This window comes from Amblyomma mixtum, chromosome 1 (assembly GCF_055824585.1).
Source record: "Amblyomma mixtum isolate Tamu chromosome 1, ASM5582458v1, whole genome shotgun sequence".
In the NCBI taxonomy this organism is placed as follows: domain Eukaryota; kingdom Metazoa; phylum Arthropoda; class Arachnida; order Ixodida; family Ixodidae; genus Amblyomma; species Amblyomma mixtum.
Window position 1 is genome coordinate 152,281,284 of NC_143012.1, and position 144,179 is coordinate 152,425,462.

A 144,179-nucleotide genomic window follows, 5' to 3' on the forward strand; every position below is an offset into this window, starting at 1 on the left:
TGGTAATAGTCCAGGGAGGGATGGGGTGGGGGGTAGAGTCGACGCTCGGCTTTGCAGACCTGCGTTATTTCACTGAATGAGTGCATGCGCTCGAGCAAAAACCCCAAATCGGAGGCCGCCGGTGCCCGGTTGAGAGAACCTCGGGCTAAAGCGTTGGCGGCTTCGTTCCCGGGATTCCCGGAGTGGGCAGGCACCCATATCAGCTCCACGTGGCGGGGCGGGTGTGCGGCGAGGGAGTTCAGTATGCGAAATGCAGGGACGTGAACTCTCCGGCGAGCAAAATTTAGTATGGCAGTTTTAGAATCAGATAATATAAATCGGGCCTCCGTGCGTGTGATGGCCAGGGAAATGGCGGCCTCTTCAGCCTCCTCCGAAGTGGCAGCGGGAGATATGTGAAGGATGGTAATTGGTTTGAGGGAAGCGTTTGTGATGGCTACAACCGCGTCCTCGCCTGTGCATGCATCATCCACCCAAACAGCATACGGTCCGTGCCATAGTGTTTGTGGAGCGCCCGAGCGCGAGCTGCATGTTTTTGGGGAGAGGTTTGATAAGTAGTTCGCGGTTGATATGGCGGGGAACCTGGAGCTGTGTGGGATCCGTGGCTGGTAGAGTGTGTAGGATGTGTCTGCCAGTGGTGGTTCTCGCGAGACGTATGTATTGTGTCTGTCGGTGGGCCTCGATAAGCTCCCCTATTGTATTGTGCACGCCTAGTTGTAGAACTGTTGCCGTGCATCGACACTTCACCAAAGTCATCACCGGAAAGGCATCGTCTCAGTGTTCGCGCCCCACCATCACTTCAGTGACCTGAATGCTATCCAATGGCATCTGACCTTCAATGAAGAGATTGACGTGCGAAAACGCAGCTACATTTACCAATTCCGCGGCATGAGGCGGCGAGGAGGGCCGGTTGGCTAGGCAGTATTTATTCTGGCCGAAAGCAAGATGATGGATGATCCTGGTTTTTTACTTCTCTTTATTCGGAGTGAGTGAGTGAAAACTTTATTAGCTCTAGATTCGGTTGTATTCGGAGGTTTTGAGATGGCTTCGTCCATCTTGCTCAAAGGTCGGTTGCCCCTAGTCCAGGGCTCCGCTTGATGCTGCTCCCAGTTGTGCTCGCCGAATCAGACCTTCTTGGTCGACCCGGCGATCGCTGGAGAGCATTCCCTCCCACTGCTCCGCACTCGGGTTTGTTATCAGTGGTACCACGCTTATCCTCTGGCATGCCCACGTTATGTGGTACAGCGTGGGGGGTTCTTGGCACCAAGGGCATTTGCCATTGTATTGTGTGGGATACATTTTGTTGAGTACGTGTAGGTTCGGGTTGGAGCCCGTCTGTAGCTGCCTCCACGCGACAGAGTCCTCTGTGCTAAGGGAGTTGTCCGGTGGTGGATACCGCTTTCGGCAGCCCTTGTAATAATTTAGTATCGCCGAATAATCTTGGGATACAGGTTCGTTCCCCTCGAGGTCGCCTACGTTGGATGCTCGGTAATAAGTGTACCCTCGAGCTCTTCTGTCCGCCTCTTGGTTCCTTGTTACTCCCGCGTGTCCCGGTGTCCATACTATCGTATGCCTGATTGGTTCTTAGTGTGTTTGTCGTTGTGTTATGTGGCCCCCAGAGCGGAGTATGCGGAGCGCTCTGTGCCCTATTCTGCCGCGTAGGTAGTTGCGACATGCTGTTTGTGAGTCTGTAAGGATTTTTAGAGACCGCTTAGATCGATAGCCCACCGCTGCCGCTAGAGCGACGGTAGTCTCAGCTTTGGCCCCGAGTTTCGCCGAATATAATAAGAGAACACGCAGGAAGCCAAGAGCGGTATAGTTAATGATAGATCACTTGGCTTAGTAACCTAATAAATAAAGATATCTGTAGCAACACGAGAGTTAATCACCATACCTGTCACAGTGCAACTCGTTGAACAAAACTGCTGTGCCAACAGAGCCCCTGTCTGTTCTTTGTAACTGCAAGAACATTAATATCTCACTGCAGGCGACTGCACTATGGGGGTTCGCTATGTTGCTTAGAAAGAACAGTACCAGCGCACCTGTCGCAGCCGACAAACACTGCGCTTTATTTCGTGACTGCTTGCTGCGCTGCAGCGAGAGAGCGGACCAGTGCTGGTCGGTTGACTTTGGCGGTGTCCGTCCTTGGCAAGGAGTCCACGAAGAAGACGCCACCGTGGAGGTGCTTGTGGACGGCTAGGTTACCTGCACAAACAGAAAGAAGAGTTCATTCCTGTCTGCATGGTGTCGGCAGCAACTTGTAACCTCGACTGAATTCATCAGTTTAGCGTTCCTGATTGCCACATTTAACTTTTCAACCACAGAAGAGAGAAACGAGTGACTTCCATCAAGAAGTGGATTCTTGCAGTGTTCCCGCACAATACTCGCGTAGTTACCAATTACACCAAAATTCGATGACAGGAAGGAAGAAACAAGTACAGAGAGCAAAACGCTTGTATTGAACGCACGAACACGCTCGCCGCCGCTCTGGCTAGGAGCGCAATATCTAGCGATGACGCGAGGTTCGAGACGCACTGCGTGGGAGCGTGCTTGGCCGAACTGATAGAATAGTGCGTATTTTCGCAGCTTGCTGGACGTCGTCGCTTCTCGGATTCCTGTCGCCTTCAGAAGAGTTGTCTGTGGTGCACGCTGGCTGCAAAACGGAAACTGGGCGGCAGGATTCTTGGCTTCTTCTTTTTTCTTTCTTTGTGTCCAGGAGTTCTGGCCCGCAACATTTCATCGGGTCATGGTCATGAGAGCGCTTCTGGCGACTGAAACAGGAGGCAAAGCCGCGGCAGCCAACAAGCCCCGAAAAGACGGGCAATGTCATTAGTTTCACCGCAAATTCCCACACCCGACCTGCATCGAAACAAGCGATATTTCTTGATATCCCGGGCGTAGCCAGGAGCGGCTCAGAGCACGCAGGTCGGGCGTTTTAAACAAGGGTTCTGCCGTCTGTGCCTAATGCCTAAGAGAGTGAAATAAGTGTGGGAGGCACCGAAAATAAATAGATAACAACAGGCCTCCATACAGAACAGAAATAGGGCGCCATGGGGGTGCGGCAGGCAGCAGCGCATGCTAATATACAAACTGCGAGAGCCAGAAACCAAAACCGGAAGTTTCTCACCCAGCTGCTGGGTGCGCTACAGTCAGTTGGGCCGCTGGGATCTCTGGGAGTGTCCTCTCTTAATCAATCCCTTTCTTTATCAGTGGTCAGAATTCCGGCAGTCTTGTTGAGTGTCTCGTGTGTAAAATATCTCGTTATTTGTCGCAGAGACCTAAACGCACGTTTGCTAGCTGCGCGTGCTAAATATGCCTGAAACAGAGCCTGTAGCGTCAATACCCAACGTCTTCCTAAAAGGAATGAGCGCTTCCTCGTCACTGCTCATCCACCCCGTGCAGCGTAAGCGGGTGCTCTCAAAATGATATCTTTTTTTACTGCGGCATAAAAAAAAAGAACATAGGTATTTCTCTGAAGGCTGCGTTATAGGCCTCACACACACACAGAAAAAAATCTCAATGGCCGCGTTTGTGTATCGGGCGGAACGAGAACTCTTAGCAGCTGGTAGTCCCGGAGGATAAACTTTGCTTTCCCGGACTCAACTTTTCGTTGCGTGTTGAAACAAAACTAGCAGTGACTGAAAACTGTTTTGCACTGCTTTTTGCTTTTTTGCCGATCGGATTCTCCTTAATTCCGCAAAGCCAGCGTTTTCTTTTTTCTGAAGGACACCGAAAGCCTAAGCAAGTGTGTACATGTTGTTCCTAGCAAGAAATTCGGGCTAAAGAAGGCTGCAAACGTAAATTCTAGTGAAGTAAATTGCATGCTTACGCATTTCGTGTTGCACAACTCCTGCTGGGAACTGAAGACGACAAGTCTTCGGTTCCTAGCTAAAAATTAAGGGGACATGCGAAACAATAAACTGAACTGAGAATCAGGAATAAAAGATTTATTTGGCACTACCAATCAAAAAGGTCAATATCCAATAAACGTTATGCTCGGTATACACTATCTGTTTTAGAAGCGGTGCGTGATGTTGTTTCAAACAACATCATAATCACCATCAGCCTGACTACGCCCACTGCAGTGCAAAGACCTTTCTCATGTCTCTGCAATTAACCCTGTCCTTTGCCAGCTGCAGCCAATGTATCCCCACAAACTTGATCTCATCCACCCACCTGAGTTTCTGCCGCCCCCTGCTACGCTTGGTTTTTCTTGGAATCCACTCCGTTACCATTAAGGACCAGCGGTTATCTTGCCTTCGCATTACATGCCCTGCCGAAGCCCATTTGTTCCTCTTAATTTCCACTAGGATATCATTAACACAAATTTGTTTCCTCACGCGCCTCACCCGCTTCCGGTCCCTTGTCGTTACACCTGTCATTTTTTTTCTATAACCCTATGCGTTATCCTTAACTTAACATAAGTTCTTTTCGTTAGCCTCCACGTTACTGTCCCATAGGTAAGTACAGGTAAGATAAAGCTGCTGTATACTATTCTCTTGAGAGATACTGGTAAACTGCCATTCATGATCTCAGAGAACCTGCCATATAAGCACCACCCTATTCATATTCTTCTAGTTATTTCCCTCTTATGAGCCGGATCAGCGGTCACTACCTGCCATAAGTCGACGTATTCCTTACGTCTTCCAGCACCTTGCCACCAGTTGCTAAGTTCTGCTCCACTGCTAACTGTTGAACATTACTTTGGTTTTCTTCGTATTAATTTTTAGCCCCACTGTTCTGCTCTGCCTGCCTAACTTCTTGATCATGCGTTGCAGTTCATCCCTTGGGTGACTTAAGGTCGACGTTTAGCCCCACCGCTCTGTTCTGCCTGCCTAGCTTATTGATCATGCGTTGCAGTTCATCCCTTGGGTGACTTAAGGTCTGCCCTTCTTGTAGCAGATGTTTCATCATCAGGCATCCCCTGGGGTACTTAGTCTTTTCACTTTAGATCTCTGAAAATAACTCTCCCCCACGATATTCTAAACAAAATCCGGCTATAGCAAAAAAAATACGTGTTGTACGCCGAAATATTTCTGATTTAATCACCGTCGCCTCAATTAATTATTTGGAAAATTTGGCCTACTATGCTACAATTAAAAATTTTAATTGTTTCAGCAAACTTGTCAACTTGTCATCTTGTCATGCACTAATACATTGTACGTTTTCTAGGACAAAATTACTAACTACATTCTCAACACAGTTTTGAAATGTAAATATTTTATACTGTCATCAATAGTATCTTCAGGTCTAGGTGCAGCGATGAAATCACTATTGTCGGCTCCCATAAACTAAATGTAATAAAAAGTCTGTATTATACAAATTACTTATCCTCCACGTAGCCGAATATGCCAATATTGTCTAGAATCCTTAAAAGCAGTGCGAATTGAGGTGGACCTAGCAAAACCAGTGTAATCGATTTCATTGCTGTCGATATTACTACAAATTCTTCCCGTTCTCAGTGTGTCCTCGGTGAGCATAACTGCATCCTCTGACGACCGGTGCTATTAAAGTCAGATTTATTTATTGCATTTCACGTAGCAATTATTTATTTATTTCACGTAGCAATTATTTCCGATTCTTTAATAAATAATGAACTAGGAGACATTAAAAGGCTGACATTACATGTATTTATGCGCTTACAAACACACATGCAGTTTCTTCCTCATCCTGCCCAGTGTTGGCACTCGCTGTCAAGTAAAATCAAAGCGATTTTTATCGCTTTGCGAGTCACGATGGCCGTTGTTCCCCGGACAAGATCGGACTCAGCAAACAAACAAATAGAGGAGCGAACCATAGCATAACGGAGCGTCAGATTTAATGAGCTTGCTCTTTTTTCCCTTAATCGTCTGCACTTTCTCTCGGACAACGTTGCGTCGTGCTTCAAAGACGACTCAGACGCGAGCAGCGACACATTTTTTATGCCTAGTAGCTGGTGAGCAAGCTATTCGCACCTTACAACCTCACTCTCTGCAGCATGTACAGTACATTGAGACAAAGTTATCAGCGTCATTGCAGATGTCTGCACAAGAAAATAGGGAAAGACAGCCAGAAAACCTTAACAGCCTTTGAATTGCTGCAAAGACAAAGTTTCTGCAACCACACCCGCACAGTCTAGTCCGTGTATATCCCGGTTACGCTAAAAACGTGGCTGAAGATATCGCACTGGGAATGGATTTGTTTTTGCAGTTGAGTTATTTCTGATGCTTTGCCTTACTACTAAAATCAGTTACATTTAAAAGAAACTAATTGTAATATTAACTAATTACTTGTTTTCTGCAACATGCACAACTCTTGCTACGTATGTAAAAGTAAATAATTTCGAACATTTTGAGGGCTAACAATAGGATTCATGGGGAGGAAATGCGATAGTATATTCTTCTTTCACCCGGCAACCTAATTCCCTTCTTATTATATTACACTCTGATTCGATTCCAAGTGCATTGTCTTTTACTCCCTAATCTATTCTAATTCTTTTTCTATTCCCATTCCGACTAAGCAGCTACGCAAAATCTGTCCCATTATTAGATCGCTGTGAGTCCTTATGCCAGTACCAGCGCCGTGGCGCAGCGTAGAGCTGTTGTTTTCCGAGTCAGTTTATTCTTATTCATTTTAATTTTTTTTTCAGATTCCTTCTTCGTCCGGCGCTCCTCTCCTCTTCCCTACAGTTTGAAAGAGGAAGGGCAGAGGAGAAGTGTTTTCATGTGGATATAAGAACCGCCCAATTAAGACCACCTGGCACATGGATGCTTCAGACGCAAGCCGAAACCGCCTGACAGTTTTCGCCTACATCGCCCTCATAATCCTATCGCATTAAATAATGTGCGCTAACTGCACACAGTTTGTGGAAAGCGAGAGCGGGCCGCTTTGACGGCAACACGTTAGGATCGTGATCATTAAAACATGGTTTATGGTTTATGGGGTTTAACGTCCCAAAGCGACTAAGGCTGTGAGAGACGCCGTACTGGAGGGCTCCGGAAATTTCGACCACCTGGGGTTCTTTAACGTGCACTGACATCGCTCAGCACACGGGCCTCTAGAATTTCTCCTCCAAAGAAATTCAACCGCCGCGGCCGGGATCGAACCCGCGCCTTTCGGGTCAGCAGCCGAGCACCATAACCACTGAGTCACCGCGGCGGCCTAATCATTACAACCGGATGATTGCGTTTGTCTCCTTGCATCACCCTTTCCACTAACGTTTGATGAGGAATCAGTCTTTTTGTGGCTTGTGCGTGCCGGCATGATTCTACGACCAATGATACGGAACCCTTTTGCTGGGGGAGGCTCTAGGCGCTAGTGGGCGTCCTTGGTCGCACCAAGAGCCCCGCCCAACGGTCATTCGCTTTTATGCGAAGCATACTAAAATAGCCCAACCCAGCTCCTCGAGCGCGGCGGTGTCGTTACCATTGACCTTTCGTGACCTCCATGTCATACCACGTGATGCGTGACGTAACAGCAGATGAAAAACGGGGGCCCAACTCGTGACCAAGAGAGAGAAAGGAATTTTAATGAGGGAAAGGTGGAGAGGTCGGCCGGTGGTAACATGGCCCTGGCCTGCTACTCCACACAGGGAAAAGGGAAGAGGAGGAAAAGGAAAGTGCGAATGAAGGCTGATGATGGCATAATACAATGAGTTTCACGGGTGATGTCTACACACACACACCACACACACCACACTGGCTGGCACTCGCATCGCGGTTAGTAGATGCACATAAAACTCATAAAACTGGTGTCTGCAACACAAACACCGACACATGTCATTAACCATGTAGGTTGAGCACAGGCGGTCACAGACGAGTATCCAGGCCTGTTTCACACAAAAAGTTGAGCAGGGCCTTTGTCACACGGCACCAATCAGAACGTCTCGTGACCAAGGATGACCACGTGGTGCGTGACGTCACAGCAGATGAGAAACGGGGGCCCAGCTCGCGCCGTCGCGCGAGGCGTCGTGACCAAGGAGGACCATGTGGTGCGTGACGTAACGACATAGGAGAAACGGGGCCCCAGCTCGCGCCGTCGCGCCAGGCGTCGCGACCAATGTATTTCCTGCTTCTGCCGCTAGGTGCGCTGTAGTGAACACGTGATGCTGGAGCGGCGGTATACAAGGGGGTGCGCCTGCCTCTGCTAGGTGTACACGGGATAGAGATGCCTCCTGGAGACAGGGCTGCTCGTTGGAATGAGAAGCAAAAGTTGCGGCGTGCTACAGAGACTGATGAAGAGCGTGAAGAACGTCTAGCCAAGCGGCGTGCTCGATATGCAACTCGGCGACAATATGCTTCGCATCTGACTAGGTTTAACCTAAGCTAAGCCTCAGCCATTTTTTGAGCCACTCCTCATATTCGTCCTCCTCTCTCTAGCGTACTTTCATTATTTTGCATGTCTCTTGTTTCTGTCGCTAAGAAATAAAGAAAACTTTTATTTATTGCGCGGTGCGGTAAACGGCCCCTTGGTGTGATATTTCAGTGCGTTTTTAAGGAGAGAATGAAGCACTCCTCGACGCCTAGTGCCTTTATATTGTACAACGAAAATCTGCAAGGCAGCCACGTTGAAGAATGCTACCCTCCGAACTTTCGGCAGAATAAACAGTGGAACCATTCATCGTTAAGGTTCCCGTTGTGCAGAAAATCCAGCGTCGAGATTGTGAGCGAAAGTGCAGGCGGGCCACCTGCCAGCTAGGCCACATCATCTTATGGCGTAATCACAAATTGCCCACCGTGGGATGTGACAAAGGACCGACTGGATTGTGAGCAAACTGGCCACTGCGGCAGCCGGCATTTAAATAATTATGGGCCCCGAGAGGTTCCTCAGGAAGAGCAACTCGGATCTGGCATGTCCCACCGGTGGCTGTGTTTGAAATAGCTACCTGTCGGCGCAGTGGCGCATCGCTTAACCCTTGCACCACTGCGCCAGAAGTGGCATGAGGACTCGCTGCGATCTATGGATGTGAAGTAGTGAGTGACAGTGTCTGCCAAGTGATACGCAAAGAGGAACCCAGGTCACTGCAGCGACTTATTAACACCACCGCGCCATACCATTAGGGCGGAGCTGAAGTGTTCCCTCCAATTTTTAATTCAGCTCAGACAAACCCGCGATAGCAACTGCTATTCCATGCAATTTCAATGTGAAAGTACGGCTTGCCGCAAAATGTCGTTCTGAGCAGCCTGTGTTGCAAACGCAACTCACCTCTCTGTTAGAAGCGCCCCGCTCGGATTACTCTTCGTGTCTACAGTCAGTGAGCGCGACCACGGCACCCTTTTACTCTTTTATTGGTCCTCTAAAAAAGGTAAAAAAAAGCACAAAAGAAAGAGAGAGGATGCCTGGACCAGCAATGCTTTGCCAGGCTTAACGCCAATTGAAAATAAATGAAAAATAACTAAATGTTCAAAAGAAGAAAAAAAATTTAAACGAAAAACAGCATGTAAAAAAAAAACTATAAAGAAAAGAAAACAAAACGCTCGTCAAAGTAAAAGTAAGTCGCAAGCAGACCGCCAAAGCACAACTTGCAGTCCGCGGAATGAATAAGAATAATAAAAAAGAGAAAATCCAAGTCACTGCAAAGTCATGGTCACAGTAACAGTCTAAGAAAGCACTGAGTGCCGGCCACAAAATAAAAATCAGAAAAATAAAAACATAATCAAGACCAAACAAGAGAAACCGAAGTCACAGTCACACAGTCAAGTCACAGTCACACAGTCAAGTCACAGTCACACAGTCAAGTCACAGTCACACAGTCAAGGACGCAGTCACAGTCACGGCACGATGAAACCGCCTATGCTCAATAAAGGAGCACGGGGCTCTCTCTGTGGAAAGCTTGGGGAAGAGAAATTAGAGGAAAGAGAAAAATCAGCGGGAATAATTTGGAATTGTACTACTTCCGAGGTGAACCATTTGAAAGAGAAGAGCACAAGCAGCAGGGTCTCGAAGAAGAGAGGGGTAAACAGATGATGTGATATCCGATGAGCAAAGAGATTTTAAACGAGAAACTAAAGAAGCAGTAACGGATCAGTCCGGGAAGTAATGACGGAGGTTTTCACATAACAATCCACAGGAACAAGTTGAAGACGAAGACATGCCAAATTTTTAAAAATAGAACGGAAATCTATCATACCCAATAAGTAATGTAATCAGAGGATTCCTAGGCAGACGAATAGGGGGAATATTAAGTGTATCAGGGATCCAGTTGAATAATTCAGTGCCACCGTTATTCTCGCGCCAAAAAATGCTCCTTAAAAGAAGTGAAGAATGATGCAAACGGGAACGCACGCAGCGACGTGAAAGCGTAGAAATATGTAAACTTCCAAAGTGCATAAAAGAAACGGGGCTAAAGAAGCCAAACGATAGAGATCTTTCTTAATGGCAATAATAGTTGGATTGTAAGTAACTGAAGACAAGGCAGAAAGCAGAAAGCAGTGTAAAAATGAACAGGCGTAGAGGGAGGGTTGTGAATAGCGTAAACAACAGCAGAATGAAAGGCTACAAGCTCCGAGGCATAGGCGCTAGAGGGTGGTTCTAAAGAGAGACGATGAACATGTACAATATTTTGTGTTGAGCTAAGAACAACAAATTCAGCACCAGCTCAGCGAGGAGTGAAAGAACCATCCGCGTAAATATGCAGGGCACGTTGACAAGAAAAGAATATAGCTTCTTGAGAACTAAGTTGAAGAAGAGAAAATTTGAATTTCAATGAGGGATGGTCTGACCAGGGATCAAATAAAGGTTGAATTTGAGAGCGGTCATAAATAGTATTGCCATACACTACGGATTGACGTAACGTGAAAAGCATAAACTCTGCGCATAACTGGTCTGGATAGATAGGCAGAGGAAGAACGTTTGCAAGAACATGAAGAGCAGCGGTTCGCGTAGTATTATAGGCACCATTCAGAGCCAGAAGGGGAATTCGTTGAAGCGATAAAACACGATCTCTTAGTCGAGAAAGAGGGCAATGAAACCACCAAGCTGGGGCGCCATAGGTTATCGTAGGGAGAATAACCTGATGATAGATTTGGCGCACATGCGAAGGAGAAACGCGAAAATGGAAATGGCACCAATTAAGGAGCTCAATGTTAGATGCAAGAATTTTCGTTTGTAAATAATTGACATGGGGAATGAACCTTAAGTGAGAGTCAAAGACAACACCTAATAATTTAATACTCGATTCGCACTTGAGACTGTGTCTAGTCGAATAGTCGGCTTACGCTTGTGTAACGCCGGGGCTCCATTAAAAACAAAACATTAAGAACACTTTTCTGGGTTTAACAGAACGAGGGATGTGGTACACCAGTTTTCGATTAAAGTTAAAACATATGAGCCCAGCGTTCACAACTCGAGGCTAGTTTTGCCAGGGATGAGTATTACGGTGTAATCTACAATGCCTGAATGTGGATAGGTGAGGTGACAGGAATGTTTAGGAGATCATATAGCAAAATGTTCCAGAGCAATGGCGAAAGTGGTGAACCCTGCGGACGGCCGAGGGAAGAAGGCACAGAATGAGTACAAAAAGGAGATTTATAGGTGAAATGGCGGTTATGAAGGAAAGACTCCAGAATAGAATATATATTTAGAGGGCAACGATGTTTTCGTAAAAAATGTAAAACCAGAGGTGGCAAAAAATTCAGGGGAGCACTTTGTTGACCTAAAGTGCGGTGAGGCGGAAGCACGGTGTTGCTGATTGTGTCACTGATGTGTGGTTGGTGGTGGTGAAAACTTTATTTACAACTGGGGAGTTTGGGACACACAGGTCCGTGGGCCCCCGCACGGCCCCACTGCACTCAAACGTTCATGTCCCGGAGGCTCGTGACGCTGGCAGCCCGGCCGGTGGCGATGGCTTGCTTGGCCGGGTCCTCAGAACGCAGTATGGTCTCCCAAGCCTCCCAAGTGGTAAGGTGCTCCAGGCCCCGCGGGGGAGGATCCGCCGGGCAGAGGAAAGAGATATGGTCTAGAGTGGCTTTTGGGTGGTGGCAGAGTGATGTGTGGTTAAGATATTAAGCATCGCCTTCAAGAGTGGAACGCGACAGCGTCTTGCAACCCCAACCCCACCAGAGAGGACTGGGAGGCGGCCCTGCTCGGCTGTCAGGACCTAAAGACCCAAAAGGCCTTAGTTCACCGGACGCGGGCGGCGTTGCTTGCCAATGGGGCCCCGGAATAGGGGCTCCACCTAGTATAGTTAGGGGAAAGGGCCAATAGGGCCTACCCCAATCACCTCTCTGTAAATATTTATTGCACTATAAATGTTTTTCACCACCACCTTGCAACGCTGCCAGGGAGTCCACAGAACGCCATCGCCTGTTCGGCTGTACACCTTGCTCGTCGGTAAATTGGTTTTTGAGGAACGGAAATGCATCTGTCTCGCGTATATCTGTGGACACCTGAACCTCGCCTTAAGGGAAGGGAGGAAGATGGGGGTGAACGAAGACACTGTATTCACTAGACGCGCCTTTGTTCATTCTAAACTATCGAGGTGGCATGGCGGAGTGGTAGCGTGCTCGTCTCGCACTCTGGAGACACAGGTTCGATTCCCCACCTCGACCAATTTCCTACTCGATTTTATTTATTTATCTGGCCTGATTAGAAAGGTTAATTAGGCTAATTGGTCAATTAACTAATTAATTAAACTGAGACTCATTTACTTGGAGCATCGCTATACCATCCCTATAATTGGTTGCATTGAAATTCGCTCACTGTGACGTCACGACCATTTCGGCCAATTGAAAATCATGACATTTCTGTCGACAACTTCTGCTTACAACGATGAGGCAGTAAAGGCTCCCGCCTTAACACTATCAAACGTTCCTCTGAAGTCCAGAGAAATTAGAACCACAAGAATTTTTTGTTGTTAACTACGTAAGAACTCCCGCAAGTGATATAGAGACTGAACAGAACTGCGGCCGTCCGTGAAACCATATTGATTTCTAGGAAGTAATTTATTTTGGCGCAGGAAGTAATACAGCCGACCATATAGTAAACGCTCGAGCATTTTACCGAAAGAAGAATTAATACAGATCGGTCGGTAAGAATTCGGAAGGTGCTTTGGTCTATTCGGTTTGGGAGAGAGAGAGAGAAAAAAAACTTTATTGTACAAGGAATTCGGGGCACGCCCAAGATTCCCCGCACGACCCCACTGCACTCATGTGTTTATCTTCCTAAGCTCCATAACACTGGCAGCCCGGCCGGTGGCGATGGTCTGCACGGCCGGGTCCTCCGAGCGCAGCAGGGTCTCCCAGTCCTCAAAGGTCTCGAGGTTCTCTCGGTCCTGCGGGCGAAGGTCCGCCGGGGAGAGGGAAAAGATGTGGAATAGGCGAAGGGTTCTGTGCATAGGGCGCATGCGGGAGTGGGGAAGGAAAGATGATAGCGGGCTAGGGTAAGAGGTGAGGGAAGAGAGTGTGTCTGTAGTCTGCGCCAGAGCGTTGCTTGTTTGTTATCTAGGGAGGGGTAGGGCGGGGGGTAGAGCTGTCGTGAGGCTCTTTAGGCCTGCGTCAGCTGGCTGAATGAGTGCATGCGCTCCTTCGTGAATCCCCGATCCGAGGGCACCTGAGCCCGGTTTGAAGAACCTCGGGCTAAAAGGTTGGCGGCCTCGTTTCCGGGATTCCCGGAGGACGCGGGTACCCATATCAGGTCCACTTGGCGGGGCGCGGGTGCATCGGGCGAGTTCAGTATGCCAAAAGCAGGGACATGGACTCGGCGTCGAGCAAAATTTAGAATCGCAGTTTTAGAATCACTTAAAATGTACTGGGCTTTCGTGCGGGACATGCAAGTGCAATGGCGGCTTCCTCTGCAGCTTCTGGGGAGGTGTCTGGAGGGAGCGGTAGTGTGAGAAGGGCGGATAAAGAGGAGTCCACCACAGCTGCTGTCGCTTCATCACCCGTGCAGGCAGCGTCCACCCGTACGGCGTACGGCTCGGGGCCGTACGCTCGATGGAGTGCCTTCGCAAGGGTTCTGCGGCGCTGCTCATGGTGAGACGGGTGCATATTCCTCGGGAGCGGCCTGATGAGAAGCTCCTGGTGAAGGGGTCGTGGGATGGCGAGGAGGTTGGGTCGTTGGCCGGTATTCTTATTCCGAGGGAGTCCAGGATATACCGACCTGTGGAGGTTTGTGTGAGCCTGATGTATTGGGCCTGTCGGTGGGCCTCCACCAGTTCCCCGGTCGTGTTGTGGAGGCCCAGGCCCAGTAATCTGTCTGTGGGTGTGTAGAGGGGAAGATGAAGTGCTACATTGATTGCCTTGCGAATCAAAGCATCCAAAGCGTTTACGTCATGTTTGAATAGTAGTAAGTATGGGGTAGTGTACAACACACGCCTGAGGACAAAGGCGTGAATGAGGCGACATAGGACGCGCTCCTTCATGCCTCTGTGATGTCCCGAAACCCTTCGGATGAGGTGCGATATCGCGCTTACAACCTGCTTTAGTTTCATGAGGGTGGTGGTGTTTTTGCCATCGTTCTGGATGTGCAGGCCCAATACACGGAGGGTGCCAACCTCAGGTACCGGGTCACCATTCAGTTCAATGGCAATGGGGGAGCGGGGACAGCGGTGGTTCTTAGAACGGATGGGGAGCAGTTCATACTTCTATGGGCAGCAAGACAGTCCGATGGTCCGTGCGTAATTTTGGGTGAGTGTGGCTGCTTCCTGTAAGATGTTCTCTATGCCGCCGTCACTGCCGTGGGTAGTCCACAGGGTGATATCGTCTGCATAAAGAGTGTGCTTCAGGTGGGGAATAGTTGCCAATTTTCGGGCGAGGGGGATGAGGGTAATGTTAAAGAGAAAGGGGGAAATGACGGATCCTTGAGGGGTGCCGATACTCTGAAGCGTGTAGGAGGGGGACGACAAGGGCCTAAGTGTATCTCAGCTGTGCGGTCAGTGCGGAATGCTTGAATGTAGGCATACGTGCTCATACCCACATTCACTGAGGATAGGGCAGTCGTGATCGCCTGATGTTCAATGCGATCAAAAGCTTTGGAAAGATCCAAAGCTAAGACTGCCTTGGTGTGACCTGGAAGAAGCGGGTCAAAAAGGTCGTGTGTCAGTTGCAGCATGGCGTCCTGTGCTGATAGATGGGGGCGGAATCCAACCATGCTATGCGGGTAAAGATTGTTGTCCGCCATGGGACTTGTGAGTCTCGCCAACACAACATGCTCGAGGAGCTTCCCGAGGAATGAGGTTAGCGAAATCGGGCGAAGGTTTTGAATGGTAAGTGGTTTGTTGGGTTTTGATATTACAGCGCCCGGCGACGCTATAACGCGCCGGCGCTGAGATCGGCGTTACAGCGCGCGCTAGAAGAAAATAAAGATGGACAGCGCGTGCTCGGAGCGCACGTCCGGCACGGGCAGTTCGGAACTAGAAGCCTGCCACGCTGGTCATCTTGCTCTGGTGCCCCGCTGCGACTCCGCAAATCCTCAACAGTGGTGACTCCGGCCTAAGACATGACCGACCCTAGCAACCTACCGCCCTCAGGCGACCTTCCGCCTGACGCTACCTTGCGCCCACGGGACGTCGCAGTTCTCCAGCTCCGCCTACCAACATTCTGGCCCAAGTGTCCACAGATCTGGTTCGCCGAAGTGGAAGCCGTCTTCCATCTGCACCACGTCACCTCGGAGGCATCTCGGTTTCGTCATTTACTTTCCAACCTTCCTCCTGAGGTGGCTCAAGAGGTAGCGGACATCATCGCTGCACCCTTGGGCGATACCCCGTACCGGCGACTAAAGCAGGGCATTCTGGACCGCACCACGGCGTCAGAGAGTGCGCGCCACCAGCAGCTGCTCACCTACGAACAGCTTGGAGACCGCCGCCTCTCCCAGCTACTCAATAGCATCCGGCCGCTCCTGGGCGAAAGCAATGCATACCCGAACGGCTCACTGTTGCGGCAGCTCTTCCTGCAACGCTTGCCGCAGTCCACCCGCCTCGTCTTAGCTGCTGCGGGCGACTTGACCCTTGACCGCCTCGCCCAGCTCGCTGATCGAGTCCACGACGCGACTTCTCCTTCCGTCGCCGCCATCTCTTCTCCACCGGAGACCTCCGTCATTTCACGGTTAGAGGCCCGGATCGATTAGCCGGCCGCTTCTATTGATGCGCTTCGGACGTCCTCTCGTGCCCCGCACGGTTTATCCTCAACACCTCGCCGCCTTCGTGTTCGCCAAGTGGTCCGCAATCGTCCAGTCCTCGCCGTCCGCGTCTCTGCTGGTATCACCGAGCTTTCCAGCACAACGCTCGCCACTGCACTCCACCATGCAAGTGGTCGGGAAACGCGAAGCGAGATCACTGACGGCGGCGTGTGACCTCGCTCTTCAACCTGGCCGCCTTTTCGTCGTCATGGATCGCATTTCTGGACTGCGCTTCCTCGTCGACACTGGTGCCGAAGTCAGCGTACTGCCGTCCTCCAAGGCAGACCATGCTTCGAAGTCACATGGACCTACTCTTCGTGCGGCCAACTCAACCTCCATCGCAACGTATGGTCTCCGATCCCTCACTCTGGACACTGGCCTGCGGCGCACGTTTCGATGGGTCTTCATCGTCGCCGATGTACATCAACCCATCCTCGGTTCCGACTTCCTGACGCATTTTGATCTGGACGTCAGCATGCGTCACCATCGTCTCCTAGACAGCAAGACGCGTCTTTCCTGGCGTTATATCAGCTGTCGCTTCCACTGGCATCCGAACTCTGCTTCCGTCATGACCGTACGCTCAAGTCCTCGCAGACTTTCCCGAGGTCACGAAGCCTTGTAGTCTCCATCAGCCACCCAAGCACGGTGTAACCCACCACATTGTCACGCATGGTCCACCTCTCGCAGCTCGCCCGCGCTGCCTCTTCGGTGAGCGTCTGGCTATTGCAAAACGGGAATGCGACCACATGCTCCAGTTTGGTATTATTCGCTCTTCATCCAGTAGTTGGGCCTCACCACTCCATCTGGTGCCCAAGAAAGTTCCGGGTGACTGGCGTCCGTGCGGCGACTACCGGGCTCTCAACGCTCACACGGTCCACGACAGCTATCCCCTTCCACACATCCAAGACTTCACTGGACATCTGGAGGGCTGCAAGATCTTTAGTAAAGTGGACCTTGTCAAGGCGTACCACCAAATCCCTGTTGATCCGGCCGATATTCCGAAGGCGGCCATCACCACGCTCTTCGGACTGTTTGAGTACGTGCGCATGCCTTTTGGGCTACGCAACGCAGCTCAAACTTTCCAAAGATTCATTGCTGAAGTGACGCGTGGTCTCCCAGCGGTATTCGCCTACATCGACGACATCCTCGTCGCGAGTCGTACTCCAGAGGACCACGAGCGTCCCCTCCGGGAACTCTTTCAATGCCTCCAAGAGTTTGGCTTGGTCATCAATGCCCAGAAATGTGTTTCCGGCTCTTCTGAGCTCGAGTTCTTGGGTAACCACATCTCGGCGCTGGGAATTCGTCCATTGCCTTCTCACGTCCAGGCTGTTAAGGACTTCCCAGCACCAACTACCCTACGCAAGCTCCGTGAGTTCCTGGGACTAGTGAATTTTTCACGGCGCTTTATCCCACACTGCGCAGAGCTTCTTCACCCCTTGACTGACCTTCTCCGCACCACCAAGTCCTCATCCTCCGCGATTTCCTGGTATCCCGAAGCTCAGGCCGCTTTCACGGCTGCAAAACAAGCCCTCGCTGATTCAGTCGTCCTCATCCACCCTAGGACTTTTGCCCCCACTCGAATCATGGTGGATGCTTCCATCGTGGCCATATGTGCGGTTCTCCAGCAGAAGATTGACTCCGAGTGGCACCCACTGGGTTTGTTCTCTCGGAAGCTCCAGCCTGCTGAGACTCGCTACAGCGTATTTGGCCGTGAGCTGCTTGCTATCTACTCCACCATCCAGGACTATCGCCACTTCTTGGAGGGCCAGCCTTTTTACGTTCTCACGGACCATAAGCCTCTGGTGTATGTGTTCCGTATGAACTCTTCGAAGAACGTCGCCCGTGAACTTCGTCAGCTGGCCTACATATCGGAGTTCACAACCGATATTCGACATATCAAAGGCACCGACAACGAGGCAGCTGATGTACTTTCACTCATTACCACCATCGGCGTGTCTTCACTTGTTGTGGACTGGCCGTCCCTGGCCCGGGTACAGCTTGAAGACCCTGAGCTGCACGCCCTGCGTGACCACCCCCGAGCCCTCCGTCTGCAGCTCGTGACTCATCCTTTTGTGCCCGGATCGCTCTGGTGCGACATATCATCGGCTCTACCGCGACCGTTCATCCCGGAGGCCTTTCGTCGTGCCATTTTCCATTCCCTTCACGACATCTGCCATCCTAGCATTCGAGCCACGCAGGGCCTCGTTACCCAGCGGTACGTCTGGCCGAACATTAACACTGACGTTCGCCAGTGGGCCCGCTCGTGCCTTGCTTGCCAGTCCGGCAAAGTGACACGCCATACCAAGACTCTCCCTCAGTCTTTCCTGCCGCCTGGATCACGCTTTGACCATATTCATCTTGACCCGGTTGGACCGCTTCCCCCCTCTCAGGGCTACAAGTATATTCTGACGATGGTCGACAGCTTCACCCGTTGGCCCGAAGCCGTGCCCATTCCGGACATTACTGCGGAAACAGTTGCCAGAGCCTTCGTTTCGACGTGGGTTTCCCGCTTCGGCTGCCCCGGCATTGTTACCACGGATCGCGGCCGCCAGTTCGAATGCGCCCTTTTCACTTCGCTCACCCGGCTACTCGCCACTAAACACTGCCGCACCACATCTTACCGTCCCTGTGCCAACGGCACGGTCGAGCGGCTCCATCGCCAGCTCAAGGCTGCCCTTACTGCGCGCCTGGATCGCGAGCACCGGGTAGACCACCTTCCTATGGTGCTGCTAGGTCTACGTGCCGTCCTGCGTCGTGACCTTGGCTGTTCGGCGGCCGAACTCGTCTTCGGTACCTCCCTGCGGCTTCCCGGTGACTTGTTCGTACCTTCGGCTCCCTCGTCCAAACCCCTACAATACCTTCAACGCCTACAGGACTGTCTTCAGCATCTGCGCCCAGTGCCGCCTCGCTCAACTGCCCATCAAGTCTTTGTGCACCCAGACCTTCCTTCCTCGACGCATGTTTTTATCAGGCGAGACGCTGTAAAGGCGCCTCTTACCCCCTCATACGACGGTCCGTACCTCGTCTTCAACAGGACGACAAAGTCAGCGACAATCCTGCTCGGTGGTCGTGAAGAGGTCGTCTCCCTCGATCGACTCAAACCCGCGTACCTCGAGACACGTCCCCAAAAGCTCCCCTCCGATGTTGCCGGCCCACCTGCAGACGTGCTTGCCGCCGTGGCTACTCCATCTCTGCCCCGTCGGCGCGTACATTTCGCCGTTCCGTCTAGGCGGCGGGCCCTATAGCGCCCGGCGACGCTATAACGCGCCGGCGCTGAGATCGGCGTTACAGCGCGCGCTAAAAGCAAATGAAGATGGACAGCGCGTGCTCGGAGCGCACGCCCGACACGGGCAGTTCGGAACTAGAAGCCTGCCACGCTGGTCATCTTGCTCTGGTGCTCCGCTGCGACCCCGCAAATCCTCAACAGTATGAATATTACCTTCGCGTGGCGCCACAACTGCGGGAGGCTACCCACCCTCCAGCACTGGGGTAAGGATTTCGTAATCTAGGTGATCGATCGGTCGTCCAGATTACGGAGCATGGAGCTTGTGATTTGATCTGCACCAGGTGCGGAGTTGGCGCGGAGAATCAAGAGGGCGCTCTGACTTCCGTCTCCGTGATGTCGGTGTCGAGTGTGGGATTTGCTTGTCCTGTGTAGTGGGGTAGAGGTATGGGGGCGCCTGGAGAGGTGTACATGGTTTGAAGTGTGTCTAGGAGGGTGTCGGGATCGTCAATGCGTTCGTGTGTGAGGCGTGTCACGTGGCGTTTTGTTGCTGATTTGGTGTGTGTGCGGTCAATGAGGTATCGGAGGAGTTGCCATGTGCGTTTGCTGGACAGGTTTCCTGCGATGCCGTCACATATCTGTCCCCAGTTGGACCGGCAGAGCTCCTCAGAGTGTTGTTGGATTTGTGTCTGCAGCGCGGCCAGCCGCTTTTTAAGTGCCCTGTTTAGTTTGTTGCCATAAAAGTAATTCTGCCATTTCTCCAGGTCTGCGGAAAGTAACCCAAGTGCAAGGCAGAATAAAGAGGGAGACCAAAAACTAGGGATGAGCGTTAAACAAAGCGACAACAAAAGGGGGGAGGTACGATCAGGCCCTGGAGAAGACGACAGATCTAATGAATTGATGACAGCTTCGATCTCCGCAGCAGTGAACGGTAAATCTTGGACTGTGTTATTGCGACGCTGCGCCATAATGTCACGAACATGAGTATGAAAAGGGAGATCACGGGAAGAATCATCTGTAGCGACGTGAGTACGAAGGAGCAACTGTATGGCTTCAGGAAGCGTTTCAGTATATGTGCCATCAGCGTACGGTAGAGGAGGGATAATGGAAGGAGTGGGGGAATGGAAGGAAGGAATGAGTTTGCCAAAAGCATGTTTATATGGCTTACCAAAGAGATATTTACGCGTAGCTGTGGAGCAGATCTCTTTTATATAACTATCGTGTGTGTTTCTGATGTTAGAGCGATACTTTGCAAGAGCTTTATAACAAATTGAACGGTGAAGAATTCTCAGCTGTGGGTCTGAAACGCGTTGCAAACGGCGACGAAGAGCGCTCACACGGGACCACTCAATGCTCAAATCAGCCGTCCACCAAATGGAACCCTCGGGAAGCTTTGTTTTAACCAAACGCAAGTTTTTCTTGTAAAGTGTCATAAAGGTGGCGTTAAATTAAGAGAGGACATGATCAAGAGCACGTGCAGAATGAAACTGATGATTGTGAAAAGATTTTAACCAAGGCAGTGAAGTTAACTGGGAAATTAAGCGGCTGGAGCTGGCTCTGGTGAGCCGCTTGAACGGCGACAACGGTTGAGAAAGAAAAGAGTATGTAAGAAATCTGCGCTCGGAAAGTGATAACTGAGGAATGACTTCCCAGGAGTAGCCCTTTGCAAGCAAATTAGGTGAAGCGAAACTGATGTCAATCCAACTGAAAGCGTATGGAGTTTCATAAGTTGGTAAAGAGTCCGGATTATTCAGAAGAACCAGGGCATTAGAAGCCGCAAAAGCTTCAACATGAGTTCCTTTAGCATCAGTGATATTGCCTCCCCATAAAATGTTTTTTGCATTAAAATCACCGCATGTGATAATTTAGTCAGTGGGTGAAGTCTGGATACAAGTGGTAAGCACGAGGCGGTACATATACTGCTACAAAAAGGAATTGAGTCGATGTAGAACATAAGATGGAAATAACTTCAGGAGAAATTCAAGTTGAAAAGATATCAAAGGTAGGATTCTGTAGCAATATGATACACCGAGGGTTTTGAGGAGAAAGGATTTTTTAAAATGTGGATTGAATTCCTACAAATTCGTTATGGGTAGTACTATATGGATCTCAGACAGTGGTGATTGTGCCATTATTTTCCAAAATATATTTAACCATCGGGGCAGTCGCACACCAGCTGAGATCCAAACTGACTTGGAGAAAATTGATGTGGTCGGGCGGAGGACGCGGGGTTACTTGAGGAACGCTATGAGCCATAATTAGCGCGGAAACGGATTCTATCCGTACGTTCACGCACGATGATCGGACGGGCGACCGGTGGCCGCGCAAGGGGCGCACTTCCGTTTGGTATCCTCGATTGGGGTTGGGCAGGCCGCCAAGGCATGTGACCCCGCACAACGGGTGCAATACGCCTTTGAAGAGTCATTTTTCATTGTGCAAGCCGTCAAAGCGTGGACATATTGAGAGCAATTAGTGCAGAGCGGCCCATGCAGGTCTTCGCGCACCTCAACCGAAGTCCACCCGAGGGTCACGTGACGTGCCTCGCATAGACATACGAAGGCAGGGTGAGCCACCTCAAGGACGTGGACGAACTGTCCGGATCTTTGAGGAAATGAAAGTCTGACCTTACAGGACGATGGGTCCAGATGAAGATTATGGTTCCGGCGGTTGAGGGTCATAACTAGGTCATGTGGTCACATGTCGGGGTCGACCCCAGCCAGGCGAATGTGCGGGTTTCTCTTTCGGGGGCACGGATCTCGATCGCGGTTGTAGTGGCTTCGATGCGGGTAATGGCGGCCTTGAGGCGGTCCAGGTCTGCAGGGTCACTGGAGGCAACCGTGAGGACACGAGGGGAAGGCCGAAGGGCAACAGCCTCGATTCCCTCGGCCTCGGGATCGATGTTTTCCTTAATCAATGTGGCCACCTCACGGCCGACGTCTGCTGAGGCCGCGAAGGAAGTTGAAAACATCTGATTGGACCGGTGGTTCAGTCGGGAGTTCCCAGCAGATGGAGGCTGTGGCGGGCCAGGGTCGCGTCCAGGGCTGAAATTCCGATGTCCCTTTGAACCGGAACCGGAACCGGAGCACCACGCAGGGCATCTGCGAAAGTCCGGGGGACCAATGCCTCCTGCCTGAGGTCTCGAAGTTCCGCCTAAGCCGCGGTGACCCTAGCAGACATCTCCGCAAGCTGTGCTCTAACGGCGTCCAACTCGCGCTCTCTGGCTTCCAACGAGGTCTGCTGCCTCCTTGAAAAATTGGTCTCCGCGACCGCGCACGCAAAAAAATGCGCCGTTTGGCGGTATAGGTCGCAAGCCAGAGACAGTAAGACTGCGCGAGCTGCAGACCCTATCTTTTTGTCTTTGTCCAAGATCGCTGTCATTATCTGTTCGTGAGCCCGCATAGCATCAGCGTCCGTGCCCAACTCCAAGCGGGCGGGTTGAGGCGACTCCGGAAGCCTTGCTAGATGCGAGGGACCAGGCGACCACCAGACCTGGGAGACTCCAGGCACAGCAGGCGCGTCCGGAATGGTGGGCAATGGCAGGATCCTGAAGCACGCCAGCGTGTAAAGGGATGTCCGTGAGGTGGTCCGAGACCTTGTCCGAGGTAGATCCAGGATTTGCCGCACGCGAAGAAGAGCCGCTCGGGGGTGGCGGGCCATCTGAAGTAACCCTATCGGCCATGGCCAAGCTGGCAGCTGGTAGGCCTAACCAGCCAGCCGCCAGAGACCACAAGCCGTCAAAACTGCGAAAAGAAAACACGGACCTCAAAGGAGGAGGCCACTCGGAGGGTCCCCGAAGTCTCACAGGGCCCCTCAGAGTAACAGGATGTGCCAAGAGGCCGTGAAACTGTAAAAAAGGCAGACCCGCAAGAGCAGCGAAATAAACCACAGCCTCTTCTTCGAACTCACGTCGAATGGTGTCTTTGATGCTCTCGGCGAGCTGCTGGCGGTCGCGCTTGCTGCCATCTTCCGTGAGCACGACGGCTGCCGTAGGCGCCTCGCCCAACTCGTCATGCGGTAGACCAACCACGCACACTTCGGCGATGTCGGCTGCGTGTTCCCGAAGCAGCAGCTCTTCCAGTTCGCCAGGAACCACCTGGTTTGTCATGCACTTGATCATCTGCTTGAGGCGCTCGACGACGTAGAGCCGCCCGTCTTCGTCGTAGTAGCCGGCATCACCTGCAAGACCCGTTCCAGTAAACAGGGTGGAGGAGGGGAGTAGAGGTGCCAATTAATATCGCTTCTTGAGAGTTGAAGGCCTCTTTTTGGTGTGTGACCAAAAATGGGGGTACATAGACGAAGGGGGATGTAGAATGAGGGTGACCGGTACACCATCCCATATCGCTTCGGGGTCCGTATTATAGCCTGAAGCACTTACCGTCGTACAAGAGCTCAAGCCAGCGGCAGGTTGTACTCTTAGGGTGAGGGTTAGGGCAGGGGTTGGCACAAGTGGCTTTTACTCGTGCGTAAAAAAACTGACCACCGCTTCCGAAGTGCTGCGTAATGCGTAAAATAGGCGATACATGTTAAGTTGTCACGTGTATGGTCTGTAGTGCTTTTGTACACATCGCCTGTAGAAGAGTTTTAAGCATGAAATGCTTTTAGCTCCCGTTGTCGGCAGTGTGGTGACGTCACGCCGAGACCGAGAGCCAACATCCGGGCACTGAATTACACTCATCCGGGCACTGAAACAAGAACATCCGGGCACCGTACGAGATTTAACGAGTCTCTCTAAGCCCTCCTACAGGACCGGCATACAAGCGCCGGTAGCTTCGCGCCTAACGGGTGGTTGCGTTCCTCCCTTCCTGTACTGTGCGGTTCGGGTGTCCACCGATATGACAGAGAATTTCTGCGCCATTTTCTTTCCTCAAAAAGCCTTCCGTTCAGAGGGCAAGACATCGTGCCGAACGGGTGGTGGCGTTCCTCCCTTCCTGTACGGTGGTGGTGGTGGTGGTGAAAAACATTTATAATGCAATAAATATTTACAGAGAGGTGATTGGGGTCGGCCCTATTGGCCCTTTCCCCTAACAATACTAGGTGGAGCCCCTATTCCGGGGCCCCATTGGCAAGCAACGCCGCCCGCGTCCGGTGAACCAAGGCCTTTTGGGTCTTTAGGTCCTGACAGTCGAGCAGGGCCGCCTACCAGTCCTCTCTGGTGGGGTTGGGGTTGGGGGGGATGGATGGGTTTGATTGACACGGCCAAACCATGTGGAAGGTGTCAGCCACCTCCCCACAGAACTGGCACGTGCCATCAAAGGATGCGTTGAAATGTTTAAGTACCGCCGGGCACAGTACAGTGTTAGTAAGAATTTTGATGAGGAGGCGCTCGTCAGCGCGATCCAGTCCCTTACAAGGGGCCGGGTAGCGCCGGTGCTCCTCCTTGTAGTAATCGGTGATGTGTTTGAATGTAAGGGCCAGATTGTCTGATTGGGAGTAGGCGCCCAAGGACAGGGAGATAGCCCGGGGAGAGAGTGCGCGGGCAGCCTGATCGGCCTGTTCGTTTCCCTGGAGGCCCTGGTGACCGGGGGCCCAAATCAGGTTGCGTGGAGTTGGATCTTCGCATCGGCAGCTATATTCCAATATGCGCCAGGCAAGCGGGGGAGCCCAGCCCAACTCATAGTTCCGACAGCCCCCTCGCGAGTCGGTGATGATGTGTTTCGACTTGGGAGTAGTGAGAGGAAGAGCAATGGCAATATCCTCCGCGTGTGTTGCGCTGTAGGCTTTGAAAGTGAGCCCGTTGTCTGTGTTTATGTTGTGTACGACTGCGGCCGTGTACCACACCCCGTGGTGTGGGCCGGCAACGTCCACGTAATACACATGTTGTTGGTTACCATAGTATCGCGCCAACGCTTCCGCGCGCGCCTGGCGACGACCGCTATGGTCTTCTCTGGACATGTTACGGGGAAGGGGTCGGACCCGGAGGGCGCGTCTCCAGGGTTCTGGCACTCTCTCCCTTTCCTCAATATGGTAGTCATGTTTGATGTGTAGCCGGTCCAAGAGGCGGCGACCGGACGTGGTCTGTGCAAGACGTGTGTATTGGTTGACTAAGTGGGCTTCTCGAAGCTCCCGAAATGTGTTCACCACGCCCAAGGCCAGAAGTCGCTGGTTGGACGTGGTGACCGGGAGGTCGAGAGCCCGCTTGATGACTTTCCGGTGGATGACCTCCAGTTGGTCATCATCATGTTTGCGCAGGTGCAAGTAAGAGGTTGAGTAGAGGATTCTACTCGTTACGAAAGCATGGGCAAGCCGCAGTGCATCCTTGCTTCGTAATCCGCCCCGCTTGTTGGAGACCCGGCGGACCATGCGGCCCACCTGGTCTCCTACCGTGCGAAGTTTGGCTAGGGTGGTGTCGACTCTGCGTTGGTGGTGTATGAAGAGACCAAGGACACGGATCTTCTTGGACTCCCTGATCGGTCCCGAGGGGAGACTGATGCAAAGCGGAGTTGTGTCCCGAGGGGAAGGACGTATGTGCACAAATTCTGATTTAGATGGGGCGCACTGGAGTCCGCAGTAGGCCGCGTAGTCGTCGACTAGGGTCGCCGCTGCTTGCAGGCAGGATTCCATGTGGCCCAGGTTACCTTGCGTGGCCCAGATTGTAATGTCATCCGCATAAAGAGCGTGATGTATCCCGGGCAAAGAGGACAATTTGGAGGGAAGATGAAGCATTGCCAAATTGAAGAGGAGGGGAGACAGGACCGCGCCTTGAGGTGTTCCCCTCGAGCCGATGGTGTATGGCCCGTGTTCCGCATCTTGTATGCGTATGTAGGCTTGACGGTCTGTAAGAAATTGTTTTATGTAGTTGAATGTTTTGTGGCCACAGTTGGTGTTACTGAGGTGGTCCAGGATTACTTCGTGTTTGACGTTGTCGAATGCGCCTTTAAGATCCAAGGCCAGGACCACCTTGTCGTTGTGGGGACAGTCAACAGGATCTAAGATGTCGTGGTGAAGCTGCAGAAGTATATCCTGTGCAGACTTGTGAGGGCAAAACCGAACATGGTGTCCGCGAAAGTGTGCTGTCTTTCGAGAAAATCGGAGAGTCTGTCGCGCACCATCGTCTCCATCAGCTTGCCGACACAAGACGTGAGGGAGATGGGGCGAAGGTTCTCCACATCAATAGGTTTGCCGGCCTTCGGAATAAAGGTCACGAGAGCCGATTTCCAATCGAGAGGGAGAGGAGTCTCTCCGTCCCAAATGCTATTGATGTATTTGAGTGTACGGTGCGGTTCGTGTCTCCACCGAGAGGACAGAGAATTACTGCGTAATTTTCTTTCCTCAGAAAGCGTTGCGTTCAAAGGGCAAAGCATCGCGCCGAACAGATAGTGGCGTTCCAAGAGCTGCCTGTCAGCGCTACAACACGCTGTCGCGTTCCACTCCTAAAGGCGAAGCTTAAGCGTCATTAATTAGTATTTAATTAGCATTTAGTCATTAATTAGTAATTTGTCACTAATTTGTAATTTGTCATTACTAGTCATCAATTATGTGTGACGTAATCCAGTGGTGACGTCACCAGTATCACATAGGCAAAGTTATGCAAATAACTGAGGAATGAAAAGAACGATTACAGAGATGAAAGGCAAACAGAAACCTAATACAGCTGATGAGTCAGGGCGGAAGAGATTCCCCAGACACTCACCGGAAACGATTGCACCAGTGTACAGTATGTGTGGTGTGGTGTGGTGTGGTGTGGTGTGTTGAAAGATTTTGACTAGTACCATCTACAACCAATGTGTTTATGCCCGTAAACATTTCATGCTTACTCTACTCTCGGTTACGGGAGAGGTAGAGATTTTTGCATATGACGCATATATCACATGGCGTTAAAGTTGTTCTTTTCCTTGCTGGTGGTGCTTCTCAGAGTAGCATGTTGATTAGTCACAAAAACAATAGATATTATTTTATTGCACTCAGACGTCAGTCGTACAACCGCAAAATGAGAGCCACCGTTTCATCTCTTTCCTGCAGCATGTCTCCGTGCTCACTGGATGAATATGAGTGGGTTCTTCTAGCTTACCTTGCCTATGTAGTCACAATATGCATGGTCAAAAAATTATCCGCGTCTGCCATTAAAGCTGCCCTCAAAATTTTCCACCGAAGTCATTGTTCCAACAAGCAACCCATGCTGCGAGTAAAGTGAAAAACAATCCCGTGATAATTTAACTGTTTCGTTTTAAGCTGCTGTACGTTCCTTTTCGCACAGCGCTCTCTCAAGAGCATTGCTTGCCCTCTCACCCTACCAGTGACAAGCTTCACCAGCTAGAGCTCTCACCCTCCTCGGTGCGACTTTCACCCCTACCTGTGTCGGGCCTCCGCATACTTTCTTTTTCTATTTCTTATGCTACCCTTTCGCCGTGCACTCTCCTTGCACTTCATTCGCTATGTCCGGACATAGCAGTCGCTATATCCGGGGGAGCAAACGCTTATAGATATTGGGCCGCATTAGACGCACTGATCCATTATATTTTTTATGACATTCTTCAGCGCAAAAAACGGGCCTCAATAATTCAAATGTTTTTTCGTAAAGTTTTGTTTTTCAAGAGCTCATTTACTTTAATTATTATATGAAATGTATTTGATATATGTATATGAAATTCACTGCTGTATACACAAAGCTTGCACTGTCTTTATTATCGTCCGAAGCTCTTAAACCAATCTTTCCTTTTATTCCTAAATGGAGCCTGAGTAACCTAAATCAACACTTAAGAGAACTTCTTGCTGGGCTAGTTGTAATTCATTGTAAATAAAGGCGCCAATAACCACACACACACAAACAAGACAAGAGAACGGGACAGAGTGCCCCTGGACAGAGGCGCTCTGTCCCGTTCTCTTGTCTTGTGTGTGTGTGTGGTTATTGGCGCCTTTACACTAAATCGACACTACCAGGAGATAAAAACGTGCGAAAGAACATGCTTGTATTTCGTCGCATTTTGGCCTATTGCTGCGAGACAAATTTTGTTGGGTGCTTGTAGTTGCATTTTTGCATTTCGGCTCTTCTGCATGAAGAAAGTTCCAATCTTTTGAGCACAAACTTTTCCATTCCGTACCCATATTTTTGCCTTCTGATTATAAAATCTTTTTGAACCAAGCTAGAAGTGCTGGACAGGCTGCAGACATTCTTCTTTTTTGTCGGAAAACAAAATTTTTTGCGTAGTGTGCGACACTATGTGGCACGAACAACCACCTTCAAAGCATCTCACTGCATTCCGAGGCTCCTAGACTGAAAATACACAAATCGTGTTACTGGAACGGCAATTTCAATTTATTAGAGGGAACGAGTTGAGCTCATCACAATCTACAAACAACAGTGTTCTTCTGCCTTTTTCTGACACATTTCATATTTTCTGGGTCAGTATGGCGGTGTTTTTGGTGGATTTAATAGATCAATCCCCTATCTTGACCAAATTCGCTATTTCACTCTCTACGTCACATTGTTGTATTCTTATTTTTTTTCTGCGGCGTAGACGATGTTTAAATCACTGTTCCAACAACCGGTGCCCTGGAGGAGTAAAATAGAAAGAATTAAGGGCAAGCCACTCTCCCATACTGGCTGCAGCTTTTTAATGCGACAGCATGAGAGTTGACATCGCACCGAACAAGGCGAACTACCACGACGAATTCAACTGACTGGTTGACAGAGGCCACGTGACCTTGTGACGCCATTTCGACATCCCCTGATGGGCCATCCTGATTGGGCGAGAGAGGTGGCGTTACCTTGCTGCGTCATGCGAACCTGCCCACCAACTTCTGAGCCATCTAGTCTTTGGACAGTAACGTAGATATAAAATCGAAATGAAAATAAGAAAAAACTGCCGATGATTACGTTCCTTCCTAATGCGAAATTTGAGCGCAGCTCATCAGTTTCCTGCGCCATTACCACTTTTTCTTTCAACGAACCAACTCGCCCAAACTAGAGTTTTACTTGACCATATTTCTCCTGCAATGGGTCATTTCCTCTTTCGAAGCTTACGCACCGAACCTGCCATTACGTGTCTCAACCTGATTGCCGTCTCAACGTGCCAAGGGCACGTTTACAATTTTGCGAAGGATGACCTCAAGGGCGTCCTCCTCTTGTTTCCGTAGGTGGAGATAAGGTGTCGAATAGAGAATTCGACTGGTTACAAAGGCGTTTGCCAGCCGCAAGGCATCCTTACTTCGTAACCCTCCGCGTTTGTTGGAAACCCGGCGGACCATGCGGCCCACCTGGTCCCCCACCTTACGGAGTTTGGCCAATGTAGTGTCTGGCCGCCTGTGTTTGTGGATGTAGAGTCCGAGTGCCCGTATCTCATCACTTTCGCGTATGGACCACTCTCAAGAGAGAGAGATATTTTAGTTGTGCACTTCTGTGAGGGGCGGAGGTGCACAAATTCCGATTTTTGAGGGGAACATTGAAGACCGCAGCGGCGGGCGTAGCGGTCTACTATCGTCGCCGCTGTTTGCAGGCTGGTGTCAATGTCTCCTGTGCTGCCCTGCGTGGCCCACAGAGTGATGTCATCGGCGTACAGGGCGTGCTGCACGCCGGCGACACCACTCAGCTGGGCCGGCAGGTGCATCATGGCCAGATTGAAGAGCAGCGGGGAAAGTACCGCGCCTTGAGGGGTTCCCCGCGTGCCGAGTAGGTAAGGACCATGGTCTCTATCTTGAATTCGAATGTAGGATTGACGATCTATTAAAAATTGGCATGTATTGGAATGTATTGAGGCCACAGTCGGTGTGACTTAGGTTAGTGAGTATGATCTCATGTGTTACATTGTCAAATGCCCCTTTAAGATCCAAGGCTAGTACTACCCGGTCATTATGGGGGCATTCGAGGGGGTCAAGGACTTCCCGATTGAGTTGCAGGAGGACATCTTGTGGGGATCTGTGCTTCAAACAGCCGGCTTATGGCTCTTGGGGTGGTGAATACTTTCCGGGAACTCCGGGAGGCGCACCTTACAAACCAGTACACGCGCTTGTCGCTAACGGAGTCGGGTCGCCGCCTTCTTGCTCGACTCCATATCCAACACACCCCTCCAATGGAAGACAGGTTTCGCATCCCGGAACTGTGGAGATGTGCCCTCCACGTGCGGCCTCTTCCAGCAAACATGTCACATGAAGACCATAATGGTCGGCGCCTGGCACGAGCGGAAGCGCTGGCCCGATATTATGGCAACAAAACAGGTGTATACTACGTGGACGCCTCCGGCCCTCACCACGGGGGATGGTACACGGCCGCGGTAGTTCACAACAGCAACACAGTTAACGGCCTAACTTTCAGAGCCCGCAGTGCAACACAAGCAGAAGAGGTCGCGATTGCTCTCGCGGCCTCACATTCCAATTCAAAATACATAATCACCGACTCGCGAGGGGCCTGTCGGAACGTCGAACAAGGCTGCACTCCCTTCCTAGCCTATCGAATATACCAAAATTGCATACGGGATACGGACCCCGCACACCGTTACCTCATATGGGCCCCTGCTCATCAGGGGTTGGCAGGAAACGAGGCAGCAGACGGAGCCGCCCGCGCGCTCTCTCACCGGGCTGTTTTCTCCTCCCCGTCCGATCAGGAACCCGATTTTAATCCGGTCTATACATTCAAAGATATTACAACATATTATCAAAATTGTCATCGCCTTTACCCTAGCCCATGTAAAGGCCTGAAGAAGGCGGATGAGCGGCTCCTTCTCCGCCTTCTCACCAATACATTGCTGTGCCCGGCAGCGCTAAAACATTTTGACCCCTCCTTTAGCGGCAGCTGCCCACACTGTAGTGCAGTGTCTTCTGACACTTATCACATGGTGTGGGCCTGCCCCTCCAACCCCGCTATTCCCCCCATCCCCAACCCAACCCGGGAGGACTGGGAGGCGACCCTGCTCGGCTGCCACGACTTACAGGCCCAACAAGCCTTAGTCGGGCGCTCCCGGGCGGCGGCAACCGCCACTGGGGTCCCATACTGGGGACCTCCACCTAGTGTTTGTAAGGATCGGTCCCTTACGGGCTGATCCAAACATACCTCCTGCTCATTCGTAATAAATGTTTTCACCACCCCCACCACCACCAACGTGCCAGTCTCGAGTGGTCTGCTACTGCTTGAAACGGAAAATAGTTCCCTTGGAGGTTCAGTCATTATTCGGTGTTCTGCAGCCATCTTGGGGGCACGTCAGGCGTGTCTGCAAGATACTCAAGTCTGAGTTGGCATCAGTCCTGTTTTGTGTGCCTTCTGTGTCCCCGTTTCTTGCGCCGTTACCAGTTTTTCTTTCATCAGCTGTTTCACCTTTTCTATAGATGTAGGCAAAGAATTCGATCAAGACATGTATGTACAATTACAGACAGCTTGTAATTTTCACACATATTCCTTCTTCAAGAAACACCCAACAAACAGTTCTTGATTGTCGTGAAGGAAGCTGTGTGGACGGAGAAATACATGGATATATGCTCGACTTGCGGCACCAATGACTGGTTCTCAAAGGCGAGGTCTGGGCAAGTATTTCGTGAGGTTGTCACAGCGGTGGGAGCCGTTACGAACGAGAAGAACTGGATGTTCTCGCGCATTAGTGGTAAGAAATTCCCTCTTGTCTTTATATCTACATTGAAATCCACGCCCATCCTGCCACCATGGCAGGTGGCAGCGTTTCTGGGACAACGTTGTCAATGCCAAAGCATGCAGCGCACATCTGCCACTACCGCCACGTAGCTTAAAGCACGATTGAGGTGTCCACTGTTCCAAGAGGGCAGTTATGCGCCTTCCCTCCGGGTCAGGTGTCCACCGAGATGTTTGAGACAGATACTGCGCATTTCTTTTCCTCAAAAACCAATTTACAAATTTTACCCGGTTTCGCAGATGTGGGAGACAGATACTGCGCATTTCCTTTCATGAAAAAAAATACCGAAGACACTTTGGAAATTGTAAAGTGTGCTTGGTGAAAGCCTTGTTGTCAACCCACTGCCGCTTCCCCGAACCGCTTGGCGCCGAACCTCTGGGCCGCTTCGGAGCCATGCGTCTCACTCACTCGACTGCAACGAGACGTCTGGCGAAGGAGCGGCACCGTAGTTGCCACCGCCGACGCGCGCGCGCTCGTTCTACCACTACTGTGTGACGTCACGGTTGCTCTGCACAGCTGCCCCCCCCCCCTCCCACTGGCACGCCGGTTGCTAAGGAGGGGAGGAGGTTGCGCTTTTACTTTCTCCTCTCCAAGCTGCCTCTCCATTGCTTTCGCAGCTCAAAAGGTGTTCACTGCTGGTTACAACGGACAACGGCGACGGCGACGCCGCGAACCGCAGAAACGGGCGCCTAAGAGCTACGTTCTAAAAAAGTGTAATATATACAGATCTCGGCACCGCCACAACAAGCGGGAACCTCCTACTGAACCTATCAGTCCAAATAGGATGGTTGATGGGTCGAAAATTGCCAAGAAACTGATGCAAACGCACACACAATTTGCCAAAAGAAGTTGAAGAAATAAGGATTCCTAGCTGGCGTGTTGTTTGCCTCAAACGTGATAGACGCTGAGCAGTTCATATATGCGCGCAAAATAATTCATTATTGCATTATTTGTATTCAGCGATTTCGGTTTCGGTTTCTGAGCGCCGGGGTGTGTGCGACATCACTATCAGGGCCCCCTGGTCACATGGGCCCCAAAAGCTGTGACGGACGGATTACTTCGTCGTCTGCTTGCGTAGGCATGCTGTGCATAGCAGCGAATTTCAAAACCGTGTGCCATTTAAGCTTGGTCGGTAATGCGATATGCTTTCCAAAGCCGCGGTTTCTGTGTTGTATTTCGCTTTGCCGCGCCGACGCCGAATCTCGGCGGACGTGTGTGTCGGTGGCCCATAGCTGATAGCGCGTTCCTTGGACGATCCCCTGGTATCATTAAGCGACACGATGCCTCACTGCTCGTACTGACCAATACCCGTCTCTGTCTTCCCTGAGCTCCGCCCGTGCAGCCACGCTGCGGGACTGACTGCTCAGTTTCACGTGGTTGCTGATTACGATATCTGCTGCTTGCTTAGCAAGGAGTCCATGTATTCGCTAAATAATGCTTCCAGACAGTTCTGCAGGAATCACTATTTGCCGCACGAGTATGTGACACCCTCACGAATGCGCCCGTGACGACGACTGCATCCCGGCGCTACGTTTGTTTACATACATCTGCACCTGTATAGAAGCGCCAATTGCGCGTTACTTCCGCATGAATTGCAATCTGCGTTCTACATAGGTTAAACAATCTCCTCTCTTTTGCGCTGGTTGTGCGTTTATCTGCTTACGCAGTGCGATAACTCTGTAAAAATCGCCGAGAAATCCGAGCGCGACCATGGGGAATTAACCCTTCAGAGCCAGGTTGCTCACACCGCGTAGGACTAGCGTTTCTGACTCGTTGTAATTGATTTTTCCGATGTTCGTGGTAGTTGAATTTAAATTGACTTATCTTTAATTATGCTGAAATGAAACGATTTAATTTGTTAAGCGACGCCGACGGCTGCTAGCTGCCGCCGCGGGCGCCTGCAGCATTTGTCGACAGGCTGGGTCACATCACCTAGCAGCGCCGCTTCCAGCTCGGTGTATATGCATCTTAACATGCAAGCAATGCTCGATATTAGGTCACTGTTGTGAAAAGTATGCTCGATGACCATTTGTATTCTCTAAAACGTGCGACTCGCTCTCCACAATCGCTGACGTCCTACATACGAACGCGGCGGACTCGCTAGGCCTATTCGTACTGCTGTTGAGTCGAAGGGTGAACATATGAAAGTCGCTCGTTTCGCTTATTCGTAGTACGAAGAAGGTGTATACAGGAGAAACTATAGCCATCGTTCCATCGACGGGAAGGTTTCGCTCGGCCGCCGATACTGTATGGTGCCGGCTGATGCGTCAGCAACGGCGTACTTGCCGATCAGTACACCGACCACCCAGTCAGCGACTCAGCGCCCGGTCAATGTCGCGCGTCCCCATTCATAGTACGTCACATTACTGTGCTGCGATGTCACCACGCTTCTACGTCACAAACTATCGCACAAGCGATGGGTCTTGATTGTAAAAAAGAATATTTTAGGGAATCTTTTAGCTGAATAAAATATATTTTAAGCGTCGGCTCCATTCAATATTTTGCCGTGGATGACACAGGAAGCCCATAACAGGCATTTCGCACTCTCAAAGTTTGTTGTCTCAACTCCTTTCAGATGACTTAATCATCCCCGTAGTTTTTTTCCACGCACCACCTTCAGGAACACAGAAAGCGAATGACCGTTTCGTAGGCAACAGTTGCGTACCTGACTTGCACCAGCCTTCCCTGTCAAAGAGGCTGGCGGTCTCATTGGACCTCTTGTAGTAACCTCGCACCACGGATGGGCTCCTGAAGCAAATCTCCCCTGTTTGATGAGGGCCAAGTTTCTGGCCAGTCGCCACATCTACCACCTGCGAATGCACGAAAAGCAACGCGATTGTTAGCTGACACGCTAGGGTACAGTGTTGCCTAGGCAATATCACTTTTCGAAAGCAGTTTAAGTCCGTCCTCCGCAGTTTAAAGCTGTGAGTAACTGTCTCTAAATCTATCAGATATTAAGCATTCATTATGATTGAGTGTTAATCTTGGATCTAAAGCTGAAGGAATTCAGCGTCTCGAGTTGTCAGCGCGCCTCACGAAGAGAACACGGTTCCCAAAAGAGCTCGGGTGCGCTAGGACTCGGCCGCAAGCTTGCCAGTAAGAAGGAGCATGACGCCACACGCTCAAATTCAGCAGACAATCCTCACCTGACGCCGGTTCATGCGGGCGCTTCACACTCACGTGATTTTCGAATCATGGGCGGAACGAACACTTAGTTAACCGTAAAAATCCGATACTTTAAATTCATTCACGTTACCCCTAAAGGTCCTTCAGAGCAGGGTATTACATAGAGAAGAGGCGGGGATACAATCATATTAACAATATAATGAATATAGTAGACATACAAAATTCATGCGTTTTATGATGTTTGTCACCAAAGGTATTTTCCAAAAACGTAATTTTAAAAATGACTGGCTGACTTCTTTCTAATACTTTGTATACAGACTTTGAAGTACTTAAGAATGCATCTAATTTCAGCCGTGCGCCTGGAGACATTACGCTACCAAGCTGTCCTGAATTGCCGCGTATAATTGCTTCTAAAATATCTGATAAACTAATGAACTTCCCTATCCCTGACAAGGAATGCGGAAATTAATTGTAATGAATAACAATATCATGCAGTCAGCGGCAGCCCATTGTTAGTTATGATTATTAATATTTGCATGCTTGCGATAAGTAATAGCAGCGATGAATTTGGAAGAATTATTTATTTATTTATTTATACATACTGCAGCGCAATTAATATGCGCTATGGCAATATGCGCTATGCCCAATGATTCAAACAGAATGCCTGAAAAACCTCTCATTTGAAGCAAACGCTGCCGTCATGAGCAACTCAGTATGTAAACTACCGCGAATAACTGACTGCAAAGCAGCAAAATCAAATAGGGAAGCTGATCAATGAATATCGTAAAAGCCAAACCATGTTGCGAAAAGGAAGGCAGTGACGTGACAGTTTCCAAGATGTAGAAAGGGACTATATTTATTCCATACAACTCTCATGATAAAGTAATGATGCAATGATGATAGACTGACGAGAGGCAGATGAGGTACCAAGCTTATGAAGAAAGCTAAAAAATGCGTCCGCGTCTAGCGCATGAGAATAAGCGGAGTTCTTTGGGATCGTTGCAGAAAAGATAATCAGGTAAAACCAGCAATTCGGGAAAAGGGGTGTGAGATGCATCGTGTTTCACTTCCGTCACCTGCGTGCTCAACAGGGGTTGTATAAAAAATATGAAGGGGCACTTAAGCTCCACCTTAAGAGTATGACGCAATAGCAAAATGAGTTAATTCCCAAACATGCGGAAGGTCATTCTCTACTTTACAATCATAGATCCCTGGGAGTCCTCGTACCCCACCTGGCGCAGTGGTAAAGCTGTTAAGCGATGCGCCGCCGGTGAATGGATGAATAGGAGCGCCCCCTTTTAAACTTGGTGGTGGCAATTGCCACCATGCGCAGCTTTACTTTCATTATTTTTGTTCAACTGCGTTGATAATTCTCATTAAGATTCGCCATCTTCTTTCACTACCGTTTCCAACACTCGTAACCTTATGTCGCATCTCTGCTTTTCAGCCACCAATCCCCCAATCGGTTTTTGCTAACTTCCACTGCAGATTTATTTATACGACCATTGTTATCTTTAAACCCTAGGGCCTCGGGAAGAGTGACTGTGCCTGCATCGACATCCAGATGGATACCATCACATTTGAGTATGAGGTGTTCAATTGTTTGCACAGATCGTGTGATGCAGACGCCCCCAGCGGTGGGCCTTGTGCGGCCCAGGTTGCTCTACCCTAGCGAGCAGTCATTAAACTTCCACCTGCCACGATGGACAATTTGCTCTCAATCCGGTGGGCAGGTTGTAACGACGCCGCAGGGTCACGTGACTTAGGTGACCCACCTGCCTTCTCCAGGCCCTTTTCTGGGCACCACCTGCCAGAGTCATGCTCGTGATTATTCGCTCAGAGCGCCGACAACGTCGACGCTGAATTTTTGGGTAACTGGGCTTTCAACGCTATTGCATCAATGTGGCATGTCCTATGTTGGGCAACCTGGACGCTGCCTTAATGAACGGCTCCTCGAGCACATTAGAAATTGTCGTTCCCTGCATGGGTAAGGGAATTCGGCTAATTACTGTTTGAAACACGAATGCGAGCCGTCGTTTGAAGAAGCTACAACCCTGGCAAGAGGAAAAGACAAGAAGAAATGTTAATACATCTAGGCTTTCCAAACGATTACTGGCATGGAAGACGACTACCTAAGTTCCCCACCGGTTTCCCTCACCCTGAGAAAGATTGCTAGCTGCATAAAGATAAAAAATTCAGCACACGATCAGAAGGTGGTCAGCTTTTTCATTTTCTAAAATTTCTGGTGTTTTCCTTCAGTCATTTTTGCTATCAGCATATTGCACTTCCGGGTTGCCTTCTTTTCGCCTTTCATGTTTTTGTTAGGCTTTGGTCACATGCCCTTGTTTCCTTTTTCCACTGGAATGGAATAGAGACCTTGTGCTTAACGGTTCGTGTTGTCTTTGACTCTGCATTTGTCAGCCTAAGCAGCGCACGTCTTGCATATGATGTTCCAATCAGCTGAATACCAGGCATTTCTTGACTTCTTTTCTTTGGGATAGACGCTTATGATTGTGATAAAGATGAAGTGTGGCAAGTGCGCTGCACGCACTCGCGCGCACGGGAGTGGAGAAGACGACGAAGTAGGATAATACAGATCGGCTCGACCGTATGCTACGTGTACTGTTTCATTCTAATTATCATTACTTACGATACAACATATTTTGGCGACGAGGATGCTGTTTTGATTCGGGACCTTCACGTGGCCTGCTCACCTTCCGTCATGAGCTTTTCTGGGCTTCAGCCACCACCGCCTTTCCTGCCGACTCCTGGTCGTCCTGCCCTTCCATGGGAGCAATGGGAGCTGGCGTTCCGGAATTGCATGCTGGCCTCTGGTGCCTCTACTCTGGGCGCGGACAGGCGGAAGGCCATCCTGCTGAACTGCATCGGACTGGAAGGTCACCGCATTTTTTATACCTTGGCGCCGCCGTCGTCCACTCCAGCGCCTACAGCAGCTGCATCGCACTCCGGTGACGAGGCGCCGCGCCTTGACGAATTTGATGCGGCGATATCTATCCTGTCGGCGCATTACAAATCGTCCGTGAATGTAATCGCCGCACGTCATCGCTTTCGGCGTCGAGTTCAGGCTCCAGGAGAGACAACCGATGAGTACGTCGCTGTCCTTCGCAGCCTTGTCGGCGACTGTGGCTTTGGGACCATGGCGGACGATATGATCAGGGACCAGCTGGTGGAGAAGACCTCGAGTTGCCATCTGCGTGAGCGCCTACTCATGGAAGGCTCCTCCTTGACTCTGTCGCGCGCTGTGCTCCTTGCTCGACAGTGCGAGCAAGCTTCCCGTGAAGCCAGGGAATTGGCTGAGGAGGACGCTCCAGTACGTCGTGTGGGATGCGAGCGCGGATCGAGGCAGACACCACCTCCGGCCCATTGCTGCAAGTGCCACAGTCAACCATCGCAACCTGCTGCTGCAATACCACAGCGCATGTGCTACCGTGGCGGATCTACGGTCCACCTGGCGAACAACCCTGCATGCCGAGCCCGCAACCGCAAGTGTCGTCGGTGCGGCAAGATGGGCCACTTAGACTCTCTTTGCAAGTCGTCCGACCGTCAAGTTCAGCAAGTTTCAGATACTGCTGACACATCGCCGATGCCGGATAGCTCCAGCAGTGCATCTATTCTCAATGTTGAAAGTCAAAAAAACGGAATTTTCGCCTCGGTCCTGATTGAAGGCAAGTCCATCCGCTTCCTGATTGACACCGGCTCATCTGTGTCGATTATTTCTGAAGACCTATACCACCGATTCTTCGCTGCAATTTTCCCGCTTAAACCAATTGCAGTTCAACTATTGGACTATTCTAAGTCTCGGATTATAGTCCAAGGCTGTTTTGTTGCCACAGCCACGTTTCACGACCGTGCCGCCTGCATCCTGTTGTACGTTGTCTCGGGAGGCACAACGCTGCTGGGTCTGGATTCAATTGCAGCCCTACAAATGAAGATCAAAGGTGCATCGTTGGAATGTCTTTCCATGACACCTGATACGCCTCTGTTACCTCCTGAGCTACGTCCACACTTCGAACATCTCTTCTCCAAGGAACTCGGAGTTGCTCGTGGCTACGTGCACAAAGTCAGAGTGCAGGATTCCGTTTCTCCTGTTGCTTGCAAGCTCCGTCGGCTGCCGTTTGCCATTCGACAGCAAGTGTCCGAGGAACTCCAGAAGCTTGAAGCTCAAGACATCCTTGAACGGGTCGACGCTTCCAAGTGGATTTCACCGATAGTCGTTGCTCGGAAAAAGGATGGCTCCATCCGCATGTGCGTCGATTTGCGTGAGCCGAACAAGGCTATTGTGGTCGACAGTTTTCCTTTGCCTCAAACGGAAGAACTTCTCCATAGCTTGGCCGGGTCACAGCGTTTTTCGAAGTTGGACCTTGCCTCGACTTACCATCAAGTACCACTTAGCCCTGAGAGTCGGGAATTGACCACATTCATTACCCATGATGGCCTCTTCCGCTTCAAACGAGTGTGTTTCGGCCTTGCTTCGGCGCCTTCGGCTTTTCAGAAGATGATGCACTTAATTTTAAAAGGGTGCAAAGGTGTCCTCTTCTACATCGACGATATCATAGTCCATGGCAGCACCCGACAGGAGCACCTGACCAACCTTCGTGCTGTTCTCGAGCGCCTGTCCCAAGCCGGACTCAAGCTCAACCACAAATGTGTCTTCGACGTTCCGAAGCTCACTTTCTTGGGGCACGTTGTCAGTGGTGCAGGACTGTTTCCGCTTTCTTCTGCCATCGAGGCGATTACGAAGGCTCCGACTCCATCTAACATCGGTGAGCTTCGCTCCCTCCTTGGACTTGCGGGTTTCTACTCCAAGTTCATCCCGCATTACTCCGACGTCGTTGAGCCTATGCGCGCCCTACTTCGTGGAAGCGACTCAGCCTTCACTTGGACCGCTGCTGCGGATTCAAGCTACACTGTAGAGTACCGCAAAGGCAACGACAACTCTGTTGCGGACGCTCTGTCTCGCCTTCCCTTACCGACCTCATCATGCAGTGAGCCCAGTGATTTCGACTCCAGTGACGACGATTTCGTCTGCCTGCTATCGCCAGCCGTGACTCTACCAGAGCTTCAAGAGGAAACCATCAGCGACGCGGCAGTTGCTCAAGCCATTCAGTTTACATCTGCGACATGGCCGGACAAGAAATCCCTACCGGATAACCTCAGGCCATACTATCTCCTGCGATCGGCGCTGTCCGTCGTCCAGGGCGTCTTGTACCGAGGTGACAGGCTCGTCATTCCCGAAAGTTTCCGACGACGCCTCATGGACATCGCGCACGAGTCACACCCCGGAATCAGCTGCACGAAAAGTCGACTGCGAGAGCTCTACTGGTGGCCGCGAATGGACGAGCACGTCGAAGAAATGGTACGGACTTGCGTCGTCTGCCAGTCCTGTGACAAATCGGCTCGTCCGGTGGCAGCTCCTCTGCAACCTGTCGCCTTCCCAGAAAAACCTTGGGATAAGGTTGCCATTGATATCGTGGGGCCTTTCGATCAAGCTCCCAGTGGCTGCCGCTTTGCGATTACTCTAATGGACTATTATAGTAAGTGGCCCGAGGTTTTCTTCGCTGATGCCATCACAACGCAAACCGTTCAAGAATTCCTGCTTGGTCTCTTTGCTCGTGAGGGTTACCCTCAAGAGATTGTCTGTGACCACGGACCTCAATTCTCATCGATGGCCATGCACTTTCCTCCGCGAACGGGGGATACGCCATTGATACTCTTCAGTGTACCATCCCCAAGCTAATGGACTCGTGGAACGATTCAATCGAGTGCTTAAGTCCTATATTCAGCTGTCTCTGTGCGAGCGACGCGACCTACGAACAGCTATTGTGGACTACCTCGGTGTCTACCGCTGTACGCCCCATGCAACGACTGGAATTGCACCAGCTGTCCTAATTCATGGCCGGTTGCCCCGCACAAGACTCAACGTCGTCGGACTGCCGGATCAGTGCTTCTCAATGGATCCGACAAAAGCGCTTAAGCTTTTGCGGCAGAGGCTTGATGAGAAGCAAACGCAGTACAAGCTTTATGCGGACCAGCGGAGTGGCGCCAAGTGTCTTCACTTACAGATTGGCCAGTACGTGCGTGTTCGCAAGCCCACTGTGCGAGGCAAACTTTCAGCTCGGTTTTCGGAGCCTCGGAAGGTTGTGGAGCAGCGTGGACCTGCATCTTATCTGCTGGATGATGGGCGAGTGTGGCACTCGTCCAAGTTTTCTGCGGTTCGCCCCGAAGTAGTTCAGCAGCAACTGTCCTCCCCAGCTCCAGCGGCCCTTTTCGCTGATATTTCGCCGCCTGTCGACGGCAACAGAATGCCGCCGCCCAGTCCACAGTCCGGAATCGTGGTCCAGGGTTTTTCTTCGGACGCGCCTTCAATCCATCTGATGCCAGCCGCTGAAGTTAGCTGCCCTGGCCCTTCATCGCACCTGGTTTCGCCCGCTCAGGAATCGGCAGCCGCTCCTCCACCCTCGTGTAGTACATCCACAGCGGCAACTGCGGCTTCACTTCCTGCGCCGCCTCGCCGAAGCACTCGCAAAAAGAAGCGGCCCGCATGGTTCAAAGACTATGACATCCGCTAGACATTTTGGTTTTTTTTTTAAGTGCGGCGGAAATGTGATAAAGATGAAGTGTGGCAAGTGCGCTGCACGCACTCGCGCGCACGGGAGTGGAGAAGACGACGAAGTAGGATAATACAGATCGGCTCGACCGTATGCTACGTGTACTGTTTCATTCTAATTATCATTACTTACGATACAACAATGATGTGTTGATCTTGATGATAACTTGATGATTGATTATAATACATCCCGCGAACCACTGATCTCATTACTACACCATCTAAATTTCTCCTCCTGCCGAGAGTACACCAGTTGGACGTACCTTAACCTCAAAAGACATCCCGGGAACCCCGACGTCATTTCCGGTGTGTGGTTTGCCAGTTCTTGCTTGGCCAGTAATGATGCCAAACGCCTCGGTCATGCCATACACGTGCAGCAGATTCTCTATTCCCACGAAGGCCTTGCGAGCCGCCTCGGCCACGGGTGTCGGGAGCACGCTTCCGCTCACGGCAACGCCTTGCAAAGTGGGTAGACCCCGGCCTGTGCGTTGAATTTCACGCACAATCGCTTGTAGTTGGGTAGGGAAAAAGAACGCCGCTGTCGCCTGCGCAAAAAGGTAGTTAGTACAGTTAGCTTGTGGCAGCAGACACGTTTTCAAATACGCCGAAGTAGCACGCTCTCCCGCCTCTTTACCTCGTCCCCCGCTAACACACCCTGAGAGAAATTCTCCAGTGAAATTTGCAAGAATGACAGCGCCCCAGCCACACGGCCTGTTGTGAGCGTGTTCATCATGCTAGCCACGATGAATCGCGTTGGGCATCGAAAGACGGGAAAGTTAAGTTTCAAACTGTTTTGTGTTCAGTACACAGGAACGCTTCCTGTTCTGAGTTGCATGAAGCGGTACGCACGTTGAATCCAAAGCAGTGAATTACTCTATCGCAGTTTTCGTTCGAACTCTCAGTACAACTAAAAGCGTTGGAAGAGGACGAAGCTATAAAGTTTATGAAATCTAAGGGCACTTCTTGGAAAAACACAAGTTCGAGGGGCCAGATGGGGACAAATACTGGCTTGCATTTTAAGAGCTACCTGTTAAATTTGGGTTAGGCCTTGAAAGGAGCACTGCGCTGCGAAATATGGTCAGCGAAAGAGCGGCTAATTACTGTCAGCAGTGAAACAACGACTACTGGGAATGCATTCTATAGAAGGAACTCCCTCCGATGTTTTTGATCAGCTCGCCTCTCTCTATCTCCCGCCCCCTCTGGCACCCTCCTACCCGGTGTACTGCGGTGGACCTAACCCCGATCTGCACCAATCCTTCACTCTCTGGGAGCTCGAATCGGCTCTGGCTGCTAATGCTACACGCTCGGCTCCCGGTGAGGATGTCATTACATACACCACACTTCGCAACCTTCCTGACTGCGCCAAAGAATTGCTCCTTAAAACCTACAATGATGCATGGGACAGCGGCTGCCTGCCCAGTTCCTGGACCTCCTCCCTCATTTCTATGATTCCAAAGCCGGGCAAGCCTCCCTCTCTCTCTAACCTCCGCCCAATCTCCCTGACATCATGTGTTGGTAAGACCCTTGAGCGAATGGCCCTGACTCGCCTCTCTAATTTTCTCGAGACGAGGGAGTTCTTCCCTCATTCTCTCATCGGCTTCCGACGCCACGTCTGTGCACAGGACATGTTTCTGGTTCTCCAGCACACGTTTCTGTCACCTACCCCCATTCAAATTCACGCACTTGTGACCGTCGATGTTCGCAAGGCCTTCGACGGTGTTTGCCACGACCACATCCTTTCCCAACTCGCCTCCCTAGACTGTGGCTCCCGCATGTACTGTTATATCCGCTCATTCCTCTCTAAACATAAAAAAACGCACCCTAACCCCTTTTCTTCAACAGGAGGTCGAACGAGCGGTCACCGCATTGCAGCCTTCCATCGTTTTCCTCCGCTGGGTCCCTGGGCATTCAGGGATTGACGGCAATGAGCTGGCTCATCAGCTCGCCCGTGACACACTTTTCCGGGCACCGTTGATCCCCTGGCCCAAGCCCTCGGAGGACGGTGGGAGACTCACCCTTCGCCGCACCATAAAAGAGGTCTACCTCGAGCTCCGCCTCGACAAACGCCTTTACCCTCCCCCTCATCCATCACTCACAGTGCCGGAGGCTCGCCTTCTTCGGCACGTTCAAATGAATGCAATCATCACCCCGTCTCGCCTCTTTCTCTATCGCTATCGATCGGACCCTTCCTGTCCCAACTGCCCCTGTATCTATGCGGACCTTGCCCATTGCCTCTTCTATTGCCCGGCTGCTCAGCAGTCGGGTTCCTTCCCCCCACCCTCTCTATCCATCACCACCTGGCTCGACTGGCTTGGCGCTGAAGGGGAAGAAGAACAGCGGCTTCTGGTCGCCCAGGCGGTCGACATCCTCGGCCTGTAAATTTTGGCCGAATAAACGTCTTCTACTACTACTACTACTACTAGTATAGATACTAATGAAGTCTCTTTTAGTACGGGAGCATTAAAGTATTCGCCACACCAGGACCCCGCCGATGTAGGAATCGAAATTCTCTGAATGGTGGAGAAGGTGACGACGTCACACGTGTGACGAGCCTATGAAAGACTAATCGCACAGCGCCGCTAAATTTGCCCAATCTATCACCACTGGAGTCAGCAAGGAATCGCTAGTGCGTTTAAATCCCTCATGTGAGCCTACAAGCATAAGCCTCAGAACACTGAGTATCAGTTTACTTCAAGACCCTAAAAGCCTGTGTTTACCCCAACAGGGTGCGAAGATAACTTCAACGTTCATGCAAGAGGCACTCAAAGCTTTCGCAGAGCTAGAAATGATGTCAACTACCTAAACACCAGTAAGTAAAACTACCCCGTGAGCTTTCCCAATGCACCTTAAGGTCATTTCACGCTTTTCATGGGACAACATCGAGCTTCCTACCTTGTACTTCTCGACAGCATCCATGATGTCCAGAGGATCCATCCGGACCGGTGCCACAACGCACGTGCAGCCGTCCAGCAGGCCAACCGTGTTTAAAAGCAGTCCCGACATGTGCGTGATTGGGGTCATTGCCAGCAGCACATCATTTTCTCCCCAAGGTACTTGCAACCTGCAGAGAACAGTGGCAGTGCTAAGCGGAAACAGAGAAACAGCCATGGCATTCCCCAGTTACAAGCGAGTGCTTACTGCACCATTGTGAATATCGCTGAATCTCGAGGCTATGGGATGCACGAATGAAAGGGATAAATATTTGACGAGTATAGTGTGTAGTCATTACAACAATCATCAGCCTAACTGCGCCCGCTGCGGAACAAATGCCCCTTATATTCTTCCAATTAACCCTGTCCTTCGTGTGTGGTATATGCGATTTAACATGCCGTAGTTATACGTGCATCATGCGAGAGACCGTAGACTAGGGATCTGGGTTATTTTCATAAACCTGGCTTTTTTTCTACGACGTGAGTCGTAATTAGGAACCCAGCCTGAGCCGCCGTATAACTGAAGCACGTTGCAGTTTTGGCACCGATCGAAGTGAATGGGAGCCAAACCAAGCCAAGAGAGAAGAGAAAGAATAGGAACAGAAGACAAGAACAGAATTCGTGAATTTTTAGCAGGACGGCAGCTCTTTTGCACTGAGACACCTGAGACACCTATGCCCAGAACAGAGATATGCCACAAGGTTCAGTGCTTTCGCAACTTCTTTTCAGTGTGCTCATGTGCAACATTCCCGTAAACACTTACGTTACAGCTGATGTTTACGCAGACGAAATAGCCTTCTTTGCCTCTGCAAGAGATATTCATGTCATATATCGTTCTCTCCAGGATTGCCTCAGTATACTCGAGGTTTGGTTGGATAACATTAGTTTGGCTTTAAATTTACATAAAAGTGGTGTGCTAGTTTTAGAATGCCACACGCCTTTATATACTTCATTACACTATCGCTCGGACAACTTACCACAGGTGGAATATTTCAGGTATCTAGCCGTTATTTATGATGCTAGATGGATTGGCGGTCCGACATCAATGCTAACGTTGAGAAAGGTGAGCGTTCATTCCGTAGGCTACTACGAATAAATAATAAGAAGCTTGGCATGCGCCGGGATACGCTTTTACTTCTTTACCAAGCTTATATCACACCCATTTTGGAATTTGGCTGGAATTTGCATGGCTTCACTCTGGCCCTTTGTAGGATCTGCCTTTGCCAATGCATTTCCAATATTGGGCCGATAACCTGTGCTGATTGGGATACTCTTTTCTGGCTCCCCTAAATATAAGCTTCATCCATTGCTGCTGTAAGAAAGTCAGGCACTGCGCCTCTGCGTAGGTTTCCCTCAGTCGATTCGTACAGCAAAACAGCGCTGACGGGCGGTACGGAAGAAGAGACAGACACATGCGCCGAACTAACAACCAAATGTTTTATTGCGAAAGAGGGGGGCAAGATGAAGCATATAAGGGAAGCAAATGAGGGGCAAACATGACATGACATGCATACGGGATATCATCCCTGATTAAGAAAGGCGATCTCCTGTGGGAATAGAGCCACCGATGGTTGGCTTACACATGAGTTGCCTAATGCGTGAATGTGGAAAGCCTCCGATATCAGGCGCGAGGTGTGATCTCTATACTTGGCGATGATAGTGGTTTGGTTCAGAAGTAGCTCACAATCCTTTCAATCTGCGGAAATAATGACCATGTTATTTCGGCGTGACTTGTTTCCAGTTTCTTTCGCGTGTGTCCCCCCGAAGGTGAATAACCGGCTGGTGCTGGGCCCAAAATACTGCGAGCATCCGCGACTCGACAAAACGCAGCTCCTCTCTCTTGTTAGGACCGCTGCCAGAAGAGTAAGAACGGATGAAGCTGGGAGATGCATCAAGGAAGGCGTGGATTCCCTACCCCCGGAGGTGAACAAAGAAAGCACGTGCCGTCTCACTGCTGCAGTAACGGTCCTCAAAGACACTGGCGTCAAGCTCCTTCAGACGGACAAAGAGGGTGGTTTTGTCGTCGTGGCAAACGACCTCTACAAGGACAAGGCTCAAGCTGCAGTCGCTGCCAACTCCAGACAAGTGAAAACTGTCAAGCCGTCGAAAGTGCTAGAGCACGCAGTATAGCTTTGTGAGCGTGCTGGTCTTTCAAGACTGGCCTCTTCTGTCAAGGCGTCGAAGTCATCTAGCCTAACCATCTTCTTCAGCGCCAATAGTAAGCTGCCCCTTCAGTGTCATTGTGTCCGAACGAGGAACGTGGCAACGTGAGGTAGCTGTGTTTCTGCATAAATGCCTGACGCACCTTGAGGTTGAAGATCCTTTCCTCATCAGAAAGCCTGAGACAGTGTCAGAATTCCTTCAAAACGAGTGTCCTGCTCACGTTAGCGCGTTTTCGGTAGATGTCAAGGACTTGTACTACTCCCTGCCGCAAAGCGCGGTGGTCGCAGAAATCAGCAGTTGCTTCGACCGTCATGGAGTTATGAAGTTCCAGAACAGTAGTGGCATGGATGTTCGCATTTTTCGAGAAATGCTCCGCTTTTAATTACAGTCCACGTTTGCTAGAGTTCACGATAGCTTTTTCATCCAAAAACAAGGTGTTTGTATTGGATCCAGCCTCGCTCCCGTTCTCAGCGACCTGTTCTTAGCTTTCTGCGATAGACGACTTCAAGCCAAGCTTGACGGCACCGTTGTTAAGGTTATGCGTTATGTAGATGACTTTTTACTACTTTATCGCAAACGTGACGCCCAACAAACTGTTGCTCAGATTTTTAACGTGTTCAGTACTGAACTTAACAGCCTACAATTGACCACAGCTAGAGCTACCTACTAACAACAAACTATAGTTTTTAGATCTGGAACTTGTGCTATCGTGTGACCATGTTTGTTGGATGTACTCCCCGCGCTCCCAGAAGAGCCTGCTCCCCTTCCGGTCGGCCCACTCTAAGATAGTTAAGCGCGAGACAGCGAAAACATGCATGGAAGCCGCTCTGTTTAGATCATGTGTGCATAAAACCCAAGCCAGCTTTGACGCGCAGGTTACTAAGCTCACCGCAGCAGGCTACCCGACGATATTATCTAGCATGGCAGAGTCTATACTAAAAGAAGGCAGAATTCAGAAGGAGACGCGCAAACTGGACAATAAGCACAAAACATGTATTCCGTATGTTCACCAAGTATCGCACAACCTGAAAAAGATTGCGATCAAAGCGGGCGTGAAGCTCCTTTTCTCTGCCAGGAACAAGTTGGGAGGCCTGTGCAAGAGAGTGAACCAGGAAATTATAGAGAAGGCTTGTCAGAAGAAACATCGAAACAAATTTGTCAACTGCTGCTGTGCTGTGGTTTACGTGGTCCCGCTGTCATGCGGCCGTTTTTACATCGGGGACACAGGACGGCACGTCAACGAACGGCTACGCGAACACGCGAAAGACATTGAAAACAAGTCACGCCGAAATAACAAGGTCATTCATTCCGCAGATTGCAATGAATGTGAGGCGTTTCTGAGCAAAACCACTATCATCGACAAGTATAGAGTTCACACCTCGCGCCTGATATCGGAGGTTTTTCAGATTTATACATAGACAACTCGTGTATAAGCCAACCATCGGTGGCTCTATTCCTACAGCATACAACGATACGCTACCCGCCTGGCAGCAGAAGCTGCACGACTATACCGTTGCTAGTCTTCCAGCTGCGACGCTGCCCCTCCCCGGACGCCTGCGTGCGGACCTGGAGGAGCACGGGTCTTCTTCTGGCGGAAATAAGGTTTCTTCACCATCATCACCCACAGGAGATCGCCTTTCTTAATCGGTAATGATATCCCGTATGTATGTCATGTCATGATTGCCCCGCATTTTCTTCCCTTCTATGCTGTATATTGCCCCCTTCTTTCACACTAAACCATTTGGATGTTAGTTCAGCCCATGTGTCTGTCTCTTCTTCTTTCGTCCCGTCCGTCAGCGCTGTTTTGCAGTACTATTTTACATGAACCAACCAGCCTGACTCAGCCCTCTCCTCCCGCAATCAGTTTCTACCGCAGTTATGTACCTGGATGCTCGTATTCTCGTCCTGACTCCCGTTTCTACCTTTTACTTATCAGGACTTTCTTCCGGGCACTCAAGCCTCCTTCTGGTGCGGCTACACCTATTTTTGTCACCCGCCCTGCTCTCTTTCTCACTCATTACTGGGCAATGTTCTGCATCCCTCAAGTTTTTTCCGCTCAGAACGTTGTTGAACATTTGTATGAATATCAAATTTGTATGTAGAGTTGGTTGCGCAATGTACCCTGTGGATATTGCTTTTGATTATATTTTCACACTTAATACCAAGCATCTGCCTTCGAGGGCACTAACTGGTGTCTACTCTGATCACCTTTACAATCTCCAGCACCACACTGTGATTGCTCAGATGAATGTGGGACTGGCCAGAAGGCAGCGGTTGGAATTTTTTTTGGTCTCTCTCCTGGAGCTTTTCGGTTCAACTCCCATATCACACCCGTATTTCGAGAGGAGTTTATGGCTCTGATGTGGCTGCTTTGAAAAATCGCTTCAATGATTCCCAGGTGATTTTCCTCTCAGATTGTCTTTCTGTTGGCGCTGGAGTCCACACGGGACGCTCGTTTGAGCTGCTCACTAAAGTTTTTTTCCTGAACAGGTGAAAGAGGTGCTCTTCTATCACTAAAGTTCTTTTATTCCTGGATGGGTGAAAGAGGTGCTCTTCGTTTAGATTCCAGGTTAATAAGGTATTTACCAAAGTTGCAGCAGACTTCTTGGCAAAATCAGGGTTCAGTGCAACTGTCGGCGGTAGTGTCCCTAATCTCATCCTTTTCGGAATGTCTCGTTTTCAGCGTTATTAGTACATAACCACCAAATGCAACTGTCCCTTGCTCTCTACAGCTGACTACCAACATCTCATGTACCTATGGAATCCTCGTTCGTGTAAATCCCGGCAGTGTGAGGTAGCGAAGACAATGATGCAGTGCAGGATCTCCCGCTTAAACCTTTGCACGGCTTACGGAGAAATAGAAACAATGCAGCATTTCTTAGTCTCTTGCCAGAGGCTTAGGAATCGCAGAAGGACGCATTTAGATATTCCCATTAAAAAGTTGGGACTCACTTTGTCTGTCCCGCTTCTTCCGTCCTTCCATGCGAGCGTCAGAGGTTTTTCATTGCATGCAGTTCGCGCATACCTCAACGATTACATAATAGCTACCAGCAGATTCCCTGCTAATTGTATCCAAAATTTCCACATTTAAAGTATATCTTAGTGATTTTAATGTATTAAGTTATTTGATCATTTATCCACAACCATTAGCTTGGCATCAGTTTCCCTCATCTATTGGCCCTCCTGACTGTACCTTAGCCGAACCCCCGTCAAGAGTTTGTGCCATGCCTCTAGGGCAACAACAACAGCAACAACAAGACGGACAAATAGGGAAGCCTCCCTTGTTTTGAGAGAAATGACAGCAAGTGAAAACAATTACTGTGTTAAAAAGGCTTCTGCTGAGTTAAGACATTGCGTCTCGTCAAATGCTGAACTAAGCTGTAGACTAGTTTATGAAGCGCATGGCCACCGCACAACGCAAGGAAATTTTTGCAACGTTGCCTGCAGCGGAATACTGCTGCTGCCCGCAGCCGCGCTTCTGTGCTACTTCCTCTGGCTCATTTGCCGAATGCCGCAGCCTCTAACGACAGCGGAGGCGATGAATGCTTGAATTGTGATTATTTGTGATGCATCCCACACACTGCAACCGATAATGCTCTGAGGTCTCAAAATGAATACATTTGGGCCCTGTTTCTTCCGAAGTATTTCAGGCGTGTAGAAGTCTATCGAGCGGACATCGATGTTGCTTCCCCAAGTCAGTACAAAAAGGTACCGAGCTGTAGCCGAGAGCACGAATACTTTAAAAGCGGGTATACATTCATTAGGACAGGCTATACGAGAGAGGACTTTGTCAGGGGTCCTAGTTAAGGTTGATGACGATGATGATGTTTTCAATGGAATCAGCATCTGTCGGCAATCTGCTGGGCATGGAAACGTCCGTAGAAGCGAATTTCTGCCAGGAATAATTGATCTTCGTGGAAAAGAAAGCATACTCTACTCCGTTAACATTTAAAACCCACTATGGCGTGGAGCGAGTACTGTGCTCGCCGAACCTCTGTGGCCATTGGGCAATCGCACAAGGCCGCACAAAGCTGCAATGCACTAGGCTGCACCGAAATCAGCGCCGGTGACACATGGAGCAAGGGAAGGGGGGGGGGGGGTCTTTCAGAGCTCGCACTCGGTGTCAAGCAGCTTACTCTGTACCACAAAAAATGTGTACGGAGGCGCAGCACCACACGTACTCGCAGAGCGATGTCAACGGAACAGTCGCGCGATGCTCCCAGCCTCACTGTGCAGTCTCACGCTTGACACTCAGAGCAGGAGGCTTTCATAGGGAGAAGAAATGTACATGAATAGCAGCAGAAGTTTCACCTAACAGCCTGTCATTGATTAATGCCACCAATATTTTATTGAAGAAAAGTCGTTTTCATATATTTATGTCACATTACTTCGAAATTTACCGAATTGTGGGTTATGTATTATATCTCAACGACTATCACAAAATTAATCTCCAGGCGGTAGCGTTAATTCCATTTGTTAATTCCAATGTTAATTCCAATGTGTTAATTTCATTTTTCTTTCTCACACCAATAAATTACTGCTGGCGCTCTGAGCAGCGGGCATCCATACCAGAGACAACGTACAGCCTGTTTTCAAAGGTGAAGAGCCAGAGAATTTTGCTCATAAGCCGCCTAGTAGAACCCTTGTAGCGTCCGGGGATGTCCTCACCTTCGGAATGTGATGAATACATCACACTTGAGCTTCAAGATGCTTCAAGCACTGACTATGTACGAATATCGGCCAATCAACACCCAGGATTTAACTATTTGGCTGTTTGCTTTTGGAGAAAGGTGTAGATCTGTAAGTGCTATGTTGAATGGCGTATGCGCGCTGATAGTAGGCTCTCTCTCTTCGGCCCGTAACGAAGAACGTAGAGGAAATGTTTATCAAAACCAATTTCTGGTTGTCTCGTCGAAGTGTCTCCAGTTTACTAACTCTAAAGTCCAAAGTTTAATGAAGATTTATTTAAGGTTCGCATCCCGAGATTTCTGGTCATCAGGTTTTGATTGAAAATCTCCGTAAAGTCGTATAGCCTCCTTTAATTCTACCATCACCTGTTGTCTTGAAGTGATGCTTCCCAGGCGGCAGCGAGCTGAAACAAGCACTCGCCCAGTCAAACGTATACAGCTCAAGGGGTTTCCTTCTAAACTGTTTAGCGCAGTCCCTAGCACATCTAGGAGCCCAAATCTTGGCAGGATTGAAGACTCGAAGCCGTTCATGGTTCGAAAGATTACGGTCGCTGAGGATGCATAACTGGGCACGCTGCAGGGCCCGTAAGCAAACCCCTTGGTCTGTATACTTTTAACGGGGGCTGTACGTGGATTGGGTATTGGTGGCCGCTGGCAATATCATTTGTTCGTGTCATTGTCCAGATAAGTCCAGGAAGCGGTTGCAGTTGGGCCTCTAGTTACAGAGGAACTGGTCAATACCAGGAAATAATGGTTTGGTTTGGTTTGGTTTATGGGGTTTAACGTCCCAAAGCGACTAAGGCTATGAGAGACGCCGTAGTTAAGGGCTCCGGAAATTTCGACCACCTGACGATAGTGACCGAGTGACTACAGTGACAGCGAGTGCCGAAGACAACCTGCAACCTGAGTGACCCTTTGATTGGACAGTGATCAACTTTGGAGGTTCGTCGGCTAAGGATCTGAGGATTTACTGTAGATGGACTGCATGTGTACCAGTAGCGTATTAAGCATTGACTTCTACTTCTACATGTCATGTACATTGCTTAATCATGCAAATTTGTAGACCAAAACGCCTACTCATGCAAATATGTAAACTAAAATGCTTGCCTACTATTCTTTCTCAAAGCACGTTCGTCTCTTGTCACCACACAGCAGTGCCCTTTAGAGACGGCATCCGGGAACTTGACATGGCTGAGCTGACCCAGGCAAAATATAAGCCCACATCTATCATTTGTATGGCAGCTGTTGGATCGACCATGCGACCTGTGTGCGTCTTCAGGGGATTGCTTCGACTGGGACGTTTGCAGGGATTACAATTTATTTCTGATTTATTCGGATTTAGGCTTTCAGCTTTTTGTTTTCTCCGCCTCGCTTCCTTTCTTTTTTTTTCGTTTCTTCCGGCCAAATATTCCGGCCAAAGAATTCTGAATTCCGGCGAATTCCGGCCAAATATTTACCAGCTAGCCTGGAAGAGTGCTCTTGGGTTATTAAGTTTGCTTTTTGCTTTTATGGGAGTTTAACGTCCCAATGCGACTCAGGCTATGAGGGACGCCGTAGTGAAGGTCTCCGGAAATTTCGACCACCTGGGGATCTTTAACGTGCACTGACATCGCACAGTACAAGGGCCTCTAGTATTTCGCCTCCATCGAAATTCGATCGCAGTGGCCTGGAGTTATTAAGTTTCAGATGGTGGGAACCAATTGGGAGTTTTGCGGTGAGTCTTGTGTGTAAACCTCGCCATAAGAGTTGGACAGCAAAGAAGAAACTCGAAGCAACAAGCACAGTTCTTGTGAGCGGCTTTTGGCAAATTTGCCAGCCTCATACGCGAAATTGGGTGTAGTAGTAAGGAATCAGAAGAAGCAAGATGGTATTTTTAAACCTCGCTCAAAACTGATGACGAGGAAACGATCAGCTTTATGTGGGAAGTTTGATCTAGAAAACAGCACTGACAGCGACAAACAAGCAGGAGAGGGAAACCCTTGAAAAAACTAGCTGAGTACTTCAGCCGCGGGCAAAGATCGAAAGGAAACGGATGAAATGTCAGGACTTGGATTCAGTCCTGGATTCAGTTGGATTCAGTTCGAAAACTAACGCATGATGAACATGCCACCGGCACGGGTGTTTAGAAAGCTGACATCAGTGACGGGAACGGAAAGGGATATTTTCCAGTAAAATGGCAGTTTGGGCGAGTTGGTTAAGCATCTTGTAATAAAAACAGCGCAAGGACACAGGACGAGAACGGAGACAGCGCCGTGTGTGTCTACTCTCCGTTCTCGTCCTGTGTCCTTGCGCTGTTTTTATTACAAGATATTTTCCAGGAAAGACAGAAGCTAAGCCTGTGAAAATGCATCGGCCTTCGAGATGGGTTTAAAAGCGCCTTGCGGAAACCAAAGCTCTACAGGAAAAATATTCCCGAAAGTTGGTCAGGAGACGCGCGCGGGTGACTGAAAGGTTAACCGCAGTGACAGAAAGAGCAGAACGCCACTTCGAAGCAAAATAACCGCGAGGTTGGTCAGACATGCACTAACTGCCGAGAGAAGCTAGGCACAGCCGTTGCGACACATTAATGATCTAAGAGAAAAAGTAAGGCAAGGAGACGTTAGATTGCGCGACATTCCGAGCAATCTTGGCCCCTGTTTGAGCAGAAAATAACGCGCATGCAGGCGTATTCGCTGCATGCACACAAAATTCAGTGCACAATACGCGTGTTACCTTTTGTGCACGATAAAGCTAGCAGCGAAATAGAACAGCACATGATACCTTGAGCAAAAAAAAATACAGCATAAAGAAGCAGGATAAAAAAGAAAAGTTAAGAAAGCCATATTACGCCATCCATTGGAAAACATTGGTGGTGATTTAGCGACGAGATCCTTTCCGATGAATTTGAGAGGCACTGGTAAATGAAAAGCCACCCTTTACTCTAATATCTCCAAGATATGCTGACGAACAGCAAGGTGCTGCGTTAAGGTCGATGTGTATAGAACTACGGTCATTGTGTTGTCTTCTAAACATTCGAGATGGAGCATCTAGATGGAAAGGACTTTGTTCAAACGTACTAACTGGCGAACTTTTCATAAGAAAAGGATGTAACGGCGTGCATTGAAAGGTTTCTGAAAGGCGATTATTACTTAAACCAACGCATTAACGGCTGTTGTATTTGCTGAAATTCATCGCGCTTTCGTATTTTTGGTGTATTGTAGTGAAGGAGCATGTTGTTATGATAGGAAGACCAAATAGAGGACGCGGTGTTGCTGTAAAGAACAAAGAAAACAAAAGCTTTGTTCCATTTGGAACAAAAGCAGCAAAAGTTATGGATCAGAACTAAGGAAATCTAGCTTACGATCAGAAGCAGGAAATATGGGTGAAGGGGAGCACTAAAGAATTTGTTTTCAAATGCACGGGACACTAAGTCATCTTGTCTGCCGTGTGTGTAGTTGGGTTCATAATGCGTGCAACTAACTGAGATATTTAACAATTTCATACGAGAAGTATTGTTAACAATGTCATGTGCCACTCGTTAATGAGTTTTAGGCATGGTTAGCACGTCACGTTTTCATTTGTTGAAATAATAGGGCGATAAATATTGCAATCATCCGCGGAAATGTCCACGCAGCAAAATGGTATAAAGCAAATCATTATTATAATTTAGAAACATTCAGGCAGGGCATACGGCTCTGCGGCAGACCGGTATTATTTGACATGAAATGCAATATGGGAAACATAACGCTCGATCTAGCTCCTAAAGTATACTCCTGCCAGGAAATACGACCCGCCTCCGGAATGGTCATCCACGCTACACACCTTGTCCGCAAACTTTTATTTGTGCAGAACGTCAACATTTTTTATTTAGCTTTGAAAGAGATTTCTAGTACGCCTGCGAAAAAAAATTATTGAATGATTGAGCAAAAGTACCTTTCAATTAATCTGATCTGCTTCAGGGTCTTCTATCAGTGATGCTATGTGTTTGTTTTCCTGAGAGAATCTACACAAAGCATTCTACACAGTCCGTGAAATCCCACTTCAACAATTCTTCAAAACCGCAATCATTGCCTCGTAAATGCATTTTTGTTTTGCTCCTGTCACAGTGAGTGTGAATGCGCTTTTCCTGCTGTTTGCCGCACAAGAAGAGCGCGTCGTCTGCTAGCATTCCCTACCTTGTAGTGTAGAAACTAGATACGTAGTTGTAGTGCGTGACCACAGCGCCCTTTGGCATTCCAGTGCTTCCCGACGTGTAGCATACAGCGAGTACCGTGTTCCGGGGATCAGTGACGGGGCTCCTCTTGAACTCCTGTTCGTCCAGTGCCGTAAACGTAAAGGCTGAGACGAAACTCGGAGCATGTCCCATGCAGAAGAGGCCCTGCACCATAGCAATGGGTACCGTTACTGATCTTATTTATTTATTTATTTATTTATTTATTTATTTATTTATACAAGGTCCCTACAGCGCCTTGAGAGGCATTATTGTAGGGGGGGGGGGGGTAAGTACATTAACAGTAAAATTCAATACAGCACAAGAGAACAAAACAGGAAGAAAAGTTACAGAAAAATGTTAAGAACTTTCAAAGAGATAAAAGCATTTTTATTGCACCCGACACGCAGAACCAACAGTGACAACCGCAGAATCAGATTATTGCATGGTCAATTGCGGCCAGGAAATTCTCGCTCTCAAACACTTCATTAGGCAGCAGGTTCCAGTCCCTTATTGTGTTGGGAAAAAATGAATATTTAAATGTATTAATCCGGCAGTTATACCCTCTAATTTTCATGGTATTGTCCCTTCTACTCGAAACGTAGTGAGGTTGCCTTAAATAGAGGCTTTTATTATTTCCTGTTTTATTATTGTAAATGTCGTACAAAAACTTTATTCTAAAAACTTTTCTTCGGTGGGATAATAACTTCCAACCAAGAGCTTCCCGAAGTTCAGAACTTCTAACCTTGAAATTATAATTCCCAGTTACGAACCTTGCTACCCACTTCTGAACTCGTTCTAGCTTGTCTTTTAAAATACCGTAACCGAAAAACCGCAGCTTGACGAAAGCACGGAAGCGTAACCGGATGGCACAAAGTGCCCTAGCAGAAGGGGCCAACACAGTTGTCATCGATAGTGAACAAAAGAACCTGTTACCCGAAGCGTGCGCTGACTCTCATCGTAAGGAGCGATAACTGCTCTAAACAGCCTTTGTATTATTATGTTTCACTATCGTTTGTCTCCTATGTTGGCGCCGATACGCGTTAGCAGTGTCGCGAGTTTCTTGAGGATAACGAGGGAAGATTGCTTTATTCGCTAGCTGAGAATTATTCGCATGTATATTCCTTTAGTGTCACCCGAAAATGCTACAGATAATTTAGTTTACAGAAAAGGCAATTGGCGCTAAGAACAGCCGCAAGCACTGAAGAATGATTAGTCCGAGGCTCGCGCTGGCTCTGGGGGTGGAGTGAGTGTTGGTAGGCGTAATAAAAAGAAACTGTGAGGAACGGGTCTCACTTTCCTTTGTCCTCTACTACTCCAAGGTAGGTGTGATAGAAACACCGATGGGTCATTGGAGTTCTCCTGTTTGCTTCACTTTTGACGAACCAAGCAAGAACAAAATTTCCCTCCTGATTTACTTGGTTAAACTATATGCGACCTAGGTGCGCAACCACAGCAGGTATGGACACATCGCACAGGTTACTTTTACTATTTTACAGACAGTATAAGCGGCAGCTGGCACGACGGGCTGTTTCTATCACCTTCTTTACCTTCCATCTGCTCCGAAAGTGCATATGGGAATTTTCCTTTTTGCGCTTTGACACTTGTCAACAATGGCACGAAGCAGCTGGCAGGTAATGGGCAAAAAAGGCTTCTGCATCAGTGACCCACTTACTGCTAGTGACCCCCCTACCTGCCAACCGCGGCAGGTGGCAGCTGGAAGGTGGATGCTACATCCGAGACATGGAACGACTTTGGGCTAATAATGGATCTTGCCCAGCACGCTGCAATAAAAAGGAACTGGTCTTTTAAACGAGCAACTCGTCTATTTCACCGCAGTTGTCAATTTCTCCATTGTCCTTTTGTCGGGTCCATGCAAGCTAAGCAACCTGCCCACCGTGGCAGGTTGGGGAGAATTCGCGAAAGCAACCTGGGTGAAGTCTCACCGGTGGCAATACCTGCCATCCCAGGGCAGTGGCGCATCGCTTAACCGCTGCACCACTGCACCAGGAATGGTATGAAGACTCCCAGCGCTCGTTGAATGTAGTATGGACAGACCGTTTCCGTATATATGTGTATTAAACCAATGAGGCTCTGTCGTCATATTCTTAAGGTTGAGCTTAGCTGTCCCGCAGTTATAGTGCGCTTGCATGAAAGAACGCACTTACCGATTTCGCCAGTCTTTTCCTGGAGCCTGCTTGACCTTGAGAACCGAGCCTCAGACCGAAAGGAAAACCGAACTACTGGCTCACGTAACTCCCATTTAGCATAAACAGGTTCAAAGGTTCTATAATGATTCTATAAAGATAGACTCAGATATGAAAGATGTTAATAAATATTGGCTGACACTTAAGCTCCGTCTGAAGGGTATGACTCGATAGCGTGATGGATTGAGTTCCATATACGCAGAAAATCATTCCCTTCTTTACATTCAGCCGCCGCGGTGGCTAAGCGGTTATGGTGCTCGGCTGCTAACCCGAAAGACGCGGGTTCGATCCCGGCCGCGGCGGCTAGAATTTCTTTGGAGGAGAAATTCTAGAGGCCCGTGTACTGTGCGTTGTCAGTGCACGTTAAAGAACCCCAGGTGGTCGAAATTTCCGGAGCCCTCCACTACGGCGTCTCTCAAAGCCTTAGTTGCTTTGGGACGTTAAACCCCATAAACCAAACCAAACCTTCTTTACATTCATTGATCACTGGGAGTTCTCCTACCCCTCCTAGGACACGTGGCCTGGGCGGCCCACCTGTCTCCTAGGTTGCTCTCTGGGGCCTCCTGCCAGAGCCATGCCCATGATTTTTCGCTCACCACACGGACCATTCGGAGAGTGCCCATGCCAGATTATCTGTGCAACGGGTCCTTTAACGTTATTGCGTAAAAACGTAGCAAACAAAATCGGTGGTAAATTCTATGGCGACAAGGAGAGCCATTAATAGAGGTCAGGAAACACCACTGATTACCAATCATGACTACCTACGTCCACAGACGCAACAGGAAGTGGACTTGGAGGAGACAGAACGTCGAGGCTAAAGAAAGATAATAATTTGCGCCTAATGCTACGTCGGTCACGATTTGATAGGCCTATTGAAGGTGAGCTCTAGCCAGCATAAAGTGATCAGGTGCCCTTTTCCAGCTTATTTGAAAAAGAGCAAATTGGAGTAACGAAAAACACAAACGGTTAGTGCAACACGGAAAGTAGAAGAGTTGAAGATTTTGCTCCAGAACGGATATTCCGCTCCTACCAAGGGCAAAAACCAAAGTGGAGGAGGAATGATCTATAGTCTTACTAATGTAATCACTTACTGCCCGATAGAAATAGAGGGTAGAGTAGCGAAGCCAAATAGGCAGCGAGCTAACCCGAAAGACTAAAGTTCGCGGGAAGAAAACTCAGAGCACGAAGCCCCAAAACCCCATTTATAAAATAAAACTGGTATAATTATCAGGGCTGGTGAATAAGCGTAAGAGAAGCGACCTAAGAAATTCTGGTATATGGAGAAGATTGAGCATGATGTAAAAAACCGATTGAGCTAGGCATGGGAAGCTAGGCATGGAAAGCTTAATGGAAGCTAGGCATGGAAAAAAATCTGATGCATGCACCACGGGCGAGGACGGCATTCATAAGACAGTTAACCTAGCCGTCCAATTCTGCGCATATCTGTACGGCAGCCTAAATAATCAGATTCCATGAAAAAAAAAAGATTCACGCGTCGTCAGGTGCACGCACAAGAACGGCATTCGTGAGATTGTTAAATTAGCATTTGAATTCGGCACAGATTTCTATCGTATGAAATAAACACATGCAAATGACCGAGGCTGTAGCACAGAGTGGACATTGTGCGGGTAACTGAACGGAAAGTAAAGAAAGTTTTCTAAGCAATGCAATCGGCAAAAGGTCCAGGGAGAAAAATAACAGGATATCTGATCAAGAACGAAACATATATAACGAAATAGATTAATGCTAGAGAAACAGGCCGCCTTATAAAGAGAGTCCTTCGTAGCCGCGAGTGTGCGGGATCCTTTAAAGAACGCTATCATTATCTCAGTCCAAGCCACAAGATAGCGCGTAGCCGGTACAAGATAAGGAGCTGCCGCTCGCATGGCTACTGGAGGCCAATTGCAGGTAGGCAGCCGTGGTCTGGTGATAACATCGGCTCGTGTCAACGGAGTGGCAACATGTTGTGGTGGATGGGTGGCGGAACAGCCTTGGCAATCTGCTCTTGGATGGTGTGTCAAATAGCTGGAGCCAAATATGAACTATTGTGAGTCATTCCAGCGGCTAAAAACACACGGACGAAGGTAGACGACATAGGACAAAGGCTGGAGGTCGCTTAGAGGATTCGGCAGACGGAAGAGCTTACGCATTACTTCTTCTCGAACAAAATATTTGATCTGTTGCAGCAGCGAACAGGTGCTATCTACTGGCATCAGCCCAGCAAGCGACTCAGCCTGCCTGGGGTGCTGACGAGTCAGAATCATGTGTTTGCGCCGCTCCTCAAAGCTTTGGCAGGGGGTGACGAGTTCTGCAACGGTGCGCAAGTAGCGTACTAATGGCATCTCAAAGGCGGCATCGTCGATACCCTTCAAGATGTGTTTAATCTTGTCAAATTCCGGCATGTGGAGGTTTACATGTTTGCACAAGTTAAGAACATCTTTGATGTAGCTTGTGATGCTTTCGCCGACCTGCTGAGACCGTCCGCGTAAGCGTTGTTCGGTGCGTAGTTTCTGCAGAAGTTCATCTTGAAGGCAGACCAAATTTGGATGTCTACCTCATGGTTCCGATTCTACCGGTTAGCCAGGCGGGAATAAAAAATGCCGTCGTTTAGTTCGGTTGCATCGTCCCATTTGTTGTAAAGGCTCACCCGCTCGTAAGATGTGAGACAATCTACGATTTTCTGCTCATTGGTCCAGCAGAAGATGGCTGGGTCCCGTTGGTGAAGGGAGCCGGTCCAGATATTAGCTGGGTCCAGTTGGACGGTTTGATGGCGAACGCCGTTAGGCATGGCAGGTGCCGGAAGAGTACGTCTCTAGGGAAGAGTACGGAAGAGTATCGCCAAATGTAAGGCGGGGTATATTGAAAGGAACTGGGACGGCGGGATCAGCGGCGAAAACAGTTCGAGGCCAACCATGTGAGCACAAACACACGCGGTGGTAGCAAAGCTGCTGAGGTGCATGTCCATCATCGCCTTTTCGAAAATATGTGTCTCCTTCTTTAATAAATAAATAAATAAATAAATAAATAAATAATATGCATCAACAAGCTGTTGCGAACAGTGTTCCTACGTTATAATTCTGCCCTTTTCTACAACGCACACACAGAGAGAGTGTTCAGTGTAGCTACTGATCTCTTCAGGAAAAAAAAAACAAAGAATAATTAGTGACATATTCAAAAAACTTCATCGAAAATTAACAACGTGTCAAAAAATATAAAAAATGACACAGTAGCTTGCTCACTGTTTTTGCGAATATGCTCTGCGCATTTCTTGCTACCTCGCAAAAGAAAACACTTTTGCCGTTGGCCCAGGAAGCAAGCCCCCTTGGAAGAAAGATCAACTTTATATACGTCACGGAAACCTACAAGGGACGAAGCTATCAGCGTTTCCGGGGCGATCCACGGCATAAAAAGGCATCCGCAACGGCCTCACCACGATCGGCGGCAGTGCGCTAACAATACCAATCTAAGGAACGCTCTATGCTTTTGCACGGGAGAATTGTAGTGTGCCACTATTTCTACGTGGTGCGTTATGTCTCTGTTATTGTGGTTCACTACTGTCAAATACTGCCCGAGTTGCCTGGTGGGTTAAAAGGGCCAAAGGAAACGTGAGAAACGCTGGTAAAGAGTCTGAAAAAGAAATCACAGATATGAAATAGTTGCAAGAGTTGATGACAGAATTTTCAAACTTTAAACGCGACTTCAGGTCTGCAGTGCGCGAGCTAAAAGACAGCGTTTTATTCTGCACTGATATCTGCCAGGAAGTGAGAAACACAGCTGATGAAATAAAGCAGCTCTGGCAAGAAATGCTAGAAATGTTCGGACAGGACCAGGAACTGAATGCAGAAAACAAGCGCCTAGCGCTCAAATATGCAGACCTTGAACAATATCAGCGATTAAACAACCAAGAAATAAAACGTGTTCCCTATCGAACCGATCCCCTCCTTATAGTTTGAAAGATATTTGAGTCTGTTGATGAAAACGTTGGTACTGCTTGAATCAAGAGGAAGAAATGGGCTTGGGCAGGGCATGTAATGCGAAGGCAAGATAACCGCTGGTCCTTAAGGGTAACGGAGTGGACTCCAAGAGAAGGCAAACGTAGCAGGGGACGGCAGAAAGTTAGGTGGGCGGATGAGATTAAGAAGTTTGCGGGGATACAGTGGCGGCAACTGACGAAGGACAGGGTTAATTGGAGAGACATGGGAGAGGCCTTTGCCCTGCAGTGGGTGTAGTCAGGCTGATGATGATGATGATGATATCGGCGCATGTCACTGGGTTAGCTCACAAAATTCAAGCGTGCAAAACATATCACCGAGGTTTATACGCAAGAGCAAGCTTAATGGGTTTCTCAACAAATGTAGAAAACACAATTGAAACCACTGTGCTGTGGGATGAAACTTGAAAACCAATTTTTGTCAATGAACTCCTGACTCAGGCAAGCCAGATACTGCCTGCTGCTGCAGTCAAGGAGAAGAAGGGACATGGTTAGAGGTTTGTTTGGACGGCAAGCAGAGAAAAACTTGCCGGCAAACAAGAACATGCGGTGCTTATTATAGTCACAAGTCACTCGCAACTGGCTCTGATTACTGCTTAATAGCAGCAAGCAAAACCAGCGCACTAGAAAACAGACAACAAGCGAACACCACGCAGTAAGTCACACACACGAGGCCGAATGTCACACCAAACTAGTATGTCACACCCACTAGCCCAGACTCAAGTACTTCTGCAGCATCTTTCTATTTCTCTGGGCTTGTCTTTGTGTTCTTTACCTGTTCTTCAACCGCGTCTTTTAAGTATGCTAATCCCCCCTGTTCCGTGCAGAGCAAGATCGTTGTAGCGGTGCATCAAGAAGAAGACGCCACCGGAGGAAGTCGCCAGGCTATTTGGTGTAATAAGTCCTTCCCCGGGCCACGCCCTAAGGATTGCCAATATACTGCGCTCGGAGCTGTGGACGCAAGTACGCCTCCTGACGGACATTGTACGTGTGAAATTGACAACCCCAAGGGAGTTTCAGAAGATGCTGTTCATGACAAGGTTTTCAACAGATTAACTGTGGCAAAAAAAACCCAGCCTAGTGTCTGTGTGCTCCTTTCTGCGTGGCGTCTATTTGTTGGCTGTATGTCACACCAACTAGCCCACACTCAAGTCCTTCACCAGCACACGTCATATTAAGGCATGTGTAGTTACTACAGCACCGATATTAAAAGTATCAGAAAGAAAGGTGATGATACACATTTTTCGAACATATGACATCCAGTGCTTTGCCGAGACATGGATTGCAGCTCCCGATGGTGCAGCACATTTCTCCGGCTACGTTCGTCGGCACGTATATCGCGAACAGAAAAGAGAGAAAAACAATTTTCATGCGTTTTTCTGGCAGACAAACACAGACCTTTCCTGTAATAGCTTGCACTCAAGCGAATTAAAAACTCTGCTTTCCACATGCAATTTGCAAAAGAGCATACGCTCGCAAAACAAGAGTTACTACACACAGTGCAATATTGTTAAAGTTATGTGTAAAAAATGTTGAACCTCTCGAATTTTATTCTTGCGTGCTTTCGGCATACTTGAGCGACAGCTTATCATAATTCTTCACTGTGGTATCCCAAAACAAAACCAGAAAAAATCCGGATGCGCTGCTTCATCCGTATTGAAAATCTGTTGTAACTCTGCAGTGTTTTGTCTGTTTAATAGAAACAGTTGATTGTAATTAAATATATAAAAAAAACTGCGCTGACAGTGTTTTTGACATATTCTTAACGTTGTTAAATACATTTTATGATGCGGCATTTCCAGAACAAAACGTTAGCTCTCGCAGGAACAAGAAATTTCAGAAAGCGTGGATTAATTCATTTGTGTATAGTCGCATATAAATAAAAAATAAAATATACCTTGAGGTTTTACAAAAACGTGATCAACTTTTGTTTTTCAAGTTTAAAAAAGTACAGGAATTCGTAAGCGTCCTATCTGATGAAAGCTAGGGAAGAATTCTTCCACACTAAAATTTTATAGCCTGCGAGAGATTCTTCAAAAGGTATGGGATGCCATTAGTACACTCAGTGGAAGAGCAAAAAGCTGATAAAACAATACTGGAATCATAATTGATAGCGAGCCTGTGCGCGGTGACGCCCTCGTCCATGCTACGAACATGCATTTTATAATAGTAGGCTCCAATGCTTGTACAACAGTGAATACTACCGATCAGCTCCGTTGCTTGAGTCCATTTATATGCATCAAACTCCCCTTGAAGTAAACAAGCTTAAAAATAGTGCTGTTCCTTGAATCAATGTCATTGGCCAGATTAAGTCTTAGCCTATCGTAATCATCATCATCATCAGCCTGACTACACCCACTGCAGGGCAAAGGCCTCTCCCATATCTCTCCGATTAACCCTGTCCTTTGTCAGTTGCCGCCACTGTATCCCCGCAAACTTCTTAATCTCATCCGCCCACCTAACTTTCTGCCGTCCCCTGCTACGTTTGCTTTCTCTTGGAATCCACTCCGTTGCCCTTAAGGACCAGCGGTTATCCTGCCTTCGCATTACATGGCCTGCCCAAGCCCATTTCTTCCTCTTGATTTCAACTAAGATGTCACTAACCCGCGTTTGTTCCCTCACCCACTCCGCCCTCTTCCGATGGGTTGAATTCATTTGTGTAGAGTCGCATAAAAATAAAAGATAAAATATACCTTGAGTTTTTACAAAAACGTGATCAAGCTTTATCCACTATGGTATCAGCTAGTTGGTCTTTACTATAAATCTTACATTGTTCATAGGAGTCTTTCTACCAAAGTTAGGTGGCGAAGGTCACCCCAATACATTAAGATGCGGGCCCTGAGAACCTGGCCTCATATTCATGCTACCGAGTGTTAAAAAGTCATGCCTCTCTTGTACTTCTTCTACTTGTGCAGAAGAGATAGGTAGGCGCCTCTGTTTTTGAGAAACATGTCGCAGTGCGACGGCGACGACTTTGCCCCGGCCCCACCCTCCCCCCCAACACCCGCGTGAATGGTTGGGTCAAGGCTACTCCGCCACACCCTCCCCCCCCCCCTTCCCCAGGATTATAGCCGGGTAGCGAGCGCTTGCACGCTGTGGGAACGGGGAGCTGTCAGTTGAATGCCCCGGCACCCTCCCCGACCTTCGCTAGTTAGGATCGCTCCTCGTTAGGACCGTGGCTTTCTCTTGGTTTCCGTCTCAGTTTTTTTCGTGTTTCTTTGCCCCCCTTTCTAGCATCTGCAAGTCGTTGGTACGCTCTGCTTTGAGTTTTTGTTTGTTTGCTTGCCACGAGAACGCGGTGGCGCGAAAACCGCGAGCCGAGGAGTTGGCTTGGAAATTTCGGTGCGTGCGTACGTGTGTGAGGTCCGCCGCCAGGAAAGTGATCGGCAAGCGAGCCTAGGCGGGTGCCTTACGCTCAGAGCGTGGCGACGGCGGCCCCGAAGGCGCGTGGCCCAAGTTCGCCCTTATCCGCAGCACACCATCAGCCCCCCGTGCATCCGCAGCCCGACACTCCCTGCGACCGGACCTTGCCACCCCGCAGCTAGGCCACCGTTTTTGTCTCCACTTGCTTGAACACTTTTTCTCTGTCACTGTATTTTGTCCTAGCATTTTGTACCGCATTTGATCTTGTAGCTTTGCTGTATAGTTCTCGCCCTGATGTTTTCCCATTCCCGTTAATAGTTGTTTGCGTTCTCATTCTGCGCTTGTTATTCGCGTCGCGCCTGTGTATTGACGCTATATTTCTGGGCTTGTGATGTAACATTTTGTCGTTGTTCTGTGCCCAAGTAAAGGACTTTGTTAAGGAACTTGTCTACGCCTCATGCCTCCGGTCAGCGGCTAATCAGGCGTGGCCCCTATCGCAGGTCAGCAGTCGAATGTCAACTTCCGCACGACGGGTGGAGAAGTTTGCCGCTCCTCCCCCTCCAAACTGACGGAGAGTGCAGAAGTGGGCATGTTGGCCCGATTAATTACAACTTCGGCGCCAACCAACCATCAGGCCACCCACAATATCATGACACCAGCGCTGTAAAAAATCTTTGGAGTTGTCATTCATAACCGATTAGTGTCATTTTTTTACTTTTTGACAACCATAACATTATTACAGAAGGCCAATATGTTTTTTGAAAAGGGGAGCGAATGGAGCAGGCTTTATTACACATTAAGAATGAGATTATTACTATTATAGAAGATCAAAAATACTAAATGAGACTTCTTCTTTTTTTAGAAGGCATTACATTCTAACCAGTATAATATCTTGTTAAAAATAAACCATGTATGGTGTACGTTGTATAGCCTTACAACTTTTGTTTTCTTATCTTGATGATCGCTATCAAATAGTACGCATTAATGGTTAAAGTTCATCACAGTTAAAACTAAAAAGGGTGTCCCACCAGGAAATATATTCGGAGCGTTGCACTTCCTCCCGTATATAAGAAGTATCGTCAAAATACCTGAATCACGAGAGGTGATTATATATGCAGATGACACTAATATTTTTTTTCTCCTCGCATGAGTTAACAGCTCCCGAAACCAAAGTGAACAACTACCTCATGTACCTCTCCAGGTGGCTATAGCAAAATATGCTGGAACTGAATTCAAAGAAGAGAACTTATATCACAGTTCGCCCTCTTAACAAGCCATTACACAATACAATAACATTAAAGTTTAATGACCAATCTCTTCCTTTGGTTTAAGAGCAAAAATTCCTTGACGTGTGGTTCCACGCAGAATTATCATGGACGCTGCATGAGGACCATCTAACAGATTAATTGGCATGATCTGTAGGATGTTCATACAAAGTCGCCTATATGATTCTTCTATGGCTGAAGCAAGTGTTGTACAACATCCTGTTCTGTTCGAAACTCTTATATGGGATGATGGTGTGGGGAACCGCAAGAAAGGGTAATTTGAATAAGCTCATGATAATACAGAAAAACATACTGCGTTGTTATGAAAATTAATATGGGCATTTTGAACTACTACGAACTCCTTCGTTGTTCTTAAAATATAAAACGCCGAGGGCCGATCTGCTTTACTGCTATAAACTACGTCAGTCCATACAACTGCGGAAGCTGTACATCTGCGACAGGGAAGAAAACTCTGCTTATCCGTTCGGACAAAACAAAAGAGGCACTCCAAAAAACTTGAATTAATTATGGTAAACAAGCAGTTCTATACCAAATGGCCATTATTCTTAATAAACTAGGAGGTACTTTAAATTGCACATCCAGTGTAGGCAGATTAAAGAAAACAAATTGAAGATGTCCTACTGATATCAGGTGCTTTGTTCGGAGGGTGAAGGGTATTCTGGTCATATGCCTCTCGAAGATATCCTAGCATGGTATCTTGGTTTTTAAATTTATCTTTGTTATAAGTGTCCTACATTGTACTATGACGATAGAAAAAAAAAACGCTAACAAAGCGGCGTGAACGACTCCGCTGTTCGAATTTCTTTTGATGGCGCTTTTACGTGGGTGGTAAGAAAAAGGCGTTGCAGTCGTCCTAGAATGCATGACGGACATAGTAACATCTTTTTGCTACCACCTAGTACTCATCTCTCTCATGCCGTATATTGTAAAATATTGTGATTATATTAGCATCAGTTTTTTTTTTCATTTTTTACTTTCATTTTTTTGTTATGTGCATGACCTTCGTTTTATGCCGAAATATTAGTGCACTTTCGTCGACTGCAGCGGGACAGACGCCTTCCTCAGGCGACATACCTTTAAACCTGCACCCCTGCAGCACACGCTGCATCTAATCTGCTCTGATCAAATAAATCTTTTCTATCTTTTCAATAGTTCATTGTTTTCAATAGTTCACGCGTTCTCGGCTCCATGCGGCGTAGTCTCTCCGACTCATCCTCAGACATTAAAAAACTTGCATATCTCACGTTCGTCAGACCAAAGCTTGAATACGCATCAGCCATCTGGAGCCCGTCATAATCCTACCTCGCCGCAAACCTCGAGGACATTCGAAACAGCGCAGCACGATTTATCACCTAGAATATTCAAGACATTCCAGCGTCACCTCAATGAAAAGAGACCTCGACTTGCCGTCCCTCGCATCACGCCGCATCATATCTCGTTTGTGCCTTCTTCACACATTGTATTATAACCCACTGTCCAGACATGAGCTACTAACAACACCACTAAGAAGGTCTTCCCGTTTAAGCCACAGCCAGTCTTTAGCACGAATTTCCACCCGCACCCTTGATATGAGTAGCTAATTTTTCCCTCATGCAATAGTCTTATGGAATTCCTTACTCGAAAACATAGCCGAATGCACAGACAGAAAACAATTCCGTAATAAGCTAAAACTCGATCCATCCTGAATAGACTACCCCCTTTGTATTCTTTTGTTACTGAGTTTATTGCATTTCTGCGCCTTAGTGTAATTTTGTTTCTCTTGCGCTTGCTTGTTTGCTGTTATTTCACTTAGATGTATTTCTGCATTTTTTACTGTATCTTTTTTTTTCTTGCTTTTGTTTTTGCTTGCCTTCGTTGTATTTTATATCTTTCTCTTCACCTTTTTTGACGTTCAAGGAATGTACATCATGTTAATTCGCCTCGCCCTTACGTAATGCCCTCGGGCCCTTAAGGAGAAAATAAATGAAATGAAATGAAGTAAATTTGTGTTTTGGCAATAGATGTTTGAAGGCAAATAACTAAATGGTAATCGATTACTTCTCCTTAATTGTTCAGCTCCGTTTCTGGGGCTGCATTTGATCACTGTAATCAGTTACATTTCAGATGGAGTAATTGTAATTGTAATCGGTTACTTTGCCGCCGCGGTGGCTCAGTGGTTATGGTGCTCGGCTGCTGACAACGAAAGACGCGGGTTCGATCCCGGCCGAGGTGGTTGAATTTCTTTGGAGGAGAAATTCTAGAGGCCCGTGTACTGTGCGATGTCAGTGCACGTTAAACCCCAAATGGTCGAAATTATCGTCGACGGCGTCTCTCATAGCCTTAGTAGCTTTGGGACGTTAAACCCCATAAACCAAACCAAACTAATCGGTTACTTTGTTCCTGTAGCGTGCAACATGCTGCGCAGCAGGAAGCGGCAGACGTGTGGGCTGAGTAGAGTAGGAAGTTTGCGGAGTTACAGTGGCCTGAGCTGTCATCATCATCAATATGTCTTCTTGGTCTACGCAAGATATTGTACATGTTAAAATTTGTACACTGCATTTTCCAGCGGCTACATCGTCGTCATCTTTTATCTGTCCTTTCTGGTCTTCCACATGCTTTGCGCAGGTAGCGCTATTCCTTTATGCCGGTAACAGCAGCTTTATAGCCGCACACGAAAGTTTGAAGCTGCAAAAAGCGGCCGAACGTGTCGCTAAGAGCTGGCTGCAGCTCTATACGGCGCGTCAAACAGCGAAAGCGGGAAGAAAAGTCGAGAGCATGTTCCATATTGGAGCGACGGCTGATGACTTCGACTTGGGTACCACAGTCATGAGATTTCTGAGCGTTAACACGGCTTCGCGTGTCGTTCTGTATAGACAGCGCAGCCTAGCGTGCGCTGTGATCGATATCGCACGTGGAACTCGCACACTTCATGCTGTTTGGCGAGGGCGCGCACTCCCCGCTGCGTCTCGTTGTTTCTTGTCACTTTTCACTATGCAACCTGCCGCATTCACCGTGTGGTGCACGAGTTGATAAATGCTAAAATTAAATGTGCACTCTTGGGACCGCTGCTTGCCGCACACGTCGAGCAACAAAAATTTTATAGTACTGCCAAACTGTCCAACTTCCATGCTTTGCTTTTCGCTAAAAGTTCACACGCGTACAGGAAAGCCAATGGGCTCTTTTCGATCATTTGTGACTGCTACCGATTAAAAATGGCGCAGACGAGATAGCGGCATTCTTTTCTTAAAGGAATAAGTACTGCCGTAGGAGGGTGTAGTGTTATGCCAGTTGGTGAAACATTACAAACCAAGAAAAACTGTAATATACACAGAATGGGCGCAAGGGCTTTCTAGCCTCGACAACTAGAAAGTGTCGTTGCATAATCTCTCAGCACACATGCCAATGCGTCTAGGTAGCCTTTCAGTGTACTTCGCTGTCAGTTTCCACCTTTCGTAGCCAGTAGCAAGCGCAGAGGGTGGCAAGCGTTCGCTGGCGCGGGAATGCACCCCCTCGCCCAAGAGCCGGGGCGTAGTCAAGCGAATGCTGCATATGCCGCCATAAATATTACGACAGCTCCAATTGCCGCTTGGGAGCTCCAGACACCAGTCGTTGTTTCTGAACGAGCTTATATTCCTGTTTTCGCTGTTTGGCGGACAGCACCTCTCACCTGCTCTTAACGAAACGTCCGCTACCAAGAGTGGCTTCAAGCCTCCGTTGGCGGGTTCATATAGATCCCGTCGGTGACGAAGATGGACATGGGGACGGTGATAGCCCTACCTTGGCCGAGCTTACGGAAGCGCAGATGGAGTGAATCGAACATGACAACGAGCAACTATCAAGTGCTCTGTACCACTCAGAACACGTAGTACTATTCCCTCCGCCGGTAATAGAGTCTTCTCAGAAGTCAAAACACAGCGCTGCTCTGTTTGCGTCACCACTGTTCCGAATTCCGGTCGGAACTTCTGTACAGTGAATTTTTTTCTGCTCAATATATTGCGGGCGGAATCATTTCACATACTTTTAAGCAGTACTGCATCCTGCTCAGTCTGACGTGCAGCTTCAGGTTCGTGACGATTTCCTCACGACGTTCGTCTTAGTTTACCGAGAATAGCACATAAAAACATTTCATGCTGAAGATCTGAGGCGAGCAGGGGCCAATTTTCATTCGACAAGTGGGCTCGAACTAGATCTGTGCGTTAAATGGCAGGACGAATAATCGTTAAGTAAGCGCTGAAGAATTCCTTGTACAGGCCAATTTTATTGCCTTGTCACGCAAGACTGTATTTTGTGCACAGTAGCCATCCACGACATTATATAGCGTTATGTCATCGCTTGTCATGCGGAAAAGGGGGCGCACAAAAAGCTGGAATATGTCTGTACTGTTTTAATTCACTTTCTTTTGTCCTATAAGGCCAAATAATACCAGTGAACCTTTGGTTGTGTAGTTTGCTTCTATTTTAAATCAGAGATGAGTGGCTGCAATATATAGCCAAACATAAAATGGCGGTAATAATCGCTCATATGTATTTTTTTTTCAGAATCTGACAGAACACCAGAAGAGAAGGTATTCTTGTTGTTGTTGAAAATTAAAAATTCTTATGGGATTCCCAGAAAGTCGGAGGAAGGTCAAAAGGAGGGATAAGTTTTATGTATAATTACCAACACAGCAAAAATATTGAAAAAAATCACCATAACGAATTTGTTTCCTATCTCAAAATTTCCGAGCGCACAAGAACGAAACGAAGACTGACAGAAAGGACACAGACCGCTTTGTGGTGTGTGTCCTTTCTGTCAGTCTTCGTTTCGTTCTCGTGAGCTCGGAAATTTTGAGATGTGTAACCAACTAGCCCTGTCAGTTCGTCCTGAGCAAATTTGTTTCTTATGCACTGTCACAAAAATGGCGAATTTCTGTTGACAAAAAGAAAACAAAGTTCACGTGATGCGCGAAAGACTTTCGTATTTGGAATGTGCACGCCGTGCCTTGTTTTACGGTACACTGAGGATTTCAAAAGGCGATCAAGCATTGAAATATTTTTTTCTCAATGATATTTTCTCAACTTTTATCCTTAGTGAACGCGCAGAGATTGGAAAATAAATAAGATAGCCTCCTGTTTAGACTCTACCTCGAATCCCTGAATTGTCACGCTACTCACACTAGCAGGTTCATGAGGATAGATCGAGATAAAAACAACTTTTTTCTTGACTTGTATCCGAATATACTATATACCTCTTATTTCTTCAACATTACTCAAAATGGCTGTTAGTGAATTTTGACATTTCTTTTTCACAAGGCACACGCCGAGCACAATAATACTAAAACACTACAGGTACAAAAACTGTTAGGGTTTCAACTTTGTTAAACCTATAATAGTGTGAAGGCATTCCCAAACCGCCAAAGTAAAACTTTGCCAATGGTGAGTGAAGAAAGTTGGGCGAGTTGGTACTTATTCATTATTCACAACAGCGCACGAAACACGGACAAAATGGGGAGAATCGACAACACAGCGCTTGTGTTGTCGATTCTCCCCCTTTTGTCCGTGTTTCGTGCGCTGTTGTGAATAATGAATTTGCCAGTGGCCCGGGACAAACTTTCAGGTCGTCATTCTATCGCGCATGCTCACTTATGGTTGGAAATCGATTTCGGCCCAAATCGGCTAATGTCCATTTTTTTCGGGGTAGCCCGGATCACATTTTTGAGGTGCACCGCCTCAATTTCGAGGTTACCATTATGTTGGGCGAAGTGGTCAGTAATGGCTAGCCATCAGTTTGGTCCCAATCTTCCAAGGTGTAATTTTCGCGGTGGGTGGACCTAGTTTTTGAGGTGGGTCGGGCCAAATTTGGAGGTCATCATTATGTTTTGTACAGTAAGTTTTGACTAGACATCGATTTTTGTTCCAATCTGCAAAGTTCAAATTTTGGAGGTGGCCCAGGCCAAATTTTGGTAATGACGAGAAGAAAATTTGCAGGTCGCCTTGGGTCGGCCAGACTCAATTATAGTTGGGCATCGATTTTGGTCCAACTCTGTCAAAGTCAAACTTCGGAGCTGGGCAAGCTTCGAGAGTGGCTGAGGCCAAATTCGAAGGTCACCATAGTGTTGGGCGAGGTCAAATTAGGCTTCATCCGGGTCATATTTGGAGGTAACTGGAGGTAACTGTGTGTTATGCATTTCTTTTACTTTTAATTGAACATGGCGTTGCTGTTGCTATGGGCAAGAAGAGTCCAAGTGACAAGATTCATGCTTGGTGTTGGTGAGCGTATGAATGCCTTCGCACTGAAACGAAACGGCAAGAACAGCCCATGCCGGATATTGTGGTGAATTGTTCTGAGCGGGCAGCACAAGCCGTTGGAGCCCTGAACTGTCGCCGCAAAAAAGAAAAAAAAATTAAAGAAAGTGTTTTACTCAGTGACTAATTCTGGCATCAAATAACAGTGAATGACATAAACATTTAAAAGCTTCATCCTTCTAAACAACTGAAAGACATCAAAACTGTGGCGCTTATAATTTGGACTTGTCACTGACATTTTGTTTAGGCAACAAAAAAAGCCATAAGAACAAATTATTTCGTTGCCTGCGCTGATGGCGACGCATTCACTGAAGTCTTGAAATTTGTCCGACAACACTTACCTTCATGGGAAGATTAGCAACGGCTTTGGTGACTTTTTCAGTGTACTCTTCGTCGCTTAGGACATGCGCGCTGTCACTGTCTTGTACAATGTAGCGGAGTTCACCTGCACAAGAGCATGATGTCGAGCATGAAAAGCTTGCAGTAAAAAAAGCATTACAAAAAGTATTGCCGGTAGAAAGCTGGCGCCAAAATAAGGAACCTCGCCAGCAAGGACCCAAATAGCAAAATGAAATCTGCTATAGGTAGGCTGATGTTATTCATTGCGTTTAATCTGAAAACCAGGTCAGCCTTTCTTATTTGCCGGAAGACCCACGAGCGTTTTACGGAAAAAAATCGAGGGGGCAAAACAGCGCTAAAATTGTCGTGGCCCGGTATCCACCGAGTAAGCGCACCGCACGTAGCTCGAAGTTAAAGCAGGAAATTCTGCGTCCATGGCCTTATCGCCTACGACTGCATCGGCTACTTTGATCACAGTCCTGGTGAATCCAAAACACTGAGTTTAAACCACATTATTGGCAACACCATACGTGATGTTCAGAGGGTCAGGCAGCAAAGCATGTTTACGAAAGACCACAGCTCATTTGAAATATAAAATACCAAAGATGGTGGTGATTACTAATTTTAATACAGGAAGCAGAGCTAGGACTTTAAGAGTGCCTTAGCAAATCTAATCGCACGACGTCGGGTGAAAGAACCAATTTACAAGCAATTCACTAGGTAGAAGCTAAGCACCAGACAGAGAAAAAAGCAAATTATAGAATACTGACGCTTCTTGCGTAAACTGCGAAATTCAGCGAGAGCTAGCGTAAAAGTTGTCTTTATTTGGTTCTCGGCCCCTTTCACCACTTCATTTTTTTTAATCAGGTGACGAATCAGGTATCAACCCACTGGTTGACTGCTGCCACCCTTTCCATAATGACTGCTTATAACCTCAAACGAGACGCGAAGCACCTGACCCTTTAAAGAAATGCGCCTACGATTATGTGTGACCCTCCTCTCAGTAATGCCCTCGATTACAAGAACGTGTTGTGCCTTGTTTGGCACAACGTACTCACACGAATTCGCAGTTCCCCCTGGCGTCTCACCTTCAGTGAGCGATGTCTTAGCTAGGACAACGGTCGCTCCTGCAAGAATACAACCGCACATGGCGATCAGATTTTCCACGCAGTTCTTCAGATGCACGCACACCCGGTCACCCGGCAGGACGCCATGTTGCTGGAAACCAACGGCGTATCGCTGCATGTGTGCCAGCACCTCCGCGCGAGTGAGGCTAGTCACGTTGTCCACCTGCAGATAGTGTGGTTTCAGTGTCCTTAGAGCGTCCATAGTAAAGCTGGACGAGGAATGTTGTAGTGACAACAAAAGGTTACATAGAAAAGATTGGGGATGTCATCTGAGATGCGAAAAATAATAAATGCACTAGGCGAACGCCAGCCGATGCTCAAAACTTTTATGAGAACTTCATGTGGTGTATTGGACACCCTTGGCATCCGCTCCACATAACGGCCTGTTCGAGGCAGTGGTGCCGCGTATGAAATCGAATTTAGTTAGAAAAATTCTTAACGCTAATAAACTAGAAACGCGGTACTTGCTTTTTTTTTTGCTGACCTCATTTCTATATTCCGGAAAGTAGGTTGCATCGCCTTTTGCCCCCCCCACCCCCCCCCCCCGCTCTCTCCAAGCATAAACTTTAGGCTGCAACAAACCTTACTCTTAAGTTATGGCGCGCTGTGGGCGCAATGAGGGATTTAAACTTTGAATCAAGAAGAAACCTCCCTTTTAGTACGCTCGCAATTGGTGACTTCCATTGGCAACAAGAATACATTTTCAGTTTCTTGAAAATCATCTTCCAGAAGTCTTCGTCAAAACATTGTAAATGCATCACAAGTAGAACATCGTTCATTGGTTGGTTAATTGGTTTATTGGGGTTTAACGCCCCAAAGCAACTAAGGCTATGAGGGACGCCGTTGTGAAGGGCTCCGAAAATTTCGACCACCTGGAGTTCTTTAACGTGCACTGACGTCGCACAGCACAAGGGCCTCTAGAATTTCGCCTTCCTCGAAATTCAGCCGCCGCGGCCGGGATCGAACCCGCATCTTTCGGGTCAGCAGCCGAGAGCCGTAACCACTGAGCCAGCGCGGCGGGGCCATCGTACATTCAGATTTTGTCAACATGTCTGCTAGTCTTTCGACGCAAATTTTCCTGGAATATCAGTAAGCCTGATGGAGTTCCGTCAGCTCTCATGATTGTCACCCGTCCGTGTGGAGTTGTCGAGTGGCAGTGCCTTTCTTTTGGCGTCGCTTCTTTCGCGCGGTTGGGCTTCAGTTGAGCGGGATCCACAACTGAAGTGGGAGATCGTCTCTCTAGTCACTCAATGCATCCCTTCCTTTTCGCCAGCGAGCTGCAGAATTTTTGTAAACCATCATCTAAATAGCATACAGAAGTTTTCCACTTCAATCCACGGAAGAAGCAGTCCTTCAGCCACTGAATTGTTGCCGCCGTATTCCATTGGCCGAACACCATCGCTTTAAACTGGTAGAGACTATAAGGGGTGACGAAAGCGGTCTAATTTCTGTGCATGTCATCCGGAGCGATCTGCCAATAATCGGAGCGGAGATCAATAGACATAATATTATGCTTCGTGAAGAACGTCCAGCGCACCGTTCATACGGGGTAGTGGATACAGCTAAGTCTGCCTGGTTGAGATGATGTTAATAGACGCAAAAGCGGCAGGAACCGTCCTTCGTATTAACTAACACCACGGGTGATGCCCAAGTAGTTCATTACGGCTGAACAATGTCCTTAGTTATCATCTTGTCGACTTCTTGTTTAATGACCATCCGGTGGACGCAAGGATCTCTTTGCAGCCGTGGCTGAAGAGGGGCAGCGTCGCCGGTTGTTATGCGCGGCTTAAAAATGGAAGCTCGACCCAAAGGCCGGTCGTCAAAGTCTAAGGTATCTTGATAATTTTGGAACAGACGTCGAAGATCATGGGATTGGGCAGGCGTCAGATCTGATTTTGTCCTTTTGGAGCAGTCGTTTCTTGTGAGAGCCACAGAAAAAGATGCAGAGCTAGAAGGCGCTGGCACGTGCGTTCTGAAGGCCAAGATGTGGCGTTCATTTGTGGTGCAAGCGGTCGCCACCGACATTCCTTGGCACAGCGGCTGAATGCAGTCGGCGAAGTTCAAAAAGGAGCATATACGTACTTGTCCAAAGCAGTGGTAACTTTATGCAGAAGGGAAAATATTTTAGGGAGAATGTCTACAATCAGAGAAAAAAAGTATGCACTATCGGCCACAGAAGGAAGACACGACAAAAATGCGCATGTTGCACTGTCAGGGCACGGAGGGATATAGCCGGTGAACAGAACACCAAATCTTTAGCTGGCGTGCGCGACGGCTGTTTTTTCTGCTCTCCTGCGCTTTTCCACGAAGCAAACTTGCGGAAAGCTCCCTATTAAGCACGGGCTTAGTGCGCCTGTGCTTAGAATCGATATTTTCGCAAGTTTGCTCCGTCATAAGCTGCCGGAGCACGGAAAACGCGGCTGTAACGCACGCAAGCTAAAGATTTGGCCGGCTGTACATTGTCGGTTCACGACTGAATTCGGTGGGTCCTGTGGAAGAAGTGGGACGAGCTGGGCGATATTTCTGGCACAGCCGACGAAAGCCAAATGTTCCGAGAGAAACTAGGGGCCTAGAATGAAGTCATGATCCATCGTATGAAAAACCAGCACTAACAAACACAGACCAGGACGAGACGACACGAACTGCCTGTCTGTGTATGTTAGCGCTTGTTTTTAATACGATGGATCACCACCAACTCGCCCAATTCTCAGTTCTTCTCAAGTCATGAGTGTAGTTTTCGAGGACAGTAAAGAGAACAGAAGTATGACGACAGGCGACTCATGCACGAGCAATGCATATTCTAAAGAAGACAGGCGCACCGCCATCAGTGACACGGACAACAGCTGAGGGGGCAGGAGTGAGTGCTTTCTAAGGTTTCAGTGAGATGAGTATTCATGATGGAGATGTGCGCTCCCTTGTGAAGCATAGCGGTAATGGGGACCACCTCCGCATCAACGCTAAGCCCGTTTTGGTTGAGAATGAAGAGGTGTTGGAAGATTCCAGATCGAGCAGTCATTGCCGCATCACCTCCAGACGGTGCAGCCATCAGTTTTCTAAACGGGAGCGTGCATATGGGGCCAGAGACGACGGGAGGCGAGGTTCAGTCGATGCAGACCGAAGGCGTTTTGATGATGGTGAGTGGTTGGTGCAAGCTTTCTGAACGTCGGGGCTGGAATAGAGCCCTTCAGACGGCCAGTCAAAGAGATGAGAATAAATAGAATCCTGACAGATGCAGTGGGTCGATGACGTATGGCTTCGGCAGTGTTGAGAGCTGTGGCCTACTCGGGAGCAGTTAAAATAGATGAGCGTGTCATCCAATGTTCTCCACTCGGCTATGTTGGGGCTGCCGCGAGGGTAGTGCATATATCCAGAAACGAGGACTAGGCACACTTGGCCAGTATATGGGTATGTAATGGAGAAAACAGAATTGATTCCAAGAATGGCGAGTCTTGCCAGAAAATCGCCTGTATGAGGGTGCAGCGGGAGTACTAAGGGGTGCCGGCGGGTGAAAGGCATTGGGGACATTGTCTCTGGTTCCCGTCGCACAAGTCGCCTCCGGCTCTCACATGCTAGCAAGGGGGCATGATGGGGTCGGATCAGTGCAGTGCGATGTCGCAGCCGTATTCCGCAACCGGATGAACTGCGGGCAAGCCCGGCCTCTCTTCGCTTGCTAAAATCGGCGGCATACTTTGATAATTGCGTCAACTGCTCCACAGTCCTTGTATAAGAGGAGGTTCAAGGTGTCATCTGCGATTACTCTTAGCAAGTGATCAAGTTTGTTACTGTCTGATATAGGGCCATCGACGTTTATGCAGAGAGCTAAAATGCGCGGAATGTACGACAGATAGGACTCTGTGTCTTTAGAGTTTTTCACTCTGCTCAATAAGCCTTTCGAACAAAACGACCGGTAAATACCCGTATCACAGTGAATTTCGGCGGCTTAGGTAGTTCTAAAGCTTTCGTAAAAGTTGTGTAATATGTTGTTTTGACGGATAAACATGCTGGGTGCGATGCGAGAGAAAAATCGTGCAATAACCATTTCACTCTCGGGACACACCTTATCCGCACCGTTAAAGAAGGGGAGAAGGAAGGTGATGAAGGCGGGATTGAGAGAGGGGAGGGGGGCAACAAATTTAAGAAACCACAATGCACAGACAAATGTTAGCATATCACTGCCTCTTGAATGTCACGTCCACGATGCTACTGCTGCTTCCGCATAACAAGAGTGTGCACAGGGTTGTGCACTTGCAGGAACTGGTTAACACTCACTGCCGCGGGCACATAGAACGGGATTGAAAGAAACATGGCATGGACTGTGGGGTTTACTCTCTCGAAGCGACACATAGGCATAGGTTATGAGGCCCGGCATAATGAATCACTCCGTATTAATTTTGACCACCAGGGGTTGTGTGATATACGCCGACATCGCACAGCACATGGGCACGTTTTTCATATAGCCTGCATCGAAATGCGGCCGCCGCGGCCTTCCCAGGTAGCACACGACGGCGGGCCAATATTGGAAATCCACTGGCAAAGCGTGGCCCTAACTAGGCCCAGAGTTGCCAGTGAGCATCCGATATTGGTTGTGCCACTCCTTAGCACATCCAACAATGGCCCTGGTTGTCCGTCGCTTTACCAGTATTGGCTGAGCCCTCATTAGATCCTGGCTATCATGGGCCAGGTTAGCCAGGATTGCCCCACTGTTTGCCATTGCTGGCTGTGCCATCATCGAATCATGGCTATCATGGGCCATGTTAGCCAGTGTTGTTCCACTCTTTGCCAGAATTGGCTATGCAATTTCCGGGAGCTGGCTATATTGGCCTAGGATAACCACCGCTTATCCAGTGTTCAAAGTATACTGGCAAACGTTGGTAAACATTGTGTCATCCATTAAAATGGGTTCAAAATTAATTTTATTGTCGAGTACCATATCGGCAGTTCATAATTTTCGAACGCGCTAAAACATGCGAGTTCAAAGATTTGGTTTTATTTAGTATTATATTTTAACCGAACACTTTTGCAGTTTGTGAGCAAAGCTACCCATGATTCCGTTGGAAAAGCTGCACTCTGGTTGCGCAGTGAGCAGCAATAATACGTTTAGAATTGCGATCGAAGTCCTGTTGACCAGAATTAACGTTCTGATTACACCCGAGGCGCCTTCAACAAAAATTGTGAACAGGTGCCTTCAACAAAAATCAAATAAGTTTCGTTTGATTAAATTTTTGGAATAAAAAAAATCACTTTTTTTGTTCGCTCTAGGAATTCACTGCCGCAGTGCGCAGCTGGTGTCTGCTTCAGGGAGATCGCGATACAAACGTAATAGATTAGCGCAAGTGCATTCGCTAAACCGAAATTGTGCTCAGTTTTGGCAACGTCCAGAAACGAAGCAGTCGCCTCGTAATTTCGAATTATGCGTTGCGCTCGTGAAATATTAGGCGGGTGCTTCATAAACGCACGCGGACACGTGCTAAGCGATTCCTACGCTTCTCTACGTCGTTCCCTGTGATCGCGCCTTTCCCGTGTTATCTGCTTTGCTATTTCCTTCCTTTTCTGCAAATCGTTGTGTTGGAAATTGTTGTTTTTGACCCTTTTATACTTCTGTTGCGTAATTTGCATTGGGGGCAATATAGCTCTTGCTCACGTCCTTGCATATTTACTCGCAAGTTTTTTTTTTCTTTCGAACATGACCTTTATTGACGAAAACCGTCGAAAGTAGTTGCGAACCACAATTCAACATGCCTTTGTTTGTTTTTGCTTTTTTTGCGCGAAACTTCCTCACCAACAAACAATTTGAGGATTCTTCGACGACCACTGAATAAATGGACTGACAACTGGCGTTAGACGCATGTTAACCTAGCTTGTTTGGCGCATGTACGGTACATGAAACTATGAAAGAGCGCGCATTCTGCTTGGATATTTTTTTGCTTTATATTTTTGTTATTATGTGGTAACATTTTAAGCAATTTTGAACTAACAGAAGCCACATCATACGGCCCCACAAAATACGCCAGTGTCTCAAGTCGTTTTGACGAAATGCATCTTGAAGCTCCAAGTTTTTCACTTCAAAATTTTCAGGCTTTTGCTGCAACTTTGTAGCAATACTTTGACGCTTCCGTGTTTCCCATCCACTTCTCTCTTGTAGATATTGCTTTCTGTACTGCCTGTGGCCATGTGACTCATTCTCCAAAAATTCCAAACCTTTTCACGTGTTTTGGCCTCTTTCTCTCTCTCTTTCAAGTCTTCAAGTCCAATATCTCCCCACCTGTTCTCCCGGCCGTGCCCTTTTCCAGGTAGCGGGCTAACCCCCCACCCCGCGAAGCGCTATTTTTTCTTTTTGGTTGTCACTTTCTCAAACCTGTTTTCCCTCGCGCGCAGATACGCGCTTCGCTGTTCCTCCACCTCCCTGTCTCCACCTTTCAGCTCGAGGACTTTTCTCGGAACCACAAAACCTGTGTAAAGGAAAATTACTCTCTCCCCTCCAGCCAACCCCCCCCCCCCCCCACACACACACACACACCATCGTCTCCACTGCTCGTCTTGGAACCGCGCGACTCATCACAAAAAGACATTCTTGACTGCACGGCGGAGCTCAACCACGTGCAAACCAACGCGACGAAAATGCATGCACACTCGAGCTAGCACCATTCATAGTCTGCGCACGCGAAAAGCCACACTCATATATTAGGAGAGCTCCGACGCTGTTCGTACCGCCTGCAAGATCTTTTGTAAGTACTAAAACTCTTTTATCTTGATATACGTCTGGAAGTTCAAGTGGTTTTTGTAGTAAATGTTGCTTTGACTACATGCGCCTTAATTTTTTCGGCAGGAGAAGAGAGCGGGCCAAAAAGCCCGAGGAGGACTTCTGTGTACCCACTCTCATTGAGAAATGGCTTGCTTGACGTCGTGCGCAGTGGAATTGTGGCCGAATGGTGAGAATTTAATTTTTCGTCTTTGGACCGTGAGATGAACTCACTAAAGATTCACTACTTTGGCTAACAGCGGGTTTGAACTCATATGAATTGAGATAGGATGCATTCGGGAATATGTCGTTTACCGCTTATGCACGACGGAAATCAGAACCGCTTAATTAATTTTCCACTGCACACTAGTTGGTAAGGATATGTGTAATACTTCCGTAGTGTTTCTTTTTGCCTTCTACTCATGCAGACTCAATAGAAAATCCGCAATTACTGGTTAAAGCTTTTGCCCAAGTTCTCTCTCAATGAAAAAGGGCATTACTCTGGACTATCAGACTAGTATTTTTGTGTGGTTTTCAAGTTGCAGTTTCAAATCCAACTATAGCATGCATGCGAAGCAACTAAGGTAAAACAAAAGTGCCCTGAGTTCCTTGCGTTCAGCGTATTTCGTCAAAAGTCGCAAGCCGCATTTTTGACCCCATTAAATAAAACTAATCAAAAATGTTGTTTTGACCTCCATGTGGAAGAGACGCTACAACCTGTGCATATTTACTGGAATAAAAAATTACCTCGCAATTTAGAGATACGAGTTATGATATTAAAACAAAATAATACATTAATCTGTTTTCAATATCACATTAATTTGCTTATCTCGCATTGAATATATTTACTGGGAGTGCGACACGACGCATTAAACTAAATTAAACCATTTGGTATAAGGGAAGTTTAGTAAATTAAATTCCACTTCGTGCAACTAATGTGGGGCTGGTTCTTAAGAATAAATTAAAAATTATCCTGTAAAATATGTTGCTAGTGTCTTCACGATGACTGTGTTTCACAAAATTCGGTGTTATTTTTGTTATGTTTGTTATGTTATGTTTGTTTTTGTTCTGTGATGGCCATAATTCAACTTACCATGACATAATGCATCTCTTTGCAGGCTTGGCACTTCGTGAGGCCATCGTGCAAGAACTGGACGAGGAATTTGTTTGAATGCAGTCCAGCAGCCCCCTTGCAAGTGGAGTGCAACGATTACTTCGGATATGACTGATCAGTTCACTGGAGGACAGCTCCGTTGAGCGCTTTATGGATACCTTAGCCGTGCCGCAGCAGCTTGCGGAGATGCTTTGTCCAACCTGATCGGCACTCACCAAACTTGAAAATAAATTGTTTTCCCACAGCCTCTGCCACCATGCTCTTGGGCCCCTTTTCTTTACTCCCCAGGGTGGCTGGTGGTAGCGCAAACCATCCTGTGTGCGCTAGAAGCGTGATTCTTGTAACTCAAAGCAATAAACGGGTCTTTTTTCTGGAATTCTTTCGCACCCTCATTTATGAATATTTGCTAGGTAGAATGTTATGTATGTACATCTATCCACAGTGCCGGTCATTGGCCAGTGGGTTAATTGCATGTGCCAGCGTTCGAAACCTGGATGCCATTATTCGAAAGCTGGAAACCATTGTTCGAAAGCTGGATGCCAATATTCGAAAGCTGGAAACCATTATTCGAAAGCTGGCTACCAATGTTTGAAAGTTGGATGCCAGTATGAGACCTTTGCTGGTCCATGCTGCAGAACGAACATCGGGACTGCGTTGGCCGCTTGATCGGCCGAGCGTTGGCCCAAAACTGGCATGAAAGTAAGGCCAATGTGTGTAGTGGTAGCGCTCGGCCCAAATGCCAGTGTAGGACCGATGTTCGTGCCAAGTTTTGCCAACACTTGCGCGACGTTCGGCCAATGTTGTTGTGCTGCTTGGGTTGCTCTTTCCCGCTACTTCGGGATCCATGTCCAGCGTTCTTCGAGGAAAATTTTTTACTGTGTTACTACTGCAAGCTACTGTTATTGAAATATTGAGGGTAAGGATCCATTCCTCCGATAAGTAGAAAAATCTTTCTTTTAGAGTTTTTCCATCACTTGCATCGAGTAGTTAAGACTCCCATAGAAAACCAATGGGAACGTTTTTGGCGATAGCGTTAACAGCAAAAAATGCAAGCCTGCCGAGTGAAGATCTGTGAATATATTGATTGTTATAGAGAAATATATAAAATATACGAAAAAACTGCTTTCATGAACTCTTCCCATTGAAAAATGCTTTTGTCCAGAGTTTCTTGGTATGAGCATGTGAACGCAGCAGACACTGAGCAATTCCGACGGGTAAGTGAAAGGAAGAGCCGGGAAGGGGAGTAAATAAATTTGGTTTTTGAGGGAACGAAATGGCGCAGTATCTGCCTCACATATCTCGCTGGACAGCTGAACCACGCCGTAAGGTGAAGTGAAAGGTGAAGTGAAAGAAGACAGAGAGAAAGACGTGCCGTATTGTAGGGCTCCGACGGAAGGGTAGCACCGGGAGAAAAATTACTCAATGTTTATAAGCAGTGCTGAGAAAATTGTGAGCCTGAGCGGAAGATTTCTGACGTGCTATATGTGACATTTTGTAATGCTGTGCCTTATATTATTACCCTATTGCATGATCGCGAATTACATAACCACATGTTTACATCTGACGCCGCAACTACATATTACCCGTGCCTGTACACATTAATGCGTATATTGCGGTCCGCGCGCCTTCTACCTAAGTCTGTAGAAGTTATCTTTTCCTGCTTCGTGCCCTACTGCTCAAACTCCTAACGTCACAGCTAAGTATTTCTTCCACGTATACCAAATGGTTTCCATACTCCCTCTTCGGCCCTCCCCTATTTCCTGTGCGTATTTTGAAGAATGTGTACAGTTCAGCGCCGGTCGATCTAATCCACGTCTGTCAAGACTCTTTTCCTGTGCTGTAATTCTCCTCGCCTGCTTGGGCTTGGTTAGGGCATGTAATATGAAGGCATGATAACCGCTCGTCCATAAGGGCAACAGAAGGAATTCCAAGAGAGGGCAGTCGCAGCAGGGGGTGGCATAAAATTAGGTAGGCGGATGAGATCAACAAGTTTGCGGGGATACGATGAGCGCAGATGGCGAAAAACAGGGTTAATAGGAGAGACTTGGGAGAGGCCTTTGCCCTGCAGTGGGCTGATGACCATGACTTGCTACAGTTAAGCCGACAACGTAGTGCAAGCGCCATCGCTAAACCTCTGCTCCGCTACACGAGAATCTTCCTCACTCAACTGCTATGCACCATTCTGAAACGACCGCCATCAGGTCATCGGGGCACTGTCTCCACCATTCGGACTGTGGCGCAGGCGTAGCAGTGCCAGACGGGACTGCGTTATGGTGTTACGGCTATTTCCGCGGTGAAAGGCTGCATAGAGCTGTTGCTGTAAAACACCCACTTCTCAGCAACTGCTTGAATCGAAGCGAAGGAGGAGGCTGCCTAAACAGATACCTTCGCACCCTCTCGCAGCCACAGAAGCACGGCCACCGCGACCTGGATTCAATCCAACCGCGTCGTGCTCAGCAGCCAAATGGGCTAAACACTCAGCAACTGCGTCAGGTACTTTAAATGCGGTTGCCTCGAACGGTAACCGTACTGCCTGAGTAATGCACTTCGCTTCTTTCTGTTGGATCAGCAAGCAAAACGTTTATGTTTAACCAGAATTACGAGCATACTGAGCAAATTCAGCGTTAATAAAAGGATGCGGAGGTAAGTCGTGTAAGAGTTGATGTAGATTGGCGCGTTTGTCTAGTTGGCACATTGATTAACAAAAAACAAGCGCACAATGAACGCTGAGCTGCTTTCGTGGTTCGTTGCATGTTTAGCTCCCTTGCTGTTTGCGTGAGAGAACACGCGTTTCATATCCTAGTGCATTCCGGATTGCCAGGCAAGACAGGGATCCCAGCACTCGGGAGCGGGCAAGAGACGTACTTACCAGCGCTATATTTTCAGGGTTCCTGAGGAGCTTGTCTCTGGCCAGGTCGTAGAATGAGCATACGGGGATCTCAAATCTCTGGTAAGGTGAGTGGACGACACTGTCTTTGATCTTGGCCTTCATCTTTACCGAGTACAGAGCCTTGAAATGCTGCAACGAAATGATGATGTGCTTCAGCCTTTGCTTAGGCCTTTGATAGTCGGAAAACGAAAACCTGATAAGGCCCACTTCAGCAGATTAATCGCCGAAGGCATTGCGTGTGGTGGGTGAAACATGGGCTTAAGCGGCCTTTAGTTTACCTCTAGTTACGTTTAGAACAATTATTTTCTTCCTTGTTAGGTAATAATCACCGCCAACGCATCAATAAACGGTAGACTATTCTTTCTTGTTCAAAAGAGCATTCGTTAACGGAATGCATCTCATGAATTGTAAAAATTAGTGGCGGTAGTAACTGACTCTTGAAGAAGCTGAGAAGAATGGGCTTTTTTCTACAGAAACTACGACCAAGCTAAGAAAGAAAATTATTCGGTTCTGTCAGTTGCTCACACCACAAAAAAAGGACCGGGATGCAGTTCATGAATCATGGAAGTTGCGGCAAGAAACGAGCTTAGAAGTTACGGTAATAACATTGATTATTTGACCCATGTGCTGTTTGCTGGAAGTTACTTTCCAGGCTGGTATCTGCCTGACCATTTCTCCTGCGTTCAGAAATCAGAAGTGCGTCAGCGTAGAGAAAGTTTCTGCTCTGCTTTTCAATTCATTGCGCACAGATACGACGAAAGTGGCGCTAAGATTGAACCATTTGGCACTCTGCGATCCTCAAAAATTTAATCGCTCTGAATTCTACTAGGCACCATCATTTCTGAACGGTCCAAAACAATTTTTTAAGGTCTACGCTAAGCCATCCACCCTTCCGTTTGCCAGATCAGCGGTTGGCCTGATATCTGGATCGCTGTTGATAGCCCTGCATCTGCGTGGCGTGCGCCTGCATTGTAGACATACTGCTGTTTTAACCCTCTTGTCCCGTCTCGTCTTTGTCCTGTGTTGTTTCTCGCGCTATGATTACGCTGTTGCAATGAATTACCAACCTGCCCAAGCCTATTCTGTTCTGTTTTCACCCTACACCGGACCGCCCAGGTAGATGATAACTGGTACCAAGTTTTCATGGACGCACTCCAAAACATGGCGCCTTATTAGACTCACCAGCACCCCTGGCGGAAGCAGTTAGTTTCAGAAATTCCCTTTATTGACACAACGATTTCGGGTTCCTTCTTCAAGAATAATTAATTAGTCATTCACATGATTTAACGCATCGCATTTATGAGCGTAAATTGCGGGGATAGTTGGTTCATAATGTTGTCAGGGTGGAACCAGCGGAACACAGACGCAGGACAAGAAAAAGGAGGTACACACACCACACCGCTGGACTGTGGAATGTGGTGGTTTTCTTGGAGATAAATCAGTTGCAAGTACAGTGGTGTGGTGTGTGTACCTCCTTTTTCTTGTCCTGCGTCTGTGTTCCGCTGGTTCCACCCTGACAACGCATTTACGAGCCCGTCCCTTTACGGGATTGTTGCATTTAAGCACAAACAAACACTTGTCGCTGAAATGTGATCGGTACGCACATTATATGTGCATCTGGCACACAATTAAAGCCGGTGAAAAGAAGCTGCACTAAACATCATCAGCTATTCAGGGCAGACTAACTCAGCACAATCCCCAGAGGCAATGCGTGCGCAAGTATTTTGTCGCACATTTTGAGCAAGGTACAACCTAATAGGCGCCGGTGTAATCGAACAATTCACTGTAATGCTCGTAAGACAAGGTTTATTGTTTTCGTTACTTACTATATCAAACACACAAATACATAAAATATGTAAAAAATGTACGGCACAGCAACAACGAAAACAAACATAGTCAATATGGCCAATGTGGCGCATACATAAAGGAGACGACACCAACGAGATCTAAGCTGCGAAAGTGCTGCGGGAAATGAGGCAGTGCAACACCAACCGCTGAGTCTGTGCTGTACCATCACAACTCATAATGCAAAGTATCCTAATATTTCATCGTGCCTAGCTTGGGCACAGCACTTAAATTAGTATTTCAATAATTTCACTGTATGAGTGCCTCACGGCCTTTATGCAGGTTTGCTGGAATCGCCCTCGACCGCATTGGGGCCTCGCCTTCGGCACCAGTTGTTATCCGTCGCGGAACAGCCGCGCTATCGTTTAACCACGCTTCAGGACGGCCGCCATGAAGCGAGGGATGGCTCGACAATTTCGAGCAGCGGTTGCGGCGTAAAAATCTACTGCAATCCATCTACTCTTCCTTAATCAAAGTGCATTTTAATCGACTGCCTTACTACAGGTTTCCCCACTCAATTTAATCCTAGTGCCAGTGGAAATAATCTAAGCGCTGACTGATATAATCAGCATCCCATGTACTTTATTCCCAGTGCAAGACATTTAATCTAAGTGCGAGCGTATTTAATCCAAGCGCCAACTGAAACAATGCAAGCGCCAACTAATTTAATCCCAGTGCCAGTTCGCAAATAATACAAGCGATAACTGTTTTCCTCCAGGTGCCAGCTAATTTAATCCACACGCGAAAAACGAATGCGGTAGAACACTCCAAAGCACAGAACGCGAATGCCAGGAATAACGCTAAGATAATATTTTAAACCATGCGATGCCCAAGCGAAATGTCCCCATATTGCATAGCTTTCATGAATATTATAACCAACACTGCCTTAGTACAAGCGTTTTAAAACGCCGTTTAAAGCGCACAATATCACTATTAAAAAGCTGCACAGGGGCTCAGTGCTATCTATGCCTTATTGGCTCTTTATTATGACTATAGAACGGAGGACGGCACGAATGCACGCACTGTTTATATTTCAACATTGAATTCAGTGTCTTCAATAAAAGATCCGATTATTTTGTCAGACATTCAGAGAAAGTGTTAATAAACCGTACCTTACTTTAGTCCTACGTAGTTTCGTGAATTGAAAAGGTACACAGGCAATGATGGAAAGTTCCAAAGCAGAAGGCAAGTTTTGCGCCTCCATGTCCTTGCTGCCGGATTGTCGTCTGCTTTTGAAAAATATGCTAGGACAACAGAGGAAGACACAGATATGCATGCGCACTCATTATTAGAAATCAGTTAACTTTCTTTTCCAGGGAATACGATTTATTTCTCACGCACGCAAAAAAACATTTTTAAAAGCACAGAAGGCAAGAAAGGTGCAAAGCTGACGGCTTTGAGTGAGCCGCATTGTGGATGCATTTGCAAAATGAAGTAAAGCCAGACGGTGGTGGCACGTACTTGTATACTATAAACCGGTAATAGTGTACGACTTTTTATTTATCTCGCATGGACATTAACACGCAGTATTTTCTTTCATGGATGCCGATGAGCCGTGCCCTTACGTCCTAATTGGACACCAAAAACGAGGACCGCCATTCAAGCCCCCAGATACACCAAGAAGAAAGAACAGCAATGTCTCTGAACATGACAGGGCCAGAATTCTCGATGTGTCCAGGCGTGGAGGAGGCGTTAAAACAATGGCAGGCACGCTGGGAATCAATTTAAAGACAGCAAGATCCATTGCAGTTACCGATAGAGAGGCGCTGAAGAGAGGCGGAACGTCGAAAAAAATCCGAAATGAGGTAGTACCGGCTGTAAAATTATCTTGGACAACGACCCTGCTCTCAGGCTAAAGCAAATAAAGCAGGTGGTGGAAGAAGAATTGCCTAGAATTGCCATCAGCACAAGTAGCATTGATCGCCTACTGGATGCGCATGACTACTGTATGAAGTTGGTGACTCAGAGGCCAATCGACCGCAACAGTGCTGACGTGAAACGCACCCGCAAAGCATACGCGCAGTAGCTGCAGTGTGAAGGACCCCGCTTCTGCAGGTTTTTATGTTGAGGCTAACAATAACATATGGTGTTCAAGCAGCTTCGGCTGTGCGGTTAAGGGGCAACTACGGTGCAGACGACGACTGGCACCAGAGGAGCAAACCTTAACATTATCGTCTGCATGTCAGCGAATGATGTCATACATTGGATCGTGGTCGACAAGGTTCACTAGGTCGTGTTCAACGAATTTTTAAGCGACATATCAGCCCGTGTCGAAAGTGAAGAGCCTGCTTCAGAAGCGGTTTTTATTTTTGTCAATGCTCCCGCTCACAGCCATGCGGAACAGGCAAGCCTGGCCAGTCAGCTGCACTCAATCAAGAGGCTGCCTCCTTACAGCCCATTTTTTAACCCTATAGAGGAAATGTTTTCGAAGTTCAAGTCTGAAGTTCAGTTCAGTTTATTTACCTTAAAGGCCCCCTTGTATCGAGGATATTACATAAGGGGTGGGATTTTAATGAAATGAGCAAACAAAACACCGAATATTATTTAGCACTGAAGGTGATCGGTTAGATGTTCATCAAAAGTAGAGGATCAAGCGGTGTTGACGATGTCACGGGGTAGGCCGTTCCAGTCCGTTGCTGCTCGAAGGAAAAATGAAGCAGAAAAGGCGGCAGTATGCGATGGCGGCCGGGCAACTTGTAGGGGATGACTGGTGCGGTGAGATATCTGTGCGGCAGCTGTTATATACGGTGACCGATTGAGGGAGGAAGGAAATAATTTGTAAATAAAGGGCGATACTCGAAATTCGACTACGGAACGAAAGGGGCGGTAGTCCTGATAATGTTTTCGATGAAGAAATGCTGACGTTTGACGTCATATGAGTATGAAGAGTGGACGAATCGACTGGCACGATTTTGGACAGCTCCTAATGCATTAATTAAATGAGTTTGGTGCGGGCTCCATATGGCAGAGGCATACCCTAATTTTGGTCTGATGAGCGATTTATATGCGAGTAATTTTACGTGTAGAGGGGCAAGGTGGAGATGGCGTTTGAGAAACCCAAGTGTTTTATTCGATGCTGAAATGATGTTGCCAATATGGGTGCGCCAAGATAAATCACAAGACAGGGTGACTCCCGGATACTTATAAGATGATACTGATTAAAACCGAGGTGTTAGAAATGGAATACTGGAAGCAATGCGGGCTAGGGCGACGAGAGAGAAAGGAGAGAAGTCAAAGCTTTCCTCAGCGAGCGGAGAGACTTGGCGCTCACCACTCCGCCTGCATTGACTAAAAGGTAGTATCGGCGCAGTTTGTTGCTCGACGCTGCCCGACACTCTATGCAGCAAATACAGCGGGTAGAGTGCGCTGCTTTCGACCGCTAGAGCTTTTCGTTTATACCAGCAGCTTTACGTGAAGATTATATGTAAAAAGTGTGAGGTCACACTTTGATCCATATAATGTCCTCCAGAAAACAAAATAGCATTTCAAAGACGGCCCCTTCTGTGCTTGTATAAGCCTAGATTGTTAGTACCCTACACCGCTATAAGGTAGCCGCAAGTAGGTATTCATGACCTAGGCAGTAAGCTCCGGTGTAGCTTCGCTCACTTTCCCTTCTTAAACTGAATAAGCGGTAAAGCGAAGAACCGTTACTCCGGTTCTATGACTCGTCCCACCTGGAAGAACTCTGCATTACGCTGCCCCCCTTTTTTCTGCTAGTGTTGAATTTTTATAAGAGCTTCCCGAACACATTTTGCACCTGGTGCATGAGCCGGCAGTATGAAAACAGTACGAAGGCCGTAATTGTAGCTATCATGCAGATTAAGCGCATATGACAATCGATAATCAGCAGTGCTTTCCCAACTAATTAATACACGACTGTCACAAGCCCCAAGAGTTGCGTCAAATACTGAGGTTTAATAGCTGCTAGTGGCTCTTTGATGTTGCAAGGTATGCGAAGAAAACGAAATAGTGCATGAGAATGCGACTCGTAGGTGTCGTATGGTCCAAGAAATTATCTAAACTTTGCTTTATTCCTGGCATTCGTGTTTTGTGCTCTGGAATCTTCTACGCATTCGTTTTACGCATGCAGATTAAATTGATTGGCACCTTGATTGAAACAGGTGACGCTTGTATTATTTGCGTTTGCACTGGGATTAAATTGGTTAGCGCTGGCATTGTTCGAGTTGACGCTTGGATTAAATACGCTGGCGCTTCGATTCAGTGCTTGGCACTAAGATTGAATTACATGGAATGCAGATTATATCTGTCGGCGCTCGGATTATTTTCACTGGCACTAGGATTAAATTCAGTGGAAAAAAAACAGTATTTATTGAATATCTTGCGGTAGCTGCTCCTTCGCTTCTTTGTTGGGGCTCCATAATGCCATCAAATGGTAAGCCGCCGCAGCGCCTCCTCTAAAAGAGGCGCTGGCCGCCGAAGCGCCTAGGATTTTTGGAAGGGGCTTTCAGCGCAAAATTATGTTAAGTTTCCTCGCACAAGTTTTTCTCGAAGCCCCGGATTATGATTGAAGTTGAGCCCTTTGAGGCAGTAGAAAATTTTAAGAAAGAAATGGAGTTGCTTTCAAGCGTTGCCTTTTCAGGGACAGGGTAGAAAATTTGTAAAATGAAAAGAACTGCATGAGCAGAACAAAGCTCTCAATGAAAAAAATAAACTAATCAATAAATAAGAATTAGGTGAACTAACATTTCCGCCAGAATTACACTGAAACTAAAGTCGTGCCACACAGCTACTTTGAGAATTACGGGGCTATGCTTGGAACTATAACCCCTAAGATAGACTGCTGTGTACCCAAGCATGACATTGGTACAATCGACGGGGTCCCTACCAAGAGTGGCCTTAAGAACTCTAGTGTTCTTTTCTAGCGTCTCACACTCAAAAAAGCGGAAATAATTGGTAAGGCTCGAAAGGCTCGGCTTCAGAGTAATAATATTGCACGGATTCCACCATGATTTTAATAAACGACCATCTGACCTGAGGTAACGAAATATTTTTATAGATGCACTGAGACTCAAGCTAACGAATAGAAATTTCTCTGGGCAATGAATGTCATATATAACAAACTGCGCTAAGCCTACCGCCTTAGCACATTGTTCAATGAAAGCTGGTATGGCTTTTTTTTAGCTACTTAGGATTATACCACCTATGCCACCTTCTCTTCCTTTTCCGCCACCCTCCTCTCTCCTAAACGTGGAAACATCTTCTATCCACTTTGGCACGTGCCAACTATGGCAGGTGGTGACCATTAAGTAAAATTATTAAATTAACAAGTTAAATAATTCACCACGCAATTCAAGAACTTACGGCTCACGCTGATGATGGACAAGCCAAAGCTATAACAGCTGTAAGTGACCACCAGTCACGCCTAATGAGTTTGCGATAAGTTTGACCTGGCGACATTTACGAGGCCGCTCTGAAGTAACTCCGAAGTTTTACTTTAACCAATACATAGAAATCATGCCAGACACGGATAAGCAGCGCCTTCGAAAAGCCGAATTGATCCGCTTTTATCTTAATTTCCTGTTCTATTTTTTGTTGCTTGTATGCCAGAAATTGTGTTGACTGAGGCTGATAGAAACCTGCACTCCATTCCGTCATCAACCTCATTAGTGTAACCGTCCCTGATCAAGTCACGGAGGTTTCGTCGTAGACCGTATTATTCTATTAGCGTAGACATGACTGGGCTCTTATTACAGTGGTCTCTGAATCAATTTAGGTATTGTTGATAAATCTGTTCCACAGAATGATACTTTATTTGGCAGTGTTTATATGTCTCCTGTTTGTCCATCTCTGAGTTTTGTTCTCTTCTCAATTCCATTTTTAACTTAAGCTCACTTGAAAATAAAAACCTAAAATAATGGCCGACATTAGCTTCAAACTTCTTGCCTAAGGGTGCTCTGTTTCAAAATATTTTGTGTTGTTTTCAAGAATAATTATTCGATAGTTTATTTAACAACCAACTCGTTGTGTTCGCAGCTCAACAAGGCTAATCGCACATTCTTCAAGCATTTCGATCTCCCCGCCTGAAGCATCAATCCTAAATGTTAACATCACTAAATTAGCTGTTAGTAATCGCCTTACTGAAATTTTTCCCGTCGGAACCACGCTGTTCCCTGTATTACTCGCTCTGATTTGCCACGGGCCAAATCTTCTTCAGATGTCGAATATTTGCACAAACGTTTTTCCTCAATTGTAAAAGGATGCATATCCGATTCCGCATCTATCGTATCCTGTGGCGATAATTATTTGTCAGCCAAGAACCAATGGTAGTCACAAAGCTTACTTGACTTCCTGCGAACGAAAGGAAGGCTGAGAAAAGCTAAAAATCAACCATTTACCTTGTCCCAAATAAGGAGATATCAGAAATAGTGCGACGTACTTATCCTCCCTTGTAAAGATGAAAAACCCAGTTTGTAAACACAGATATCACAGTCTACTTCTTCGCACATCGTTTACCGATATCCCGGGCTTCTGTCACAATAGTTTTTAAAGCAGAAGCTTTTCGGCTCCCGTTCAGAGGCAAACTGAACTGAAAACTTTGCGCTGCACTGTCGCGATTCTCGACGCACAGCCGAAAAACCTACACAGAAAAGTTCGACAATCACAGAAGACCAACCTATATAAAACAAAATTAGAAACGGGCTGGTCGAATGCGACATTCTGCAGTACATACCTGAGTACGCAATGCTCTTCAGCCTGTGACGACTACAGAGCCAGCATCAAGAACAAAAGCCTGGCAACCGGGTTGGCAGAGTAAAGGAAATACAACTAGCTGCTGCCTAACCCATTTTACTGCTGGGACGATAGCAGATATTGCAGATAACGGATAAGACGCAGGTACGGAATGCTCACAACAATACCGATAACGTTTGACGCCCAAGCCTCGACTTTGTGCTTCTGTACAAGGGCTATACGAAGCGCCCGCTTTAGGCCTGCTGCATTGCGCACCAAAGAGATAGCATACTAGAAAGGCTATTCTTGTGCTAAGTTCCTTGCTGCGATCGTGTTCAAAAACATAGCGCCATTTTCTTAGCCCGGTTCTCCCATCAACTCCTGAAGCTTCTTCAGTTTGGCGGTCATTACCCTGGCGTTTAATTGCGAAGAAAAAATTAAATATAAGCCATGATAATATTCTCTTTGTTCTCACTGAATTCTATGCACACTCGTTTAACTTCCACACGAAAAAAAAAACGGTGATTGCGGTTGCCAACGGGCCACATTACTTCAGGAAGAGAGATTAGCTAAAACAATCTATATCAGTGGCATATTTCTTTGCTTCTTGGTGGGATTCTATTTGGTATGACTAGCTTGAAAGATGGGATGCCTACGATTTAAAGAAGACAGGAAACACTTCCGACTTTAAAGTCGAATGAAGGCAGATGAAGCCACGCGGAACCATGAGTGGTCGCTGCAACGCGGCAAAGATAGACTTCGGTCAGCTTAATCGCCATTTTATCGTGTACGTAAATAACCCGTACTGGTTACGCGCAACGTGTGCTGCCTACCCTACGCTCTTAGCGTGCAGATCGCACCCTGTTCTGTATCCACTATATACGGTTGTGCTGAGGTTATAATGATGGTTTGGTTTGGTTTATGGGGTTTAACGTCCCAAGGTAAAGGATGCGCAATCAAAGGACGAACCACGAAGAAAGACACAGGGACACACAGTTGTTAGTGCGCTTGTGTGTGTCCCTGTGTCTTTCTTCGTGGTTCGTCCTTTGATTGCGCATCCTTTACCTTCACAACATCATGTACCAACTAGGCCCTACCCAAGTTTTGTTAACGTCCCAAAGCGACTGAGGCTATGAGAGACGCCGTAGTGAAGGGCTCCGGAAATTTCGACCACCTGGGGTTCTTTAACGTGCACTGACATCGCACAGTACACGGGCCTCTAGAATTTCTCCTCCAAAGAAATTCCAGCCGCTGCGGCCGGGATCGAACCCGCGTCTTTCGGGTCAGCAGCCGAGCACCATAGCCACTGAGCCACCGCGGCGGCTGAAGTTATAATGACATTGTTAGTCTGATCGGGAGACATTGAACTAAACCCAGACTTCAGACTCCGTTCGATATATAGTCAGTCTGCTGGTGACCCAATGTCTGCACTCAAAGAGCTAAAGCCTGGGCAATAATCCTAATTTATCGTCAGCAAAACTGACCGCAATAAAAAAACGTAATGAAGTAACCACTTTTTCTAACTACCGACATATTACCGTGCCTTATCCAATACCTAAAATACTTGAAAGCATTATTAGTGACCCGTTAGTTGATAAGATTCATATTTGAAAAACATTATGAATATCAGGATGTCGCTTTGTATTACAGAAGAACATCGCTTTGTACGCACCGGTCGACTGAACAGGCTGTCGTGTATTGAAAGACTAAAGAATTAAAGCACGGGAAGTGGGCAGTATTAACGCGACAGCGTTAAGGAGCTCGTGTCGCAGAAAATACTACGTCGTCGTTGACGTCGTTGACCGCTAATGAAAACTGCACGAAAAATCTCCAGAGGAGCAACCTATGAGGCAGGTAGGCCACCTAGGTCACGCAGCATTGTGACGTCATCACAACCTGCCCACAGGACTCTGAACGAATTGTACAGCGTGGTAGGTGGTAGTTAAATTAATTTTTTGTCGCTACAGTTTTCTCGGCAAAAGCAACCTGGGTCGCACTTGCCCTAGTGCTGGCAGACCTGCCATCCATCGCTTAACCCCTGCCCCACTGCGCCAGGAGGGGCATGAGGGCTGCCAGTAATCTACGAATGGAATGTACAGATCGACCAATTGGGCATATATGGGAATTAACCCATTTTAAGAAGTTGTAAGAGTATTAGATTCTACATGCCGACATACATAACAATCCTAGAGAAATGCATTTTTTTAACCGGAAGGGGTGTATGAATGCAATTCCTTCATATACTGTAAGACGGCCCTATAAAAATCAAGATATCCGCAGACCTCTGATGAGCAGGCTTGCATTATTTCGCCATTCACGTTTTTCTTATGGTCAAAATGTTCCCCATGTTCCCCATAGGTTCTACATGGCAGAGTTAACTCTCTGATGCGAGAGATTGAAAAACTCTAAAGAAAGATTTGCTGCGCCTTGGAGGAATGGAGCATTACCTTCAATATTTCCATAACAGTCGCTTACAATATTCACACGTTAAAAAATTTACCTCGAAGAATGCTGCATAGGAAATTATCGAGCTATGGTGAGCCAAGTGTTGCCCTCATCTTTACGATGGTTATTTGAATGACCAGTATCAGTAGGTTAAAAGTAATGAGGCGGTACCAATACACGTGAAGCTTAAACAAGGAACACGACAAATATCAATATTGGGCCTATTATAACTTGTTGTTTATAACAGTTAGATTGTTATGATCGGTAGCTCGCATCAAGTTCTAATGTTTCCAGATGATACATTATCTCCTCTGCATACCCTTATAAAAATTTCTATAGACAGTCCATAGACTGTTTATAGACTTTAGTCTATGAAGTCTATAGACAAATCCTTTAGACTGGTCTATAGACAGTCTATAGATTTATGGCCATACAGTTTTAGTAGACTGTCTATAGACGGTCTATAGACAAATGTCTACTGAAAGTCTATAGGTCTATAGGAAGTCTATAGACAGAGGTCTATAGACAGTCTATAGACGATCTATAGACTTATGGTCATACATTTCCTATAGAGCTGTCTATAGACACTTGTCTATAGACGGACTATAGACGACCTATAGACTTATGGCCATAGACTTCCTGTAGATTACTATCTATAGACAGTCTACAGACAAAAGTCTACTGGTCCAGTAGACATGTCTATAGACTCTCTATAGACATTCCATAGGTGTGTGGCCTGGCAGTGCTATAGACCTTTGTCTATAGACAGTCTATAGACCTCTGTCTACTAAACTATTAGTAGACCATTATCTATAGACTGCCTATAGACTGTCTACAATAACTGAAAAAGGTCACTAGACAGAGTTCACACATGAAACAATCAATATACTTACAAATTTAGTTTATTTCCAAGCTATCCAGGCTGGGAATATGCAATACACGCACCATAAGAATGCACCACAGTAACATAAAAGTTGAAAGTAACAGTCCGGCTAGTTTCCTCAGAAGCATTCTTGTGGCCTGTTGTCTGCAGTAAACCATCCGGGCATGTTCACCTGTACAGCACAAAGGAAAAAAATCATATAAGAGGAACTGAAAAAAAAATTCCATTCCACCTCTACACATGTGCTTTACAATGCAAGGCATATCCTGGCTATGCCATTCTAGAAAGGCAAACTTGATCTTTTGGTTTGGTTTTATGGGGCTCAAAGACCCAAGGCGACACAGGCTACGAGACGCTGAAGTGAAAGGCTGGGGAGTAATTTCGGTCACCTGTGCAGAGTACACAGGCCTTTAGCATTTTGCCTCTATTAAAATGCGACCGCCTAGGCCGGAATCGAACCTGCATCTTTCAGGTCGCCATACGAACATGATAGCCACTGAGCTATCACGACGGCTCAATCATTTCAGTAAATACACTACAGATTGTAAGTGTCGTCATAAAACATTGTAACAAAGATCCCTAATCCCTGGAGCACTCTAACTCTAAATCCAGTACTGATACTGATTTCTGTATGGCAATACTGTTACAGCGAATACTGATCTTTCTATGGCAATCCTTCTATACTATTTGTAACAGAAGACTTCGAACAATTGTGCCACATATCTGCATTGACTCGCAAGGAGCTGTTGAGGATGCCACCTCCATAAAATACAGATTCAGTGCACCTTACACAGGGATCCAAAAAGGAGATATTGCAGCATTTATTCTTATAACCGCTATAGAAGAAGCGCTTCAGAATACCCTGCGTGAATTAAGCATGGTACACCCGGCCAAATTTTTAACTGGCTCGGGTGTTGCATCGCTAAATGCACCTTCTAAAAAAGGTGCCTTTCGGCTACACTGCTGGCATATTCATGCTGTAATTTAACGAGTGAAATGTCATTTCGTGGTTCCTTTTTGTTCATATAATTTTTGAGTGCAGTACTTGCGTGTTTAGATCAACGTTATCAGAAACATTGGTCTGCCACTACGAACAGCTGAAACAAGCGGCATACGCAGCAATGGATCTGGTCCATATGGCCTCATCCTCTGGGTAAAGTACCACTCCTTTCAAGGCGGACAAGTCGTTTACCCAGATTAGTGCAAATGCGCCACCAGAACCATGGCTGCGTATTCCGCTTGTTTCGGCTCTTTGTAGCGGCAGACGAATATTTCTGATAACTTTCATCTAAACATGGAAGTATTCCACTCAAACATTATATTAACAAAAAGAAACTATGAAATGCCATCTCACGCGTCAAATTACAACATGAATATGCCAGCAATGTAGCCAAAAGGCACCTTTTTACAAGGTGCATTTAGCGATGCAACACCTAAGCCAGTTAAAGATTTGGCCGAGTGTACGTAAGCCGATACCCAAACGGGCACAAGCTATACAAAACCAGCAGGCAGAAGCAACCAGTTCACCACAGATTTGCACCTATAACTTGAAGCACAAAGACGGAACAGCATACTCATACATCTGCGCGCGCTCTTAGAAACAAGCGGGTTGCAGCGCTTCCATGCCGCGCTCATTATTCAGAAAACTAATACAGCACACAGAGGCTGCAGCTGCGCCGTTTCAAAAGCAGTCGCGAGGTTGAGAAAGCAAATTACTGTCACGATAAAATACCGTATGAAATTCGCCTAGTTTTTCCTTCAAGTGCAGCTCCAACAGCGCAGTAAACAGGTGTTTCTTGCATGGAGGCAGCCTAACCCAACGCTGCTAGAAAAATCAGCGAAAGCATTGAACGTGCTCAAAGTAGGAAGTATTTCAATGAAACAATTAACGCCTTCAACAGGCGCAGCTATAATAACACGAGAGCTTAATTTAATTTTAGGCGGAAATAAGCGGCGAGTCACATCGGCGCGTTCGTAACGTAGCAGTCTGAAATCAGAAACACATACTTTGCCTCTCGCGAAAATGGTATTCTAGAAATCTGTGCACGCGTGAGCGGGATTCATGAACGAACCGCTCGGAACGAAATGTAAGCCACCTCTTGTCGAGCCGACCTTTACCCAGCTTTCAAAATGAAGTGCCCGCAAGCCAGCGGCGGCGGCCAACGGCTCTGATGACAGACACGGACGAATCCATACGTGTGCAACGAAGGGGAGATGGGATGGAGCTCGTGGGTTCTTCGCGGTGTTTGAGCACGTCGGCCATTCGCGCCGGCAACGAATTTTATTCACCCATCACACTACAAGCATTCCTCCAGCGCCGCTTGAATACAACTTTGACAAACGACTCGCGCTCCAGTCTATAGCGTTACAAGACACCTTTGCTGAAACGTCGGCGTCCACGACGCGCACCGAGCGAGCGTCCATACGTAGCAAGCAATGCACACCTCAAAAAGAACAGCACTCCATGGTCCGCACAGGCGATAACACAGATAAGAAAATAAACGTAATCCACCACTGAACGAGACTGTATGTAAGTACGTTTTCGGAGGTGCAAAGTAAATTGAGCTCACACGGCGCTAACTAACATAAAGTTCCATTTCGGCCGTCATTCACAGGCTAAACGACATTTCTCGCCGCGCATCTACTTTGAAACACGAAAAATCTAGTAGACAGCTCGCGAGGAGCGGCGTATCATGGGCATCGCACAGACTGCCTTTCCGCGCGTTAGTAAAGACAGCGGGACAGAGATAAGCGGCATTAGTCGAGAACCCGATGGCTTCCGCCTTAGAAACGAAGATAGGACGTTTGTAACTGCGCACATAATCTGTTCTGCACACACACATCTGCTTAGAGTGGTTTAGGAGACCAAATGAATAAAATATAAACGTATAGACTTACCGTAAGCGGACGATGAAGCTGGATTTTGAAGAAAACGTAATCCGCGAAGCACACACCAACGCCATTGATGCAGCCACGCAGAGGGTTGTTTGCAGCCCGAAAGATTTTCCGCCGTCTCGCGGTAAAATGGGTAAAACGTGAAACAGAAAACCATTTCACGGTTGTATCTTTATCGCTCGCACTCTTGCCGTCTGCAGCTTGACCTGATATCCAAGTTCACAGAAGCCAATTGGTTTATAAGCTTAAGTTCTTCGCTTACCCTCTAAAAATCTTATTGTTTTCGTGAAAACAGAACCGAAATCTGACTTCTTGTCGGTATACGCGCCGCATCTCCCACCGAATAGTAGGTGGTACAATTCTCAAATAATAATTATAAGGTTGCATAGCATAACGTCCTTTTTGCGTGTGTTAGTGTTTAGAAAACTGATATGCGCCACATCAGCGTGTCATCGGCTCCGAAGCAACAGCTGCAAGGGTAGGAACGAAAAAATAATGGCTTTGTGATTGTTGCGTCGCAGCACTTATTCACGTGAATACAAACTGCAAAGGTAGAAATGGCAGATGTTAATCGCACAGAGGACCAGGCTCTTCAAGATTAATCTAAGATGTTTCTAAGGGATGGGCGCTTCCTTGAATTCTCACACCCGTATTTCCCCCTTTATTTGCAGGACGTTTTAGAGAGAAATGTAGAACCGTTGATGAAATGTTTCTGATTTCAGCGCGTTGGACAGTAACGATCGAAAGATGGAATAGAATTGTGTAGAGCGATTCCTTTAAGGGAAAGCGTATTTGTTCGATGTAGTACAGTTTGCGGGCGCCCTTACTTCAAGAACGGCTGCCTTTCCTCGGCTTACTTGTTAGCATTAAATATCTAATTGTACTGACAATATACGTCACGGTATAACGAAAAGGAGCTTGTCAAGGCTCCTGAAAACAATATACAGGAGGGTATTATAATGGCCTTACGCAATACTTTTTAATTTGAGTAATAGCGAAGGAGGTGGGGGATCCCGACATAGTTGCGGTCACTAGATGCAGGTCCCCTCAACATGCAGTGCAAAAAGAAATTGTCATTGTTCTGGACTTAGTCGAAAGTCTGTGTATCGAACATTGTTAGATAAAATTACGATTGTTATAGACTGGTCTATAGGCAGTAGACTATAGTGTACAGTCTATAGACGAAAGGAAATTGAGGTAGACTGCAGTCTATAGAGTCTATAGACCGTCTACAGACAAAAGGAAATTGAAGCAGCTATAGACCGTAGTCTATAGAGAGTCTATAGACCGTCTATAGACGAAAAGAAATTGAGGCAGCTATGGACCTTGGTCTATAGAGAGTCTATAGACCGTCTATAGACGAAAGGATATTGTGGCAGTTATAGACCTTAGTCTATAGACCGTCTATAGACGAAAGGAAATTGAAGCAGTTATAGACTTTAGTCTATAGAGAGTCTATAGACAAAAGAAAATTGAGGCAGCTATAGACCTTAGTCTATAGCGAGTCTATAGACCGTCTATAGACGAAAGGAAACTGAAGCAGTTATAGACTTTAGTCTATAGACAGTCTATAGACAAAAGGAAATTGAGGCAGCTATAGACCTTAGTCTATAGCGAGTCTATAGACCATCTATAGACGAAAGGAAATTGAAGCAATTATAGACTTTAGTCTATAGACAGTCTATAGACAAAAGGAAATTGAGGCGGCTATAGACCTTAGGCTATAGCGAGTCTATAGACCGTCTATAGATGAAAGGAAATGGAGGTAGTTATAGACTTCAGTCTATAGAGAGTCTATAGACCGTCTATAGACAAAAGGAAATTGAGGCAGCTATAGACTTCAGTCTATAAAGTGTCTATAGACAGTCTATAGACAAAAGGAAATTGAGACAGCTATAGACCTTAGTCTATAGAGAGTCTATAGACAGTCCATAGACGAAAGGAAATTGAGGCAGCTATAGACCTTCATCTATAGAGGGTCTATAGACAGTCTATAGACAAAAGGAAATTGAGGCAGCTATAGACCTTAGTCTATAGAGAGTCTATAGACCGTCTATAGACAAAAGGAAATTGAAGCAGCTATAGACTTTAGTCCATAGATTTCCTATAGACTGTCTATAGACAAAAGGAAAAGTCTATAGGATGACTATAGAGTCTATAAAAAGTCTATAGAAAGTCTATAGACCATTTTTATAAGGGTAGAATCTAGTGCAACTAGAATCGTTCAAAAATAACTACTTTGCACAACTGTAAAACTGAGTAGTTATAGTCTACGGTTAAATGCCTCAAAAACCCCTTATGTAACATTTCGTACTGCCAAGAAACTTTTCCATTGGAAACGCAAAGAAAATTTCAAAATGCTTATCTAATTATAGGTTGGGGGCAAAAGTTTCTCGTGGTTTGGTTTCACGGAGAGTGGAGCTGTTGACTGCACATAAAGAGCTTAGCTGTGAAGATTGCCCGCAAATATGAATCTCTGTGAAAATATCTCAGCTGATACTTCTTGGCCCAAAAATAGAATTGTTTTTCGTTTCTTACTCTAAATTCACTCATGGTTTAGTGGTTTGGGGGTCCACTACGCAATACAACTATCCGGAACTAATTGCTCTGCAAAAGGAAATTCGGCGCTTCTATGAATCTTTTCACTGTTTATTTATTTATTTATTACAATACCCTCAGGGCCCGCAGGGCGTTATAGAGGCGGTGGGTGGAAAAAGAAAAAAATACATAGTAAAAAGTACAGGCAAAAGGCAAAAATCATGATGCAGACGCTTGTTTGATGATATGCTTGGTGATAAGTGGCTTGAAGGATGATGCGTCTTCAATGCAGGCGATATGGGGTGGAAGGTGGTTCCACTCAGTGCTATTCTTCGGTATTGAAGAATTAAAAAGTACATTCGTTTTACAAGTTGGGATGGAAACTTTATGCGGATGATCAACACGTGATGACAGGTATGATGGTATAGAAGGAAAAAATTCCTGTTTTAGCGTCTCGCTATGAAAGATGATGCTGTGGAAAAGACTGAGGCGTGAAATATTTCTGCGAACTGCAAGATTAGTCAGACCAAGTTTAGTTTTCATTTTAAAGAAACACTAGCCGTGCGAGAATAATTGGAAAGGATGAAGCGACCTGACCGGTTCTGAACTGATTCTATAGCATCGATTAAAGTGAGCTGTGCGGGGTCCCATATTTATGATGCGTATTCTAGGTTTAGCCGTATTAGTGTCTGATATAAAAGTAACTTCAAATGGGATGGAGTCTGAGAGGAGTTTCTGCGTATGTAACCAAAGGCACGGTTTGCATTGTTAATAACATATTTTATGTGCATGCGCCACGATAAGTTGTTAGTGATGTGAACACCCAGATATTCATAAGAGGAAACGTTCTCTAATGAAACTCCATTAATCTTGTAATCAAATGGTTTAGAAGGGTTATATTGGCGTGAGATGGACATAATTTTGCACTTTGATGGATTGAGAACCATAGACCATCTCTGACACCAAATTAAGACTTTATCAAGATCGGGCTGAAAGAAGGAACTGTCGTTAATGTTATGTATTGCATGAAAAAGAACACAGTCATCAGCAAAAAGCTTAAGGGAAGAGTTAAGGCCAATCGGAAGGTCGTTAATATATATAAAAAAAGTAAAGGACCCAGAACGGAGCCTTGGGGAACACCACATATCACGGCACATGGGGATGATACAGAGTCGTTAGCTGATACAAACTGGGTGCGGTTAGTCAAGAAACATTCAATCCACTTAGGAAGGTTAGGGTCAATATTCAGGGCACTCATTTTAAGAAGGAGTAAGTGATGAGATACCTTATCAAAGGCCTTAGCGAAGTCAAGAAAGATGCAGTTGGTTAGTAAACCAGTATCTAAAGACGACGCTAATATATTAGTGAAAGATAAGAGTTGAGTCAAGCAAGAAAATTTTTTTCGGAACCCGGGCTGACAGGAGCTTAAGAAGGAGTTACTTTCCAAAAAAGAAGCGAGCTGTTTGCTGAGCTGTTTGCTCAATTCAAGTTAGTTAACAGAAAATTTACAATTGCCGTCAACTGCACCTACAGCAACTTTCAAGCGTATGCTACAAGGAGTTCGTAACAAGATCATCATCACCATCAGACTAACTACGCCCAACTGTGGGTAAGGGTCTCTTCCATGTTTCTCCAATTAACCCTGCCCTTTGACAGTTGCGGCCACCGTATCCCCGCAAACTTCTTAATCCCATCCGCCCACCTAACTTTCTGCCGTCCCCTGCTGCGTTTGCCTTATCTTGGAATCCTTACCGTTACCCTTAAAGGGAAACTGCATAGGTTTTAGAAATCAACGAGCTTAAGACGGTTGAATGTGTGAAACGTGCAGGTAAAGCATGCGAACTCTTTTTGGGCTAGCACTTGAAATAGTGAAGTAATTGCCGATTAAAAACCGGACGCCCTTCAAGCTTCTCCGCAGTGCACAACGCCAAGTGAGGGGCGCATGATGACGTCATCGAATGAATCGGTACATTTCCAACGCACAAACGCCTACTTTGAAGCAACAAAACCAACGCCACCGAAGGTGAACCCTTCTGAGAGTTGTTTGGCAGCGTCTAACGCATCAGGGCAGGGTGTGGCTGGGGACAACGGTAAATTGAAATTATACCTTCCGTGACGTCACGCTGAGTTTTCCTGCACTCCTCCTGTGCACTGAGGACAAGCGCAAAATTCAATCGTTGATTACGTCACTATTTTAAATCATAGTGCAAACACACTTGGCATGCTTTACCTACAGCCTACATAGATTTGAATCCTTAAATATCGCGAAATTGTCAATAAAGTGCTGCAGTTGCCCTTTAAGGACTAGGGGTTATCTTGCCTTCGCATTACATGCCCTGCTCAAGCCCATTTCTTCCTCTTCATTTTGACTACGATGTCATTAACCCCGGTTTATTCTCTCACCCACTCCACCCATTCCAATCTCTTAACGCTATACCTATCATTTTTCTTTCCATAGCTCGCGGCGGTGTCCTTAACTTAGGCTGAACCCTCTTTTTTAGCCTCCACGTTTCTGCCCCTTACGCGAGTACCGGTAGGATACAGCTGTTTTATACTTTTCTCTCGAGGCATATTGGTAAACTGCCATTCATGATCTGAAAGAACCTGCCATATGGGCTCCACCCCGTTCTTATTCTTCTAGTTATTTCCCTTTCATTATCCGGACCAGCGGTCACTACCTACCCTAAGTAGACATTTTCTTAATACTTCCAGCACATCGCTTCCAATTACGAACTGCTGTACCTTTGCTGGGCTGTTACATTGGTTTTGTGCATGTTAATTTTTAGCCTCACCGTTCTGCTCTGCCTGTCTAACTAATTGATCATGCTTTGCAAGCCACGTGCTGAGTGGCTTGGCAAGGCAATGTCATCAGCGAATCGCAAATTGTATAGGTATGCTCCATTAACCGCTATCCCTAACTGTTTCCATTTCAGGCCCCGGAATACCTCCTATAAACAGACGGTGAATAGCTTTGGCGAGATTGTGTCTCCCTGCCTGACACGTTTCTTTTCGGAATTTTATTGCTGACTTTATGGGGGGCTATGGTAGCTGCGTATTCGTTATAAATATGTTCCAATATTTTCACATAACACTCTTCTGCACCCTGATTCCGCAATGCCTGCATCACAGCTGAGGTTTCTACCGAGTCAAATGCTTTCTAGTAATCAACGAGGGCTATATATAAGGGTTGGTTTTACTCTGCGCATTTCTCTATCACCTGATGGATAGCGTGAATATGGTCTATTGTTGAGTATTTTTTACAGAAGCCTGCCTGATCATTTAGTTGATTGAAGTCTAAGGTTGCCCTTACTATATTAAAGATTACCTTAGTAAATACCTTGTAGGCATTGGGCACTAAGCTGATGGGTCTGTAATGACGTCTCCTTTCTTATGAATTAAGATAATGTTATCGTTTTTCCAATCTCTAGATACGCTCGAGGTCACAAGGCGGCTAGATTTTTTTTTATTCGAGATGTTTGCCATTAGGCATAATGTAAAATGGAAAGAAAACTATAAGAAGGAGTGTAAACCTAATCCTCGCCAGCTGCTTTCCCTTTTGCAGTGCTCCTAAGGCTTCCGTTACTTAATCCTTCGTTACTGGCAGGATGTACCACTGCTGTGCTCGACTGCCTCTCTCAGTAACGTTCTGATTACATTCTCTACTGTATAGATTTGTGTAGAACTGTCCGGCTACATTAACTATCTTATCCATATTACTAATGACATTGTCCTCTTTGTCTCTTAGCGCATACATCTGGGTTTTACCTACACCTAGTTTTCTCTAAACTTCTTTTAGGCTACCTTCCTCCTTTAAAGCATGCTTGAATTTCTCTATGCTAAACTTCCGTATGTCGGCTACCTTGCGCTTATTTATTAACTTCAACAGCTCTGCTAGTTCTATTCTGTCTGTGCAGTTAGACGGCCTAATACTTTGGCCTTTTTTAATCAGGTCTTTAGTCTCCTGAGTTAGCTTGCCGGTATCCTGTCGAACTATCCTACCGCCTACTTCTACGGCGCTCTCCGTAATGATATCTGTGAGACGATCGTTCATTGTTTCAACCTTACGGTCGTCGTCTTCAGTTAAAGCAAAAAATTTGTTCCGCAGCAATGTCCTGAATTTCTCTACTTTACCTCTTAATGGTAACTCGTTAACAGACTTCCGCTTTACTAATTTCCTCCGTTACCTTTTCAAATCTAAGCTAAGACGAGACTTTACCTTCTGTGACCGCTAAAACGGACCTTGTTTCTTTCTTATGTGTGTATCTTTTCTTATGTGTGTTATAGTACAAGAATTTTAAAGCGATACGGTCATGCAGCACTAGGGCGGTGTCAGATGTCACGTTTTGTACCTTGAGCGATTGCAGGGGGCGCAAGTTTACTCTATAATTATGCCCTCAGATATACAGCAGTGTAAAAAATTTATGATTGTGAAATGTTTTAGAGGAATCCCCCCGGGCTCGAACTACGGACGAGGAGGAATTTTCTTTCACTGCGCACTTCCCGAGAAACCTTTATAGTTTACCTTTGAACCCGTACGGCTGCGCTGTGGTGGATGCCAATGAGTAATGAAATATATTATATATGATTAAAAATTGGATATTTAACATTTACTAATCTAATATTTTACCGCACTATAGCATGCGTACGAGCGTGGTTATACGACTATGTTAATGGCTTTTGCAAATAGCGACCCGTGTTTACCATCGTATTAAGCCACAATTTATCCTCCAAAAAAGAACAGTTTCTGACGGGTTAGTTGGTGCTTCTCGCTCATGATTAAACTGCGCGAAAGAACGGGGAATGTGTGCGTACGTGTTTCCGGCCTCTGTCCCCCTTTCTTTCGCGCAGTTTAATCATGAATGATCGCACAGAAAATTTATTCCAAAACTGATTTCTATCCCGCGTGTAGGTATCGACCATTTTATGTTTTTATTACAAAGTATGACAAAGAAATGAAAAATACCTCTTCACAATAACTTATGTGTTAGAACTTCACAAGGAAGCCTTTGAGTCTTTTAATGCGATCCCTGCTTAATTCCGCCAAATCATGAAGTCCAGGAAGATACTAGCATAATCAATATTTTTGCATTGAAGGACTATGGGATAGTCCTTCAATGTTTTTTTCTGGTCACGGAACTCCGGCCAAAGTTTCATATAGGGACAGTGCGCACCGCTATAAGCGCAGCTGTCGGCGAGGGGGCACGAATGGCTGCGCGAGCCCTGTTCGCAGTGGCTGTTTCCCGGCCAGCGGGCTCACGTTCGCTTAATTAGTGAACGTGTGCTTCATGTTTCTAAACTTTTCCAGCAGCTCTTCGACTTTCTGCTCGGCGCTGCTGAATGTTTTGTCTGTCGGACGACGTGCGATGCTTTATTAAAATATATTCAATTGAAATAATCTGAGCTGACTGGCTTTGCCATTTCATAATGCAGCGATGGCGTAGAGGTAGAGCATCCGCCTCGCGTGCAAGAGGACCGGGGTTCGAATCCCGGTGCCGCGCAATTCTCCACCGGATTAAAAAAAAAAAAAAACTCCGCGTGTGATGGAATTGCATAACCAGGCTTGGAGTGCGGCCTGATTTCGGTGACCAGAACCGACAACGCACTTCCTCACCAGAACAGGATTTGGCCACCCTGGTGTAGTACTTGGCCACAACCTTCTATGAACAAACCAATTAACCCTCGGCCCTCAGTCCCCAGCGGCTGCGGAGCAACTGACCAAGGCGGCGGTCAGATCTGTGACGCAGCGGAGGGTGCTAAGAATCTCTGGCTCCGGACAGGCCGCCATTGGAAACTGAACCTGGCAACGTTTAACGCAAGAACCTTGTCAAGTGAGGCTAGCTTAGCAGTGCTATTGGAGGAATTAGCCGGTATTAAATGGGATGTCATAGGGCTTAGTGAGGTTAGGAGGACAGATGAGGCGTATACAGTACTAAAGGGTGGGCATGTACTGTGCTATCGTGGATTAGCAGATAGGCGAGAACTAGGTGTGGGATTCCTCATTAATCAGGATATTGCTGGTAACATCGAGGAGTTTTACAGTATTAACGAGAGAGTGGCAGCTATCGTAATTAGGCTTAATAAGAGGTACAGGCTGAAGGTGGTGCAGGCCTACGCGCCTACATCAAGCCATGATGACCAAATAGTTGAAAGCTTCTATGAGGATGTGGAATCGGCAATGACCAAAGTAAAATCACAGTACACTGTACTGATGGGCGACTTTAATGCAAAGGTAGGTAAAAAACAGGCTGGAGACAAGGCGGTAGGTTACTATGGCATAGGTTCTAGGAACAGTAGGGGAGAGTTATTAGTAGAGTTCGCAGATAGAAACAATTTACGGATTATGAATACCTTCTTCCACAAACGAGCAAACAGGAAGTGGACGTGGAAGAGCCCCAATGGTGAGACTAAAAATGAAATAGACTTCATACTGTGTGCACAACCTGGCATCATAGAGGATGTGGAGGTCCTCGGTAAGGTCCGTTGCAGCGACCACAGAATGGTAAGGTCTCGTGTTAGCGTAGATTTGAAGAGGGAACGGAGGAAACTGGTGAAGCGAAAGGCTATTAACGAGTTAGCATTAAGAGGGAAGGTAGAGGAATTCAGAATGTCGCTGCAAAACAGATTTTCCGCTTTAACTGAAGAAGACGACCGTAATGTTGAAACAATGAATGATAATCTTACAGCTATCGTTACAGAGTGCGCCGCAGAAGTAGGTGGTAGGATGGTTCGGCAGGATACCAGCAAGCTATCTCAGGAGACTAAAGATCTGATTAAGAAACGCCAAAGCATGAGGGCTTCGAACTCCACAGACAGGATAGAACTAGCAGAGCTATCGAAGTTAATAAATAAGCGCAAGGTAGCCGACATAAGAAAGTTTAACATGGAGAAAATCGAGCATGCTCTAAGGAACGGAGGTAGCCTAAAATCAGTGAGGAGAAAACTGGGCATAGGTAAAAACCAGATGTATGCGCTAAAAGACAAACAGGGCAATGTCATCAGCAATATGGATAAGATAGTTGAATTAGCCGAAGAATTTTACACAAATCTATACAGGAGCGAATGTAATCATCAAGTTACTGAGAGAGGCAGTCGAGCACAGCATTGGGACATCCTGCCAGTAACGAAGGAGGAAGTAAAGAAAGCCTTAGGAGCAATGCAAAGAGGGAAAGCAGCTGGTGAGGATCAGGTAACAGCAGATTTGTTGAAGGACGGAGGAGAGATTGTGCTACAAAAACTAGCCACCCTGTATACGCAATGCCTTGTGACCTCGAGAGTACCAGAAGCTTGGAAGAACGCTAACATTATCTTAATTCATAAGAAAGGAGACGTCAAGGACTTGAAGAATTACAGACCAATCAGCTTATTGTCCGTTGCCTACAAGGTATTTACTAAGGTAATCGCTAATAGAGTCAGGACAACCTTGGACTTTAGTCAACCAAATAATCAGGCAGGCTTTCGTAAAGGATACTCGACAATAGACCACATTCACACTATCAATCAGGTGATAGAGAAATGCGCAGAATATAACCAACCCCTATATATAGCCTTCATTGATTACGAGAAAGCATTTGACTCAGTGGAAACCTCAGCTGTCATGCAGGCATTGCGGAATCAGGGTGTGGAAGAGTGTTATGTGAAAATATTGGAAGATATTTATAACGATTGCACAGCTAGTATAGTTCTCCATAAAGTCAGCAATAAAATTCCAATACGGAAAGGTGTCAGGCAGGGAGACACGATCTCGCCAATGCTCTTCACTGCCTGCTTACAGGAGGTATTCCGGGGACTGGAATGGGAAGAGTTGGGGATAAGAGTTAATGGAGAATACCTGAGTAATTTGCGATTCGCTGATGACATTGCCTTGCTAAGCCACTCAGGACAAGAACTGCAAAGCATGATCAACCAGTTAGACAGGCAGAGCAGAACGGTGAGGCTAAGAATTAACATGCAGAAAATCAAAGTAATGTTCAACAGCCTAGCAAGGGAACAGCAGTTCGCAATTGGTAGCGAGGTGCTGGAAGTAGTAAGAGAATATGTCTACTTAGGGCAGGTAGTGACCGCAGATCCGGATCATGAGAGGGAAATAACTAGAAGAATAAGAATGGGGTGGAGCGCATATGGCAGGTTCTCTCAGATCATGAATGGTAGCTTACCAATATCCCTGAAGAGAAAAGTATACAACAGCTGTATCCTACCGGTACTCACCTATGGGGCAGAAACGTGGAGGCTAACAAAGAGGGTTCAGCTTAAGTTAAGAACAACGCAGCGAGCTATGGAAAGGAAAATGATAGGTGTAACGTTAAGAGATCGGAAGAGGGCGGAGTGGGTGAGGGAACAAACGCGGGTTAATGACATCTTAGTTGAAATCAAGAAGAAGAAATGGGCTTGGGCAGGGCATGTAATGCGAAGGCAAGATAACCGCTGGTCCTTAAGGGTAACGGAGTGGATTCCAAGAGAAAGCAAACGTAGCAGGGGACGGCAGAAAGTTAGGTGGGCGGATGAGATTAAGAAGTTTGCGGGGATACAGTGGCGGCAACTGACAAAGGACAGGGTTAATTGGAGAGACATGGGAGAGGCCTTTGCCCTGCAGTGGGTGTAGTCAGGCTGATGATGATGATGATGAAGGTTCGCTGTCTTCACCCAGTTTTTTAGAAGTGTCGAAGAGCACTGCAGGTCCTAATTCTGTTCAGCCAGAGTCTAAATACAAGATGCTTGCTTGCCTAAAGCATGCCCTTTTTGAGAATTTCCTGATTCACCTCTCCGCTCATGGCAACAAGAATTCAGCTAAGGAGACAAACACCGCGAGCGGAGAATCAAGTGAATGCCGTTACTTGCCCACCTCTGCGGTTTAAGTTAGGAACTTGATGACGATGTACAGTCTTTGCCAAAAGTAACCCGGCACAGGTGGTTTGTTTCTCAGTAGCATAACGAAGCATTCACGGCAGCCCTTAAGCTCTGATTCTGCGTAAAGAAAGGTGAGACCTTGTCCTTACATTATGGCACCGTTCGGTCTTTAGGGCTGCTGTAAATGCTCCGTTATACGTTTGAGAAGCAAGAACCTGTTGCTCGGTTACTTTTGGCAGAGACTGTACATATAAATTGCGTTTGAGGCGGGTTACACAACGAATGCCATCATGCCTGCATGATAAAAACTTCGATTCGCCTAATGAAATCAGTCTTTTGGGCTCGTGACCTATTCAAACAAAGAGTTCTTTTACCGACGTCATTCTGGAAACCCTTGTCTTATCACAATGTGCGGGATTTTAGCTGGGCGGATTTCGTTGAGATAAGTGCATTGCACATGACGCCTCACAGTACACGGAGCTAGGGTAGAGCCTGATAACAGGGTCATATGTTCGGAAATATTGATAACTGTCAGTATAGCGGTATTTTAGGCTCGAGCGAACAATGCCATTCTAGATAACTTTGATAGTCGTTGTCGTGTGTCGCCTGCCAAGATGAAAAAAGAAACCCTTTGAACCTATGTCTCCTCAAAACTTCTGAAGGGCAGCCGTGGTGGCTCAGTGGTTGTAGCGCTCGGCTGCTGACCTCAAAGACGCGGGTTAGATCTCGGCCACGATGGTCAAATTTCGATGGACGCGAAATTATAGAGGCCCACGTACTGAAAAATATCAATGAACGTTGAAGAACCCAAGGTGATAAAAATTTCAAGGAGTCGACTGCGCTACTGTGAAATCTAGTGAAAGCTGATGACGATGGATCCCACAGTTGGGGCAGTCATGATGATATGTTAACGTCACACTCCACCCACTCCTTATAAAAATCAGCAGTAAAGCATGTGAACGTAGAATATATTAGGTGAAAATGACAGCAGCCTACGGGATATGAAAGCAATGAGAAGCGCCCATGAGGTAAAAAAGGAAAATAAACAGAAGGCAAACAGTTACACACACAATGACTCATAAGGGAACAAAATAGCATTACTGCTTCATAATACATTCAGAAATAGCCAAAACGTTTTTTTATATTCATGATATTTAAAATTATATAGACTGAAATTGTCATAACTTCTTGTTCTCTGCTTTATATATTATGTAACAATATCGCTGTGAACATCACAGGGCCACAGGACTCGTCAGGCATCAGCAGCCTTTAACTCGGCCATGCGCCACGCTTAGTAGGTTTTCTGCTGTCCCGATTCTGGAAACAGGTATAGTAAAAAGAGAAAAAAAAGTGATCCATACAGCAGTGCAATTTACCAGTGGAAAGTCACTTTTTGGCACTGGAATACGGTCAGTTGACTGGCCTTATCTCTAGCCTTTCGGGTATTTTACTGCAAATAATTCCAAACCAGTATTCGTGAAATTGGGATGCCTTAACTTTTAACAGCGCATTCAGAGAAACTAAAAAAAAAACAGAATCAGTCTACCATCCGACTACTCATCAAATACGCGGGTTGCCCGCCAACTCGTGGTTTGAATTTGGTATAAAAAACAAGAAAGTTTTAAATTCTATATCAGGAGTTAAAAACTGGAAAGAATGTCTGCGTTTATCATCATTCTGCAAAAGTAGTCATATGACGTCCTGATAGTTATTTGTTCAGCGTGCAGAAAACTCGCGGAAATGTGCTGTTCTATACACTAACCTGGAGGCCGCATTGACAAAACTTTATTCATTTTCTTACCTTTGTTTTGAAGCAACGGCAGACAGGGTTAGCAAGAAGGACAATGGAATGTCTATTGTGTCCCGCTGCGTCCTATTAGACCTTCAAGAGGAAGACGAGGTAACGCGCTGGTGACCTGCGCGGTCTTGCCTCGGCAAGCACCGCCAATGAAACAGCACTTCTCCCCCCTAAAAGACAACCAGGTATGGGCCTTCCTGGCACATGTAAGTGTAGGGCACCGCTTAAGGGTCGATGTTGGAGGCGTTCTTCTGTTGCCGTTAATCGACTGTTCAGGGACAGCTGCGCCTATCATCGCTATGGCGTCGCCTAATAAAGTGCTGGTTGCACTGGCATCGGCCAGCGAAATTACCTGAGACTCACACTGAAGGCACGAACTCTCGATCAGGCTCCGCCTGCGTGGCCGAATCTAATCGAGTACCAACGCTGCAGCCCCGCGGACGTGTTCGCAGGGACCAAATGGCTGGCCGAAATCGCCGTTACATGCCGGGTAAGCACCGCTTGCCGGATGAATCATGCTGGCGAGACCAGACGGACACTCTCGACGCGAAGGGCTTCTTCGTACGAGGCCTGGGCGGGAGAACGATCTCCGCTCCCTCTTCCTCGTCTGGTTAGTGGGCGGACCACCGCGTTCGAGGATTGAAGCCAAGCTGTCGCTCCATAGGCGACTTTCCGTGTTGTGTCGGCGTGACCCTGCACCTAAGCAGGGATTTCTTGATGCGACTCTACTGCGTATCCACTTGGTTTTCCTTCAGCCCTTTGAAAATGCGCACCCCACGCTCAGCCAAATCATGGGACAGGCGGTATTAAGGGGCTGCCGTAAGATGGCGCACGTGGTTCTGCTGCAAGGACCTTGCTGTGAGAGCAATCGAAAACTGTGGAAAATGGGGCAAGTAGTACTTTAGACATGGCAGTTGCGCGAAACACACACACACTAGACAGGTTAGGGGACGAGCGCAAACTTACAACTGATTTTATTCAAAAACCAAAGCGTATATTTAATGGAAGAAAATAGAATGCACTTTGAGCATGCGCATCGAAATTATACATCACGTGGCAATCAGTAGCATACCAAGGTCTGAACTTACATCGTCTTACCGAGAAAGGCTACCTCACTATTGTACAGTGCAACCGAAGAATCACTGATGCATGCTTGTCCTCTTTTCTTTATGAAATACGCTTCCATCACTTCACGTGCAACTGAATCTCGACTCTTGCCCAGAACTCTAACCTCATTAAGCCGTGGCCGACAGTGACTGCAGGACAGGCAATGCTTTGCCAAATTTGATCCTTCCCCCGTTGTTAGCGATAACCCATGTTCCCGTGCACGATCGGTCAAGCAGCGTCCAGTCTGGCCTACGTACGTTTTTCCACAAGCCAGTGTTATTTCGTAGACAACTACGACGGCGCATTCCGCAAAGGGCCTAGCGTGCTTCTTGTCACAACCACTTTTCTTTGTTCCTTGATTGGTGATGCGGGGACATAGCTTTGCCAATTTGGACAGTGCTGTAAACACCATTGGCACATTGTACTTTCCCGCCACCTTCTTCAGGTTTTGTGACACCTTGTGCACGTACGACATGACTACTGGTCTTGCTTTTCTTTCAGCCCATTGCCGCGCTTTCCCTTTAATCTTTTGCAGTAGCGTCTCAGCCACAGCCGCCACGATCGCACAGGGGAACCCGACAGATAAAAGCCTGCCCACCTGATCATTAAAACTTTCCTGCATTCTGTGAGGACACGATTTCATGAGGGTAGACTCTAGACACAGAGCAGCAATCCCTCTCTTCAAAGTTTTTGAGTGCTCCGAACTGTAGGGTAACAGACCTTTTTGGGCTCTGGGACGGTACAACCAGCTACACCATTGTTCGAAAAGATCATGTGGATATCTAAAAACTGCAGGCAGTCCCCCGAAGGCATTTCATGAGTAAAAGATAGACCTTTACCATGTTGCCTGAACTGGCCATGTTGCCATGTTGCCGTGCCATGTTGCCGTGTTGCCATGTTGCCATGTTGCCGTGCCATGTTGCCGTGGGTCGTCATAGCGTGGTGGTTGCTCAAAAGAACTAAAAAATTATCCACATACCTAAAAACTTTTAAAACCTGACTGCCATCTAGGGCAGTTGTCAGTGACTGGTCAATACGTGATAAAAAGATGTTGGTTAGTACAGCTGTTACACATGAACCAATGCATATGCCACGGCGTTGCTGATAATGATCTTTGTCAAATGAAATAAAAGTAGTACTAAGGTAAAACTCCAGAAGTGTCATAAAATCATCTAGGGACATGCCTGCAGAATTCTGGAACGACACTTCTCCTACAACGGAGGAAGGATCAAATTTGGCAAAGCATTGCCTGTCCTGCAGTCACTGTCGGCCACGGCTTAATAAGATTAGAGTTCTGGGCAAGAGTCGAGATTCAGTTGCACGTGAAGTGATGGAAGCGTATTTCATAAAGAAAAGAGGACAAGCATGCATCAGTGATTCTTCGGTTGCACTGCAAAATAGTGAGGTAGCCTTTCTCGATAAGACGATGTAAGTTCAGAACTTGGTATGCTACTAATTGCCACATGATGTATAATTTCGATGCACATGCTCAAAGTGCATTCTATTTTCTTCCTTTAAATGTGTGCCTTGCTTTTTGAATAAAAACAGTTGTAAGTTTGCGCTCGTCCCGTAACCTTTCTTGTGTGTGTGTGTTTCGCGCAACTGCCATGTCTAAAGTATTGAACCAACTAGCCCGACAACACGTTCTACTTAAAAAAAAAGGAAGAAAACGGAGAAGTGTCGTTCCAGAATTCTGCAGGCATGTCCCTAGATGATCTTATGACACTTCTGGAGTTTTACCTTAGTACAACTTTTATTTCATTTGACAAAGATCATTATCTGCAACCCCATGGCATATGCATTGGTTCATGTGTAGCACCTGTACTAACCAACATCTTTTTACCGCGTATTGACCAGTCAGTTACAACTGACCTAGATGGCAGTAAGGTTTTAAAAGTTTTTAGGTATGTGGATGATTTTTTAGTTCTTTTGAGCAACCACCACGCTATGACGACCCACGATATGGTGAATGAGGTTTTATTTCAGTTCAGGCAACATGGTAAAGGTCTAACTTTTACTCATGAAATGCCTCGGGGCACTGCCTGCAGTTTTTAGATATCCACATGATATTTTCGAACAATGGTGTAGCTGGTTGTACCGTCCCAGAGCCCAAAAAGGCCTGTTACCCTACATTTCGGAGCACTCAAAAACTTTGAAGAGAGGGATTGCTGCTCTGTGTCTAGAGTCTACCCTCATGAAATCGTGTCCTCACAGAATGCAGGAAAGTTTTAATGATCAGGTGGGCAGGCTTTTATCTGCCGGGTTCCCCCGTGCGATCGTGGAGGCTGTGGCTGAGACGCTACTGCAAAAGATGAAAGCGAAAGCGCGGCAAAGGGCTGAAGGAAAAGCAAGACCAGTAGTCATGCCGTACGTGCACAAGGTGTCACAAAACCTGAAGAAGGTGGCGGGAAAGTACAATGTGCCAATGGTGTTTACAGCACCGTCCAAACTGGCAAAGCTATGCCCCCGCATCACCAATCAAGGAACAAAGAAAAGTGGTTGTGACAAGAAGCACGCTAGGCCCTTTGCGGAATGCGCCGTCGGAGTTGTCTACGAAATACCACTGACTTGTGGAAAAACGTACGTAGGCCAGACTGGACGCTGCTTGAACGATCGTGCAAGGGAACATGGGTTATCGCTAACAACGGGGGAAGGATCAAATTTGGCAAAGCATTGCCTGTCCTGCAGTCACTGTCGGCCACGGCTTAATGAGGTTAGAGTTCTGGGCAAGAGTCGAGATTCAGTTGCACGTGAAGTGTTGGAAGCGTATTTCATAAAGAAAAGAGGACAAGCATGCATCAGTGATTCTTCGGTTGCACTGTACAATAGTGAGGTAGCCTTTCTCGGTAAGACGATGTAAGTTCAGACCTTGGTATGCTACTGATTGCCACGTGATGTATAATTTCGATGCGCATGCTCAAAGTGCATTCTATTTTCTTCATTTAAATATGTGCTTTGCTTTTTTAATAAAATCAGTTGTAAGTTTGCGCTCGTCCCGTAACCTGTCTAGTGTGTGTGTGTTTCGCGCAGCTGCCATGTCTGAAGTATTGAACCAACTAGCCCGACAACACGTTCTACTTGTGCAAGTAGTAGTGAGCGAAAATCCCACACAGAGCTTCACTTTTTTCTTCACTGATGGCCGATTTCAGAGCCCCCACCTAAATCCATTTAGTCTCCGCTTCCACCAGAAAAAAGATCATGTAGCCTTTAAGTTGTCCCGCGCAGTCCATGTGCAGGCGAGATCAACGCACATCAGGCCCCAGCCAGCTCAAAGTGTTTTGCGCCTGAGGTAGCAAAGCCGAAAGTTGGGCAAGTTGGATAACGTTCATTTAACAATAGGGCAAAAGGAACACGAGGGATGGAAAGGAAACGAATTAGACAAGCGCTAGTCTGAAGGAGTAATGGAAAATGCTACGGTGTGTGTCACGAATGATAATGATGAAGTCGCCTTTATGGGCAGATGCGGTGTTTCAGTAGAGTCTTTCATGGAAATTCTGTCTTTTTATCTTTCCTCAACTGTCATCGGATGTGAAGGAGGCTTCTTTATTCAACGCACCGGTGTTTGTATCGGTTCGTGCGTAGTCCCCATACTGAGTAACATTCTCCTCGCACAAGTGAACCGAAACATTCAATGTAATTCAGCAAGATTGGTTAAAAAAATTTGCAGATATTTTGATGACTTCCTTATGTTTTCATTTTCGATCTGATCTAATTCTGAGGATACCTGACGTTTTGAACGTTTTTAAAGAATGCAGCTCAGGGTTGAATTTCACCGTTGAATCACCCAAAGAAGGGGTTCTACAGTTATCATGCTTGACGTTGTCCATATGCCAGGATCATATCTGCTGGACTTACAGCCCCCGTTCTGCCAAGGCTTTCCTTAATTTTGCCTCGAGGCATGTTAAGATTGGTATCGCGACGTCCTGCATTAAAGGGCAACTGAAGCGGTTTTAGAATTTATTGAGTTTAAGGTTGCCGAATGTGCGAAATGTGCTGGTAAAGCCTGCGAAATAGTTTTGCTCTAGCATTTGAAATGGTGGCGTAATCGCCGAATAAAGTCGTCGTCGGCGTTCAGGCTTCTCTGAAGCGCACAGCGACTGGCAGAGGCCCGATAATGACGTCACGTTTGACGGCACTGCGTTTCCAGCGAAGAAAGGGTTATTTCATGGAAGCAAACCGACGCCATCGAAGGTGAAGCTCACAATGCATTGTTTGGCGCCATCTGACGACGCACAGCAGCATGCAGGCATAAGCAGCGTACATCTGAAGTTTCGGCGATAATGACGTCACTGCCGAGTTTCCTCGCACTCCTCCAACGTAGTGAGGAGAAGCCTGAACATCGTCGCGGTTTTAATCGACGATTATGCCACCATTTTAAATGCTAGTGCAAAGATACTTTGCATGGTTTGCCAAGAAGCTTGATATATTCGAATTCTTCCAGCACAGGCTGCCAACTCCAGTCCGCACGGAACGTACTGTTCCACGCGCCGACATTCACTGTGAAGGCTATGCGCCTGTCCCCAGGTACTTTGGAGCGTTTGGAGCTATTTGCACCGTTCCTGCACGGGCAAACATTTAAATCGCCGCTCCCTGCTTGATAGACGCTGGCCGGCTTCGTGGCATCGTCTGCTGCACGAGCTGACTCGCCGTCGCCTGACCCGAGCTTGCCTTGCGGCAAGTCGCCACTCATTTCCGGGTCCTCAAATGACCTGGCCGGACACACACCGGGTGCGTTCGACAACTGCGCGGCGCTCTGCCCGGTCGGCCCAGCAAGCCCGCCTCCGTTCCCTGGCTCGCATGGAACGCTCTTTCCATCAATGACGCTACGGGGCCCTTCATGCCCTATGACCGACACAGTGTGCGGTTCCAGCAACGCTAGACTTTCTCCTGTCACTAGGTCCGCGATCTGACATCTGTCGTCGCTGGCCGTTCCCTGCTGAGCTAAATGCTCTTTTCCGCAGCTTGCTTGAGACTGCGTTTTTGGAATTGTGAGACTCACTTCCAACAATCCTGAGCACGCGTCCGCGTCCCTGGTGTCATTTGGGATTGAGCTAACCTGGGCGGCCGTGTCGTCGGCGTGCGCGTTCACCGCCTCTGATACCGGGACGCTGCGTTCCGTCAGGCTGCTTTCTTGAACTGCGACTCCAGCTTCGCAGAAATCTGGCTCACCCTTTACCTCTGCCCGGCTGTCCTCTTGACCTGCGCCCGGCAGGCATATGCCGTTGCCTTCCCGCACTGGCGACCTCTCTGCTCGGGACTCGGAGCAGTTCTCCCTGGCTAGTTGGCTAGCTCTCCTAGACTCCTTGATCTTAGAAATCTCGAGCTCTACCTGCTGGCGTCTCGCTTCTAATACCCCCAAGACATACTTAACATCCTGAGGTTCTTCCTCGCGAAGCTGCGCCTATCCTCCATTCACTTTCGCAAGTTCAGCCTGAAAGTACGCTAACCGCGCCTTCGCTAATTGCACTTGGTACCTCACATCGAGTGAGGGCCGGCATGGATAGCCCTCCATACCGCCGTCTGTACTCCTCAACTGTCCTACCAGCTCGAATACATGCACAGGGACGCTAACAATGCGACGAAGGAAACTCACAGTTTCGATGCGTCGATCCGCATTGCCAGCTCCTTGGCGTCGCAGTCCACCGCCACTTTCATCGGACGCTGCGATGAGCTGTCGCACGCCGCTGGTCCTGTGCACGTTGTCACTTGCTGCGACCCGCAGGTGACCGTCGAGTTCTCGACGCTCTGCCTTCCTTGACCGGACGCAGTCCCGCGTCGCTGGTCCGCTGCCGTGGTCCTTGCGTCCTTGCCGCCGTCTCTCCGCAGGTCCTTTCTAGAACGCTGCTGTCGCCTGACCGTCGCCTTTCACCCTGCCTTCAAGTCTTCTTCCTGCGCCGTCTTCCGATGGCCGCAGGATCCTGTCGACTGCGCCAGTAGATTTCAGGTTCTTCTTCTTCTTTTTCTTTGCACCAGAGGTGCACCGCCAGAGACGGTTTGTTCCAACTTGGACTTGAAGACGCAGGGATAACAAAAAGGAATACTTGAAGTTTTATGTACATATATTTACAGCGTACAGAAGTTTAGACACTCGAGACAAATTAACGGCACAAGGACAAACAACAAAAAGGGTGGTTCTGCGCTAAGGTGAGATGCAACGCATCTTCGGCAACGCCGAGTAGGGGCCTCCCCTAGTATTAGCCAGATCCACCCTTTTTGTTGTTTGTCCTTGTGCCGTTAATTTGTCTCGAGTGTCTAAACTTCTGTACGCTGTAAATATATGTACATAAAACTTCAAGTATTCCTTTTTGTTATCCCTGTGTCTTCAAGTCCAAGTTGGAACAAACCGTCTCTGGCGGTGCACCTCTGGTGCAAAGAAAAAAGAAGAAGAAGAACCTGAAATTTACTAGTAAATTTTCACACAGGTTCTTTGTCTTCCTTGCACCAGGGGTGCCCCCGCCAGAGACGGTTTGTTCCAACTGGAAGACTGAAGCTCTTCGCACCAGGGGTGCCCGTCAGAGATGGTCTTGTGTTCAGTTGAGACGCAGGGGTAAGGCGAACACTTCAAATTTTATGTACAGTATTTACAATAGATACAAGTTAAGGCACTAGACACATTAAGCAGCAAAAAGGACAAACCAAACAACAAAAAGGTGGAACTGGCTAATACTAGGGGAGGCCCCTACTCGGCGTTGCCGAAGATGCGTTGCATCTCACCTTAGCCCAGAACCCCGAGTCCAGCTCCGGGGCCCGGTTTTAAAGCGCTAAAGGCCCAGCCCACATTCGGTAACTTCCAATCATGTTGCGGCCTTAACATCATTGGTTCATCCAGGGCATGGCCAGCCCTCCAGCTTCCGTAAGGTAGAGCACTCTCTCCACCACAAAATAAAAACAAACAAATAGACATTCGTGCCAGCACGTGTGCGAATCAGTACCGCGGGTGGGGGGACACCCGTATACCTGCCGGCGCGTTCGCGAGCGGCCGCGTTCCAAGAAAGGAGACGCTTCGCTTTGAGCACCCCCAGCCGCGTTCCGATGACCCCCGCGAACGCTACCGATACCTTACACGCCCTTCCCAAGATTCTACAAAGGGCTCAAATGGCACTTTTAGAATTATAACAAAGGGACCGGTACGGGTCACAAAACCACCCTGTGGGTTACATGCCGCGGATACACTAGCACTGGCACAAACAAAACCAAAAACAAAAAAATGCACACGGGCACCACACAACATTACGCAAAATGCACACTTAAATACACACAGTGGCATGCCTGCCGTGCGCCGTAACACAGCGTCCAAGTTGGTGCGTTGCACCCAGTTCACCAGCATGCACACCCGCGTCCTGCTCGACACACACACACCGACACTCGCAACTGGAGCGTTCAGTAGCACTGATACGGGCCACGTGAGCCTCCTTAGTCGCACCGAGCGTCCCTGTGCGCGTTCGAGCCCACACGTGCCTCATTCGACACGATTAACACCTAATGGCCACTATGCTCGTCAGGCTGGTGCCACAGCGGGGCGTGAACTGAAAAGACGGTGCCCTCCAGGATCAAAAACGTCCTGGTCATCGATAGGTGAAAATCTCTGACCATGCGACGCACTTGAGAGCACTCTCTCTCCGGCGCACCAGTACGACACGCGTGGTGCGTAAAGAGCATAGCCCCTGGCCCGTCCAAATATAGCAGTACAGTCAGTCTCGCTACACTTGATATGCCGACCTCTAGCACGGAACATACTGTTCCTCGCGTCGACTTTCAGCGTGAAAGCCACGCACCTGCCTCCTGCCACTCCACCTCGCCCGGGGCCATCTGCACCTTTACTGCACGAGCAAACTTTGAAACCGCCGCTCCGTGCTTGATCAGCGCCCGCTGGCCCCGTGGCATAGTCTGACTCCGAGGCTCCATGAGCTCCCTGACAGTCACTTGACCCGGGCTTGCCTTGCGGCAAGTCGCCACTCATTTCCGGGTCCTCAACTGACCTGGTCGGGCGCACACCGGGTGCGTTCAACAACTGCGCGGCGTTCTGCCCGGTCGGCCCCACAGGCCCACCTCCGCTCTTTGCCTCGGATGAAGGGCTCTTGCCACCAGAAACGCTACGAGGCACTTCATGCCCCATACCCGACACAGTGTGCGGTTGCGGCAACGCCAGGTTTTCACTGGCTGTTACTAGCTCCGCGTCAGAGGTCACAATCTTAGTCATAGAGCCTACAGGAATTCCACCGCTGTCCTGTTTGTTATCGGACACCTTGGTCACGATTGGCCCTAGATCACTAGAATTGGGCTGCTCCTGTTCTTTGCTAGCCGCCCGCGGAGGCAGAAAAGCTGTGGTATTTCCGCGTCCTTCAGGAATCCTGTTTTCACTTCCTGAACCTTTCGCGGCGTTTCCTAAGAAAGATGCGTTCCCGCATACCGGCTGATTGCTTTCAGCGTCCTCACTGCTTTTTCCCTGACCTGTGCATGACAAGCATAATCCTTTGTCTTCCAGCACAGGCTGCCTCCCCTCTCGGGACTCGGAGCAGTTCTCCCTGGTTAGTTCACTAGCTTTCCTAGACGCCTTGAGCTCAGCGAGCTCCAGCGCTAGCTGCTGGCGCTTTGCTTCTAATTCATCCAAGACGCACTTAACATCCTGAGGTTTCTCCTCGCACAGCGGCGCCTTTCCTCTATTCACTTTCGCAAGTTCAGCCTGAAAGTACGCTAAGCGCGCCTTCGCTAATTCCACTTGGTACCTCACATCGAGTGAGGGCCGGCATGGATAACTCTCCATACCGCCGTCTGTATCCCTCAACTGTCCTGCCGGCTCGAACACAGGGACGTGAACAATGCGACCAAGGAAACTCACGGTTTCGATGCGTCGATCCGCATTGCCAGCTCCTTGGCGTCGGAGTCCACCTCCACTTTCACCGCACGCTGCGATGAGCTGTCGGACGCCGCTGGTCCTGTGCCCGCTGCTGTCGCCTTGCTGCGACCCGCCGGTGACCGTCGAGCTCTCGACGCGCTGCCTCCTTGACCGGACGCAGTCCCGCGTCGCTGGACACCTGCCGTGGTCCTTGCGTCCTTGCCGCCGTCTCTCCGCAGGTCCTTTCTCGAACGCTGCTGTCGCCTGACCGTCGCCTTTCTCCCTGCCCTCAGTCTTCCTCCTGCGCCGTCTTCCGATGGCCGCAGGATCCTGTCGACTGCGCCAGTAAATTTTCACACAGGTTCTTTGTCTTCCTTGCACCAGGGGTGCCCCCGCCAGAGACGGTTTGTTCCAACTGGAAGACTGAAGCTCTTCGCACCAGGGGTGCCCGTCAGAGATGGTCTTGTGTTCAGTTGAGACGCAGGGATAAGGCGAACACTTCAAATTTTATGTACAGTATTTACAATAGATACAAGTTAAGGCACTAGACACATTAAGCAGCAAAAAGGACAAACCAAACAACAAAAAGGTGGAACTGGCTAATACTAGGGGAGGCCCCTACTCGGCGTTGCCGAAGATGCGTTGCATCTCACCTTAGCCCAGAACCCCGAGTCCAGCTCCGGGGCCCGGTTTTAAAGCGCTAAAGGCCCCGCCCACATTCGGTAACTTCCAATCATGTTGCGGCCTTAACATCATTGGTTCTTCCAGGGCATGGCCAGCCCTCCAGCTTCCGTAAGGTAGAGCACTCTCTCCACCACAAAATAAAAACAAACAAATAGACATTCGTGCCAGCACGTGTGCGAATCAGTACCGCGGGTGGGGGGACACCCGTATACCTGCCGGCGCGTTCGCGAGCGGCCGCGTTCCAAGAAAGGAGACGCTTCGCTTTGAGCACCCCCAGCCGCGTTCCGATGACCCCCGCGAACGCTACCGATACCTTACAATTCTCCTCGCACAAGTGAACCGAAACATTCAATGTAATTCAGCAATATTGGTTAAAAAAATTTGCAGATATTTTGATGACTTCCTTATGTTTTCATTTTCGATCTGATCTAATTCTGAGGATACCTGACGTTTTGAACGTTTTTAAAGAATGCAGCTCAGGGTTGAATTTCACCGTTGAATCACCCAAAGAAGGAGTTCTACAGTTATCATGCTTGACGTTGTCCATATGCCAGGATCATATCTGCTGGACTTACAGCCCCCGTTCTGCCAAGGCTTTCCTTAATTTTGCCTCGAGGCATGTTAAGATTGGTATCGCGACGTCCTGCATTAAAGGGCAACTGAAGCGGTTTTAGAATTTATTGAGTTTAAGGTTGCCGAATGTGCGAAATGTGCTGGTAAAGCCTGCGAAATAGTTTTGCTCTAGCATTTGAAATGGTGGCGTAATCGCCGAATAAAGTCGTCGTCGGCGTTCAGGCTTCTCTGAAGCGCACAGCGACTGGCAGAGGCCCGATAATGACGTCACGTTTGACGGCACTGCGTTTCCAGCGAAGAAAGGGTTATTTCATGGAAGCAAACCGACGCCATCGAAGGTGAAGCTCACAATGCATTGTTTGGCGCCATCTGACGACGCAAAGCAGCATGCAGGCATAAGCAGCGTACATCTGAAGTTTCGGCGATAATGACGCCACTGCCGAGTTTCCTCGCACTCCTCCAACGTAGTGAGGAGAAGCCTGAACATCGTCGCGGTTTTAATCGACGATTATGCCACCATTTTAAATGCTAGTGCAAAGATACTTTGCATGGTTTGCCAAGAAGCTTGATATATTCGAATTCTTGAATAACCTCGAATTCTCAAAAAACCGTATCAGCTTCCCTTTAAGGCAGCCATCGCGAAATCTTGCGTTCACTCCTTCCAAAAGAGCGTCTCTGCACAGCTGAACAGCCTCGAGAAATCGGGGTTTCCCATGCATGCCATCTTTATGACCTGCGGAAAACTGGTGCGATGGATTAAAGGGGTCACAAACCCCAAGATGTTGGACGGGAGCGCCATAAAGTCGGCGTGGCGACCTACATACGAGGGTTATCTCAAAAGTAAGGTCTCCAAAGGGCTGCGGCCGAAGGAAAACTATTTGCGTGGCTGCGCGCCATACTGCTGTGTTCATTGTTCCTCGTCTCCCAAACAAGCCATGAATCAACGCGAAAGGGACTGTCAGTCTTGGCACGGCAGCTATTTGAAATAGAGCTCCCGTTGGTCGCTACCGCCAGGTGCGAAGTTCGCGCAGTTATTCGATTTTTGAACGCAAAAGGCGTTACAAGAATCGAAATTCATCTCCAGCTGACGAAAGTGTATAGAGAGTGCGTGCATGCATGTTAAAAACGTCTGCAAGGGGTGTTGGGAGTTCGCAGCCGGTCGTACTGAAATTCACGAGGAAGACAAAAGCGGGAGACCGTCCATTTCTGAAGAGACAGTCGCGGAGATCGAAGAAATGATGCGGCAAGATCGGAGCATCACGCTCGACAAAGTCTGTATTTTGGTTCCCGGCGTTTCTAGAAGCCCTATTCATAGGATGTTGGCAGCAAAGTTGAAATATCGGAAGGCATGCGCAAGATGGGCTCCGCGAATGCCCACAGACGACCATCAACGGCAACGCGTTGACTCCTCCCGCGAATTTCTTCGGCCTTATGGAGATGAAAAGGAGAGCTTTTTATATTCCATTGTTACGAATGACGAAAGCAGGGAATTCCATTCTACACCTGAGACCAAACAAGAATCACGTGAGTAGCGGCAGTCCTCTTCGCCCAAGCCGCGAAAATTCAAGCGAACACAGTCTGCCGGCCAAACGCTTCCTCAATGGCATGGCGGCGAGCTGGTTTGACATGGGCACACAAAAACTTCCCCAGCATCTGAAAAAATGCATAGACCGAAACGGCGATTATGTGGGAAAGTAGAAGACTGGTCTGCGTTTTAAGTGATCTGTAAATGGCTTAAAAGAAACATTTCTTTCAATTTATTAAAGAACTGGAGACCTTAATTTTGGGATGACCCTTGTAGAATGGCACATGTAGTAAAGAAGGTAGGGAGTCGCTATGGTGTCCAAGTGGTTTTTTCCGGGCCAAGTAAGTTGAGCAGTTCATGCTCCCAGATTCGGAACAGGCAAGAAGGTGTTGGCGATAAGCGAAAGAGGCGTGGGTGCACCGTTAGGCACCGCGCCCTTTTTGTACCCTGCAGCTTGGGTGTAATGTAGAAACTACCGCTGTATTTCGGAGCTGTCTAGATAGGGCAAACGGATCGATTCCTCAACGTTAGGTTGGGTGAACCCTGTGATTCCCAAAAAAGATCATTAGCGGAATCTTCCTGAGCACTGCCGAGAATGCAACAAAAAAGTAGAGCGAAAGAAGAAAAATTGCACACCGCCTTGTCTAGTACCGTCATACTTTTCAGACATCGCGATAAGCGCGTGCGCCAGATAATGGAGGCATATCGTATTAGGAAATGTGAGAATCCTTGTATTAGCGAGCCGTCTGTTACCTTGGCAGTCTGTGCAATTGATTTCTTAGCCTCAGCACTGCACTGACATCCTTTTTGACAACGGATTTTTAACTGATTCTTCCACAGCGATAAATGGTGCCGGATGCATACAATTCCTTCTTTCCCCTCCGACTTGAGCTTTCGAGGAGGGGATGCGTGTTTATGTTTTTGTGTGTTTAAAGTGACTTCTATAAATGGCGTGTTTCAGCAATAAACCCCAGTTTCGAGTAACGCTTGTCAGAGTCGTTTTCTTTCCGACCCTCATGTTCCTCTTGCGCTATTGTTACATCATGCCTGAGATAGCGGAAAACATTGCACGCACTACGAGCAACGTCCTCTAAACATTCTGAGTACCCTGATCTAAACCTGGGCACCAAAAAACTGAGCAGTTAAGGTCCTTCATTGGCGTCATTACGGGCTGTGTCTCGAATAATTCTGCTATGAACGAGCAGCTTCCGGCAGAATGACACGGTGCCTCCAGTAAACCAGCAAATTACTCACATTAAGATTGTCTGCGAAAGAAAAATGGTAAGAATCGCTAGTGACTGCCCTTACATAAAGGACATTTCTGAGTACACCTCATTACTTCCCAAAAAATCCTATCAGCTCGCTTCATATCCGCCCACTAATTACCGGAGAAAACAAAGTCATTCAGTGCACTCGTGTATAGCGCATACTCCATACATATCGGTGCACCACTGTTACCTTGCTCCGGTAAAGGCAAGTGACTCAACGCATCACCATTACCATTTCGCTGCCCCTTTCGACTATCCACATCAAACTAGTATGCCGGCAAGAGCGCACCCAGCATTGTTCCGTGGCGCGGCCATTCACAGACCAGGTTTGTCTGGATGAAATGACCTGGTCAGGTGCTTGTGCTCAGTGACGAGAGTGAAGCTGTGAGGTCCCCACACACTGCGTTCGTCCACACGGGAAAAAAAAGGAAAAGAGACACTTCTAGACTCAGTTGGAACAAAACAGATATATTCTAGGATTACACGTTATCCAGTACATAATGCTGGGTCGGGGTGCCCAAGCTTACATGCAGCTGCATTGGCGCCGGTATCTTCAACAGGAGGAATGGAGGAGCTGCGGAGTTGTCTTTGTTTGCCGAAGCTCGTCTTCTCCCAATGGCTTGGGCGCTTCGGGCGCCGGAGGGCCGACTGCCAGCGGTGTCGTCTGGGGCCTTGCTCGCCACCTCACTGACCAGTTTACCTCGTTTTTAAGGCGAAAGCCTTTGTTGCTTCATCGTTGTCGACAGAAGTTTGTCAGCAGAGGTTTCACGCTTTTGAAGGGTGTCCACCGAGATATGTGAGACAGTTATTGCGTAATTTTCTTTCCTCAAATACAATTTTCATTTTCTTCATTACGGCCCCTCTTTCTCTTTCTGCTTTCCCTCTCACTTTTTTCCTTGCTGTACGGTGCAGTTCAGGTGACCACCCAGATGGCAGAGAATTACTGCGCCATTTCCTTCCCGCAGAAAGTGTTGCGTTCAAATGGCAATGCATGGCGCCGAACAGGTGGTGGCGTTCCGTGGACTCTCTGGCAGCGCTGCAACACGCTGTCGTGTTCCACTCCTAAAGGCGAAGCTTTGGAACCTGTTCGATAGTGAATTTCATCCATAAAGGCACGATCAAAGCGCAGTTTTACAACAGAACCATCGGCTCCTCTATTTGTACAACGCCTGCCGAGTACGGCCGATGCTCCCGTCTAAAGCCCTCTCCTATTCCGCTATCGTACTCTACCCCGTCGGCTAGCCTTCGCGCCTGCTTTTCGTCTGTGGAGGAGAGTGCCGAAAGCCTCTTCATTATGAAAGCGGCGCATTTGTAGGAAATTTGTCGCCGCGCCGCACAGTCTCGCACATCTTTCTCGCCCTTCTCTCTGCTCGGCGCTTTAATGAAAGATGATTGGCCTCTCCGGCCGTCGCCCGGGAGACGCGTGTGTTAGGTTCTTTTTTTTTACGAGATTCATTGCCCCAGGGCAGCAATCGGCGAAAGTGTGGTGAAGGTAAGGATTAAAGTAATGGGAATAGGTTAGCAGGGTTGCGCCGTGAATGACCCGCTACCTTCAGGTGCCACATTCAGGTAGGCTTGAGAGGACAGTAAGTGCTGAGTTTCGTCTTCAGTGTCCTCGCGTATACATATCGGACACGCAGGCCGAGGAAAGGTAATCTCGATACTGAGGACACTTTCGAGTGACAACAGGTGTGAGGGCAACCTCGACCCAGATCCTGTCAAGCGCAACTTCCTCTGCACAGCTAAGACTGCGGGAGATGGAGAGTTCCCGCGCCCGTAGGGACGAGGGCACGTGTGCGGTGCCGGAGATGTTCCTTCCTTGATAAAAGGAGGATAAAGTTGTCCAAATAGAGAAGCCGAGGCCATGATCAGCCTGCAGTCACGAGGCGGGTCGCTAACACTGCCTGGGTTAAAGCGGTCAGCAGAGGGTAGAGTTGTCCAAATGAAGAAGCCGAGACAATAATCAGCCTGTAGTCACGAAGCGGGTCACTAATTCTGCCTGGGTTAGAGAGGTCAGCAGATCCCGTGGGACCCACTTGCTTTGCATCGGCGCCACCTGTCTGCCGTCTGCCTCTGCTGGTGGTCGAGCTCCATTAAGTTACTCTCTGACAATTGTAACTCTACTTTTAGTGCCGCGTTATTTCTGGTTGCGGCGCATTAGTGTACAAGCCGGAGTGAAAATGGCTTTGTGCTGTTCGCAATTGCTCTAGGAAAAATCATATCAGGCGATGAAAAAAGTGGATCCATAACAATCGCCCTTAAGGACTTTGTTCTAGCAAAGAACAGCGTCCTCGGCGATGTACTGTGGATTTCTTGCTACCTAATCTAGTGTGCGTGCTTAAAACTTCTTCGAGATCATCAGGAAGCTGATAATCTTGCTTCATTCGCTGATCATTGTGAGTCGTTTCGCATGCTCATCTTTCCATATCATGGTATTGCTATGTGTGTTCTATTCGTGACTGCTCGCGTGGGATCACGCTTATTATAGCGACTTTAATTTCCGGATCTCAGTGTGAGTTTCGACGAAGAACGTTTGCATCGCAGACAGTATTTTTTTTTTAAGTAAATACGCGTACTTCTGACGTGGCGCAAAATAGAGAGACGTTCATTATCATAGCGTATACGGGTATCTCTCTCCCCCGTGCCCCGCAGCTACAATATAGGTAGCTTTACCGGCGTTATACCATAGTCTGTCTAGCGATGATAGGGAATGTTAATCGTCAGAATGATTATGGTGTTCATTCAACCGTCGTGCTGGACGCTAGGCTAATGACCTGGCAGACATCTCCTTTTTTAATTAAAGTCTCTCTCCCTCTTTCTCCCACTACCGCGATTCCTAGGTCTAAAGCCATCCCAAAAGCGAGTCCAGAAAAGGTGCCGTCTATGGGGAGCTTTCACTTGTCACAGGCGAAGTTATGATATACTCCACTGCACGAAAATAACATGACATTCTTTAACTCCGTAATTTATAAGGTAGCACGAATCGATTCCGTAAGGCTCCCTCAGTCACAGAATTACTACATCTTTTCTGATCCCGCTTTATAGTGCTCAATATTTAATCAGCACGGGAATCTGTAAACGTCTTTAAATGCTATCGATGGATTAGAGTTGATGAGTCATCGAGACAATATAATTTTTCCACCATTTAATCAAGTCTTCCGTTGGCACCAGCAATCATAAAAAAATTTTAAAGCGATCCCTAGGCCAGGCACACTTCTGCAGTAATCAGTTAAAACAAACGAAAAAAACTAGCAAAAAACTTCCTTTATTTCAAGAAGCCGTGAAATTTGTATTGACTACGCAAGAAAGCAGCGGCGTGCGTGTCACTCCGAGAAGCCGAAATGAAAATTTTAGGTCTGAAACATGTTAAAAAAATACATGACGCGAATTAAAGAAAATGTCCGAAAATTTTCGCAGCCATCGTCATGCTTATGAAACTTCACTCGTCAAACGACATCTTTACCTGAATTACCGCAATATTTACCTCGCTCGATCTCAAAAGAACAGCGTCATAAAAAAAACAATATTTTCGCGGAAATGCATTGCTAGGCCAAATCTAGATTCAGTGGAGCGTCAGAATGCCCCAGAATATTGAAGGATATACAACAATAACACCAATAATATGGAAATAATGATGGTAATAAAAACTCTGCCGCATTGAGGAGGACGGAGTGCACTTCGATTGTTCATTCTGCAAGTTCTCACGTTTAGACTTTCATTGGTCAGGCTATAAGGTGTCAAATGCGGTTCGTGGTATAGCCAAGCATGTCGCATCTCTTTCTATCGGTTACGTTTCATAATAGGAACGTGGGAAAAACGCAAACTTAGGTGCGCTCGCGTGTGCCAGCTAACACATCGGGCCCTATTCCGTTAGCTACAAGCGCGTGTACTGGTTTGTAAGGTGCGCCTCTCGGAGCTCCCGGAAGCTATTCACCACCCCAAGGGCCATAAGCCGGCTGTTTGAAGTAGTGACGGGGAGGTCAAGGGCACGCTTAATAATATTGCTCGACTCCATATCCTACACTGCACTCCCATGGAAGACAGGTTTCACATGCTAGAACGGTGGAGACGTGCCCTGCACGTGCGGCCTCTTCCACCAAACATGTCACACGAAGACCATAATCGTCGGCGCCTGGCACGAGCGGAAGCTCTAGCCCGGCATTATGCCAACAAAATAGGTGAATACTACGTGGACGCCTCCGATCCTCACCACGGGGGATAGTACACGGTCGCGGTATAGTTCACAACAGCAACACAGTTAACGGCCTCACCTTCCGAGCCTGCAGTGTAACACAAGCAGAAGAGGTCGCGATTGCTCTCGCGGCCTCGCATTCCGACTCAAAATACATAATCACCGACTCGCGAGGGGCCTGTCGCAAAGCCGAACAAGGCTGCACCCCCTTCCTAGCTTATCGAATCTACCAAAATTGCATACGGGATACGTAACCCGCACACCATTACCTTATATGTTCTGTAGTAAAATGGCAGTTTGGGCGAGTTGGTTAAGCATCTTGTAATAAAAACAGCGCAAGGACACAGGACGAGAACGGAGAGTAGACACACACGGCGCTGTGTGTGTCTACTCTCCGTTCTCGTCCTGTGTCCTTGCGCTGTTTTTATTACAAGATGTTTATATGTTCCCCTGCTCATCAGGGGTTGGCAGGAAACAAGGCAGCAAACGAAGCGGCCTGCGTGCTCTCTCACCGGGCTGTTTTCTCCTCACCACCCGATCAGGAACCAGATCGTAATCCGACCTCTACCTTACAATATATTACGACATATTATCAATGTAGTCATCCCCTTTACCCTCGTTCATGTCAAGGCCTGAAGAAGGCGGATGAGCGGCTCCTTCTCCGCCTTCTCACCAATACATTGCTGTTCCCGGCAGCACTAAAACATTTTGACCCCTCCTTTAACGGCAGCTGCCCGCACTGTAGTGCGGCGTCTTCTGACACCTATCACGTGGTGTGGGCCTGCCCCTTCAAACCGGCTGTTCTCCCCATCCCCAACCCAACCCGGAAGGAGTGGCTGCCACGACTTACAGGCCCGACAAACCTTAGTCGGGCGCGCCCGGGCCGCGGCCACCGCCACCGGGGTCCCATACTAGGGACCTGCACATAGTGCTTGTAAGGATCGGTCCCTTACGGGCTGATCCAAACATACCTCCTCTCCATTCTTAATGAATGTTTTCACCACAACCACCACCACCACATAGGACCGGCGAGCGCGGGATGCATGGCCTTCGAAGCGGGACGTGCGCAGCGCGCACATCCGGCGGGAAAGATTAATCGAGGAGGAAATCACGGAAGTGGAGGAGAGTGTCGCTACTTTCAATATCAGGGGGTCTTAAGGGTGCCTCCTGAGTGGCGCCGTACGTTTTGCGGACGAAGACAATTTTTTCAAACGTGCTCTCTTTCTTCGTGAGGCGGCGCTCCGCATCTGTCATGATCATCAGGCTGCCTGTAAGGTGTGGACACGTCGTAGAGCGCGACGTTTGTGGCGCTGCTCATCGTTGAGCTGCTGCAGGCGCTGTGTTTAAGACCAGCCACAGAGAGTGTCGTGCAGCGCCACTGGCATTGCAACGAAAGGCTGACGCGGCTGCTTCGAATCATGTTTTTCTTTTAGCTGAATTGCTGAAACATTCAGAGAGTGGCAGTGAAACTCCTTCGCGTAAACATGCAATTAGAGTGTAAAGATAATTAGTAACAAGTACTGGTATAATGGTATGCGATTCAAACATGTTCATTATGGAAAATGGGAGAATAAAATAAAGAAGGAATGATAAATCTTCCCAAGAACACATTTTTCGAAACAACCACGTAGCAATAGCTTTCAAGTCGTAGCTCTACATTTTGCAGGATAAGCTGTCATCGTTGCGAGAACTACATAAAGATTTTTCTCTGTTCGTGGCAGCCTGAAGCTGCGATTGTTTTAAGAAGCAAAAAGTAAACTCCATTCGCAAATGCACGGCGCAGCAGCGGATGCCAAAGCATTTCGGGTGTTCTGCCAGGTCTTGGTTACAACCAGGAGCTAATAAAACGATACAAAACTAAAAAAAAGCGCTTGAAGAAAAGGTGGCAGATAAAACCAAAATCATGACCGCTTCACCGCGTGTTGAGGACATCACGCTTGCTGCGTGAAATCCCGGCCAATTTTCCAATTCATGTTCCAAATTCTTGGACACAGATCTGAAGCTCCGGCTTCCATCCGGCTTAGCACGGCGTGGAGAAACTTTGCTGTGTCGCTTGTGGCTTTGTGTAGCTTTCACCAACCATTACTCCTTCCTTCTTAATTGGTACGGCTGATAGCCCTGCATGTGCCATCTGTGGGTATGACGAGACTATATCCCATATTCTTTGTGACTGCCCTGCCTACAGCGTCGAAAGGCAGTCTCTCAACCGTGCGCTGGAGCATTTAGATCCACGCCCACTGACGGAAATGAAGATTTTCGACCACTCGCCAAGCCGATCGTCGGCGCGAAGGCCTCTAAAGGCACAGCTCTCCTCCTTGCAAACTTTTGGCCGGCACGATAGGCTGTGACTTCAACGAATGCTGTCCTGACCTTGCGGCGAGCGACATAATAGGGCTAAGTCTCTGCACAAAAAATATTTAACAGATCGGACAGCGGTCTATGTCGACGCCGCCGAATACCCCGACCGCGAAGCTTTTTCGCTTGTGGTTGTAAACTACTGTGGACGGCCGCTGGTTGCATGCTCCATTCCCATCAGATCACCTGAAGAGGCCGAGGAGGCGGCCATAGCCTTGGCGATGGTCTCCACCTCTGCAGAAGCCATCTTTAGCGACTCTAAATCTGCGATTCATAAGTGCGCCGAACGCCAGGTCTCCCCTATCACCCTCTCTCTCCTCCACTCCACCTACCTCCAACTCTGCCGGATTCAATTTATCTCGGTCCCTGCGCTCTCATCCCATCCAGAGAACGAGGCGGCCCACAATTATGCCCGAGGATTCGTAGACCGGGATGTGGGGTCGCCCGTCCTGCGGACGGCGATAGCTCGTATACTTACATTTGAACATAACTATGCACTACCGCCTAGGTATACTTCTATATCCCTCCGCACACAGTTCTCTCACCAAACCCCAAGAGGTTGCGTGGAGGGATGTACAAACGAACATCTTCCCCAACCCCGTGATATATGCCCGCATATACCCTGGGGTCTACTCCCCTTCCTGTCAACTATGTGCCCAACATGCCACTCTATCCCACATACTCTGGGCTTGCCTTCGGGACTCCCCTCCTTGAGGCTTGCAGCTTTAGAATACAGACCAGTCGAAGGCCACATTGCTCAGTTCCGAACCGGACACACAGATACGTTTGTGGCAAGAGCCCTGGAAGTCGTCGAACGCCACGGGCTCTTGGCCATTTGATGGGGCTATAACCTCACACTGTCTGCTACATTTGTCGGTGAAAATAAAGTTTATCCTCCTCCTCTTTAACGAACGCTGACTTCTCATAGTGACTTCCATTTTCTGCTACTCTTTTCTCTTTCATTTTTTGATACCCTCACCCCTTTCGCCCCTTGTAGGTATAGCAAACCCATCATTCTTCCGGTAAACCTCTCTGCCTTTCCACTTTTTTTCCTCCTTCTCCTTGCGCTTGTTCCCAGCAGGTAAAAAATATACTGTATGTGCTTAGATACCAGTGATGGCTTAATGCCCTGACTGACGATTACTCAAGCTTATATGCATCCATAATGTTTTCCTTGTTTCAAAAGCACGACCAATCCAAACGAATTTCTCCATGTTCATCTGTAATAGCACTCATCGGCCCATTTCAACCGTGATTTATATATTTGTTTGTTTATTGAAGCTTCAAATGGTCCTTGCTGGGATACTTAAGTTCCGAAAAATGTGCAAGCAGGAGCGAAATAATATTAACTCGATGGGAAATGCATACGCAGCAGATAAAGAATTTCAGACACCAGAAGCGCAGCAGCATCATGGGAAGGGCGGATCGTCACTCCGCATACATTTTTTTCCATGAATGCTTTAAGTGCACAAGGTTACAGTGGTGAACTGCAATGGAACGAAGGTAATTGCAGTGCTTGGCTGTATGAAGAACAAAAAAATTAAGGTGCACAGTGGTGCGCGCGCATGGGAGGCAAACTGCTTGTTTAGCACGATTAAGGCGATGTGAAACATGTCCAGCAAGTATGAAGCTGAATTTCCGAGGGGAAAGTGGCAAAATTCATGAATAACACAAACAATTTATCTCTAACACAATGGCAGAAAAGGTTGCAAAATGTATCAACTTTAGGCCCTCTGAAAAATTATCTTCCTCTACTCCTGTGTTGTCAATTATATGTTCATTGTCAAGCAGAACTATCAAAGCAAAGCAGGTCAAGCTTTTTTCTTTGATCAGTGATCTTGGGTCGCGTGCATACAAGGCTGAGAGCTCAAGTGAAAACAAAGCTCCCATTTCAAGTTCGATTATGGTGGTGTAAGTCATACCATTCCAGCTGGAAACCATTCAATTCCAGCTGAGAATTGTAATTTTCCGCTTTATTATTGACACAGAAAGTATGCCCAGCAGGATAAATTATGCTTCTAGTTAGCTCCAGCTGAATTAATGCAGAATTCGTAGGTTTCCGTCTGGCGTGCCCACCTCGACTGGAAAAGGTGGGAATTGGTAGCCTGTCAAAACTTTGCCCAATCCTTGCATTTTCACCTGGAAGATAATGACTATGAAACAAGTGCCTGGCTTTTCCCTCAATAAAAATAGTTTATTACCATATAATTACATACAGCATGGGAAAAAGCAGACGAAAGCAAGAAAGAGACTCTTTATTGGAAAAACAGAGAATTTAGCCGGCGTTTAAAAATCACTGGCATGCTGCTCTGCGTAGGGAGGGGAATTCAGGAGATGAAGACAGAAGGAGAGTAGAGTGGAAGAGGTAAAAAAAATGATAAAACGCGGCCATGAAATAGGTACTAAGGATGCAATGGCGAGTATTGATGTAACCTATGGAATCATGGAGTGCGTAGTCCGACATATGGGCTGACGAAGTTCACTGCATGAAGAGGCAGCGAAATGCCATGAGGCAAAGATGTTGTGACCGTATCCCAGAAACAGTGCCACACAAGATGCGCAGCATCCTGAAGAAGAGATGTTGTATATGACTACAGAGACAGCGAACATGCTGTACCTTCAGCATGTTGTAGACTACTGGTTCACGAGAAACACCAAAGCAAACAGAAAAACACTGCTCCGGCAGTCCGGCAGCAGTGCACAGAGCGACAGGAAGCCTAAACTGTGCCTGAAATATTCGCAGGAACCCATCTGTATTATTGGCGCTGGAATATCGCCGCTATCAGAGGTTGCTTCCACGCATGGTGTGCCGCGCATCACCGAGGGGAGCTTCGCTGCCGACGAACTAATCGGGCATCAATGGAGAGTGCGCCGAAAAGAACTTCGGGACCGCCTGCTGCCCACATATACTACGAGAGCTGCAGGAATTCCACAGTCCGGCAGCAGTGCACAGAGCGACAGGAAGCCTAAACTGTGCCTGAAATATTCGCAGGTAAGGGGTCAACCTGTTACCCTGTGCCTGTTTTCTCGTTCTGCATTGCTGCCGGACAGTGTACTTGACAGCGTACTCGACAGTGTACTCGACAGTGTACTCGACAGTGTACTCGACAGTGTACTCGACAGTGTACTCGACAGTGTACTCGACAGTGTACTCGACAGTGTACTCGACAGTGTACTCGACAGTGTACTCGACAGTGTACTCGACAGTGTACTCGACAGTGTACTCGACAGTGTACTCGACAGTGTACTCGACAGTGTACTCGACAGTGTACTCGACAGTGTACTCGACAGTGTGCTATCATTGTGGCATTACGTTTTAAATCAAAGTATCATCATGAACAAGGAAGAAAAAAAAGAGCTAACTACGATGGTCGCGGACTTCCGCAGAGAAGTGCGGGCTGAACTGAGAGCCCTTGAAAAGAGCATAAGTTATTGTAGTGACACTTGTGACGATGTTAAAGAAATAGGAAAGGACATTAAAGCACTCAGGGCTGAAATACAAGCGCTAAGAGAAGAAAACAAAGACCTGAAAGCTGAAAATGAGCGACTGGAAGGAAGAATCGAAGAACTCGAACAATACCAAAGAGGCAACAACTTGGAAATCAAGGGCGTGCCCGAAGAGCTTGACTCGCTAGTGGTTGTCAAAAAAGATAGGGGAAGCTGTGGGTGAGGAGGTTGCTGATTCCGATATCGACATCTGCCACAGGGTGAAAACTTTGCGAGAGAAGGAACAGAACATCACCGTTCGATTTGTGTCACGCGCAAAGCGAAACGCTTTGCTCATGAAAGCTAAAAGAAAGAAGATCGATACCACTGAGCTTGGTCACGAAGGAACAGGTAGCACAGTCTACGTCAATGAACACCTGACTCTACGAAACAAACAGCTTCTTGGGGCAGCCGTGGCCAAGAAGAAAGCTGCAAAATGGAAGTTTGTGTGGGTGAACTCTGGAAAAAGTTTTGCCAGGAAAGATGAAACATCGGACGTCATCAAAATCATGAGCACTGAAGACGTAGCGCTTATCTCTTAACTTAGGTAACCCAAGATTGCTGTATCAGAGCATAATCCACCTACTGAAGCAATGTCGACACATACGCATGCCATAGATAAGCATTCCTTGAAGTCCCACTTCGTAGCACTGCACCAAAATATCCGGAGCACAAGAAACAAACACGAAGAATTAGATTCTTACTTAAGTCGTATCAAATAAAATTTGACGCACTGTTATTCAGCGAAACCTGGCTCACGGCAAAAGACTTGTCTCCTCAGTTCCACAGCTATACGCCAATTCGCCTCGACCGGGCAGGCAGAGGCAGAGGTGGGGGTGTGGCTGTTTATCTCCAACGTCATTACTCTTTTCAAATAGTTGATGCTGTCACAATAACAAACCTTAACGACTCGGAATATACAGCAGGGGTTTTGACATGTGATCTTAGTGATCATCAGCCGATTTATATCGCCACCCAATGTTAATTCAGAAAAGATAAGGATAGAACTCGTAATTTTGAGCACAGGATCGTATGCAACAACTCACTGACTAAGTTTAGAGTATTGATCGAGCAAGCAGATTGGACTGAAGCGTATTCAGAAGAAAATCCAGACAAAGCATACGACCTATTTCTGGACACCTTTCTATACTGCTACAATGATGCTTTTCCGTTACAAAGTGCAAAAGTGCAGAAACGTAAAATTAGGAAGCCTTGGATTAGTGCAGGGCTTTATAAAAGAATAAAACAAAAGAACACAATGTTTCATAAATTTCTTGCCAGTAAGGATTATGGCTTATTTCTTGAGTTTAGGCGCTTTCGGAACAAATTAAATAGCGACGTAAAGAAAGCAAAAAAAGACTACTATGAGTCACTATTTTCCCGAATAAGATCGGACCCAAGAAAAATATGGAAAGAAGTTAATTTCTCAACAGGGAAAAATCAAGCTAGCAGTGCACCTCAACAAATGAAAATTAATAACATCGTTTTCGAAGGTCAACCCTTAGCGGACGTGATAAATGAATACTTTGTGCATTCAGCAATGCCCGCAACAGGCCAGGTTGAAAATGACTGTAACTATGATGAAACTAGTCAAATTAATTCTCTTGTGCTGTTTGATGTTACTCCAGCTGAGGTCACCAGATTTATAAAGGAATTAAAAGCCACTGCTTCGAGTGGATATGACGAAATTAAGGTAGCGCCATTAAAGGAAGTCTCGTCTGTAATTAGTCCAAAACTTGCGTTCCTAATAAACCAATCGTTTCTGACTGGAATCTTCCCACAGAAACTGAAGGTGGCGAAAGTAGTCCCCGTTCATAAGGGTGGTTCTACAAATGATATCTCAAATTGCCGACCATTTTCAGTCCTGCCCGCATTTTCAAAAATTTATGAAAAGTGCATTCACAAGCGCCATACAACATACCTTAACAAATACAATATACTTTCGCCATCCCAGTATGGTTTTCAAAAAAACAAGATGACAGAAGAAGCCCTTGTAAAAGTTAAAACTCATATTATTAACAATCTTGACAGGAGGCTGTATACCCTAGGTATCTTCCTCGATTGACGGAAAGCCTTTGATTCAGTGAATCACGATATCATGCTTAGTAAATTGAATAGATGTGGCATTAGAGGCATTACCTTAAATCTTTTCCAGAGTTTCTTGTCAATGAGGCAACAGTACGTTACCTTGAACAACGTATGTTCCCAGAAACTACTTATAAAAGCAGGTGTCCCACAAGGTTCGATACTGGGGCCAGTACTATTTCTGTTATACATTAATGATATCACTGAGCTAAAACACACACCTGAAATCACGTTGTTTGCTGATGACACAAGTATATTTTTTACAGGCACAACCATCCAAGAAATAAGAAATGAAGCTAATGATTATCTGCTAGAACTGTCCCGGTGGCTAGAAAAAAATAAGGTGCAGCTCAATGCGCAAAAAACTAAATACATAGTATTCAGACCCATCAATAAGAATGCATGTGATAATATCAATATTAAGTTTGAAGACCATTACTTGGAGAAAGTGCAGACGCAAAAGTTTCTTGGAATATGGTTTCACGAACATTTGTCATGGACATATCATGCAGCTGATCATTTAATTTCGGAACTCCCGCGTTCTGTAGGATGTTTAAGTAAAGTGGCCCATATCTTACCTCTTTGGCTGAAGAGATCAATGTACTACACTTTATTCTTTTCCAAACTGCTCTATGGTATGCTAGTATGGGGTACGACCACCAAAGGGAATTATGAGAGAATATTAGTTCTGCCGAAGCGCGTACTTCGGATATTAGAGAATTACAAAGGTCAAGTAAGAAACTTGCCTACGCAACCACTTTTCTTCAAACATAATATCCTTCCAGTTAAAAAAGTGTACAATTTCCGGATAATGCAACTAATATACAAAAACAGCTATATGCCGATAACGTCCAGCATGCCTCCATGAGATATGCAATCAGGAATCGTAAGAGAAAGGTACAAAAATTCCGAACGGACTCTGGCAAACAGTCTATGGACTATCAAATAGTTAGACTGCTTAACATACACGAATCTTATGTTGACTTCAGCCAACCATTCAGAGCCTTCAAACGAAATTATCGAGCATTCCTATTTTCCTCAAATATAATTTTACAACCATAAACGCATTACAAATATAGTAAACATCTTCTACATGGTTATCATGCATTTGCAACTATTATTCTAATTTTGTTCTTTTGTTTCCCTTTCGTACTGCTCTTTGTTAGACTGTGATATACGCTAATACTCGCTTCTGTACAATTGTGTTATTAGAAACTTGCAGTTTGTACGCAACGTACGCAAGTTTTGGCTTAGTTTCTTTTCATGTGTACATGGATGCCTATGTACCGTCATTCCTGCTCAAAACTTTTGAGCTGCACTTTAGTTATATTGCTGCATTGTACTGTGTATTTCTCGTATTCATTGTGTTGTAATGGAAAAGCGTGAACATGTTATCCTATTGCAACCGCGTACATGCTTGAATTCAGAAAATGTGTGTCTGCTGCTGCAAGCTGTAACTGATGTGAGGGGGCTAAGGCCTCGTCAGGCTTCCAAGCCTTTAGCCTTACGCCACCCGCAGGGCATCATCTGTATTGTTTCCTGCAAATAAAAAGCCAATTAAAAAAATTCAAAAGCATGTTCATTCAACACTCTGACAGATAATGAAGTGGCTGATAGCCTGGGGAAAGCGTCCCTCAATGGTCCCGTGCTACCTATCTTCCCGGCTACAGCGTACATCACAGCAGCGAGATTTCGGGGAAGTGTTTGGTTAGGCATGACATCTGGATCAATTTTCAGATCTGATGATTTTTTGCACCTTCAGTATTCGTGGAGCAGGAAATCAGCGCTGGTGTTTTGTCCTTCTCTTGTGTTGTCTTTCATTGCGCTGTTTTCCGAATTCGTAAAACATGTACCAACCAGCCCGCATTTGCTCTCTTCAGGAAATCAGGCCATTCACGAAAGCTCGAAGTCTCTCTAACTAGGCTGCGCTGCCGGATCCACCTCTTAAATTTTTTATTCGCACAGGTCTGGTCTGGCGCTTTCTCCCGTCTGCGCATTCTGTCGTGAACAAGAATCAATAGGCCATTTTTTGTTGTTTTGTCCACGCTCCTCCATGATGAGACGACGATTTTTAGAGCAACCGCTGCAACAGCTTGGCCTTAGTTTGAGAAGCCCGATCATATTGTCATTTGGTGCCACCATTCTTGGTTACAGCCACAGGTCTGTTTTTTACCGCCATTCTAAATTTTTTACTAGAATCAAATCGGTTACCTTGCTAATATATAAATATATATTATTTTTTTACTCATGATTATAACTTTTCTCATTTTACTATTATAATTATTTTTATTTATTTATTAATTTATTTATTTTTCAACTCCCTCTGCTACAGATCTTGCCGACTCCATCTCCTGCGTGCGTTATGCATTTTCCGTTTCTTCTTGGTCTTTCTGCTTTCTGTTGAAGGTCCTCTTCCCCAGCATTCTGTTATTTCTATTTATTACTTAATTTATCTATTTATTTTTCCAAGAAAACAAACAAACAAAAAACCATCACAAAAAGCCTCTATGCACCCCTCTTCTTGGCCAATCCCCCTGTGTGGGTATGCGCCATTCTAGCAGGTGAACAACAACAACAACACTCTGGTGCTAGAAGGAAAACATTAGTGCCTTCCTACCTTTCACTGAACTGAAGCACACAATAAAATGTGCAGTGTGTAGAAGCAGAACAGATAAGAAGGCACAACACCAAAGAACGGTATTTCTTCACAATCACCAAAGGCTGTGTTCAAGCACGCACTCAGCAGGCAGCTAGACGGTAGGCGGAAAGCAGTTGGGACACTTCGTGCCTTACGAAAAACTGAAGCACCAGAGAAAGCTGATCTCTATTGTCATGCATACCACCAATAAACTGAAAGCCAAAAGTATAGCCCTCTTTAAATGAAGAATGATGAAGAAGAAAATGACGAAGACTTCACCAGCTTCCCAACATTACACTGTAAAAAAAGTTCGTAACTTTACAGAGCCGTACTACGTGGAAATATGGAACCGTTTGCATTTATAGAAAACCCAGAGGGGAAAACCGTACTTCGGATCAGTAACGGAGGAATTATCGTTATTCACCCGTAGACGTTCCAGGGTAAAAAACTTGAGCATTCTATTAGGCACCAAAGCTTAACACGACATATCGGTTGACTCCTTCGGGAATGTGTTACCACCAACCGCCTTAATAACTTGCTTGAAGACAACAAATACAGAAGGAAGGTTGTCATGATTCGACGCCGTTGCCTACTTTCATGCGTGTATGATCAATAATGATTTGTTAATGGAAAGGGGCAATATTTGTCTCACGGTGGGCACCTGAGCCGCCCCACGTAATACGGGAATCGTTAAAGCAGCGTTCCGCTTTTATTTTGGTGAAATGTTAATTACACCACGGTTAAATTCTTTTTTATAGCATTTGTCAAAGGCTGCAAAGGAGCGGAGGGACGAGCGTCACTGGCGAGCTTTTTTAATACTGGCTTCTCTTCAGGGCTGCCCATAGAGCCGAAATACTCTAGACCGTAGCCCCTACTTTTGCAGTGCTGTTAGGATTACATCACATTCAATTTCAATTCATTTTTTTAAATTCAATATTGCCTCTGAAATCGATAATTAAAACTTGCTCAGCATTTTTGTTGACAGCCATTTGTTTCACGGTGCCACATTTGCGGGGGTGCTAAGCATTACGGTCTGACCGCAGGTGTGAAAATTGGCTTACGCAGCACCCTTTCTTCGCAGAATTGGTGCAGAAAAAAGAAATTGTACGTCTGCTACATTTGCGTTCTCTGGGAACAAAAGGGAGGAAACCAGGGGCATGTTCGCAGCCAAACAAGATGTGCTGGTGCCCATACACCCTCCATCCCACCCTTTTCCCTTCCCCGAAATTTTAGCGATACTCGCTTTGAACTCGGTCGGTGCCTGGGGGTCACCTTTATACTCCTACACCACTCAGTGCGCTGCTCTGGTTGCGGCTCAACTTTGCTTCTCTTTTCGACGCCAGTTTGCCTTCTTGTGGACGCGTTGACGCAAGTACGTTTTGACGTACGGAAGACCGATGTGTGAAAGATAAGTGCAATTTTACGACACTGTATCAAGTGATCTGTCATGCCGGAGTCGTATTTAACATTTCGCTGCGAAGACAGGCGCTGTCTCAAGCGCGCACAGCTCGGCGTTCCTGTGTAAACAACTTTCCAGGTCCCCAGTATGTAAAAGCATTGTCACTAGACCACAAGAATCGTGCGTTCATTTGGCGCTTACTACGGAATGCTCTAATGCGTCGCGTATGTTACCGAGCAGAGTGCAGCAACTTCCATAGGGAGAGAAACAACTTTATTTTCCAGCAGCTTCCAGCAAGCTTGCGAAAAACGACCTCTTTTGTTCGTTACGCAAAAATTCGTTCGCTTTTTGTCAATTATAAATATGGCTAGACTTTAACCAACTGATTTAATTAGCGCATTACTAAAACAAGAAAGCAGTACGTAGAGAATTGTTCACTAGAACTGCTCTTTGGGGCGTCTCGCAGCTACGTGCTACTGCTTTGGAAGGGGCACGTCCAGTTCCTTTTGCTTCTCCTTGGGTGAAGCTTTCTTTTTTTCGCAGTGGTAGAGGCTGTTGAGAAGGGAGGAAGGGTCCCATTGTGCAAAGGAACCTTTCCAACCGGAGAGCTGGGAGCACGCCGTTCGTGCCAATCGGAGAGGGCATCCTCCTTACACCCTCGGCTCGGCGTGAATGTCCACGTTCTCTTCTTCTTTTCTTCCCTTTCACTCTAGGAAACATTCCCCTGCATTCCAAGGTGGACCATACCATGCGTCTTCCTCTGTTGTCGACTGCCGCGTTCGTTGAACAAACCAAGCTAAGCCAAGCACTGTATATGTTTCGCTGGCGGTGGCCAGTGGTTCTTTTCTGGCGGACGCGGTTCAGGCCGGAGTACGTACGCCAGCCATTGCGCCACTTTTGTCGTTCCAGTCTTCGTCCCATGCGCAACCAGAGAAACACTGAGCTGTTTTTGCGGGCGACTTACCCCGACAACGCTTCACCGCTGCTCTTTTGGTGGCCCGAGTGGCTCTTCTTCTTGTCGGGTGTCCTCGAGCGGCTGCTGATCCCCTAACGTGATCCGCTACCGTGACCCGCTGCCGCAATCCACTGTCTTGATGCATTACCACTATCCCCTACGGTGACCTGCTGCAGCGATCTGCTATCATCACCCGCTACCGCTATCCTCT

The 144,179-nt window shown here is 47.3% G+C and overlaps 1 protein-coding gene across 3 annotated transcripts; it reads right to left on the bottom strand.

The window, feature by feature from the left end:
* Positions 1-2,036: 2,036 nt before the first annotated feature.
* Positions 2,037-93,599, bottom strand: LOC149368000 (uncharacterized). Of its 3 annotated transcripts, XM_089558151.1 has the most exons (10): positions 93,464-93,599; positions 84,907-85,056; positions 74,146-74,347; positions 73,060-73,163; positions 55,574-55,776; positions 44,531-44,699; positions 41,902-42,183; positions 34,550-34,694; positions 23,219-23,488; positions 2,037-2,202 (listed from the first exon to the last, which is right to left on the bottom strand). In XM_089558151.1, exons 2-10 carry the CDS (start codon positions 85,027-85,029, stop codon positions 2,066-2,068), a joined length of 1,635 nt encoding a protein of 544 aa, XP_089414277.1. In that variant the 5' UTR covers positions 85,030-85,056; positions 93,464-93,599; the 3' UTR covers positions 2,037-2,065. The 3 variants fall into 3 exon arrangements, with proteins under 3 accessions (XP_089414277.1, XP_089414295.1, XP_089414286.1); XM_089558169.1 differs by lacking the exon at positions 41,902-42,183; XM_089558160.1 differs by lacking the exon at positions 23,219-23,488.
* Positions 93,600-144,179: the final 50,580 nt, after the last annotated feature.

Bases quoted from the DNA above. Each gene is read 5' to 3' on its own strand.
- LOC149368000 (XM_089558151.1), bottom strand. From the start codon at position 85,029: ATGAAGGCCAAGATCAAAGACAGTGTCGTCCACTCACCTTACCAGAGA. The intron at 73,164-74,145 runs GTGAGACGCCAG...GCTCTTGTGCAG, and splicing joins TAAGACATCGCTCACTGAAG to GTGAACTCCGCTACATTGTA. The intron at 23,489-34,549 runs GTACGCAACTGT...CGGGTCTTGCAG, and splicing joins GGAAGGCTGGTGCAAGTCAG to GTGATGCCGGCTACTACGAC.